The sequence below is a fragment of the Anoplophora glabripennis genome, unplaced genomic scaffold (genome assembly GCF_000390285.2).
Source record: "Anoplophora glabripennis isolate ALB-LARVAE unplaced genomic scaffold, Agla_2.0 scaffold133, whole genome shotgun sequence".
NCBI classification, from domain to species: Eukaryota; Metazoa; Arthropoda; class Insecta; order Coleoptera; family Cerambycidae; genus Anoplophora; species Anoplophora glabripennis.
The window spans coordinates 224,530-356,821 of record NW_019416244.1 but is presented as its reverse complement, the minus strand read 5'-3'; the positions used below and the strand labels follow the sequence as shown (position 1 = coordinate 356,821).

The 132,292-nt window shown below is 32.7% G+C and overlaps 1 protein-coding gene across 1 annotated transcript; it reads right to left on the bottom strand.

Moving 5' to 3' along the window:
* Window positions 1-17,599: 17,599 nt before the first annotated feature.
* On the bottom strand, window positions 17,600-124,141 carry LOC108904443 (homeobox protein B-H1-like). The gene is made up of 3 exons (XM_018707006.1): window positions 123,516-124,141; window positions 70,804-71,014; window positions 17,600-18,355 (listed from the first exon to the last, which is right to left on the bottom strand). The coding sequence occupies exons 1-3, from the start codon at window positions 123,736-123,738 to the stop codon at window positions 17,911-17,913; spliced, it is 879 nt and encodes a 292-aa protein (XP_018562522.1). The 5' UTR covers window positions 123,739-124,141; the 3' UTR covers window positions 17,600-17,910.
* Between the last annotated feature and the right edge of the window lie 8,151 nt (window positions 124,142-132,292).

The following is a 132,292-nucleotide window of genomic DNA, read 5'->3' as shown; positions in this document are numbered from 1 at the left end:
CTTTTTTCCAATTACGTAAGGATTTAGATTTAGTTGTAATATATTTTGACATATCGGACATTGATATAGTCCAAAATGCGTATAGGTATTTTAAGTAAATCTCACTAATTAGACCGTGTGAGGCCAATTACTCATGGACAATCTTATATATGGTAGGTCGTGACAGTGACAGGTAGTAATGTCATGATAACATTGTTATTGTTTGACAGTTTGTATTAGTATTTAATTAAAATGGGTTACACAGAAGTAGAAAATTGAAATATTATTAGGAATTAAAATAAACTATCGAAAACTTCATAAAAAATCGTGCAACTTTTGTATTTCACATTTTTTTATAACTCTTAAAACAAAAAAGTTAAAGGGGGGTCAAAATATAGTGAAACACCCTGTACATTAAAAAAAAAAGAATCATCAAAGTAAACTAAAGCCTTAAAAACTTAAAATAAATAAATCATGAGCTGATAGAGAAACCACCTTAACCGCTCAGTAATTTGTCGAGAAACGAATTGAACGCATGAACGAAACGAACTCCAGTCAAGAACTTAAGACGCACATGATTTTTAAATTTCTCGATTTCTCGACACTTTCTTCTCGTCTCGAGTAAGGCCAGATTTCCCGGGAATTCTCGCTTCGAGAAGTCTCGACCAGAAACCCTAGCTAGGAGGCCACCTGAAGAAGCAAGCTTAAGTGAAATGTGGAAATAGTAACATCTTTCTATAGTGGTTATTTTTACATGTTAGTCTTTGTCAAAGGTGACTTTGGAACAATGAACAATTTTATCAAGGATTTGAAAGGAAACAGTTAAAAGATTGTTTTCTGACAATATTTCTTGAACTTTAAAACGGTATTAATAAACTCAAATAAAAGGCGAATATGTGACAGTTGCCAAATCGACAAACATCAAAATTATATCTAGATATTCTATATCACAACTACTTACTACATCGCTTACAAAATAGTGTGTGCCGAATAGTGCGAATTAGTTTGACGAATTTGACAGCATTAGTTTATTATAAGAATTGAAATTTATAAAAAAGTCCTGTTTCTGAAACAAATTTGAAAAAGGTGCAGTGCAAAATGTGTATCCAAAAACTAACGTCTCTGTAATATTATATACAGGTTCGGAAAGTACCGATGCCGTTACGTCAGAGCGATAAAGTAAGACATAGAAATCCATGCGATAGAGAAGGATGGCTATAATGAAGGCGTCTCATAGTCACCGCTCGTTTCGCCCTTCCACAAATAAGATCCACTTCTTATTTGTGGAAGGGCGAAATGGGCGGTGACTCTTAGACGCCTTCATTATAGCCATCTTTCTCTATCGCACGGATTGCTATGACTTACTTTATCGCTCTCACGTAACGGCAGATGGACCATCGGTACTTTCCGACCCTGTATTTATACTAAGTATGTTATCACGGGATGAGGCTACTTCCAAATGATGTCCTTTAAATATTAGAACTACAAACAGCGTTTAGACAAAAAAATGTAACAGGACCTTAAGCCCCTATAATCTCCCACCTCTAAGCTTCAAGGCAAACCGTTCTCTTCGAGGATTTGGAAGTCGTGGCATTTCAATCGTAAAAGAAAGAAAGCAATTCGAAAACAAAATAAAAGATTTGATGTAGTTATTGGGCATTCATGCGAACCGCGATTAAACGTATGTATAGCCGTAAAGCATCTTAATGGCATTCCTGGGCTTACCCACTATCCATAAGCGGTAAATTGCTTGTGGAGCTCTTCTATTAAACCCTTAAATAGACGAGCTCGTTTGGTAGTTGAATAGGAAATCTTTGTTGCTACCTCGTGTAAACATAAGCGAGTAATAATGCGCTTAATAACCTTTTATCTTTGAATGTTCATAACTTGAATTCATCTCTTGAGACTGGTATGTTCTTTGGAGTGGCTGCTGAAGTACGTTATAAAATAATGTGTTTGTGCGTATCATTAATATAACATTACTTTTTGTTGCAATTTGAAATTTCAATTGGGTTCTTATTAGGATTTAACTGAATTCTTCCAGAAATTGATTACTTATTAGATTCCTATTGAACCAACTATAATTCTATTCGAACTATTTTATTTACGTACATTTTTTTTGAAGCCTGTAAATATTATTTCTGTAGGGATATTATTAAATTGCATTTGAATTTTTATTATCTGAGTTATAATAAGATTTTTTATTAATATTGGTAGAATTCCGTTGGAAATTAAATTTTAATAGGGTTTGCTTTTGAAAATTTTATTTTCATTGAATTTCATTTTTTGAATTCAGTTGAATTTTCTCTGAAAGAATTTGTATGGAATTTTATTTTACCTAGATTTTAATCTTGGAAATTTTATTCCAATTGGTTTTTTATTGAGTTCCATTTGAATCTTTATTATCTGACCTAACATTATACCAGATTCGAATAACATTTTTTTAAAGAATTCAATTGGAAATTACATTTTAATAGGATTTTCTTTTGAAATTTTTATTTCAATTTATTACTTATTGGCTTGTAGTTGAATCCTCCCTGAAAGAACCCACCTGGAATTCAATTGGAATTACTATATTTTACTTTTAATTTTATTAACTGATATATCAATACCCCGATTTCAGTTTTACTAAGTTTCAACTGGCATTTGATAAAAATTCAATTGAAAACTAGATTTTAGTTTGAAAATTTCATTCATTGGATTGCAGTTGAATCTTCCCTGAAAGAATCCATCTGGAATTCAATTGGAATTACTATATTTTACTTTTAATTTTATTAACTGATATATCAATACTCTAATTTCAGTTTTTCTAAGTTTCAGTTGACATCTGATGAAAATTCAATTGAAAACTAGATATTAGTTTGAAAGTTTCATTCATGCTGAATTTCTTATTGATTTTCAATCTTTTCAGATGTAATTCAACTGACGTTTAATGCAGTCATTCACTAAATTTTCACAAACGTTCTTATTTTGTATACACAAGGTATTGTTCGGCGATCCTGAAAATTTCAACTCAATCCGTTGAGCGGTTTTCAAACTATATGATTTTTAAAATGCAAATATTTGTCTCAGTCGTGGCAATGCAATGACGTCACCGCATGGGACGGTCAGCCGGCTTGGCGCTACTTTCCAATTAGTTTCTCCATAGGCCAGGAAATATAGAGTTGGACGCAACTTTTTGTTTCGGCACGCTGAATTTATCACTATAGATGCTAAATACTATGTACAGTAACATATTAGTTTCCACAGTCATAAAAATGGGGGGAAGATTGTTTTCAGGCTGGTTAATTGCATAATTTTTAAGTAAATTCACGTTTTTCGCTTATAATTTTTTTCCGTTAATTTGCATGAGAAAACAGTAAAGTACCTTTTTTCGTCTTCAAAGGACCTACAAAACTAGGCCTCGAGCGTCAAAAAATATTGATTAGATCAAAAGTTATAAATTGAAGAAGTTTATTTATGACTTTTGAATTAAACATTTATAAACTGCGTTATTATTACCAGAACATTTTGGCATCGCACCCTCTCATTCCTTATCGCTGTCTAATAACTCACACGAAATCTGGAATCGGTAAATTGAATAGTTTACAAGTTATGGCCTTATAAACAAATTAACTAATTATTAGTCAGGACGATCCCGAGCATCTTCCACAACCGCACCGATTTTTTTCATGGTAGATTTCATAATAATACATTGAAATATATACATTTCTTTTTAATTTCAAATTTGCAACCTGGATTTTTTTAATTTTTTAGCCTTAGTTGCAAAATGAAACATACGACGCAAGCGCGTGGTATAGTTATATATTATTACATATTCGGAAAGCTTATGAAAAGAGCTTTAAGTTAAAAAAAACGTCAAGATTCGTTGAAAAACAACGGACTTACAGACTGTCAAAGTTGACGGCCTATTTTTAAACAAATTAGGTTGGTTGCAGCACAAAAAAATACTGTCATAACCGGTAATCCGAGTACTTTCACAGATAAAAATATTTTATTTGTGGAAGTAACTTAAGTGCATAAGAAATATTGTTAAAAGTCAGAGGGTCGCTTGATTTTTCGGCGAGCCGTGGCGCGGAGGAAGGGTGGGGGAAGCGAACGACAGCGAGTCCGAAAAAAATGACAATAGTATTCATAGTCCTGCCGTTAAAAAAGCGAAATTCGCTTGAAAATAATATATTTGACAGTCTGTAACTTCGTTGTTTTTCAACGAATCTTGACGATTTTTTTTCTTAAAGCTCTTTTCATAAGCTTTCCGAATATGTAATAATATATAACATTATCATGGGCGTGCGTCGTATATATCATTTTGCAACTAAGGCAAAAAAATTAAGAAAAATCCAGGTTGCAAATTTGAAATTAAAAATGAAAAAGATAGATTTCAATGTATTATTATGAAATCTACCATGAAAAAAAATCAGTTTGATTGTGGATGCTCGGGATCGTCCAGACTAATAATTAGTTAATTTGTTTATAAGGCCATAACTTTGATATGGAATGAGAGGATGGGATGCCAAAACGTTCTGGTAATAATAACGCAGTTTATAAATGTTTAATTCAAAAGTCATAAATAAACTTCTCCTGTTTATAACTTTTGATCTAATCAATATTTTATGACACTCGAGGGCTAGGTTTGTACGTCTTTTGAAGACGACAAAAAGTATTGTACTGTTTTTTTGTGGAAATGAACGGAAAAAAGTTATAAGCGAAAAAACGTGAATTTACGTAAAAATTATACAATTAACCACCCTGTAAACAATCTTCTCCCCATTTTTATGACTGTGGAAACTACTATGTTATTGTACATAATATGTAGCATCTATAGTAACATATTCAGCTTGCCGAAACAAAAAGTTGCGAAATTTCCCAGCTCTTTTTCCTGGCCTGTTCATTAAATTTTAGACATTAATTAAATTTCCTTTAAAGAATTAAGTTTTACCAACTAGAATCATATCATATTTTAGTAGAATTTTGATTCCTATTCAGTTGAAATTCAACAAGGATGCCACAGGAATCTAAACGGTATTCAATTGGATCTTACTGTCAGTCCAATTGGGATACAACTTCTTTTAATTGAACAGCGCAATAATTCACCCTGTAAAGTAATAATAATCAGGTCTTTCGTTTCCACCGACCCATGAAATTTAATTTAAAATTAATTGTATGAGTTATTGAAAAATTATAGTCGGGAAGTTAGAGTGCGGTTTAATTCCGACCATTTGGCTGTCGTTAAGCCCCTAAGGCGACCGCAGGGGTCCCTCCAACGGAAACAAATGCTATAATGTCGTGCTGAATATGCATGCTCGTATGTGTATAAGTTGTTGATTGTAATTAATAACGCGAGGTGTTAGCAGGCAGCGGCGGCTCGTGACGCAACGTTAAATTTTTGACGGCGTTTCCAATGCGGTGCTACTGAATTACCTGATGTACTAATTAACCTCAATTGTTTTACGTCCAATTATTTAAGGCAACAGATGGCGCAAAATGTAGAAAGAGGAAACAATCATTCTGTTTTAATTTATGTACAGGGGTACTTACCCAATATTATACGCCTCTTATATTTTTTGCTTTTCTATTTAAAAAAATTGTGAAGGAAATTTTATTGTGATCTCAAAAAATGCACATAAAAACAATAGAATGATGCGGTTATCCAGTTTCGCGAAACTGGATAACCGTCACGCGAAACTGGATAACCGTCACGCAAAACTGGATAACCGTCATGTAGAAACTGGATAACCATCACGCGAAACTGGATAACCGTCACGCTGCGGGGTGCTACATTTTTTGAATTCCTCGCCAAAATGCTGCGCTCTGATTGGCCGGACAGTGAAGGGGAGGGGGAGGGAAAAGGTGGAGGAGTGGGGGTGCTCTCAAGTGCCCTAATACCCACTCACTGTTATATTGATTCCATTTCGATGATGCTGCAAAGGTATTTTTTTTTAATGTCAAATAACACCGCAACGATATCTCTTAGTCCCGAATCAAATTAGGTCTTACATTCTTCTATAAATTATAAACAATTAATAACACAATGGGATGTTTTATTTGAATGGGACATTCTGTTTGATTGACAACAAAGAAAAAATGTTAGGAAATTGATTTGGTGCAATTTTTATTGAAATACTTCTTTATATTGTTGGCATTACCGTTAGTCATGGAAGAATCCGCCTTTAATAATGATTCGTTTACAATGAACAATGACAAACCGTTACGTCTACGGTCGAGATAATGCGATCGTTGAAACAGAATGTTGTGTTTTAATATAAGCTTGATCTTATTGTTTTAATAATTTTTAATTTTATCGAAATTTAACTGCAAACATGAAGGAAATAAAATTATTGTTCCAAACAAAATTACTTATCACGTGGCCTATAATCATTTGTGAAGGCTCCGTATAACCTGAAGTAACATTTTCTGAAATGAATTTACTGAGTTGATATTGAAATGGTGCTTTCGGAAATAAATTTGGATTTATTCATACTATTTTAGTAAATCCACACATTTCGTAATAACGTAATATATTCCGAAGGACTTTAGCAGGAATACATAAATATAATAACTAATAAACATTCAACAAAAACTAAAGAGCACTTAACTGGAACAATATTATATTGAATACTAGTTTTTTTGGCATAATCATGTTGGTTAGTTTGTTCTATTACAAGTTATAACTAACTGTAACAGCTTCCAACGATAGGATAATAAAGTTTTTCTTGCTATTTCATAATTGAAACGGGCAGTAACTGAGGAATTCCCGATATTAAAACCAGATTATCCTTGTAACAGAGTGATGTGTCCATTAGATGTTACGCTTGAACAGCTATATAAAATTAATATCGTAATAAATTTGGTAATGTCTACAAAACAGAATGTGTAAACAGAATTTGTAAAATCACATTTACGTTATTATTAAAGTTAATAATAATTTACAGCTTACGTAATCACACGAGAAAAAAATGTTTTTATAGCTAACTACAAGTTTTTTCAATATCCGTTTGTGCATTTTCGGCAGATAAAAGCTTAATGAAAGAAAAATCAAGGAAGGTAGAGGTCTTTTAATATCTCATGAGCCGCGAAATGCGCGAAAGGCGTGGCGTATCCCCATAATTCTTCTAATAAGCACGTTGTGAAAACATTGACTCAGAATTAGACCATGTGCATCATTACAAGTAGAAATGAACTAAGGCGCTCGGGCATCAATAAAGTCAACTGGCGAACGTTCGTTATATATATTTTTATTGTTTAAATTAAAATAATAAAGAATAGGGCATTTTATTATGATATTTGTAATTGGATCAAAGGCTTGTTTACGCTAGAGCTCGAGAGAGACTGTGAATAATAGGTGTAATGTTTTTAGGACGTAGAATAATTTAGGCGACGGTCGGAATTATGTTCATCAAAAATCAATAAAATAAATAATTTTTGCACGAATTTTGAGTTTAAAGAATTATGCCACTTTCATTTCACTTGCTTTTACGATTCCAAAGGCATTGTCCACAAAGAGTTTGTTCCACCGGGCCAAACCGTTGTGACCTATTTTTTGACTAACCACTCCCAATATTCGCCTGATTTGGCACCACGTGACATTTACTTTTTCGGAAAAATGCATTTGCGATTAAAGGAAAGCGTTTTGTGGACGTAGAAGCGATCGAAAAGGCTTGCACCAATGTCGTGAAGGACACCCCGTCTAAAACACTCATTCGACATGCTTTTAGATCGTACAAAATACTGTATTGACGGGAACTATTTTGAATAAAATATATCCAAAAAAAAACCTTTTGTTGTTTCTATTTTTAAAAAGTCCTATTTAGTTTGGAACGCATGTTGTATTGTTTATATTATTAATATTGCACAAATTTAAGAAATTTGAGAATATCATGATTTGATACTAAAAATTTTGCCCAAAAAATAAAACTGGCGTTTTAAAAACCTGTCTTAATTAAAATATATAGGTAATTTATTTATTGAATTTGCGTTATAATTGATGAGATGCCATTATACAGATGTTTTATGTTTCCAAAATGAGTCGTGCCCAATTAAACCAGTTGATATAAGGATCAACCGCATAAAATTTCCAGTTTCTACTTAAGGAAACCTTATTTACACTATCATCCGCAATCTTTCAAATCCGATTAGCGTTTATCGGTGCCGTTATTTGTAAATTAACGTTGATCATTATTCGTTTAATCATTCCTAAAGTGTTTTAGGAGAGATGCTGAAGCATTCTGGATAATATTAATTGTGACCTTGGATGTATTTTTAAAACACGATAGATAATAAAGATAGATAAGTCAAAATAGAAGTTTCACCTTCCCTTGATTAAATATAACTTTTTAAAAAATTTGCAATGTTCGGTAACCTCATATCATCCTGTATAATAATTGTTGTATAATGTCCTCATTATTAAGGAGTACCTAAAAATATTTGTGGACGAAAACTTTTAGGTTTATTGATGAAAGATGCCTTTTTTGAATTTTTACCTCAATATGTCGAAATATTGCAATCTTATGCAATTTTTCAAGATAATCCTCATAACTGTATTTTCCATATTTTTTAGTTATATGCACTTACTTTTTCAAATAAAAATACAGTTAAATACAGAGAGCATTGTTTTTTCCAATTTTTATCTCATACCTAATCCCCTGTCCACAAACTTGCGAAACGGTTATCTGAAATACGCTTTTCTATTTCACTTTTGCATTTACTGTTATATATATTTAACTAGCAGAAACAAGTACGTTATTCACAATAGGTTTAAATGTGTTGAATTTCTAGCTTCTTCCGGTGTACCCTAAGGTTCTGTTCTGGGACCATTATTATTTAACACATTTATAATAGCACAACTAACGCATTAGAGTGTTCACCACCGTGACCTTAGAAGACTGGACATCTGTATCCTACAGTTCTGTAATTGCAAACCCATAGAACAGTGTATTTTCAAATAAATAAATAAAACCCACTGCAAAAAAGCTTTTTGGTGTAGATTTTAACCAACTTTGCATCTTCATACATAAACTTTCAATATCGCAAATGTCTCTTCCAATATAGACGAGCGTTGAAGTCTTAGGTAGACCATTACTAACAAGAAAGTGAAAACGACACAGGTGTCAAAAAATTCAAGATCTGCAGTTTCGTTGGAAAAGTGACGCTGATCATCGTATGGTAAAACTAGCTCTATATTTCCATGTTTCCAAGAAAAGAAAATGACTTTTACCCAATACAAAGACACTTTCAATTAGTGAACAAGCTGAAAGCTGCGATACGATCAAAACCCTGAGAACTTTACTAAAAGTGAGTATTATGGCTCCACAATAAAATTAAGCTATCGTCCACAGTCAAGATTAAGAAGAGAGTCCATAGTGGGAGTGGCAAAGACCTTAATAATAATAATAAGACCTTAGACCCGTATTAAGATCTTATAATAATTATGGCAAAGACCTTAATGTCGATGCACCGATCCATTAAGATAAAAAGTAGCCTCGTCAGAAAAAATTATGTTCTTGAGGAAGTCGGGGTCTTCGTTACATCGATGCATTAAATCTTCACAAAAGTGGAGACGGCGGTCTGGGTCGTCCTCAGTCAATGCATGTATCAAGTGACCCTTATAGGGGTGAAATTTCTCTTTTTTGAGAAAGTTCACCACAGTTACATGTGAAATATCATTGTTCAATGCAATCGACCTTGTACTAGAATGAGGGTTGTCCTGGAGCTCCACCAGGATATTCAATCTAGTTTCATCATCTACTCTAGGACGACCCGCACGAGGAGCATCTTTCACACTACCAGTTTCCTCAAACCTTGCCAGTACCCTACTAACCGTAGATTGCGTAATTGGTGGGTTCGTAACTTATCGCCGAAACAATCATCCTCAAAATATCAATTCTTTCGCGTTCACTAAGTTTTGCCATTTCGAATTAAACGATTTCACCAAAGAATGTTAAATCGGTACTGATTTTTAGTCTTTTTGAGGAATTTATCGGCAAACTCGAAGACAAAAAGTCGACCTTAATTTGTTACATACTATTTGGATTTTGTGCGGTTGAACTTAGTTCTAAATTTTGCAGTTTAATCAGGATCCTGACAATATCTGCCGAATAAATTTTTTTCTAAGGCATTTGATCCGTAAACAGCAAATTATTGCATTCAAGAACTTAAGGTGCATTTTTCTAAAAAAAATTGATATGTAAGACATCGAAATTTTCACACCGTTGTTTAGATAATTATCACTGTCATCAATTTCGAACGAAAAAAATATGAGTTGTCATTTAAAAAAAAAATTATGTCATCGCTGCCGTAAGTGGATTATCAAAAAAAAAATTTTTCCACATAACAAGGTGCCCTGGATCAAATAAAAATCGACGGGTCTCACCGTTTTTCGAAAAAAAAATTGTTTAACGAAAATGTGAATTTTATGCAGAACTTTTTTACCACGCTGTATAGTATATCTATTGAATAGTCCTTGGCATTCTATGAATCCTTTGATAAAGTGTACGACTCTTACTTTCTTACTTTGAAGTCAGGCAGGAAACTGTAATAAGCATATCCACGTTATCAAAATTATGCGGTTTTGTATATAATAAAATTATGTTAACGCAAGAAACAACTCGTTGTTTAAATTCCCGCTAATTGGTGTAAGTTCCCCAATCTGACAGCCACAATCGGTCCGTCAAACACATGTTCCCCGTTCTTCCCAAACCGATCGGTATCTCTGACCGGCTGGCACTGAATAAACAAACGAAACTGTTGCTTTGTGCCTATTCTTAAATTGTATAACAATTTCCTGGCAAGTGGAGCTTTCAATATTCGATTCTTCAGAGATCGTACATCCAGTCGATGCGTGTTGGTACATTAAAATAATTAGAGGTTGTTTTTGTGAGATTTATTGTGGTATTATCTTCTTTTAAGTCTTTGATCTTTTGTCAATCATCATTGGCTGCAATTAAAGATATTATTTTAGTATTATTGAATTTTCTTTCTAGAGCTACTTTGGCTCAAATAGGTGCAGATTTTGATATATCTAACCCCCAACTGGTTTGAAATTTAACAGTTTGGAGAAACTGGAAAAATTGAAAAAAATATTGTTTTTTTCAGAAACAAAAAATTGGGAAAACTAGAAATAAAAACACTTAAAAATGCTTATTTAAAGTTTTAATAAATAGGTCCATAGATCTCAAATTAACAGAGTATGGTAAATATATTTTATATAAACAATAAAAATGAAGATCTTAATTTTTTATGAGTAACCAACAAGTAAAATTTCAGGTCTCTATAACTAAAAATAAAAACCTAAAATAATGTTTTAACCAAATTAAAAGACCGAAACATTATTTTACAAGTACAGTTAAGGGAAGATCTTCCAGTTCTATGTCTAATCTAATTGGCCTTTATTTATGAGATACTGCTACTGGATCTTACGTTGCTGAAAAATACATTTGTGATTATGGCACTTCGATTTTGCAGTGTGTACAGCCTATGCCGTATGTAGTAAGTTGACAGTCATTAAATTAATTTAAGTAGAATTTTTTTTATGGTGCTTTTATTTGTAACTCGGTGTCCTTACATATTTTTCAAATTATATATTTATCAATATATAGAATTAGGTCTTAATAATGTGCTCAGAAAAATAATATTTCTTGAGTTTTATAGTTTTGGTGCAAAGGTTTGCAAACAAAAATTGAAAAATAATAAATTTTTGTTTGGATTTTTTAACGTTGATTTTGTTTCTATACGGAGATTTAAATTCAGTCAAAATAAATTAATACTTATAAAACTTTCCAAGTTTGCGCAGCTAAAATTTCCAAATATTTTTCAAAAACAATATTTTTAAATTTTGGCCGACAAAAATAATGTTGTTTTCTCCTAAACCAAAAATGTCGCAGTATATGTAAGTTGTTCTTATTTGTTATTCAGACAAGTAAAAATTACTAGAATATTTCTTTTTCTAAATCCATGGATAAATCCCATATTGTGCAAATGTTACAGCAGATACTAGGTATATAATTTTTTAAATAATTGTACTAATTATACCCTGTTAAATATTTGGTTCCTAAAAAACGGAAAGTAATATAGTTTAAATTTTTACTGCCTGGAAATTTTTTTAAATCTACCTGGAAAACAACTTATTCTAAAAACGGAAATGGTCGAATGACTTTTTTTATAATAATTTCTAAAGGTTACTTTTATATAATAATATATTATTTATGTTACGTTTTTTTCTAATACATATGAAAAAAACAGTTTTTTCCGTCAACCATTTTTCTGGGAATTTTGAACCTTCATTGTGAGTTTATTATTGAAAGTACAAAAAAGTTTTTAATACAAAAGTTTTAGCTTTATTTATGAATTTTTATAATACAGTATTAGAAATAACAATTGAATAATGGAAATCACTAAATTAAAGAAAATTTTTTTGTTTTAAATGGAACACCCTGTATATTGGTGCATACTTAGCTTCGTTAAATTTTTCTCTTTCCAAAAATATATACCTACCTAATATGTACCTGTTTGATTCAGGACTTTTCAACATATTTCAGTTTAAAACAATTTTTGAAAAAACATGAGGGGAAATTTATGTCTGATGGATCGCAGTGGCTATGGACGAGGCACGCGGAACAAACAAATGACTTTGACAAAAGCTTATTAATCAATTATAATCATCATTAATTTATTTCCTATAACAAACTATTTTAACAAAGAAGTAATGTTTAATGAGAAAGAAAAATTTGAAGTTATCCGTTTATTTTATGATAATAAAAATCATTCTTAACTTTAACAAGTCTTCACTTTCAATAATAAACTTACAATAAGTTGTCACATTATTATTAAACAGTATTATTATTATAGTGACTAACCCTGTACAGTCTGCAGAAATGGTAGAATATTTCTGTGGTATGCACCGTATCTTAATCATAATAATCATATTGAATATACACTCTCCATCACGTCATAAACATGTTCCTACATAATTTAGCATAAGAGCAGCTTGCAAGTGATCTGTTATATGATTGATAACAGTGATAAGAGAACAAATTAATTATGATTAATAATTTTATGGGTTTTGTTACCTCGATGAAATTAATTGCGGTGTTTTTCGCACGTAAAATATGTAAATCTCAAGATAAGCCGTTTCGTTGCTGCTACTGTAAGCAACATGAACATTAATATGATCCAAGAGCGTATGAAAGCACCGATCTATCTAAGCCTGCGTACTTCCTTTCAAAATCTGTTGAGTTACTGGACTATGAAGAAGTATTTTACCCACATCAATGGCTTGATGTGTTAAGCTAATTTTTTATGACCCCGCTTTCGCATCGCATTTGGAAACACTCCCACAATTATGTTAATTTCTTTTTTGTTAATTTTTGGTAATTGTTTAGATGTAATATGGAAATCAGTGCTCTCTTTTCAATTAAATCGCTGGAGCGTATCAGTCCGAGATAATGTTCCATTACAGCTATGCTTTTTTTTTACGACATAACACTAGCGGAATTAAGGTTATTTCCTAATTGGACTGTTTAGCGTGTTTGTAATGGCTTCGCTGTTTTGGAATAATTATTTTGACACAACCAGGTGAGGACACGTAAAAAAAACGCAAATAACGGTAACAAACTAAAATATTAGTAAACGTGCTAGTTATAACTTTACACGTTGTAATAAATTACGTTTTGTGAATTGATATTAAAGACTTTTTACTGATATAATAGCAGTAGTTGATGGCTGGCCAACAACTTGAATCATTAACACGATTTTATTATTATTTACTGCTACTTTATATGGCTTTATGCTTATTATAATAGAGCTGTTGGTCGATAAACGAGATCATAAATGCATCAGGAATATATTTCAATAAACTTCAAGGCAAACAAGATGCCTACAGATTCAGTATTTGTTCGAAAATGTTTGTCGATTTAAGTGAAGCAGAATCATCAAGCAGTTTGGTATTTTTAGTCAGTGTCCAGCATTCATAGTTTTGATATAAACGATTGTTGAGTAACACCATTTCTTAAGAAAACGCAACAATACATGGTACAAGTAGCTTTTAGAATTATTTATTTTTGCAACCAAAAAATATTATGACAGGCGCTTATTTATAATTTATTGAACAATATTTTTTGCCTTAAAAGTTTGTAACTGAATGGCAATATGCCTTTGCCACTGTTAGCTGGTACCTTTAAGTAGTGTTGATAAATTCCAATCAAATTTAAAACAGCGGCAGCTGTCTCGTAAGAAGTTGATTTAATAACAAATATGAAGGCCCCGTTGACACGACATGGACATTTAATTTAATGGTTTACTATAAATTATGGTCGCCGCAATGTGCAACAGAGTCGTTGACCGTTTTCTACTTTAATGTGAAGAAATTTGAAGCATGTAACCTTCTGTATTTGCTGGAGGAGCTAGTATAGTTCTTTTAGAAAAAGTGCACGGTTTCGTATTTCATAGAACAGACATTTTACACGAATATTTCAACATACTTACTGCTTTAGTTGTGTTGCATGGTACAGAAGAACAAAATTATATACTGCCTTGTTAAGTAGAAGTTTTTATAATATAGTTTAGGCAATTTTTGTAGAATTTTCTACACTGTTTGTATTAGAAACTACTTTACTGATAGATGGAATTGATAATTTAGAATTATTTTTCATACCGTACAAAATATATTAATAATATTACTCTTCAAGTCATTGCAGAGAGGTACTCTAGTATTAATACATACAATAACAAAAAGAAATTATAGTAATAGTGAATAAAATGAATATAAAACTTGTGTACTTTATGATTTTCACGTATACAGGGTGTCCGGAAAGGTCATGTCAAGAATTAAGGGGTGTACAGGGGAGCTTAAAATAGTTGAAGTACTTCGTAAAAAAATGTTTTCTATCGGACTTCGTTGTGGAGTTATTCGCCTTCAAAGAAAGTTTGAAAAACAAATTCAATTATAACTTCATAGTCGTTACCATGACAACAATGAAAATTGGGCAATTAAAGTAACTCATGGTAATGTTCATTTTCAAGTTTAAACTGATGTTCAATATGCCTGAATGATACAGGAACAGACAAAAATAATTCATTTAAATTTATACATCTTTGACAGCGTTGCCAAATTTAACATTTTTCTTTCATAGTTCGATTCCTTTCTCACTTTGTTAAAAAAAAGCTATACCATATATCAGTCGATATCTTGTACCGTTTTTGAGAAAATCGAATTTTATTAACAACATACATTTATCGTATCAAAATGTAAGATTTTTACAAAAATGTTAATGTCGCATTTTTGATACAATGCATGTCTGTTGTTAATAAAATTCGATTTTCTCAAAAATCGTACAAGATATCGACTGCTATACGGTACACCTTTGTTTTAGACAAAGTGAGAGAAGAATCGAATTATGAAAGAAAAATGTCAAATTTGGCAACGCTGCCAAATATGTCTAAATTTAAATGGATAATTTCGTCTGCTCCTGTATAATCCAGGCATATTGAATACCAGTTTAAACTTAGAAATGAACATTACCATGAGTTACTTTAATTGCGCCCAAATTTCATTGTTGTCATGGTAACGACTTAGAAGTTATAATTGGCATATGTTTTCAAACTTCTTTCTTTGACTCCACAAAGAAGTCCGATAGGAAAAAAAAATATGAAGTACTACAACTATTTTGAGCTCCCCTGTATACCCCTTCATTTTTGACATGACCTTTCCGGACACCCTGTATAATATAGTCTGAGAAATGGTTAGGTCCTAAGCGGTCTTAGAACCAACAATGAGAACCGAAATCATCATCAGGGCAGGACTAGGGGTCCTGATAGCCTGTCTGTTGAAAGATACTCAAGTTACTTATACAAAAACATTCCCATCCTAAGATACTGCCTACTTTTAATGTGTTTATATTTCTCAGGTTCAAGGGCTCTTGCCCATAAATTAAAAATGCTTATAAACATACAGAGATATATTGTAGCACTAAGCTTAAGAGAGAGTTTTTAGTTTTCAATCTGATTTGACACAGGATAGATGTGATGTCTGAATAAGTGAATAAACAATATCTTTTGATTATTAAAGTGTTTTAGTTCTACCCATAATCCCAACACTGTCCGCCTATATAGAGCCTAGCCCGAGAACAACAAGGGCGGGTTAAAGATTCTTAAATAAGGCTATGGAAGTGTGTCGGGCGGCCTGAGGTACATAGGCGTCGGCATAACAACCCGAAAAAACATTTTAACAGAGTATGATACACCCCTGTATTTTTACCCGCTGAAGACGATGGAGCCATCAGAAATACTCCATCACTTCAGGATTTTCCTTAACCTCAAAAATTTAATAAATATTAACATTTTTTTCAGTCATTTTTAAACAAATTAAATTTGAAAAACTAAATTCTCAGTAAATGCATATGTCAATACAACTATTTAGGTACAAAAACAACTATTGATCGAAACTCTACAACGCCTGTGAGCTTGGGAAAAATGAATTGAAAATAGCATCTTCTTAGATAACAAATTCCGCCAACGCCAAACCAATGAGGCTTTCAGGCTGAAATTTTTACCACTTGTTAAGGGTATAAAAAGCCTAAAAAATACTGAATTACAAGTGTCTACGATGAAAATTGCATTAATTATTAGCAATTGAAAAAAACTGCAACTTTCGACCATTTTTGAGCTCTTGTGCATAAACAAATTATCGGAATTTAATCGGACTTTTCTCATTTTATAGGTTTATTTAATACCTACCTTTTTTGTATAAACTTTTTTTCGCTATGAATAATAGTTTTTTTACGTGAGTCAAAAAACCACTTTTCCATAATTTTGACCATTGTTTAAACAAAGTTTCCCAACTAGCCTCGAGCTGATTTTTTGATATTTTATTTATAACAGGTTTCCGAACAATATTCCGCAGAGAAACTTCTAATAGTATTTTTTTTTCCCGAAATAGGCTCTTTCATGTTTATAATGACTGGGCTATTTTTCTCATTAATTGCACAGAAAACGTACTAAAAACTTACTATTATTACTTACCTTAATGTAGCAGCTTAAATGCTCTTCTCTAAAATTAATTTATGAAAATTTCATGTTCTGTTGATTTAAAAATATGTCTCGTACCCATAATTTCCTTTTTGCTCATTGTTTCAATTTTGATTTCTGATTTTTTTTTAAACACTAGGGCCAAATGTAAGTTATAAATTTTTTTCGAGTGAATTTATAACTAAAATATTATAAAATAATATTTTAGGTTGTTATTATATCCATTAATATCCTTTTTTTTCAAACCAGTCACAAAATTATAACAGAACCAAAATGTTTTTGTATAAAATTTCACTTCAAGGAAACCACTTAAAAGTAAATAACTAAAAGGTGGGAAAGAAACAACCTTAAATTCCCATTACATTATTTGAAATCTGCGTTTTGTAAAACTGTGAAATTCGGATAAAAATCTTGGCATTTTGCGTCCAGAAGGACTAGCTTTTAGACTGCTTACGCCTCTTTATAAAACTGGGTTCCACTGGTTTTGTTTAACTTACTTAAACATTTTAGGTAGGAAACTTTTTTTGTGTTCAACTGTACTACTTGCAATATTAGAGAAATAAAAGGCGAGTCTTGGTAATAAAAACTTAAAGTCCTTTATTCTATATTTTCTAATTTAACATGAATAAACATACTCATCGAGCAAAATAAACAGAAGGAAATAAAAACCATATACAACATACGTCTCTCATTACAGTATAATACATGCCCCTAGGGCGGATCGTCGTGTGGAATGTTGATAAAATTTACATAAAGCCCGCATTTACGACAGTTGTCTAATTACAAAAATCGTCCGTACTCATCTATACATCTCTTACGAGTCTACACAACACTTAAAAGCGCAAAATAAATTAACAAGTCCAGCTATAGTACAAGTTATATCACAATATCGAAACCGCCGCCGCGCCCTCCTCAGACGTGAATCGTGTCTTCGTCTTCGGAAGGCGACCTTCTGCCTCCCGTACCTGGTGAACCGGGATCTAGAGGGGTGTCGGGACTGGGCGACCTCGGCGAAGGTCCGTCAGGTGGGGTTTGGCTAGAATAATAACTAGACAACGTGCTCAGGGAACTGCTAGCTGCCAGGGAGCCTAAATGTGCGCTGGGACCTGGGATCCCAAGGCCCATACCTGGTGGATATAGTCGGTAGGGTAAAGGTTTCTGTAAGGTGGCAGCTGCGGCTGCTGCTGCCTGCCTGTAGTAGATGTCCGCCGCGCTTGGCGCTGCCGTAGGTCCAGCCGTCTGTGGGGGGTACCAGCAACCGTAAGCTGGGGCTCCATACAGCCTTTGGAAGGCCGCGTAGTTACCAGCTTCGGCTAGGAGTTCCAGGCCGACGGCTGTTTGGCGTTTCCATTTCGTCCTGGAACAAAGAAACGGTATTGTGATATTGTTGTTGAGATATTGCTACGTGATAAGTATGTTACGATATTCAAATGGTTAACGTGGCTACAACAGGATGAAGAGGTGGCATGTTTAAATGATTTGCATACGTAAACAATAAATTGAATTTGCTTATTTACTGTAGTTAAGTGTGAGATTGATCTAAAGTAGAGAATGGATTTCGTGACTGTTGTATTGAGATAGAAGAAAGATTTAAAACTAGTAACGTGAAATGTTGAGCCTACTAATGTCATATACAAATATTCTTAAACAAAATGCCAATGCCAAAGTATTTCAAAGAATATATTCTAAAGTAAAGCAGCTTTAGGAATTTTTACTACATGTTTCTGAATATTAGAAGAAATAGAAGACGTTGGACTTATTGGTTTGGGTCGTAATATACGTTTAAAAAAAAACATTCGTGTATCGGTATACTAAATTTTTCCAAAGCAAAAAAACCCGGATTTTATGCGAATAAATCTGGCTTTTCCATACCAAATGAATCATTGTAAACAGTTAAGATTTTTCTATAAGCACTCTTAATGTGTAATGTAAATTATCGAGGAATATTGATATTAACAATTTTACAGTGTGTATAAAATTTTGTAGAGGATGTATATAACGTACTTTCAATAGTACTGTGGTAAGTCGGTAAGTATTACAAAAATATTCTATTTGCACAAAATATATTTGCATCATTTATACAAGCCCTGTATAGTGTATAGCTAATATGTTAAGTAAAATTATTGCAATTTATCAAATTGTGCTACTTACTTAACTTCATTTTAGTTGCTATATTTTGCAGATTATATTGATTAGAGGGTGATAGAATACGAGTAGAATGACATATTAGCAATGTTTATTACTGAACTGTCATTAAAAGTTACTTTTTGAAACTTCATATTTTCTAATAAATAAGCTATTCTTGTCCCTTAGAATAATAAAGCCTCAACACTCCGCATATGACGTCACTTCAATGATGACAGATACCTCATTTGGTAAAGCAATAGGACGAAATTATATGTATTTAATATTAAAAATTCAGTAAAATAAAATGGATATACAATGTTTAGATATTGTTTCACAGCTAAAGTACATCTTGTATATTTAATTATGAACAAAACTGTAACATTTAATAAAATTTTCGAGGTAGAAATATTTGTCTTAAAATGTTTAAAGTTTGTTTAAACTGAATCGAAAACTAAGCCTTTTGTTGCACCTCGATGATATAAAAACTAATATAATGCACACGTTGTAAAACCATAATGTTGCATGATTAGAAGATTCGAAAATAACAAGGTAGACGTTTGGAAATTTTTAAGTGAAAAATATAAAAAATATTTTTATTGGAAAATAACTTTCCATTTACTCGCTCTGCCATACTATATTTCATGGTAAATTATGTCTATACTCGACGGCCGAAAATATACATAGTGATTCAAACATAATATAGAAACACTATTACCGTAAAGTGTATAAAACTTAAAATGATTTTTATAACGGTTCAATATTATTTGCTTATGTTAAATGATGTGCCGCTCTCTTTTCACATCGATAGGATCTATAACAGTCATAGACTGAGTTACACTGAACGCGATTTATTTCCTATCTCTGTTTATCGCACTTATTACAGATAGGGAAATGCTCTTTTTAATGGGTGTAAACGGACGTACGTAGAATTCGAGTTAGCCGTAGTCAGAAACGTCAAACTATAAGCGCGCGCGAGGGTTTGCATATTCCGTGACTATAGTAAATTTACAAATTAAAAAAATACAATCGGGATGTTTTAAAACGTAGGAATAATAATTAAAATGGATCAAAGTGCCGGTTGTAGCAAACGGTCTGTTGCTCATAAACGCCCTAACCTATGCGATGCGGAGTTAATAATGGTAAAAAACGTGTATAAAGGAATTCGGTCGCGAAATTCTAAGTGAACTACACACAAGTGTAAGTGAAGCTGTTGATATGTGTAGTTCGTTGACAAAAGTATCCGTTGCTACTGTTTATCGTGCCATAAAAAATAGTGTAGAAGTGATTCCAAAGAAGAAAAAAGTGGAAACACGAGGGAGGAAGAAAATAGAAGTCGACGTTGACGTGAAATACTCCATACGTAGGAAAATTCATGGATTTTTCTTTAGAAATGAAATACCAACGATAAAGAAAATTCAAGCTGCAATAGCTGAAGATGATGATATTCCTAATTTCTCTGATAAGGTTCTTGGAAGAATAATGCGTGACATGAATTTTCGATATTTGAAACGGAATCGGAATAGTATGCTCGTTGAAAAAGACGAAATTGTGGTATGGCGAAGAGAATACTTAGAAAAAATAAGAGAACTTCGTGCATCTGGTAAGAAGAACGAAAGTCATACTGTATCAAAAGTTTGGCAGGATGGTAATGTTAAGAGTAAGAGACAAGCATTTTTAGATGGATTTTCTACTGGATTAAAGGCACCTTCTGGAAAAGGACGAAGATTGATTATAACACATATTGGAAGCGATACGGGATTTTTAGAAAATGGTTTGCATGTATTTGAGTCACGAAAAACGGGAGATTATCATGAAGATATGAACAGCGACGGGTTTGTAAAATGGTTTGAATATGTTTTATCATATCTCATATCTCATATGTTTGATCATATCATAGTAGAAGAGTTGAAATGTTACCGACATCAGCATGGAGAAAAGGAAATATTATGGACTGGTTACAATCGAAAAATATTGAATATACAGAAACCATGCTATAAGTACAATTATTAAAAATTGTCCAAATAGAAAAAGGTCAATACATTAAGTATGTAGTGGATGAGATGGTCAAAGATCGAGGAATTCGTGTACTCCATTTACCGCCATACCACTGTGAATTAATCCCAATTGAGTTGGTTTGGGCACAAATAAAGAATGAAATCGCACGAAAAAACACCACCATTAAAATAAACGACGTGAAATTATTATTACAGGATGCTATTAATCACGTCACTGCTGAAACATGGTGTAAGTGTATTGGACATGCACAGAAAGAGGAACAACGTATGTGGGATCTTGATACAACGGTAGAAGTATTCATAGAACCAGTCATTATTCATTTGGGTGAAGATGATTCTAGTGATAGTGATAGCAATAGTGATATGTGAAATATATAATGTGAATAATGTGATATGTAAGTATTTAAATATATTAATAGTGAAGTGATTATGTGGCAGTGAAGTGAAAGTGATAATATTCGTGAGATAATTATTATAAAATATGTAAGTACCTACTTAAATAAATATATTAATAGTAAACATTACAATATTTTGCGGCGGCGTAAGCCGGGTGGTGGTGGGTTATCGACGCCCAAGAGGGCATCGTTTGATAGAAAACGCTTAAAATTTAAAAACAAAATGTTACTAAAATATTTTTGAAGTTTTCTCGATAAAACCTCTAAAAATAATAGATGTTATGTTTTATTATATTTTTTCCATATTTTCTACATCTTGTTGCCTTTTACGTATACACGCCTATGGATTTTCGATCCCCGCACGCCTCATCCTCCTTACTAGTCCAAGAGCTAGCGATGAATCACTATCTATAATTTCGGCCGTCGAGTATAGAGACCGGAAACTTTGTGGCGATTTATCAGACATAAAGAGTAGTAATCTATACTAGTACGGGTTCTACTAGCAGAAATAGGCTAAATCTATAGTCAAGCTGCGCTCACGATACGCAATATTAACAAGGAAGGCGTGCCTCTAGATACGTATCGAATAAATTGATCGATGCGAAGCTTCAGATCAGTGGCAGATATGTATATGTTATTATACAATGGCTCGGTGGTGTCAGTTTTTGTTTAAATAATATTTCCGATCTTTAATTCTGACACACATCTTTGTGAAATTATATTATTTTCTAAACTGAACAAGAATCTTACACTTCCTCTATCCATAATTGTAGCAATATCCAATTGGGAATAATGAATGCAACAATCGCGTTGAAACACTCAGTCGAGGTAACTGTTATCTGAGGTTACGGTGAACCGAGATCGTCAGGAGTTTCTGAGAAACTGCTTTGTGATTATAATCATCGGCGAACCTAACGATCTTAACGAAGCCCACATAGGACATATTAAAATGATTCACCGCGTCTGGATCGAGTCTCTTAATAACAAAGAACCGCCGCATATAATACAATTTTCAATGACACATCTTTTACACGTAAATAACAATTATATAAATATTATAGTCGAGATTAAATCGGTTTCAACACGCGTTCCCGATATTAAGAATTCCTACGATCGCCTCTGGCCATTAAAAACCGTTTAACATTTTTATAAGGTTTTATTGCGAGAATATATGAATGAATTTACATTGTAAAGCAACCAGATTTTCAACATAACTGAGATTGTTACATTAGTCGCGTTAATTGTTTCCGTGGGACAAGATGAAGAAATCCGTACGAAATTTATAGGCCCGTAAAATTGTCCGAAACCGCGCGAGGTGTATCCTAATTTATTGGGTAGTTAATAGTTTATTGATCGATGGTGTTGCGCAAGAGAGTGATAATTTTATTGATTTTTTTCTCGAGGATTTGTGTGAAGTTCCAGATGAATGTTGTTAAGATGCCAACAACCAAACACATTTTGTGTCTAATATACAACTTTTCTGGGTGTATTATTGAAAACTGTATTTCAGATCATTTTATTTAATTTCAGGAAGTGTAGTTTTATTTCATCAATTTAAATTTGAAGACAGTAAATTGCTTATCAGTTTATATTTCAGAATAAAGAAGTTCAGTTCAAGTAAAGTTTTATAAATTATGCCAATAAACATTAAAATAGGTTTCATTATTTTATTATTATAGCTTCATATAAAGCATTTAGTGGTTGTAGTATACCTACTAGATATTAATTAGTTACTATCTGAAAATCATTTTGCGTTTCTAAAATATATATAATGGAGGTTTTCTTAAATTAAATTAAAATTCTGAAATTTTACCAATATCTTGGGAACAGAAAGTTACTAGAAATTTTCAAAAAATTGTATACAGGCTGTCTTGCGGCAACGGCGACGGCCCATTAGAATATTTCAGAGACTACTTCGATTTCAATTCTGAAAATTTAGGCATTGGGGTTTCTGGTGTGCTCTCTTTAAATAAAATAGTACCATTGTTTCATTGTAGCACTTCCGGTTATACTGGAAGTTGCCATCTACTTGCTTATTTTGGAACACTCTGTATACTTTTGCATATTTGGATTCTACGCGTCACTTTAGGGGGACTTAACAAGCTTTGCAATATATTTCTCTAATGGTCTTCGAGATATTTTAATTTTATTAAAAATACCTGTTTAACGACAGTCTAATTCAAAATTGTCTATTTTTTACATCTTGCAAGCTGAATTATTGATATTTGGGAGGAAGATAGGGGTTATCTATAATTTCGTACAGTTACTTTAAAAACTGTTTAATTGTACACAGGGAGGTGAAATTTTATTGTCCAATTTCGCTCAACTTCGTGCCGCCAAAACTTGGTTTTTGTAAATGGAATACCCTGTATATTTAATCAAGATATGTTGTAGAATTTTACTCTCTATCTATCCATATTACACTTCCCTGTATCTATTTCTTTTAATTTTTCGACGGTCTTTCTTGCGAAGATGGCTGTGAAATTGCTAGAAAACTTAAACAAATTCAAATCGAAGTAGTCTCTGTAATATTCACGTAAGACAGTCCGTATTTTAACACCCAGTATCTCTCCTAATATTGCTACGGTAATTTGGCTAAACGTAATATTTTATAATCTTCTCTTACTGTCTCATTTCTGTGGTGTGATTAAATACTTTGTAAAAAATTGGAAAACACTGATTACATTTTAGCTACATTAAAATGTTTTTAAAAACCTTCGTGTTATTTAAAGTTTATTTAGTTTAGATTTTACTATATGATTGTATTTAATGGTGGTGAATCAACAGTTTCCGACACAGTACAGAATATTTCAATTACGTCAGCTTTAACCAACTACACCATTATTTCACGTAAACAAAAAAGCACTCAATAGAAGTGTTGTATCATTACGAAGCCTTAAAACGCCGAAAGAGCGTATAGATTTCGGTGCCCTAACTCTTTTCCAACAAAAAACTATTAATTTTAAACGAATTAAAAGGATTTTAACTTCGTAATACAGTGTGACTGTCTCGTTTACTTAGCTAACAAAGCATAGCGACAACTGTGAAATTTTTTTCTAGACGGTATTTATTTTTGACGCCAAAACTTAATTTTCCGAACTAATCCCGAGTTCAAATAATGACTCAGCGGATACCGGTATTAGTTTCAAACAAGAATAGTAATTTGCAAAAGTGGTTTTTAATTTTCTTAAATCAATAACGAGAAAAAAAGTACGGGTTCGGAAAGTGCCGTTTCATCCGGCTAAAGTGTCTCTGGCAACTGCCAAATTACTTTGTTTTTGAAAATGTGCCGATGGCAACATGGTCATTACCTTAATTGGAGATCTCTAAGGTCGGAGCGGGTGGTGCACCCTCCTAACAAACTGAAAACAGGTATAGGGATAGGTAAAACCTACAAAAACAAGGTAAAACTGTGGGATTTTCGATATAATTTTAACAGGGCTGTTTGGAACAAAATCAATTTTTGACTGTTGGTAAACTGAATATGAATGATTGACCGTTTATTTACCAGGGAAGAAATATATGATACAGGTCAAATTCTATAATTTTTTATTTCTGAATTAAATCGAAAACTATTTTATTTTTCAATTTGTTTTTAACTTTGGTAATAGGTAAAATTTATTCATATTTGAATAATGCATTTTTTTAAACAAAAGAGATACTTTAATTTCACTATAGTAGTATTTATCAAAAAGAATTGAATAGGTCAGTGTCTGCTTCATGGATTTTAAAAACTGCTATAATTTTTTTATAAAATATAATACAATCAATTAAAGTTAAATAACACAGATACACAAAAAAAGAAAGATGGCTTGTTTTAAACATTAGACCTATGTTATATATTTTGAAACAGAATCCGGGATTGCTCTACCACCCTCCATTTTTTTAAATCGTGAAATAGCCTTTAAATAGAGAAAATTCGGAAAATCTCGCTTTGGGAGGGATCAGCATTGGGTATAATTGAAGAAACCGACTGAAAATGACGAAAAACCACTAAAATATGAAAATTCTCACTCTAGCAACAATTATAAAAAGACAATATAAGTTACTGCAGAAGCATATTTGAATGTAAATTGTTGAATCCAAATTCGTAATCACTCTGTCACCCTCCAGTATTTCTATAGGTACCCTGTAAAGTTAACAACTTCAGTGGAACTTCAGCCATTTGTTATCAGCGAAGGATGAGGATATTCGAAGATGCGAACATCGTTTTCAGATAAGAATTGATGTTTCTTTTACTTCTTTTTCCTTTTGTAATGAACTCTATTTTCAAACGATCCATTCAACGGATTTCTTTTTCTTTTCTGAGTTTTTGGCTCGTTTTCCCTTTTACGCATCCAATGTATCCATCATATTAACATCCCACCTTGCTTGGTACCGTCGCTCCATTTCCTTGATGTCTTGGTGAAACTGTTCATCTTGTTCGTCGCCATAGTCTCTGAGCTTCTCCAGAAAGTAGTCAAGATGAAAATGTAGTAAATACAATTTCAAGTTCATTAGGCAATCCAACTGTTTGAAGTTTTCCAACAATTCCTCAACGAAATTCTAATAATCCTCACTCTTATGATTCCCCAGAAAATTCTCAACTTTCTTGAAATGTAGCCAAGCAATTCTTTCAGTAGCATTCATTTTTGTGATAAATGACCGTCGAAAATACCTTCTTTCAGTTTAGCATCACATATTTCCGGACACTGTTCTCCTAAATATCCAAAACTTGTCCAAAGCTTTAACGAAATGTTAAAGCCAAGAAGCCAAGTTTGAATTGAAGGGCTGAAAGCAGAATATTTGAAAGATCGAGTAAGGTTTTGCAGATGATGTTTTTCACCCCTGGATGGAAATCTGTTGTTTTTGGCCGTACTTCCTTTTCATACTGATGTTTTCTGACGTATATGCACTGCTGACTACTCCTGGACTACAGAGAACAATGCGTAATACAAAAAGACAAGAACCTTTACTGCTGTTAGACGAAGAAGTAAAATCTACAGCTATGCCTTTTTACGACTTGAATTGAGCGAGCATAGTTTATTTATTATAAAAAATATCAATTTCTTTCTTTCTCATTATAGCGAGCGTTGTAATGAAGCGTGTTTCCACCACAGTATATCAGTTACTTACTTTGATTTTCCTTGTTTGTCTACAAATGAAAAATCATAATAGCTGATGCTGTCGATTGTAACGTATTACCTACAAACATTAGTTTTCATTATTCAGATTGTTGAAAGAAATGCAATTCTTCCACGTGTCTTTTAGGAAGTAGGAAACAGTTAGTTAGTTAGTTCCAAAATAACATGTCACGCGACTCTAAGGCAATTTATAAAACAGTTGGAAACTGATGAAATTAACACAGTTGGTGTAATCTGCAATAAAATTTTCGTCAAGGAAGAGTATTATTACTATGGTAATTGGGTAAGTTCATACACATACACTTTACACGAAAAAGATAATTACTATTTGAATTGGTAATCCGTATATTAATAAATTCCACACCAAAATCGCTATTAATCGTTTGCTGATGAACAGAAGAAGCGATCGCATATCTCGGATTTAGGCAATTCCAACCAACAAAGTACCCAAGTGCCCCGCCGTCTACCCCTCGCTTTTCACCCTCTTCCGAAAGTTGATTAAATACAAGCTGGGCACCACGCCCACCCTATTACGCCGTGACTGTCACTTTCCACGCTAATCTCCTTATAATAATACCCTAAATTTGGTCTGTCTGTTAACATGCGTAGCGGCTCCGACGCCGCGGGTACGCCACTTTTTACTTTTGTTCTAGCTAGACTGAAACATCCGCTTCACGGTTACCTGAAAGAGAAGATAGTCGAGTGCATACTGTGTAGTTTGGTGTATGACTAAGTATTTATTTAGCCTACTTCGAAAAATATATAAAATCAAAAGTTGATATTCACGTAATCATTTTGAAAATAAAAAACAAATGAAGAAGAGAACTAGACATAAATAAAATTTCACATTTATAGTGAAATAGTATTGCTACAGAAGCTCACTTGCTTTGTTGATTTCTTAAGTTAGTGATCGACTGTTAATGTACCAGTTTTTGTAATACCTTTACTTTGACATTTTCTAGAACATTTTGGCCTATATTTGATTTGATTCGAGATGGTTTCGAAGTCCGAGAAATATCAAGAATATAAAAGAGGATGAAATGAAGAACAACCAGGATGAAGCAAGAAATAATTTATAGGACAACAAGAATTTGCAGGAAAATAAGAATTAGAATAAATTAAGTATCTATAAATTAAATAAGTCTGAAGAAATTACTCGACTTAGAAGTGAGATGCAAGACAAAGTCCGAGTCGTCAAAGGAAGTGTAATATATTTCCGCAAAAGAAGTTGTTAAGGCTGAAGATAATCCTCTTCCTTTCTCAAGAATTAGAACGCCAACCTTTGATGGAAGTGTATCATAGATATGGATCTTGTACCTATAACAGTTCGAAGCAGCCAACATGGCAAATAACTGGCCCGAGGAAGAGAAGGCAGCAGCCTTCATAGTAGCTTTAGGAGGATACGCTACGAAGGTATTAAGTACAGCAGCTGAAGACAAACAAAAATATTATCAAACTCTAAAGACTGCAATAGAAATGAAATATCTATGATGAAGTACATCTGCGAACTGTCTACCAGGTACAACAGTTCGAAGAAATCTTTTAGTAATATGGGGCACCTGTAGAGTTTCATAAGCGGTGAGTAGTTCCATTGATGATCTTTAAGACTCTGAGATATGTTAAGGATTAAAGTTAACTGAATGTAAGAATATTTCCGATGTTTTGGTCCAGGTGCTGAAAATCGAATAACAAGCATCTAGAGGTGGGACAGGGCAAAACAACGAAAAGTAAAAAACAATGAGGAATAATTACCCAAAAGCTTTCAAGATATGTTGGATAATACTTAGAGGCCACTAAAATAAAAGGTAGTAACTCTGTTATTTATTTATTAAAATTATAAAATATTTGTCGGTATTATTGGGAGAAATTGGAAATTAGAACACAGTTAACAGGGTCGTATGTGCAGGGGAAAATAGACATGTGTAGATTTACTAAGATGTGTACTTACTACACATATTCCTTTAGAGTAAGCGAACTATCAAAGACAGCTAATATTGCTCTGTATCAGTACAATTAAAACAGAACGAATGTTCACTTGACCTTCAAAAATTTTCTATTTGGAAGATGGAGGGGTTATTTGCTTTGTATTTGACAAATGAGCGTAGATTTGTAGGAGTACACATATTTGTCAAGGAAAACAAATGCCGTATCGTGTGGATGATGCATATCGATACATTCAAAAGTGCGCTTTTACTTGACATCAAATATTTGCTATACAAACGGTACATTATTTGTACTTACTTTTCAACATGGTATGTTAGTCCAATTAAATAAGCCTTTAAATAGAAATTTTGGTCAACTTGCCTGAATTTTTTATATGAGTTAGTTTGAGGTATATTATAACAACAAGTGACAGTAATTTTTTGTTCAACCCCCAGCCAAGGGTGAAAAAAGATAAAATAAAGGGGTTTTTCAAGATAACTCAAAAGGGGGAAGGGCTAGAAGAAAAAGTTTCTTATAAAAGTTGTAAAGCATACAATTGTACATAAAAATGGCCTCTTGACTTTTTCTTGTACTATTTAATTTTAAAAAATCATAAAAAGCAGAAAAATGAATGAATTCTGTAATTTTTTTTTCAATCTAATTTTTAATGAGAAAGTTATAACAATTTCAAATTTTTTATCGTCAGTTTTAATAATTTAACATTTAAACAATATTTTTCTTGCCATTCGATTGATTATTTAAAATAATGAAAAGTTGGCTTCGAAATTTTTTTTACGTTTGTTTTTTAGACATGCAAATTTATTTATTTTTTTTCTTTCGAATTTTATTTAGCTCCTACGACATTGCCAGGACAAAGATAAAAAATCACGTTTGCTTTGTCGCACTAATGGCACCGAAACACCCTCAAAGTTTATCCCCCAAAACAGATTTTTCTAAATATCTGGGGTACTAATCAATATTTTGAATTGAAACGAAATGGAAATTACTTATTATAAAAAACAAATATTTCGCAAGAGATTCCGTGTTTGGAGGTTGCTACCTTTATTTTTTGTTTCAGAAAAACTATATTTTTTATTTATAAAAAATTCATATTATCAACTCAAAAAGAATTAAAAATATGATTTATATAAACAAATTGACAAAATTAGATTGACCTGTTTCGGGGTTTTCGTTAAAATCTCTATTTATGGGATGAACAACTTTGATATTGTTATAACTTTCTTATTAAAAATTAAAAAATATATCTATTTCTCGGAAAAGAAAGGTTACATTTTTTAGAGTAGATTGAAAAAAAAATTACAAAATTCATTCATTTTTCTGCTTATGATTTTTTAAATTTCTGGAATTTTCCCTTAACTTCTAGCCTTCCTAACTCTGTTAATTTTAATAGTACAAAAAAAGTCAAGAGGTCATTTTTATGTAGAATTGTATGTTTTACAACTTTTATAAGAACCTTTTTCTTCTAGCCCTTATCCCTTTTGAGTTATCTTGAAAAACCCCTTTATTTTATCTTTTTTCACCCTCGGCCGGGGGTTGAACAAAAAATTACTGTCACTTATATATTATACCTCAAACTAACTCATATCAAAAATTCAGGCAAGTTGACCACAATTTCGATTTAAAGGCTTATTTAATTGGACTTATCTGATATTTCGCTAAGGGGATGACAAATAAAAACATATAAAAAAAGAACCAATATACATATTAATTCTTATTTCTTTTTTGACTGTAGGTTTAAATTTCGACAGCAGCAACTAACTTCTTTGATTCTCTTTGATAATGGTGCGAATAACATTCTATATTCAAACGCGTCTACCTTCCTGTTCCTATAATAGTAAAAAAAATCACAAAACTCCTTCAAATAAAACTGGGGTATTGAAGAAAATTGCTTTACAGCTTTGAAAAGCTAAACACGCTGATTATCCGTAGGCGAGAAAGTACACTTGGCATTATCGATCGAATTATCCCTAATAAATATCGGATTCACCTATATTATATGTAATTTAAATTTTCATTGTTGTAATAACGGGCAGAAACACCCATAATTCGAGCGCTCACGCGAAAGAATACCCGTACCCCCAATCAATAAGGCCTCTAAACCGAACAGACCATAAATTGAACACAAGCACACAGTCGAAGAGTTTATTGTGGTGGCAGGTATTCTATCAGGTACTAACTACGCTCAATGGAAATTGAATGGGTTTTACTACACCGCATATTTTTTACGGTCCGGAGTCCCCAGCAAGTTAATTACACCACACCGCAACGGAACATCTTGTAAATGTAGAATTCGGTAGTCGGGCTACCGGGAAGAGCACGCAACATTGTTAACACAGGCGGGCCGTTGCACCCCATCGGGCAACCCCTTCGCCCCCCGCCCTACTCGAAATAAATTACGTTCCTAAGTGCGCGTCCATAAATCAAAACTCTGCCCTAATGATTTTATAGTTCCCATTCGGAATGCAAATTTTATATCACTCCATTGCAGTCGTAAAGATTTGTCATGCTAAGTTCTCGTAAAACGCTTCAATAGCTTTTAATGGTCTGCGGCTGTGTGGTTTTCGGTGTTTGTTCAGGAGCAGCGAGTGTCTCCGGACCGAAAGGGATCTGCGCGACAAAAAGTCCGCTTTGAGACCGACGCGTACTATCTGGAAAATCTCAAGTTTTTAAGTTTTTTAAGCGCGTGTCTTGTTCGTAAACGCTGTTCGATCCGGTTTGTTCTTTTTGCGCGAAAACGTAAAATTTCTCTCAGGAAGTGACGAGCAAATGGTTCTAATTTACTTGATAGAAAAAAGCGGAAATCAAAAAAACCGTGACAAAGAATGAATATGGATGGGGTTGTTTCTAATTTTTTTTTTTAAATATTTGTCTAAAATATTTTTCTGCTGTTGTAATGTTAAAATTGCCAATATTTCATCTTCCAGAACAGTGCAGCGTTATATGCTTTATAGATTTACCAAAAAAATAGCCCCCATTGTTTTAAATGGACTTGGTGACATAAAATGTAAGGCACGACGGTCGACTAGGTATTTAAAATATCGCCGTCGCTGATGACGAGCGTTGTTTATATACAACAAATAAACTGTTTTTAAACTAATTTCGTAATATATGCAGAGAAGAATTTATTAAAAAAAGTTATTGTGTCGGTAGTGAAGCATTTATAAAGGCTGTTACAAATTCGCTTGTCACTACAGAGATCTCGGGAACGGTAAGAGATACGAAGTAGCTGAAATGGGGGCAAAGTTGCATAATCAGGGGACCAACGTTATGCCTCCAAAAAAATCAAGGCTAACATGATTAGTTTTTGAAGTATTTAAAAAAAAACCTGAAATTTTGGAAATCCGTTTTTGTTTCATTTCAGTCTTGTTTGAAATGATATTGAAAAAAGAAGAACACTTCTCATGGCAACTTTTTCTATCCCTCTATCGAATGGCACAATCAATTTTTATAAAAAATTTAGATACATTTGAAACGAATACATTGAAGAAGAATTTTTCGAGGCAAAATGTCTGAAGCTGGTTCAGACTGAGGCAGTATAGTATTGGGGGTCATGAAAGCTTGCAAAAAATGTAATAAAATTTCCAGGGTCATATGTCATCAAAAAAATGAAGTTGATGATGGTCCTGGAGAGACAAAATGTTACAAATAAAAATTGATTATGCCATTCGATAGAGGCAAAAAGTTGCTATGAGAAAGTCTTCTTTTTTCAATATCACCTCAAACAAGGCTGAAATGAAACAAAATTTCCAAAATTTCGATTTTTTTCAAGTATTTCGAAAACTAAACATGTTAGCCTTCATTTTTTAGAGGCATAAAGTCCTGATTATGCAACTTTGCCTCCATTTAAGCTATTATAAATCTCTTACCGTTTCTGAGATCCCTGTAGTGAGAAGCGAATTTGTAACAGCCTGTATAGGAAATACGCAAACATCCACAATTGTAGAACAAAATTGTCGAAAAACGAATCGGTGTGGTTTTATTGAATATTACCTAACGATATTGGTATTTCGCTTTTGTTGCTAAAATTATCGTATCAAAATTGTCAGAAAAATGTTTACTTTGCTTTTATTTCTCACCTTATTCATTTATTTTAGTAAGAAATTACACTGAAAATGCACAAGACGATACACTTACGAAGAAACAGGCCTTCATAACGCAAAACACAGTATGCATTGCAAGCTGCTACAATGAACGCCATTCGCGTGTCGAATGCGGTTAATTCTAAAAAAGTGATGCAGGGGTCTTCTTGGAATTAGTATATTAGGCAGTGCCAAATCTTGGAGACTTTTTCCTTGGCTGTCGCAGTCTAATTTGATATCCCAATTTTATTTCGAACTGATTGTTCTACGTAAAATTCAGCCGCCGTCGATGACGTCCAGCCACTGTGCATCTTCAACTTTAAAACATCTCCAACCGCATCTGCGAGCATGATTGCAGATAACCATCTATTTAAATCTGTGGAGAAGCATACTCCTATGGATTGGTCAATCCAAGTTGTCTTACCAATTTCGAGTGGGATTTTCTCAAAGGTATTTTCCAAAGGTATTTTCCAAAGATATTTGCCCAAAGGTATTTGCCCAAAGGTATTTGCCCAAAGGTAATAATATCGATTGAACGGAACATTTTCCATTATGGTAGTCAGCAAACAGTCGATCATTGTTGCTGGCGACCTAAGAGTCGTGTATTTTTTTTAATTTCGACCATGTTCACCGTCAATAATAATGTTTGAGGAATATTAGCTTTGCATGTTCGAACTTTCGCTATCACCTCCACTCATTTTATGAAACTTCATCATTAATATTAGGAGCTTCGTTTACAAATATGTATAATTAATCTTTGCTGAACATTTTTGATTTCTTGGTACAATATCCTTCAGATTGCTGCTTCATATAAGTGAATTAATAAATTGTTTAAGATCAATGTTTTCTTCAACCATTAGTAAAGCTTTCACTATCATATCAAAGATTCAACGGTTTTGTTAGAGCTTTGCGCCTTCGAAGAAAGAAGCAAGGAACAATTTTCCGTAAAATCTTCGAAACACATCAATGGTTAGATCGTCTGTACACCAATTTATATTGTTTTCGTGGATCAGGTATTAAAATTGACTTTACCAAGTGTGTGATCTATGAAACATAAGTATTACTTCCAAATTTTAATCCAAATTATTGAGTTTCTATTAATAATTCACTTGAATAATATTGATCGTTAAAGTATCATTTAATTTACAAAAAAGGACGATATAATCGTAGAGCTCTTAGAAACTGTCTTAAAAATCGTTGCCGCTTTCTCTATCTATTAAAGTACATGTAGATATTATCATAAATAATTTTAATTATAGTTGCCTACTTCAGACCACGTAGTGAAAAAATCTTTTGTTTCTGCCCACTAAGTATCAAGTGTCAACATTACATATTTTACATTTTCTGATCCTGTTTGCTGGTCGAATTTTTTTACCCATGGCGCCTGGATGACAAATACCTGCCTGAATATTTTTGTAAGACGACATTGATTTATCTTAATTCACGGAATTGAGTAATGGTTCACAAGTCGTCCTTATAACGAATAGTCAAGTGTAATTGTGATTTTATGTAAATGTCTGTGCTTGTTATTGGAGATACAAGAATTATTTACATTTACTGACGCACTCAAAACGTTGGGATCTGTCGACACAGCTAAACGCTCTCTAGTGTAATATGAGCAAATGACACGTTTTTTTATAGACAACATTCAAGTATCACTTTCACGTATGTGCAGTTACATGACTGAGTGTGACTTTGTGAAAAAGAACCTTTCTTCTAAACTCTATATATCAAAGAAATCTGTTTTAGGTTAGCAACAATTTTATTTGACAACGCTAGTCTCTGTAGAAACATGAATGATACCATCTGATTAGTTTATGAAAGACTAAATATTTATTCTATGTACTTTTTATAATGACATTCTTCGGTTCTGTATTAATGCTATGTATTATTGCACTAACTATAAATTAAACTTAGATACATGAATGACAGTTAGCGATAAGGTCATTTAATTAGTAAATAAGTATATGCAGTAAACCATTTATTTTGTTATTCATTGAATTACCAATTCGATATCTAATTACTGAGAAAAATTGATCCTTTATGAATGGATTCTAGATATTTTGTTTTCCTCGAGTGCACAGCGAGCGTATCGGGAGTAAGAAAACGTTATATTGCGACAAGTGAATATATATTTCATTTGGTATATAATGCGAAAGTTTGCCATAACCACTTATTAAACATAAAAAAAGTAGGGATACTTTTTATCGAACTATACGAAATAAATATTTTTCCACGTGTATAGAAAATTAAGCATAAGTGGATTATTTCAATTTATTTTGCTACAGTTTTGAAAATCAGAGTCTTGTGAATTGTGGAATAAAAAGAAACGTTTAAATGCAACGTTACAAATGGATAACAGTAGAAGAAATAATTAGTTCAAGCATTATGAAAGCATTTGTTTAATTACAATTTTGTTAAGTTAGTTTTTATTCTAAGGTGCAATAGTTATAAATTTCTTCCGATTCAAAGCATAATTAATCGGTGTTGACATTGTTAAACGAATAAGACGTTGGCAGTTTCAATGTTTGGGTATAAATACAAAAATATCTGTACAGGAAAAATATATTTCCATAAAAAGAGAATGAATACTGGATGAACTTGACAGCATAGCTTTTGGATTGATCCCCACTTTATTGTCTGTAAAACTGTTATGTATGTCTTGTAAACTATATTATAACACACCGTTATAATTTAGATAGAAAAGTATCCGCACTAAATTTAGTTTCGCGAGACATACTTTTTTATCCAGAAAATATCCAAAAACTGAAATTTTTCATAAAACATGCTGGTGATAATTTCTTCTTCAATCCGTTTCTGATCATTGATCCATGACTTTGTGGTAAATGATCTTCGCTAACAACCCGCTTTAGATTTACTTTTGTAGTTTCCTTTTTCGATCTTTCTAGTCTTCTATGGTTTTCTGTATTTACTTTTAAAATTTGATCCAGCATCTACTCCTTTTCATGGCTAATTGTGAACTGCTTATTTGTTAAGCCAACCAAAAGTAGATGTTTACGAGTAAATGAGTAAAAGTCAGTAATATTTGCTATATTTTATATTGTGCATATCGAAATAAATTGTGTTAGATTTACAATTTGTAGTTGTTTTTGTTATTCATTGAAGTAATTAATGGGAAAATGAGTAAGGTCAATAGCAATTTCACTTTTTTAAGGCACCACATCATGCAAGATAAACTGAATAAATTAAAAAACAATTACTATGATTGTGCATCTTGGTGATTTTCTTTGTTGATTCCGTGTACAAAAGTGTAGCAATAATTGTTGAAATGCTGCAAGCGTTTTGTCGCATTCACTTGGAGTTATTTATCAGAACTGTAGTAAAAAACGTTTCAGGAAATCTGAAAAAAAATCGGTGTGAGTAAAAGCAATAAAGGATCGGAGTGAAGCCATTGAGTGAAATTATTGAGTACATTTTCACTCAATATTGGGCATTTTGATCATTTTACTCATTTGTGATTATTTAAACTAAAATTGAGTACTTTCACTCAAATATCCTCCTACTCCTTAAATAAATTCTTCACGTAAACTCGTATTTGGTGCACCTGTATCTAAATCAGAGTGATTCCACCCTTTTTAATATCCAAATGCATTGTCTTTGTCTGTTCCCATCGTCGCATTAGGTTTCATGGCAGTGGCGTGGTGGATGGCAGTATGGCGTATGGTGTGCTTTGGATTTGGACAAGTATCTAGTTATTCTAGTGAAAATTGTATTTAAATGCACTGTTTTAGTTACTATAATTAAAGACAATATGTTAAGCCTCGATTAATATTTGGTTAAATAAACGGATAGTTAAATTGTTATCTATAATTACGTATTTGTAATATACAATATAGATTATGGCAATTTATTTATCCGATCAGTGAACCAATCGAGACCTAAATTATTGCCTCTAAAACAAATCTGTGTTGAAACCACCATGACTGTTTAGTAGTTTATGACAATGATATTTAAATTAAAATTTCAAGAAAATATAAATTGGTAGAAAACCACTCCAAAAGTTAATAATATACATTTATTAAGTAAATTGTACTCTTTAGTAGACCTAATTTCAAACAACATGGTTTTTACTAAAAGATTATACAAATTTAATATATTTCAAAAAAGTCATTAAAAAACTTTAAGGGTTAATATATACTATAAAAAAAATGTAGATTTGAGTTATTTTTACAATATCTCTCCTAATTTTAAAGTTCATCATTTGCAGAACACGCTGTATAGCGTCTATTTATTTCAACACTGTATATCCTAATTAATACTTTATGAGTGATTTAGTTTTGCACTCAATATTGAGTTAATTAAAAACCAAGTCAGAGTAAAAAATGACTGAATAATACACTGCTCAAAATAATTAGAGGAACACTTATTTAAATCTCAATAACTTTTTTATTTGTAATACTATATAAATCTAATAATGCATATCTTAAAGACTAACATTTTGTTCGAATAAATTTACGAAAATAAAACAAATTTACATAATCACTCTTGAGACAACAGCGCCAATTCAAAAAAACTACAAGAAATAAAGTGAAACATACAATATTTCAGTTTAGAAATATGCTGTGCCTTGGAATAGTAAACAATATTGACAGTTCAGCATAAATTGTAAAAAATGAGGCATCTAAGTGAAGTTGAAGTCGTTCGTGTTGTTGCTAGTATAGAGTATGGCACCAGTGTTCGATAGGTTGCAAGAGAGATTTTAGCGTAAGCCCTTCTGTCATCCATCGCGTGTGGAATCGTTACTTAGAAACCGGAAGATATAAAAGACGGACACGGTTTTTAATCCTATCCTCCTCGTACAATCACAGCAAAAGACCTTCAAAGTAGGCTCAGAACGACTCATGGGTTGTAAATTTCCGATCAGACAGTTAGGAATAGACTGAGAGAAGCAAACTGACCAAGAAGACCCGTGGAAAGACCTATTTTAACTCCGTATCACATAAGGTCTCGTTTACATTCTGCACGTGAGCATGTGGCATGACAACTTCGATATTGGAGACCAGTACTCTCCACAGATGAGTCACGATTTCGTTTAAGTCGTTGTGATGGTCGAGTACGTGTATACCGACGTCCACATGAACGCCATTCTTCAGCTACCATACAAGAAGTCGAAAGATTTGGTGGTGGGTCAGTGATGGTTTGGGGCGGAATTAGTCTTGATGAAAGATCCGATCTTGTCATAGTTCCAGGGACTCGAACCGCTGAACGGTACATTGATCTCATTCTAGAACTTCATGTTATACTAGCCGCTTATGGTATAGGTCCAAATTGTCTGTTTATGCAATGTCTTCAACATCACGGGATTCAATCCATGGATTGGCCTCCGCTATGTCCTGATCTAAACCCCATCGAACATCTTTGGGATTTGTTAGATAGGCGTGTTCGGAGGCGCCCAGACCCACCTCAGACTCTCCAACAGTTAACAAATGCCCTAATCGAATAATGGGAGAATATACCACAAGAAGACATTCGTAGGCTCATCCGAAGCTTACCACGGAGGTGTCAAGCTGTAATTCGTGCTAATGGAAGACATATTAGTAAACCAAATCTCACCAGGACCTTTATGTTATACAGACAGGATCACAGATTCTTCACTTTATTTCTTGTAGTTTTTTTGAATTGGCGCTGTTGTCTCAATAGTGATTATGTAAATTTGTTTTGTTTTAGTAAATAATAATGTAAATTTATTCGAACAAAACGTTAGTCTTTAAGATATCATTATTAGATTTATATAGTATTACAAATAAAAAAGTTATTGAGATTTAAATAAGTGTTCCTCTAATTATTTTGAGCATTGTAGTTAAATTTAAATCATATTAGAGAAAAAACCGACTGTAAATTGGTTTTATAACTCAAAATAAAGTCAAAAGTCACTCAACTGATAGCAGTAACTCGAATTTGAGTAAAACTCACTCATTTCTGATGCAATAGGATCAGTTGTAGTCATACTATTAGAGGGAAATTTTCATTCAAGCTGGTGTGGACAGAAATTGATACATTATTGAGTAAAATTGAGTCAAATTTGAGTGAAATTTTTTTACAATGTAGAGTGAACTTGTCTTATCTACAGCTGCTTGATCATTTAGAGCATTTCAATTTCCTTGGAGTTTATGATTATCTTTCAAGAAGAGATTTTTAATAAAACTGCATCTGTAATGTGATGCAATTAAGTAACTCATGATAACAAGCTCCGTCCCTTCGACTTTTTATCTCTCTTGTATTGTCGAAACGAACCATAACACGCAATCTTTACCGGTTACGTACGTTAAAGGCAATAAACACTTTAGAAATGGAATTGGCTCAAGTGGCTGTTACCCGACTAATGTTATTCTCATAATAAATCTCACGTAGTTGACAAATAACCATTAAAAATGCCCACGATAGAGGACTTATTGGAGTGTGATAATATGGCTCGACCCTATTAGAATACCAACAATACCTTAATATGACATAATGGTTGTAATTCAGCATGTACTCTCTGTCATCTACTCGCATTATATTTACATTAGGACAGTCGTTCTCCTTTTCAGTAACGTTTAATACACCTTTTCGCAGATCGGTAATTATTCAAAGTGAACCGGAGGGGACCGCATTCGTACGTTTCGAATTAGAAAAAAACCGTGCGATTTATTTTATTTGGCTATTGAGGAGCCATTTAGCCATGTAATTACGATTTGGGTAACTAGGTGTTACAATACCGCATTAGGAAAGTTATTTACTACATTTACTACGAGAATTTGCGTAAATTCGGTTGTCGAGTGGAAGCGATTACATGTTGTTGATATTTTTATCCGAATATCGGTAACAAAAAGAAAATGAAAAAGCGGTGTTTTGGTTTCACCTGCCGCTTGTGTGCTCAATGTTAGAGATATTTTCTAATTGAAGGAAAAAAAATAATAAACGCAAGACGTTACCAATTTAGGAATATTTTGGTGAAGAAATTAGATTTAATGAAAACCTTAGTCTAGTTACGTTATATGTTTTTTTAACAAATCCTTTGGTCTGGCCGTTGTTTCGTCAGTAAATTTTGTCACTAGAAAAGATAGATTGTAATGGCTAAATATGCAGAAATTGAAGACCTTGAGATAAAAAGGAAATTAGCCCCATTAACTACAAATGGGTAACTACAAATTTATTTTAAATTGATAGAGAATGAATAACGTATCAAGCAAATCCAAATAACATTGGAAAAGGTAAAAGATATAGCAAAAAAATATATTTATTAAAAAAATTTTGGTTTATTACTTTATCGCATATCATAAAATTAATGACTAGGTACCGTTGTCATCCGCTGACTCTTTAAATTTTGCCACATCATCTACACCATCTATTTGCGATGGAATAAAAATCTTTAACTACTATTTCTTCGTCATATTTACGTTTGATTTGAGGGATATGTTGTAAGAGTAGTTGCAATTTTGTATTTCTTCTTTATTTGATGGAATCGATTAGTAATTTTGGTTTTAAAACTTTTGACAATGCAAATATTCGTAGTACTTTCTTGCCTACAATACAGCAGATCTTACTAAATCATCCACTATAAACTTAAAACCTTAAATGCAGAAATATTCATGGAATATTTCGCTTTAACCTTTCAATTTCCGTAGATAATTCCAGAGAACCATAAGTTGGATAATTTTTTTCTTGTACCTTTTTATAATAGCAAAGTAGAACGAAGATGTGTGTGTTCAACTACCAAATATTTACTTCCAACTGATTAGAGTACACATTATTTTATCAATAGTGCCATACATTTATTCGTTTTCTATCAAATTGCCATAGGTATATAGTCCTTATAACCTTTTCCTTTTCAAGTCATGCTACAGTTTTAAGCCACATATTGTACGAGTATTGTACATTAGGTTCACAGTCATGTTCTCCCAAATTATACACTTATGCTTTTCTTGACTAAAATGAAGACCATTTAATTACATTCGGCACAGGAAAAGTTTCGTGGTAACAATGCAAAAATTCATCTTGACTCTCTTTCCTGGTACCAAGGCTTATAATGATGTTAATATTAGGATTATATGTAGATATCATAATCAACACAGATTCTACTTTTTTTTTTTGTTACTATGATGACTAATATATTTAGGAATGCTTTTAATATTTGTCCTCATTAAGCCTCATGCTTCCTTACTAACTTTTTTCGATTTATTGTGGTCCTCTCTGAACAGATTCACTAGAGAACCCATTTAGACGTACTTGTGTACTTTCTGATGTAGGCTTGCAATTTGGTTATGCCAACATGAAAAAATGAGTAAGAAGGCATAGATTTCCTCGCGACAACTGTCGATCAACAGTTAAAATATAAATCACTTAGCTCTTGTCATGATTCTCATTTCGACAATATGAATAAATATATTTTCAACTTTTTGTGGTTTATATCTTTTTTACCCCAAGACCCTTAATTGTATCTTGTCTGTGGTTACACAGAAACCAAAGAAAAATAAATAAATCGAAGCCTAATATTGCAGATGGACCAGATATCCCAATTTTTCTAGGAAGATACTTTGTCAGTTTTTCCAAAACTACTCAACACAATACTTAATTTTCCTCTAAGTTTACAAATATGTCCGTCGATTTGGAAAAATTCTAGAATTTGTCTAATATATGTACAAAAAATAATGTTAAAAGAACTTTACATTAATGTGAAGCTATATGAAATTGTTTTGTATGATCTGTTATACGTTTGCGGGGATAAATAACTCTTTATCAACATGGTTTTATAAAAAATAGATTTATTGCCAAATTTATTTTTTATAACGCAATATATTCAATACATAGGTACTCTAGTAATCAAGTGAACAAAATTATATGGATTTCTAAAGCATTTGATTACGTTGATCATATGCATTATAGCCGTTCAATATTTTTAAATCGTACTTTAGTTAAATAAGTTTTAAATCATTTATAATACCAGATAACATCTGGTGTGCCTCAGGGCTTCATCTTGGGACCACTTTTTTCATGTAATTTATAAATGATTTTGTTGAAAGTTTACTAAAAAGTAAAAATTAACACTTTTTGAGACAAATTAAATAAAGCTATATGAAAACGGCCTTATAACGGTAAGAACCTTAGAATTATTTTCGATAAGGAATTAATGTTTAATGAGCATTTGAACAAACTTCTTACAAAAACTTGGGTTTATAAGGAACTCTGCCGCTTTTAATGATAAAAATGTTTTAATGTTGCTATTCAATGCTCTTGTTCAATTAAAACTCGATTAAGTGTCATTCATCTGGGAGTCAGGGTATGCTACTCTCGTTATAAGTTTAGAATTTGTGCAAATTAAATTTTTAAAATATTTGGCACAGAAAGAAGACAATTTCTATCCGTCCATAGGAACAGTAAATAGTTTACATGATCCTAGAGTTGTGCAGTCACTATTATTTTTGTCCATAAATTGTTGAATAATAAAACTGAGTGTCCTCAGATCATGGATCAAATTTCTTTTCATGTTACCAGAACTGCATTTCGTAACAGCATATATCTTGAAACTCCTAGAACAAATATTTTTCCTATAAATTAAATTATAGATATATTGTACAATAAGAATCTTATTATTTGACTTCGTTTGTGAATGTATAGGTTAGTATATTTGCATGTGTTATGTTCTGTAATAGTATATTTTCTATTTTTCAAACAATTTTGTTATATTGTCTTTCAATGTATTTTTTAGTACTACGTATTTTTCCCATTCTTTCTTACTTTGGCTGTTGGGTGACGCATGGAAAAATAAAAAAATTTACTTGAATCAACTCACATAGCTTTCCTTTGGCGGGTATAGTATTTTTTTTGTCATACAAATACCTCTTCACAGCACATTGATTTATTCATGTCACTGACATAGGAATTGATTCGTTCAGCTGGAAACAGAGGCAAAAACAAACATCGCACCTTGTACTTTCACGCGAAAGGACGACTGTGCACCGTCACTAATTGAAACATGATAAGCTGGCTTTTATTAACGGAAAACGCCGCGTCGTGTTATTAATATTATGACGCGTGCTGGGCCCCGTGAATAAATTATGAGTTGCATGGTGTCGCAGAACAGCCCGACGGGTTCTTAGAACAATTTGCCAGCACTTAAGGGTAGTTTAACATACATTATTAATCCGAGATAAGGCCGGCTCTTAAACACTTCCGACGGCCGCTTTCAATTGCGCCACGCTGCTGCATTCGCTGGCCAGGATGGCGGCTCGTCACGCTAGCGCGGTCTCTGGTTCGGTATAAAACTTAAAAAGTGAAAAATCCCACGTAAAGGCGCGATACGGTGGCCACTGTCATTTTAAAAGTACTTATATTGGTAGGTTTGTATTAATTTTACTTTTAAAATCGCTTAATGGGGCAAACACGTTTAAAAATAAGATATTATTATCTAGATTACATGTACAACAATGTTCTCGATACAACGTAAAGTTATGTCGACGTAAACGGAACTTAGTGTTTAGATAATAAAAACATTTTCAATCTATTGATAATTGTTGAGATTATGGAAAGCTCTGTCGTCAAAATTAAGTTACAACGTTTTAGTATTGCACACGGTGGAAGTAAAATACAAACCAGAAGTCTCTTGTCATAACTAGATATCTTCTCCCTTACGGTAACTTAGTAGCGGTACCTACGTCGAGTACGTTCAATTTTTTTTGCTTATCACAAGTATTAGGCGCCCAACACCAAAGCCGTATTCAGTAGTTGGATCTTGTAAAGTTTAACGGAGGTTGCAATACAGGGCGGAGAAATAGTTTATTTATTACTCTCCTGCAACTGGATGTTATATGGTTCGATCAAGATAGGTTGGCATGATACAACAGTTCCAAAGTCATGCTGTGAGTTAACCGAAGGAACAACAACAAATATGGTTGAAGAATTAAACAGATTTAGGATTAGAGCGACCAAAATCAAGTATACCGCATTTGGTAGGTGTCAACCAATCACTACGCCATTCTTGAATAAGGCTTAAATCACGCTGAAGCTGTGTAGCTTGATCAAGTGGATTTACACCAAGTGACCGGAACCAAGTGGAAGTTCATCTGCATATTGAGAACATTTGCACCATGTCAGACTTTCTATCAGTGTCAAATATCTCACAGCGAGAAAGCGGATAAATCCCAGAAATAAACAATTACAAAATATCTTATATATCTATGGAAGGTAGATAAGGTAGATTAACAAAACAAATAAACTGTGTTTGACTTTTAAGTTAGTTTGAGAATGAAAGTTTTGATAAGGGTAATCTCTATTCGTATTATTTTTCGAAACGTAAACTGTGTAATGAGGTATAGTGTTATATAGTTATCTACTTTTACATTGTAAGACCTATCTATGTAGCAGAAATACTAATTCAAATAAAAAAGAGTAGGTTTTTAATATCGACATTTTGAGAATTGCTGATATAATGTTATATGCAATACATCCAAATGTAAATGAAAACAACGGATTATTTTAGTAATTAATAAGTAATATAGAAAATAAGACTGTCGAAAAAAATTTATTAAACCATGTTATACTTAATCAACTGATACTGTGAAGTCAGCGGTTGCCAATAAGTTTGCGACTATATTATTTAGACGATGAATAACAGAACTAATGCAAGGAGAGAAATTAAACAAACAATAGACGTTTTCGAAAATCTTCTCGCGGCTTAAAGATTCCTATTTTTATTCAAGTCACTTAATTGAAGAAAGGGAAGCACAGTCTCAGATTATTTCTTGCAACGAAATTGAAACCTAGATTTTTCGTAAACACCTAAAACTGTTAGATGTTTAATCTACGATAATTAATGATATCATCCTTCAATTTTCACTAATATACAATATATTTACGCCACTGTCATCTATTTCAACAGCGCCATTTATCGACTTCAGTATTTTGGTACTCGTCATATTTTGTATGAGATCTAACTAAATTTTGTAGAAAGTTATAATTATGGATTAATAATCTGTAATACGTAAGTAATTAACTAATAATCGTTCAGATCGTTATTGCTAAAATATTGTAGTGTCGGTAATAATGAGTGTAGTAGAAGACATCTTTATTTTTTTTGAATGCCTTATATAGTCGTGTGGATTGCCAATACGATAAATAATGTGTCTTCCGTAATCAACTTTGAAAATGAAATGGTCATAAATAAGAATCGCAGTTAGTTTCATGTTTTTTTTTGTTGATTGTGTGTGCACGATGTGTGAAGTAATGGACCTAGATTAGATAGAATTCCAGTGCTAACTGTTAGCATCTAGATATATAAATTTTTATTTTAATTGTAATTGAAAACTATACCGTATGACGCTACTTGGACAATAATTGGATTATGCCTTACAAGGCGGTCATAATAAGAAAAGGGAAACTCAAATAAATCACACACAATTTCGTTGGCAATATTTAAGTAAATTGTACTTAACGATACTTTACACTTGCATATAAGATATGTTATAAATCTATTCAAAACTTGAGTCACCTTTGTAAAATGTTGCAAAACCAAGTCAATTTTTCTACTACGTACCAAGCGCGGACTTGGTACTGATACGTATTTTACTTCTCATTGTCAAATACAATTGCATGAATATCTACAGAATTTCTTTACTTTTACTAAATAGTTTACAGTTTACAGTAGCAATGTAGTTAAAATTCGCTCTGTATATGTGTATGAAAAAGCTGTCGTTTTCCTATTGCAATGAAATGGCAAAAAGTAAAATTGCATACACTCCGTTTCCACTGGACTGGAGAGATGCTTTTTGCATACGATCTACTTCAACATAAATTATAATTAAACAATCCAATCCTCTTGCTGGTTTTGCTTTTTATGCTCGATTAAATAAATCAGTTAAACTGTTGCCTTATTACTATTTGTTTTATAATTTGTCATTGTTTCTTGTGTAATAGTCTATAGGAAAAATCTAGTTATCTACCCATTGTGGTTCGTATATTATGGTGGTATTTTTTTCGTTATTAAAGAGCGGTGTTAATAAAATGTTACTAAGTTCGTTTATTTGAAACTGGTTTGAAACTTCATTGTTTTGTCTTACACTTTGTAGAGAGAATCTGGGTAACTGGTCTGGTCATATTGCTGTGACGATTTTATGAGAGACCAGTGTTACTAAGGTAAGTAGTATGTTTTTAGGAAGTTCAGAATTTTTGTGCATTTTAATATATAAACTTATAATAATATAACTTTTAATAATATATAAACTTATAAACATACCATTAATTTTTTAAAAGAGCATTTTTATACATTAAATTATACAGGTCTGGTAATATTTTTATTTCCGATACAAATTTAGTAAATCATATAAATATTTCACTAGTTTTCCCCTAATAATTCTGACTCCACCCCCATATCATTTGTATAACTTTATGCCATCGATAGGGAATAAAAAAAACGCCATAAGAAGTGCGCAAAGCCTGCGGTTCTAAGCTCTCCTTGACTATTGGTTTATTGCCTCTGTCTTGCATTAGGAATTTGGGAACAACGTACGTCTAAGATACGTACATACGGAAGATAGAATACTGGACAATAATTACGTTTTTGATTTATTGCGATGGCATAAAGAGTATAAACCACGGCCTGGAATTGACAGCAGTGTTGCCATACGTATAGTAATTACCCTATTTGTACGATATTTTTTTACAAGAATTATAAGAAGTTTTGAGACCATTTCAAAATAAAATGAGTGGTAATTCTTACACAAAGTAATGAATTATTTTCAAATGCTTATTAAATAAAGCTTATTATTAATTAATAAGGTGTTCAAACAAACCACATGCTTGAGCTTCACAGTACCCTAATCTTTCGTTCTTGACGAACATTTGACAAAATTTCAGGAGTAACTGATCCTAAAATATTTCTAATTTTAAGCCGTAATTTGTCCAAATTTGTTGCTCTTTCATGTCGATGTTTGTAGAAAAGTTGCGTTAAATGACCCCATAAACAGAAGTCGCAGGGTGTCAGATATGGAGATCGAGGAGGCCAAGGTATTATACCTCTTGTGGAAATAAGCCTTTCAGGAAAAGTTTGTTCTAAATAATCTTGAACTGGCCTTGTGTTGTGTGCAGGACATCCGTTGCTGAAACCAAATTTCTTCAAAATTTGCATCCGAGCTGGTACAACACTATTTTGTAATAAATGCAAATATCACTCAGCATTTAAGTTACCATCAATAAAAAAGAGACTCACAATATTATCGCCTAAAATGCCAGCCGAAACAGTTACCTTTTGAGGGTACTGTGTTCTTAATGGTATACTTAAATGCTTGTTTTCCCGGGACCAATATTTGACTACTGAAGGATTATGACGGCCAAGTAGAGCAAAAGATGATTCGTCTGTAAATAAAATCTGCCTAACAAATTCATTATTTTCATCTATTTTTTCCCTAATGGATTCACAAAACTCCATACGCCTTATTTGATCACCAGGAAAAATTTCTTGAGAAGTTTGCATTTTATAGGTTTTGTAACCATTCATTTTTAAGATGCGACGAACTGTACGACTTGGACTGTCAAGCTCTTCCGAAATTTGGGAGGAAGAACACGGCTCATTTACTTCAACAAAAGCACAAACTTATGAAAAATATTCAAAACAGTTCTAGCAGTGGGGACTTGTTCGTCGGGGTATGAAAATATAAATCGACCAACGACTTCCTCTGCACTTTCTGCACGACAATACCATTTAATAATATTAATTTTTTGCTTGACACTGTACACCATTTTTATTTTGTAATATTCCGTCTACTTCTTACCAAAGGTTTAATTACGAGAGTCCGAGTCGCAGCTTTGATGATATATGTCATGTTCGACCACTTCCACCCGAAGTTGATAGGGGAGATGGATGTAATTTACTTAGTCTATGCGAAAGAATTACCTGGCCATATAGAAAAGTCTTTGTTATAGTTGCTAATAATTTTAAGTAAATAAATAAATAAATTCTTTGACCTAAACTTCTTCACTTCATCAATTATATCTACAATCTTATATATTCTCTTGCATCATTGTTTGACTAACATTTTCGAATGTGTTAGTAGTTTAGGAAAAAATCAATATTTGTTAGATCATATCCAAAACCAGCATTTGTTTACTGTAATTGATAACAAAGATATTGTTTTATCAGTGTACGTAGACGTAGCTCACTTAGACTGCTTTCTTGAAGATAATGTGGATATTCATCTCCATGTGCTGTATCTATAAAGTTCTTGAATGAAATAGGCGCCCTGTATAGAGTTTCATTTTCATTGCTGCTCTTAGAATGGATCTATTAATTTCGACAAACTGCTGCGTGATTTTTTTGCTAAACAAATAGATTTTTTACGTGCTCGCAATCAGCGGAATCATTTGCTTTGTGTGTCTAATAAATTGGACTCCTTTCATAGTGTAAATAAACTATTTTCTCTTAGATTGGCTGGCGTTTCGGGACGAGGCGAAAAATGGTTAAGGTGTACATTAATAGGAAAAAAGTAACAGTACCCGATTGATCTCTTAGATTATTCCAATTATGTTCCAATTTCGCCGTTCAAAAGAGGAAGTTTTTTGCCAGGCTGCCAGTCATAATGAATGATTAAAAGATGTTTACATATGCGCCGCCTAAGTAAAAACAATAAGTGTACGCTTCTTTAGGGTCTAAATAGTTCGGCGAATACTCGCATTTAAGATGTGTATAAGAAGCGGCGGAACTAATGTGTCCAATAGCTTTTAAGCAGCCATGAGAATTCAACTGTTGTTCGAGATAAAGTGCCAGTCAGTGAGGCAGCGTACGCCCAGCCGTAAAAAATCTATTTATTTTAAATATCAGTTATTCAAATTAAATGACACATCATTTTTCGAGTTTCATGGTGATTTCGTGTATCGACAAAAACGCTTAAAATGTTCAAAATACAAACAGACTATGAAATAGATTTGTTCGAACAATTTTTCCCTTCGTCACACTTTAGAAGACGTTATTTTTATATTTTACTATAAACTATACAATGTACTTAAAGATAATTAGTTTTTTCGAATAGAGCAATATTTTACCTCTTCAGATCCAATTTTGAGACTGAGCAGGTTTTTGTCCTTTAATAAAAAGGCTTTGTTCTTGACTATGGTACGTATCGTCAATTCGATTAGTGTGAATACGTAAACCTTGATTTTGTTGTAGTAGTCGCCACTTTAATCGAAAATTCCTTGAATTAGAGAATGATTACTCCTTAATAAGAGACTTTTTTATAAACCCATAAAGAATCGTTTATTTATTATAAACATTTTTTCTACATAAGATCATATGCCATGCGTGCTTTTGTAATCCTTTGGTAAAAAAATATACCAGGGACAATATCATTTTCAACGTTCTGTCGATTAATGATAAGGTTCATTGACTTTTCCTCTTTGATAGTTTTTTGATAGATCTTATGAATTTTCTTAGACTTTCTAACTTTGAAATAATTTCTGCTATTCATTTCAATTATAACAAGTATACGTTTTTTTGAGGGATAGATACATTAGAGATTTCTATCAGTGGACTTAAAAGAAAATGTGAATTTGAATCTTAATCAGAGAAATAAGGGAATTGTTTTTTTATTCATTGAATTTTTCTGTTCAAAGTATACCCTTATAGGCCAGGAAAATAAGCTGCGAAATTACCATTTCCCGGCTTTTTGTTTCGGCTAGCTGAATTTATCACTATAGATGCTAAATATAACATATTAGTTTTCAGTCATAAAAATGGGGGGAAGATTGTTTACAGGGTGGTTAATTGTATAATTTTTACGTAAATTCACGTTTTTCGCTTCTAACTTTTTTCCTGTCATTTCCACGAGAAAACAGTAAAGTACTTTTTTTTGTTTGTTTTCAAGAGACCTACAAAACTAGCCACGAGCGTAAAAAAATATCGATTAGATCAAAAGTTATAAAGAGAAGAAGTTTATGAATGTACTTGAATTAAACATTTATAAACTGAGTTGGTATATGATTCACTATATTTTAACCCCCATTAATTTCTTTGTTTTTAGAATTATAAAAAATTATGAAATACAAAAGTTGCGCGATTTTTTATGAATTTTTCGAAAATGATAGTAGAAAAACAAATGAAGTCCAAACAAAATGGCCGCGGATGTTAACTTTGTTAATTTAAATGGAACACCCTGTATATTTTTATATATTTGGATAGAACGTTTGCTGTCGAGCATAATCAAGGTTTATTGGGTCCATCTCTAACAATAAGCAAGATACAATTGAAAAACGAAAAAAAGGTTTTTTATTAAGAAAATAAGACATCTTTTAATTATTAGATCATTTTTGCCTTTTTTCCAATTACGTAAGGATTTACAGATTCAGTTGTAATGTATTTTGACATTTCGGACATTGATACGGCCCAAAATACGTATAATTTTAATTAAATCTCACTAATTAGGTCTTGAGAGGTCTAATTATTCTTGGACAATGTCATATGGTAGGCCGTGATAGTAACGATAGTAATGTCATGACAATATTGTTATTATTTGACAGTATGTATTATTATTATTTAATTAAAATGGGCTAACAGAAGTAGAAAATTGAAATATCATAGGAACGAAAATAGAGCAAAGTTCTTCTCCATACTCTATTTTAATTCCTAATAATATTTCAATTTTCTACTTCTGTGTAACCCATTTTAATTAAATAATAATACAAACTGTCAATCAATAACAATGTTATCATGACATTACTACCTGTCACTGTCACGACCTACCATATAACATTGTCCATGAGTAATTAGGCCTCGCACGGCCTAATTAGTGAGATTTACTTAAAATACCTGTACGCATTTTGGACCGTATCTATGTCTGATACAGGGTGTAACAAAATTCGCGGACACGGACTGTGGGATCATATTAAGCTAGATAAGGTGATAAAAAAGTGTCTTTATGATTTTTCAATCAGACCAGTATTTTTCGAGATATAGCAGTATCAAATATCCAAAAATAATAAAAATATATATTTATAAATTTCAATTTTAAATTATTAGATAAACAATTACGACAAACGAGTTACAACAATTGTTCAAAATTTCCACCGTCTGCTGTTAAACATACTTAAGCACATTGTGCTACTGTTCTAATGGAGTTGCGTATCACCTCTTGTGTTATTTGCTGTATTGATTGAAATAGGCGGTTCTGCAATTCATTCAAATTTACTACTGGTGTTCTGTACACCAACGTTTTTAAGAAGCCCCAAAATAAAAAATCACATGGCGTTAGGTCTGGAGAACGAAGTGGCCAAGCAAATGGACCGCCTCTGCCAAGCCAACCGCACTGCTTCACTTGTACGATTATTTGAAGCTCCGAGAGCCATCAGCATATCATACTATTCACGATTTGAATAATTGTGGCCTATTATTTTGAAGTTTGTATTGACAGGTACTTTTACAGTACTCTAACGATGTCAAAGTATTGATAAATGTTTTCTGAATTGTCATTAATTATTATAGAGCTGTCTGTTTCAACAATACAACAAATAACGCCAGAGATGGTAGGTACGCAACTCCGTTCAAGCTGTAGCACAAATGTGCTGAAGCATGTTTGGCAGCAGGTGGTGGAAATTTTGAACAATTCGTTTGTCATAATTGTTTATCAAATGATTAAAAATAGAAAATTTTTATTATTTTTATTATGCCGTATCTCGAAAAATATCGGTCTGATTGAAAAATAATAGGGACATTTTTCTATGACCTTAACATGATCCCAGAGTCCGTGTCCGCGAATTTCGTAACACCCTGTATATCAAAATATATTACAATAAAATCTGTAAATCCTTATTCGCTTATTGTTAGAGATGGACCCAACAAACCCTACATGATTAGGCTCGACAGGAAACGTTCTATCCAAATGTGTTCCATTTAAATTAACAAAGTTAACATTCGCGGACATTTTGTTTGGACTTCATTTGTTTTTCTACTAACATTTTCGAAAACTTAATAAAAAACGTGCAACTCTAAAAACAAAAAAGTTAATGGGGGCTCAAAATATAGTGAATCACCCTGTACATGTATGCCTCTGATCTGAAGCTTCGCATCGATCAATTTATTCGATTCGTATTTAGCGGTACCGTAATGGCTGACCTGTCGGCCTGGCGTGCTGGTGAACAAACCAGGTTTTTTGCTGAAGAATTCACTTGATAGTTAGCAGAAACTCGGATTTGAATAAAATTCACTCGCATCTGTTGTAATAGTTTCACTCATAAAATTTTAATTGTGCTAATAGAGTGAAAATTTCACTCAATCGGGGTGTGAACAGAAATTGATACACTATTGAGTAAAATTGATTGAATTTGGGTGATTTTTTTACAATACATCTTCGTCTTCTACATTCATCTATGAAAGGAAAAGTTATATTAGAACTAAAATTCCTTCCTTGGACTGCACAATATGATTTTGCAACAATAAAGACACAAATAATTGAACTATAATCTTCAGTTTCTTGCTTCAGAACGGCATAAGTCTCACGCAGGAATAAGTGAAGAACAATAATTGCTATTGGGGAGCACTGAGATGTAGCGCCTCGATGTGTATCGTACAATTTTGCTCACAACTCTTACCATTTCGTGATGGGAACTGTTTTGCCAGATCCTGCCTCATGCATCGAGCACCGGTGTCCATGACAAGAAAATGTGCAGTTTACTGGCTGCGAGGGTGGAAATTAGGCGTAATTGCTTCGGATTGCGTGGCATACGATTGCGGTGGGATTACCAGGTGAAAATCTACCTTAACCGAAAGGCAAATACGGACTGAACGCGAGGAATAAATCATACGGTTATGCGATGAGGGGGCAGCTACAGAAATGGTGCCCCGGCTTGACGTGGATCACGGAATATGGAGATTTTATCTACTTCTTCGTTTACAGAAATTTGTAGTTTGGCGGTTCGCATAAGCGGGGCTAATTGCGAAAGGGAAATCTGCATATGGTCGTGGGTAAAAGTCGATTAGAAAACAATTGGAAAATGTTTTTAAAATAAACGGATAATAATTTTTAAATTCGTAGATCCAGAGACCAAGAAATGTACTACGTGGTTTCTAAACTCCGTCTCAAGAAAAAGTTGGTCATATAGAACTCATAAAAAAAGCTTACAAAATGGAAGAAATTACAATAATTGTTGAAACAGTTTTATTTTATGTACAGGGCGTCCCAAAGTTCGCGTCTCGGGTCCATAACAGATAAACGAAAAACGACAGTAAAAATCTGTTTTCTGTTTTCTCTATCCCTTCTCCTTAAAAAGTTACAATAGCAAACATTATGCAAGAACGTATCTTATTATACTGTAGAGTAAGAGCCGATAGGAAAATTTTCAGCACCAATCATTTTAGGCACCGTAAGAGTCTATGACTTAAATAACCTAAAATATTTGGAAAATGAAATTTATTCTTTCCAGAACCGTTATTTTTGTACGTCATAAGGTTTTTATGTCTTATTTTTCTAATATCTGTCTCGGGTCGAAATGCCGTCAATTTCTATTTAATTAATTTACCCGGCCCAAAATTGGAAAGTTTGATTTTCCGCTGACAATGTGCCACGGAGAATTGACGGCATAGTGCTCAAATGTTTTCTTTTAGGTTGTAGTATTTAAGTCATATACTCTTACGGTGCCTAAAATGATTAGGACAATTTTCCTGTCCGGCTCTTAGTCTATTGGAATTAGTCATGATTTAATCAACATTGCTGTGAAAACAATACCTGAAATTGCTGTCACAAGTCTGTTTACATATTAGTTTCTGTCAAAAGCTATTTTTTACGTGATAAACAAACTAGTAAGTGGTTGCTAAAATTTAAAAAATTTTCACAAACAATGAAAAAGTTGACACGATTTTAATTTATGGTGATTGTTAAAAAAATACTTGAAGAGCTGCTAACTTATATCATGCGAGATATCGAAAGCATCAAGCTGTTAACCCAAAAATATTTGCCAGATTAGAACGAATTTTGCGTACTAACGAAAATGCGTTTTCATCAAGAAAAGGGAAAGGAATTTCAAAATCAGTGTAATGATATTACCGTAGCTAGGGTATTACAATATTTTGAGGAAAATCCTATAAATTCTATACGACAGGCCACTTTTGCATTAAATTTAAAAAGACACTCTGTGCAAAGAATTTTGAGCTCCAATGGTTACCATGACTATAAGCTAAATAACTTGGAGTACTTATCTGAAATACATGCTGAACAAAGACTTAATTATATAGCCCAAATAATGATTAATTTGGAAATAGACTCTTACAACACATTCTTTGGACCGATGAGAGTCGTTTTATAATGGCTAGCCAAATAAAACAAACGAACATTACTGGGCCACTGAAAATCCACACTACGTTAATCAAAATCAGGGTCATTATAGAATAAATGTTTGGGTCGCATTATTGGCCCATAGGTACTTTTACGAAAATGTATTGAACGCTAATAGCTGATTACAGTTTTTGCAAGAGGAGGTTCCAGCACTGCTTGATTATGAGTCGCTGTAGCTAAGGTTAAATATGTGGTTGCAACACTATGCTGCTTCTCTACATAAAGTTAAAAGAGTTACAGACTATTTAAAAAATACATTCGGAACTAAGTGGATTGGAGTTAATGGGCCTCTATAACGGGCTTCAAAGTCTCCAGACTTAACGCCTCTGGACTATTTTTTATGGAGAACATTAAAAAATCAAGTATATAAGACACCCACGAGAAGTTTGGAGCATTTAAAGCAAAAGACATGTTTTTGAATGAATTTTTCAAGAGAAACGTTGTTTAAAGCTACAAGGGAAGTTAAGAAAAGATTGGATAAATTCTTAGAAGTAGGAGGCATTCATATCGAAAAGTAATAATCATAATTTTATATATTGAGTTTTGTGTTTTGTTATTAGTTATTGTTATATTTAGGTATTACTTACAATTAAAATTGTTTAATATTTTCTATATTTGGTCTTTTTAACCGTCATTATGTGTATTGTTCTGTTTTTCTGCGTGGAATGACCTTTTTTTAAGAAGAACATAGCAACTAATATGTAAAGAAATTTGTGACAGGAGTTACAGCGATTGTTTTCCCAGTAATGTTGATTAAGTCATAACTAGTTCCAATACAATAGAATGCATTTTTGTTATTGTAACTTTTTAAGGAGAAGAGATAGAGAAAAAATTTCTGTACAAAAAATGCTCATAAAAATAGATAATTTTAGTTATTATAAAGAAATGGGTATGTTCGTGGAAAAAAAGTTGATGACGTAATTTTTTTTATTTTCCGAATTCTGTTGTTTTTACTGTTTCTCGAACTGTGCTCTTTCCCTAAAAGGTCGAGCTTGCTTGAACCGTTCAAAAAGTCATTAAAAGTCTTTCCCCGGAATAGGCATGATGACAATAACCAAGATCACAAAAATTATGTATTTATCTAATGAAATATGATTAATGAATTATAAAAAACGTATTTATTTTTATATTATGAGCGAGATTGAGAATATTTATAAAATAAAACTACAAAATACAGCAAACCGCCATGATAGGTTGAACACCAATCAGAGCGAATTACGTCACATCTATGTAAATGTCATCTTGTGTCATTTGTACTTCGACAATATCCGCAGTATTTATCTTCGTTTAAATATTTTGTGTTTCCCAACTATCAGTTGGTTAGATTTATGTTACCAAAACCATAATCAGGAAACGTTAGGTCTTTGAAAAGTTTATAAAAGAAGGAAATCAAATAAAGCTCAACATCTGAGAGTTAATAAAATATCTAAAAGACTATGTTTGTGATCAAAAGTTTATCCATGCATAAATTGGTGCTGAAATACAAAGAACAGTCCTGCTACACATTTTTTAAAAAACTTGTATTGACTGATGAAGATGACATGAAAGTTGAAGAAGAGAGGAGACCAACATGAAAGCTGTTTTTAGCGTGAGTTAAGATATGGCAGAGTGACGGTCTCAGGAGCAGGAATTTAGTCGGTGCAAAACCGATGATGTAACTCCGATCACGTTAATAATGATGGGAGGAAAAATCTCAGACGGATCGGCCATGAAACGCGAATGTTGGAGGATGAAGTGAGGAAAACTGTAAGTACCAATTTTAAAAATGTGGTATAATGCTTTGCAAAAACTCTCTCACGATAGCAGGATCGCCTGTTGGAATCTGTGAAGACTGTATTATTGAAATTAAATGTACCACGAATATGAAGACTTTTAAAAATTATGTGGAGAAAGGAAAACCGACCCAGAAGATTTATGTGCAGATTATAGTTACAAATGTATTTAACAGGGCTGTAAAAGAGCTATATCGGTATAGGTGACTGAAACTACAGTACAAATAAAAAAGTAGAAATAATTAATGTTACATTTGATGACAACTATGTATCGTATTTTCTTAATGTTTTAGTCCCTTCATGGAAAGATAATGTATATCCATTATCCAAAGTACAATTTGAGGGTAAATAAAGTACTATTATGGTAACTCTGTATTTTTATTTAACTAATGAATCTTGCAACACAAAATATTAGTACCTTATGTTTACTTTTGGCAAACATAGATGTGACGTCACGTAGACGCCATTAGACTTAAAATTAAAATGTCAATATTTTTCTACTAAACCTTTTATTTTCTACAGAAATAATATATTTTTTGAAATTAGTAAATACTTCCGAACATCATAGAACAGTTTTTCAAAGTCTGCCTATTAATTGCCATTATTTTCTTCTAAAATTGATTTTTTGCCCATAGTTCTTTGGAACCTTAATGAAAGCCGCCACTGCTACTTGTCATTTTTTGAGGGGTGATGTAATACGGGGTGACGAGATCTTCACAGCCTTTTCAAGAAGATTCGATAGCAACGCCGCAACGTAAAATTAAATCAATTTAAGCCGGCGGCAGATGAATGAGCCCCGTCCGTCAGCGTGAGATGTAACAAGTAATCGGGGTGGCAATTTACCAACCTGTAATATTATTAACAGACGGAGGTGGCGCGTATGTTGCTATGGTAATTGTTTGTCGGCGCCTTAGTGCCACGTCAGCACTTTTGGCCGACGATTAGGTGACTAAATGATTTCAAACAATGAGGAATACCTTCTCCGCCTGCCTTTGTGGGGCTCCCAAGTTCGCTACCGCAACGTTATTAAGCGAACCTCTAGGGGAGGGACGGGTTGGTTTATTAATTTCGTTTTCTTAAATATTTTGGTGGAAATGGGAATGGTATTACTTGCAAAAATTCGTAATTATGAGTCCCATGAGCTGAAAACAAATTTAGACCGAGATTAAAGAGGCGTTTAGGCAGACTTAGTTTTTTCATCAACTGGGAAAAAATCCTAATTATAGCCTCAGATTGATTCAGATTGAAAAAGTTAATGCATCTAGGGTATTTCCATAATATTTTACCCCCGTTACCTCTTTTGTTTTTCTGTCTATTAATGGATGGTAATGAGTAGGGATCGGAAATGTTAGGGCGGCTTTAATGTGGTAGAGGGTTGACTGTAGGCCTGATTCTCTTTTATGTAATTTTATTCAAACAATAAGTGACACAATCGTTGCCTTCTTATAACTGCACTTTTTACATTATACTAAGAATATATACAGGGTGTAAGAAGTTTGACTGCCATTACTTCAGCATGAAATAGAGTAATCATAAATGAACAAAAAAGTTGTATATTACAAGGGCGTAATATTAACAGTTTTCAAAATACAGCGAGTATTAATATGGGGGAGTTTCATCACAACGTGACAACAACGCTTAATTTGCTGATGCACACCACGTGTACACGCGGCAGACTTGTCCTACGGAAAAAATGTAAACAAATATTACTGTGAAACATTTAGTAAATTTCAAGACAATCGTTTTCCAGTTTTTAAATAAATAAAATAAAATGTATCGATTTTGTAGTACGAAGATAGTCTTGTGCTTAAATTTTAGCTCGAATTTTAGTAATTATGAATCCCTTAAAACAGGAACTTATCTTTTAATCAAATATTACCAAAGAATCACGTCGTCCAAATAATCATACCTATTAAAAATAAACTCGACGTGAAATTTTTACCACCTTGTATGCAGAATGCACTTTGAAATTATCGATGTAAAAATTTCAATTTGTAAAGATAGCTAAACTCCCCAGCCATTTTTCTTAATTGAAATATTAATCTGAACAGCCTGTGCCCCATCGTTAAACGTGCAATGTGTGCTAACATGTCTTTGATAAAAAATCAGATTTCTTATAGTAATCTCAGATGTATATTTTTACATTTGTACATGTGTGCCTCTAATCTGAAGCTTCGCATCGATCAATTTATTCGATACGTATCTAGTGGCATCCTGGCGTGTCGGTGAACAATCCAGTTTTTTTTGCTGAAGGACGTTGGCCGTGTACGTGTGTGAGTGAATTTGTCGCTTTGTTTGGTCGAGTGTATGGCACGTGTTTTTATGGCAGTCAGTAGCATTGTGTATCGTGAGCATAGAGCGGCACTTGACTGATTGTCGCCGCAAAGCTTACGATGTCTACTCGTAACCCAAAGAGAAGGCTACATTGGACGCGAATTCGCACGAAAATCTGTGCAACTTTATGAACCCCTTTAAGTGTATCTACGCTAACAACGCAGAATTTGTCGGTGCACGATATCGTTTAGATTCTCCGATAGCAATGCGTTTAAGTCGGTAAGGGGAACAATTAAGCTATTTACCCGACTATAACTAATTTAACATTACGTAAATGAGTAGTGCAGGATAATATGTCATTGTGCAAAAACGTAATACGGTTATTACACCGTACACCTTTTGTCTCCACACGCCGGCATTGTCATTCCATTCCGCAAAAGTCGCCTGGGATGGAAACCACTCCGATGGCTGAATATATGCCGGATGTGATATTTTAGTTTTATAATAATCATCCAAAGTACTTCCGTCGCTTTCAGAATTTTAAAATACACCGAGATAAATTGTTTGTTTAATAGGGAATCGCTCGGTGGAACATATGGCTCATCAAGAACCGCCTGTCCCGTTAATTAGTGGATCGTTATTTGTAGGTAATTGAGGTCGGTAACAAATTGGTGCTTAAAAGGATTTGAACCGCACAGGTCGACACAACACGTATTTTTCCAACGAAAATGTTTTTATTATTGTAAGACAAATAACAAACTGCACATAGTAGTATCGGGATCAGGAGTTTGAGTAAATAAAATCTCAATAAATGGAAACTTTTGGTTAGAAACAGTCAATCGTAATCCGTAAAAGAAGTTTCTTTTCAACATCAGAAATAGACTTTTCTGAGAGTTACAGCCTCTGAAACCGTTCTAATTCGGACGCCACTGAGTAGGGGAAACTGGGGGCAGCTGTAGCAGCGTTTGGAAATATAAGGGTATTTAATTTATCATAAAGTATCATGATACTGTTGAAAACTATAGCTCGGTAGTGAAGTCCATTGCAAAGTGATTATCATCAGTTTTATTTATTGTTCGTTATAAAAATAATTACATGTAAATCTCAAAACAACAGTCGTGGTTATGTTATAAATCATTTCCTTCTAATTAATTTCAAATAACAAGAAAACGTGAAAGAAAAACAGTTGAAATTTTGCGAACTAGTACCTACTATTTAGGAACGGGTTTAAAAAAATCGAGATGTTTTTCAATGTGTTGTATGAAAAGAAAGAATAATTCCTTGGTGAAAACCTTTAGTTGCCATAAAGTACATTCCTGCCAAAAGAATATTACCAAATTTACAAGAATCAGAAGTTGACAAGTAAATATTTGATGAAATGACTATAACTGAAGCTCTAAGAAAATTTGTAAACTAACCTTTTCTATTGAATTGACTATTACATATCAACATAACAATTTAAAGAAAAGATTGATATAAAATGTTTATGAAACATTTGTAAGTCAAATGTACCCAAGTCACAAACTTGGCGTTGGCAGTTTACAAAAAAATTTTCATCAATTCATTTATTATTTACAACTTTTCATAAAATATTATTTATATTCTATTTTATTTCTAAATTACGTTAATAACAAACAAATATGTAGTAACTGTTACAATTTAGTTACGGACAATTAGCTATTGTATTGTGACATTTTAATAGGTATATTAACAGACACAATAACGTATTTTATATAAATTTTCTTGATTATTTGAAAACTACGTTTCACATTACATCTCTGAAGGATTATAGAGCCCCTAAGAATAATTTTTAAAAACCTGTTAGCGTTAACAAAAATTGGTAGTGACGGACTTATATAAACAGATAGGACTGTTTTTGTTACTCCAAAAGGTTAAAAATTTCTGGAGAAATTTTGTGGCGCAAAAAACCTCCCTTATTTCCAGAAAAATTGGAAAAAAACGCAGAAAAATTGAGAAATATTGATCTTTTGTTAAAATCAAAGGGTTTTAGTCTGTTAGTCCCTATTAGGTCTATAGGACTACTTTTGGTAATATAAATAATATTGTTACATAAAAAATAGCCTTTAAAAGTAATTTTCATAAAAAAATCACCATTTCTGCCTTTAAAAGAAGATTATCCAGATTCTGAATATCTTCAGGAAGATCATAGCATGCTGCTTTGAAATAATTGAACTATCAGACATAGAATTAAGGTTTTCCTTTAAGTGCAAAATGTTTGTTCCGATATCGGTTTTTTGCTTTTATGTTGAAATATGATAAAAAAACACTTTAAAGGTTGGTTTTTTAGTTGTAAAGTTTTTAAACTTTGTTTTTTCCTTTCGTTTTCTGTATGATATTCAATTTTTGTTAATTTATGCTCGAGCTCTTCCAATTTCNTTATTTATATTTTATTTTATTTCTAAAGTACGTTAATAACAAACAAATATGTAGTAACTGTTACAATTTAGTTAGGGACAATTAGCTATTGTATTGTGACATTTTAATAGGTATATTAACAGACACAATAACGTATTTTATACAAATTTTCTTGATTATTTGAAAACTACGTTTCACATTACATCTCTGAAGGATTATAGAGCCCCTAAGAATAATTTTTAAAAACCTGTTAGCGTTAACAAAAATTGGTAGTGACGGACTTATATAAACAGATAGGACTGTTTTTGTTACTCCAAAAGGTTAAAAATTTCTGGAGAAATTTTGTGACGCAAAAAACCTCCCTTATTTCCAGAAAAATTGGAAAAAAAAACGCAGAAAAATTGATAAATATTGATCTTTTGTTAAATTCAAAGGGTTTTAGTCTGTTAGTCCCTATTAGGTCTATAGGACTACTTTTGGTAATATAAATAATATTGTTACATAAAAAATAGCCTTTAAAAGTAATTTTCATAAAAAAATCACCATTTCTGCCTTTAAAAGAAGATTATCCAGATTCTGAATATCTTCAGGAAGATCATAGCATGCTGCTTTGAAATAATTGAACTATCAGACATAGAATTAAGGTTTTCCTTTAAGTGCAAAATGTTTGTTCCGATATCGGTTTTTTGCTTTTATGTTGAAATATGAAAAAAAAAACACTTTAAAGGTTGGTTTTTTAGTTGTAAAGTTTTTAAACTTTGTTTTTTCCTTTCGTTTTCTGTATGATATTCAATTTTTGTTAATTTATGCTCGAGCTCTTCCAATTTCAATTTTCAGAGAATTCAGATCAGGAATACATAAATTTTGTAAAACATTATTTTCGTACTTAGTAGGGTTTATTCTACAAAAATGTATTTGGAAAAATATTTTAACAAGTATTTTTATTTCGAGGTCCTTCGATTGTCTTATTTTTTCAAAAAAAAGAGTCCGTTTTCGTAGATAAGTTGCATTAAGAATAATTGAGTATGACACAAATTTTCTCAGGGGTTGAAAATTGCTTTGGAATGAAATAATAACACTTTACTTTCAAATTCAATTCAAATTTTCGCAGATAACAATAAGCATCCTGTAATTTGAATGAAGAGCGAATTTCCGTGGATGCGTTAACAAAATTTGGACGGGACGCAGCTTAGATAATATACAGGGTGTCCGAAATCAATGAACTAGTCTTCCTTGTAGCTTTCTTAAAATGTTATCGGCATTTAAAAAAAATATTTATTTACAATTACTGGATTTAATCAAAACGAAACGCAAATAAACTGAATTGTGTTGTATCTGAGGGAATCATAGAATCAGTTGTAAATTTACATTTATGACTGCCAGAAAAATATTTTGATGTACTTTCAGCAACAAAATAATTCGAATAACGTATATAAATTCGAAATATTTCATAATTTCTAAAATCAGAAGATGAAGTATGTTACATATTTTATGCTAATTTTTTGGAAATGTTTCTTGTCGCTATATAATTACCTATTGTTTACCTATCATAATGGCTTAAATGCGGTACTGAATAATTTCCGAGCATCTAGGGCAACATTTCATGAAGGCTTTTATTTTACAAAACCCCGTAAAGGCACGATAAGTGTATACTATTTAGGAAAAAGGCCGCAATGCAGCACTACCGGGGTGAATGCCAAAGTGGGGCCAGTAATAACGGGAAACACACAAAGATAGGAACATCAACTAGTCTGGCCAATTTACGGACCTTTGTGTTAAGCGAGACTGCGGGTCACTCGTTTAAAATGCCGTTATTTATGGTACTTTACGGTGGTAATTATTGTTTAAAGTTAGGATCGAGGGTCGTACTAAAATGTGAATTATAACACTAGAATGTAAATCTGGCTGGATAGCAGGGCGACGCTGTGCTTTGATGTGTGCTCCTCTAATCAGGCCCCCGGAAGTGTACGTGATTATATTACTTCATTTTGTAATTGTACGCACGGTACATATTTTAAATATTGGGCACAACACATCTAAAAACTCCTTGATTTTATAATACTTGTTTTTTTATGTAGCTGCTATAAATTATTTATATTTATTTTAGTTTATTTAAAACGTTGCTTAAATAAACATTATACCTACTAACATTTGAAAGGCATGAGAGAGACTGTAATTGTTTAATAAATGTGTTGGAATGCAGAGGTAAACTGTTTGTCTTATTTTTTCATATCGACCTCATGCTTTATAACACATTTGGTCTACCTGCTCATAAGTTTTTGGGAGCTCTTTAGAAAAAATCTTTTTGGTGCAGCTATCAACCAACTTTGCAGCACCTCATTTACACCGCTTCTACAGGTCTTGAAGGCTTATAACCTGATTGGATGTCAGATGCTTCGTTCCTTCTTATTCGTACCTTTATTTCTAAGTCTAACGTTATTTTTCCAAATTTTCCTGTCACAAACAATTTTCTCCCAAGTATTCCTTTTTGCCTTTTTCTGTTATAGTTACTACTTCTTTTACAATTTTCTTTGTAACTCGCGTTACTGTCATTCCTGCAATATTATTGTACCTGTTCTGCTTCTCTTATATATTTTTCGTAGAATATTCCTTTCACATATTTTAGATTTCTGTTCTTCTGTCTTATAAAAAATTCGTAGCTCGCTACTGTAAAAACTGGTCTTATATAAAAATTTTATATGTATAAAGGACCAGTGACTGTACAGTCCATTAATCACTTTTACTTAGCACTTGTTATTACCATTTGACTTCAACATTTTCTATTTCTATTTTATTGTCTGTTCTTCCTGTTCTCTTTGTGAGTTTCTAGTTCTCTTTTTTGCAGCATTTTGTAAATTTCTGGTTATATCCTTTAAGTATTTCTTTGTTCTCGTTGTTAGGATTAGGTCATCAGCAGCTGATAGGCATTGATGTTCTTCTTCAGTAATCGTGCATAAAAGTAAGCTTTTAACTTGAACCAGTACTAACAGCACACCTTCACAAAGGTTATAAACCTGACATGTGTGCAAGTAACCAAATAAGATAATGTTTGTCGGATCTATTACTCAACACTTCAAATTTGGGAGGTAACACTTATTCGTATAGTTCATTAAACTTCATGATAAATTATTTGTCTCTTAATGAATGTACCTGTGTAAATAGCTCCTGCCAGAAAGGGGCGTGATTTAAATAAAGGACAAAAGCTGCGTTAATTTACGAGTTAGACGACTTTTTAATTAATGGGAAAGATCTCATAACTTTGTATGATGCGTTTTTGAGAACTACCACTAAATTTTGAAATCTTGAGATGTTTACGTAAATGTGATATTAAAAAAAAATACTTAGACCATTCTGCTTCAGGAATACATATTATACAACATGAATTTCAGAAACAGTGAGGTCATGCTATTGGCAATTACATGCGTATTTGTATCAGAACAGCTATCAACTGTATTACTTATATGAATACCTAATAAAATTAACTTTAATGTTCGTAGCAATTTTTTCAGAAATACTTTGAACCAATTCTGAAATGAATTTGATACTAAATATGTGTGGTATATTCCGAAGTACAAATAACTTTACTAACGTAATTTTTTTCTTTTTTTATTTGACTATTTTGAAATACAATTGACGCTATCTGAAATACATCTGGAAAACGTGTAGCAGTTTTAGACATGGACAAAATAAGTAGAATAAAGAACGAAAAATTTAAATGAAGAATAGAGTGAAGTAACAAAAGTGACGATCATTTTGCGTGTTCAGAAAAGAAACAGTGTTTACGTCATTATTTTCAAATTCTAATCAGTATTAATCCACGTATTCTGTTATCTTTGCAAGAAATGAAAGGCTAAGTATGTGTGAAGTTACCGGCAAGTCCTCTCTAATTAGTTGCCATTCCATGTTCGCGGCTGAATATTATAGAAGTAATTAAATCAGAATAAAAATAGAGATAAGGAATGATTTACGACTGAGAACGTAATTACCCGAGGTCCGTACTGAAAATTAACCGGGGGCACAATAACAAAAGGGGACTATTAGTATAAATAATACAAACTTGTAAGGAACAGTCAGTGATTGATGAAAAGCGAGGAAGTTATTTGTGTAATGGCGCGGGGAATCGTCATTCTAAGCGCTGGTTCTTTTGATCCAGCCAGGGACGTCGCGTCGGCAGAGGAGGTTGCATTGGAGAGAAAACAGATATTTGCTGGCACAATAGATATATTGACGAATAAACTTGAAGGGAAATATGTGCTTTATTCTTTCTGACTTCTACTACTGAGTTATAATTATAGCAACACTAGTAACCCGCCCCGGCTTCGTACGGGCAAATATAAAATAGCCTATGTTACTCCGAGGAGATGTAACTTTCGGTAAAATTGGTTGAGTAGTTTTTGAGTTAAATCGTAACAAACAAAAAATCAATTATCTTTCATCTAATGCGACCCTAATATTAATTTTAAAATAGTTCACGATATATCTGTATACCTAAAGACAACAAACGAACTCAAAATTAAAAATGCAAAACCTTTAAATTTAAAACAATATAGGTAACTACCAACAATGTGAAAACAAAACAAATTAAATTAAGGTGCCTATGTTCAGGACTATCAATGTTAATTAATAAGTTAGTAGTTAGGTATCTAACTACCTAAAGAAAACAAACACGAAACAAAAATGCGACTATGAAGTTTTAAATGATTCACAATAAGAAAAAATCAAACAAATTATTAAAACTCAATGAAATAAAAGTACGTTTGCAAGTATCTATGTATGTTCCGACTACCTAAAGACAACAAATACAAAACAAAAATGTGACCTTAAAATATCGAACGCAATTATAACTTTCCAACAACACCCAGAAAGTAAACACAGTCGTCAGTCGTCACCTCCATTCGCTCCATGTCAGTTTATTAAATAAAGGATCACGCGCGCGTTATCGTTCGGCTTATTAGCTAAACAGTAGGCAAGACGGTGCGGGGGGAGAGTCGGCGATCGCATCAAGCGAAGCGAGGCGCTTGAATTTTAATCTCGCGTCCGTAATTTTTTTGCGGTTCCTCCTAAGATATTCATTTAAATTATATGGTGTAAACGAGTAAAATAATGTGCATGAAATGCTTAAAGCCTCTAACTTATTTAAAATGATAAGGATTTATACCGTATTTGTGTAAATAGCTTTTACATTAAAAACATAAAACACACCACAGAAATGAGACAACCCCCAAATCCAAAAGCCAAAGGCTCGTGCGGAAGGGGGCTACACTTGAAAAAACGCGGACAAACACCCATTTTCCATCGACATTGCCAGTGCCGACACCGGGGATCGAACCCGGACCAGAGTAGGAAGCCTAGCCGAGAAATGCTTGCCACCGTACTCTCGACCGACTGCGCTACCGTGGCGACACTACCGCTTTATAATTGCCAATTTTTTAAAGTATTAAAATGGATGTAAGTAGTATGTTATCTTTAACATATAGACATATGCCATCGTGGAATTTTCGGTAGGCATATATAAGATACACAATTCCACCATACATTGATACACTACATAAACTTTTGGACCCCTCCGGCCCGGACGCGAGGCGCGGGGTCACGAGGCGCCCGCGCGGCCCGGTCGAATCACGGCGACATGAAATTAATTTCGTTGCGCATTATTTTGATTTTGCTATATCTCCTAAGGTATTCATTTAATTTGCATGGTGTAAATCATAGATGCATACTCTAAATCTGATCTGACTCATCATAATACGCTAGCTTCAATGTTTCAATATGAGAAAAGTCGTATCTGTATTTATATTATATATTGCTCTGATACAGTATCGGTTCATAATGTACTGCGAATTGCGGACATCTTTATTCGCAGTGTTCGACGAACGTTCGTCTTAAAAACATGTCGTCTCCAGACGAATTTATTATGATAGCAAGTGCATAAATACACTGGAAGATTATAAACGCCCACGAAGATTTTGAAAACATGTTTTCTATAAAGAAAGGTTATGCTCTATTTTCATATTTGAAATTTCAATTAATCAGCGGACATTACAAAAATGCATCCTTCATCCTTCAGATTTTGAATGTTCAATCAATCAAATGGAACCTAGAATTAAAAAAAGAGATACTACATTTAGGGAAGCTATTTCAGTGCATTCAATTCGTTTTGAGTTTTTAAACAGACAATAATGTCTACCAATTAATTAGTGGGGGTCCTAAGTTGCTTCCTTGAGTCACCCCAGAGGAAGTAACGTGTGTTCTAAAGCAATTGAAAAGTTTTCAACTAAAGTTGTTAACTTATTAAAGTAATTAGATTTTATTGGTCACTTTTAGAAATAGATTCACAGTTTTTACTGGAAATATACAGCATAAAGAAAATAATCAATATCTAGCTGAATAGAGGCGAGTTAGTCTAAGAAGAATTACTTAATAGGCAAATTGAAGGAGCTTTAACTGTCTTAGGGACACTACTATGTCCCAAATATTAATTTCTACGAGATTCCGTGGATTTAGGAGAGTTAATGAAAATGAATGTATGAAGATATCCACAAGAATATATCCAATGCTATCATGATCATCCAGTGCGACTACGTTTCTTAGAAAACACACTTACTTTTAATTCCTTCTGAAGAAGCTGATCCCATAGGAGGAAGAAAACCAATAATTTATCAAAATATATACAAATTCTAAAGGACTGAAAAACGTAAACTAATATTAAAGAACAAGGGACAAAAAACATAACAGCCAACCAGCTTTTCAAATAATTTGTTGCCTGATTAATGATAAAACAATGTGTTGCAATGTTTAGTATATCATTATTTTTTTCTTGTAAAAATTGCTGGATAATTTGGTCTACTGAAGTAAATTTTTTGATATTTTGTATGCATTTCATTCACCATACTGGTGTTACAACAACAAGTTAAACGAAGTACGATATTATTGAAGTCTTCAAATTCTAATCTTGGTTTGATATGCAACTTCTTCGTTACCTATCCTTGTATTTTAAAGATCTAATAGTTACTTACACCATAAAGGAGATAAGTATTATTTATCAGTCGAGAACGATTTTGCCCCCGAGTCGAGCGAGGGCTGGCAATAAAGTCCGAGACTGGTAAAGTATACTTAACTGCTGCGTGGTGTATAACATTTTATCTGCTCCCACAGTTCTTTATGATTTATTAAATAAATATTAGGTTTTATTTTTTGACATTTCTTAATCGATTCATTTTTGACATTATTTGAAATCTTGCAAAGTGGCCTTGGTGTTTGGATTTTGTCGTTTCTAAGGTGTTTATAAAAAAATACACTTTCTATGATTCCTATGGTTGCACAGTTTTTTAAACAAGAACATCCTAAAATATATACAGTCCATTCATTCCGAAGAACATCGGCAACGTTACTGGCTAATACAGGAGTTGATGTATTAGCAACCAAGAGGGTCGGTGGAAATAAGCCACAATTGCAGTTATGTTGCTAAAAGTTTATGTAACAAAAGTGAAATAGCCAAGAGGATTCTTTACAATGATACTTCAACTTCAGGTTCTAGTAGTACATCGCATCATGCTGTTTTAATGGATCAGTCAGATAATATTGAGCCTCCGGTGACTGAAATGGAGCGGTAAAATCATTTTGAGAAAAATGTGACAATTAGTAAACGCGAGGGGAATAATTATCCAGATTTTATAAATGCTACTAAATGTAATAACTGTACAATTACTATAAATATTCATTCATAATAATTAATAAAATTTAATGTTCATCAAATATTTTTATTTACCTATTTGTTCATAAAATATGAATTAATGACTTGAAATCGTTTTCTTCCCTAGGGAGGTAAGTTACCTCACTTACCTCCCGTTGTCCATAGCAGATAAACAATATATCCTAACCCTCTCTATAGTACTTTGAACGACGGCTATGTCCCAACTTATACTTTGTGACCGTTTTCAATTATACCATATAATTATTCATAATTATATCGATCAATTTTACTTGCAAATCCAGACCAATTAATGTATTTCGTACGCAAATTACCCCTAGTCATACCTTTCGCGTCACTTCGCCGTGATATATAAGGAAGAAATTCATTAGGCGTTGTTTTTTCCAGCTTTTTTTCCTCTCCAGCCACATTCGTTAATGGAAAATATACAGGCCAATTACAGGTATCATTTAACTTTGTCCGATAATTTATTTACACACACGATAATGGTGTAAATCGCTTGTGGATATAGGATCGCAATTAAGGATATTGGGTATTAATCAGGGAGGTTTAAACACGCATAAATGCTCGTAAACATTGATAAACCCGATAAACAATGTAGAATGCAGTAAATACAGTTGGCGCCCGTTAATAAATGGGAATTACCATTAGCGTAGACGTCAACTCAATCCTGTATCCTGGATTGCGGGATCGATAAAAAAGTCATAATTCACAATCAGCTCAAGTATACCCTTCGAATTTAAAAGTGTTAGCTAATTTGTTTGTAATTTTTATTAAGTATGTTTTAAATGTAATCTAAGCGGAGACACGACATGGAATGTTTGTTTTAACGTTGTTCGTATTTCGATTAAAGTGGGAGGAGAGAATCAATTTTGATATAAAAAAGAATATTAATTTTCTCATAGGTTGATTGTTTTATTTTTTTTTAATATTGTGTTAATTTGGAACTAGTTTTTAGCTCATAATTTCTACGACGGTATACCCGTATTATATTAGAGAAAAAAATGACTAAAGAAGCAAATATTGTAGCTATAATTAACGATACAATAAAATGTTAGGAACTTGTTTGTTCCAGTTTTGAGCAAAAGTATGATAAATATAAAAAAATAACAAATAAATATATCCTTCTCGACGTTTATATACAGGGTGTCCGGTGCCCAATTTACCTATCTCCAAAATTGCTCGGTTTAGCCGCTAGAGGACGCCAAAATCCGATAAAAATATTTGTTTATTCTGAATATCCTGAAAACGACTTTGTAACGATTTTCACTTTTTTGGGTTAGTGTTAGGTGTAGTTATTACAGCTATTACAAGATTTTATATTAGCCTTAAGTCTGTGTTAGAAAGAACTATTAATTTATAATATCTAATACATAAAATGTTTATGCATAAATATCTCTTATTATTAGAGATGGACGTAATAAACTTTATATGTATACAATAATTATTGTAAGAGTGTGAGCTATCCAAATATGTTACACAGAGTGTTTAACTGAAGAAAACTCGTATTTGGCACGAATTTCTGTAACTCTACTCTCAATTGCTTTTTCATAGCATAGGCAATGAAAACTTAAAACGTTTATTTGTTTTTTTTATATCTCAAAGAATAAGGGAGAAAGTACTTAATAGCAGACCATCCTATATTATTATTTTTTTATTGCTTTTAATGCCAACAATTAGCATCCGAGATTAATCACCCAGTAAGTATATAACAATTTCTTAACTCAATTTAAAAAAAAATGTTTTTTAACGAAACAAAAAATTTGACAAATGGGAAAACTGAAGAAACTCGAAATAAAACTTATTGAAATATTTCTCCAATCATATTTTTCTGAATAAATTTGGATAAAATCCAAATTTATTTATTCGGGATATGGACGTCTTCAAATCCCAAATTAGTAGAAACTCCAATTAACAAACGGTAAATATATTTTATAATTTCAGACAACAAAAAGAAACCAAAGATACAAATAAATACAGTGTTAGTTGTATAACTGGAAAACAATATTTAAAGTGTTTCTTAACCGAATTTCATCATAAAAACAAGCTAAAAACCTTGATCGGAAAAAGAAAACATTATTTTGCAAACTCACCCAAAAGAAGATCTTCAAATTTAATGTTTGATGCTCCAGAACAACATGCTTTTGATCACCTTGAATATATTTAGAATCTTTATAAGCTTTTTTAAAAATGCGAAATGGTCTGATCACTTTTTATTAAAATGGTATTTATCTAAAAGATAAAAATACAATATAATAATAATAATGTATCATAATATAATATCTACCCTTCATTCTAACCACAGGGACTAGCCCAGAAGTCGGAGACTTGTGGAGAAGAGGAAGCGGTATATTATTATCATAAGTCGAAATTTATATATAATACTGCATTAGTTATATTAGTAAAAATAGTGTTTAGAACGCTTAACGTTCTAGAGTTTAACGAAAGATCAGTTTTTCAATATTATTCCGTTTTACCCAGATTTTTCTGGGGAAAAAAATACGCTTTAAATTTTACTTTTTATAAATTTAAGTAAATTAAACAGGGCGATTTTAAAATCGTTGATAGTAATAAAACAGTATCACCTATTTTTGTTACCATTTCAATGTTGGTATAAAAGTATAAAAAAATGAAAAACGAATTTCCAGTAATGTGTAGATTATGTGAATTTTATGACTTACCTTCTATTTTGGTACCACGTTTTCACTTGGGTGTCCGTTAAACTTAGTTTAGCCGCCAGTTCCATCCTATCCTGTACACTGAGATATTTCTGTCTCTCGAAGCTTTTCTCTAGGGTCTGTAGCTGGAGATCCGTGAACGCCGTCCGCGCTTTCCTTTGTTTTTTGCTTATTGCACCGTTTTTCGAGGGAAGCGAATCGTCACCGTTTTGACCTGAAACGTGTAAATCATTCTGTCAGTATAAATTGGAAAACAAAAATTAAGTACATAAAAAAGGTTTTCCAATTTAAACGGATTTTTTTTATTGTTTACAGCGATTTTTTTAACTAATGATAATGTTGGAAACCACTGCTCCGCGAACTAATGTCCTGTCCTTCAGTAAAGAACATTGTAATTCAATGTTGGATGGGGATTTAGTTCGCAAAGTAATTGTTTCTACTTAATAAATAAAAACTTGAGATTAGATTGCAAAAATTGCAGTCAAGTTATATTCACTTTTCTAAAAGGATAAGTTGGCATCGCTAGCAACGACCAGTATTAGTGATTAGACTCTTAAGTGTAAATCTACAATACACTGAATTTAATTGCAAACGCAGATTATTATGTATTTGTTTTTACAGTTGCAAGAAGAATAGTTCTAATCCACATAATTTTCATACAAAACAATTCTTATAATGAGAAAAAACTTTTATGACGCCTTATTTTTTAAATTACTTTAAAAATAGAAGGTACAGGTTGACTCCAGGTTCAACTAAGGTTGAATTTATTTGTGTATTTCTTTATACATTATTCATTTTTAAACGATAAGAGCTTTTAGCAGTAGAATGAGAAGTGGTTTCAGTCTTTAGAAAATTTGAACACGCAAGATAGTCAACGATTACAAGTAATGTCTTTTGATAACCATCTTTACAAAACCAGTACATTTTCAAATGAATATTTGATTAATAACAATAAAATTTCATAATTTGGAGTTATTTTCAATGTCCTCCCCTACAAAAATGGCTTGTTTACATGTCACAAGACCAATATGTTTCGAATTCTTTGAGTATTAATTACATTAAAAAACTCTCATGAATCTAGTTAGGTTATATTAAAGAGTTATATTTAAATACTCAATTTAATAGTTAACGTGATTTAGGAGGGAACTGAGGCCGGCTCAAAGCTGCTTATAGCTTCAGTCTTTGAGTTCGCGGTTATTGTACGCATCGCATAGTAGAGATGTTTTAAAATCTTATGAGCTTTGACCTTCATATGCGCAGAAACATAATTCCGACCGTCGCTTAAATTATTCTACGTCCTAAAAACATTACACCTATTATTCACAGTCTCTCTCGAGCTCTAACGTAAACAAGCCTTTGATCCGATTACAAATATCATAATAAAATGCCCTATTCTTTATTATTTTAATTTAAACAATAAAAATATATATAACGAACGTTCGCTAGTTGACTTTATTGATGCCCGAGCGCCTTAGTTCATGTCTACTTGTAATGCTGCACATGGTCTAGTTCTGAGTCAATGTTTTCACAACGTGCTTATTAGAAGAATTATGGGGATACGCCACGCCTTTCGCGCATTTCGCGGCTCATGAGATATTAAAAGACCTCTACACGAGTAGTGTCTCATGTAAGTAGGTATGTAAGTGTGAAGGATAGTACAAAATCTTTAAGGATAAGGACAAGGCAGGTATTAATTTGAAGTAAATAAAAAACAACTTCCTTACAAAACAATGTAAGATTAAATTTAACGTAATTTAATAGATACTTATTATTACTATTACCTACATAGGTAGCTAATAATGAAACTATATCACAATATTGTTTCATCTCTTCAAACACCTTTTTCAAGACGTAATGACGTAAACTACTGCTCTAAACAAATTAAGATCACTAGTTAAAGAATGTCTGAATTAAGAACCGAAGAAAAATTTTAAAATATTTTGAATTATGCGAAAAATATTACTAGACTAGCAAGTAAACGGGACAAAATATGCGACGAATTAGAAACATTTTCGAAATATATTTAATTAAGTGCCCACCCGTTTTGGGAATTTACATGATTTAAATTGTTTTGACTTAATAGATTCCAAAAAATTTCCGGAATATCCAAACAAATTTCCCGAAAACTCATTTGAATGTTTATTACAAATGTATCCAAACGTTTTTGAAATACAGTGCTTTCGAAAAGTAACGAATAAATTCATTATTTTTTAAATTGAGAAGTTTTCGAAAAAATCCCCTGGCACGTCGATTTTGTTTTTAAAAAAAGGCACTTTTTGACATACGACCCATATTTGTGACGTGATCGACAATTTTTTTTAAATAGCAACCCCCAATTTTGACCATGCCATTTGAAAGAGCGTGCCATTCTACATACACATATCATGAAAAATTATGGTGTTACATAACAAATATTTCAAGAAAATAATACTTGAAGATTTTAAAATTTAATTTTCACAATACTGAAAATGATAATGATTATGTAAAAATCGACTAAATTAAATGTTCAAATTGTGCACCGTTGGCTGCCTGACAGTAGCCAAGACGATTAATAAATTCTTTTTGGACATTATCAATAACTTCAGGAGGTATACGATGTATCTCGTGACGAATTCTTGCTTTTAAATCTTCTAAATTAACCGGTCTAGTAACGTATACTTTGCTTTTTAAGTATCCCCACAAGAAATAATCTAGGGGTGTCAAATCAGGCGATCTGGCTGGCCACTCAATCGGCCCCCTTCTCCCTATCCAACGATTCGGGAACAGCTCATCTAAATAAGCACGGACAGGTGTTGCATAATGGGGAGGTGCACCATCTAGTCGATTTTTACATAATCATTATCATTTTCAGTATTGTGAAAATTAAATTTTAAAATCTTCAAACATTATTTTCTTGAAATTTTTGTTATGTAACACCATAATTTTTCATGATCTGTGTATGTAGAATGACACGCTCTTTCAAATGGCATGGTCAAAATTGGGGGTTGCTATTTAAAAAAATTGTCGATGACGTCATATCTCGAACAACGATGACGTCACAAATACGGGTCGTATGTCAAAAAGTGCCTTTTTTAAAAACAAAATCGACGTGCCAGGGGATTTTTTCGAAAACTTCTCAATTTAAAAAATAATGAATTTATACGCTACTTTTCGAAAGCAATGTAGATAGGTTGAAAAACGAACTTAATATTTTTTTGTACAGAGACGAGCAAAAAATCCTGCTCGTGAATATCAGTTTTTCTAATATTGTAAATGCAACTAAAACTTTCCAGATTTAGTCGTTTGACCTTGAAAATTTAAAAATTTTTGCCTGCGGTACTTTTTTTTTTCTTTCTTGCCCACCTAGTAAAAAAGCCACTGGTCTCACCTATTTACAACGTCACGAGCCGCCACTGGTATCACGTCATTTCAGTTTTTAAATAATGCTTGTTTTAAGAAAGGTGCCATTGTTCAAATTCGTAAGGCTTGAATGGGAATAAAGATTCACTTAAAAAGTCTTCCTAGTGTTGACGGGGTAAGGCGGTGTTGTATGTATATTAATTCTGTAGCTCCACAAATACCCCCTTTTATTAGAGCCATAATTACCTTCCCTGAGCAAAGCTAGTCAATAATAAAACGGCCTGAAATTCCATTTTAACCGCATAATAGTGTAAAAGCCAGCAGCTCGCACAAAAGTTTTGTTCGGAACTATAATCGAATTTAGAACCTTTTCGGAACCGTTCGGGGCGCAGCTTATTCCATTACCAGCAAATAAGTATCTCTTTATTCGAGCTTTTAGGGCCGCATTCTAAGGCTAAAAAGCTCCCATCAGCGGACTTATAATTGAAAATGTTTCCCATTCATCGGCCCAAATGACTTTAAACAGTGAATAACACTATCGGAATACTGATTAATCGCCCCGTATCGATCCAGCCACTATAAACGCTCCCGTTTAAATGGATAGAGCGGAGTAAAACGGTTTTAGGAGGCATTGTGTGTGCAGCCGAATTGATCCCGGCCATTGTTTCAGGCGTCCCGACGGCGACGCATAATGGAGAACGTTACGGGGGATGAAAGACGGCCGGAAGCTGCGGCCAATCACGGAGCGGAGGGGGGATGAGGCGGCAGACGCCGCGCGAGGATAATGACGACACACTCCGACGCCCCGACGCTCCAGGTACATCTAGGGAAAAATGGGGATGGGGAGTTGTTCTGACTACAGGAGATAAAAATAACTAGTTTTGCTTTTTTTTCATTGATTATATTGAAAACGTCAGACATGAATTTCGCATCAAAATTTATTTACCATTAAGGCGAGCATCAATTCCAATCGATTTTCTCGCGAACGAATAAATAAATTTCATATTTAGAATGAAGTCTAGTTGCAGTGTAAGTTATACAGGGTGTTAAAAAAAGAGTGTAAAATATTACAGGTGGTAATAGTATGAACCAAAATAAGCAGAAAAGTCTCCGCAAAGTAACGGTTGCGGAGATATGGACTACTATTCGTTTTTCAAACATTTTATTTTATTAGGAATAAACCGACAAAGGAAGCTTTTAACAAACAAAAAACAAAGTTACAGAAGATGTTCAAAGTGCCCTCCGTCCATTTCCAAGCAGGCACGACATCTTCGTCTCAACGATATTCGAACTCTTTCGAAAACACTCTCCTTGGTTTGGATTTCTTGGAGGCCATAAAACAGGTCCGGCCCTTCCTACCCATCTATGTGGAAAAGTTTGGTGTAAATGCTCTCTAACGGCCATGGAAAAATGAGCTGGGGCACCATCATGCTGGAACCACATTTGTTGCCTCTGATTCAAAGGAACGTCTTCCAAAAACTCATACAGTGCGTTCTGCAGAAAGTTGAGGTAAGCAGCGCCTGTTAATCGGTTTGGTAAAACAACAGGACCTAGAAACCTGTCACCTACAATACCCATCCAAATGTTTAATGAAAAACGTATCTGATGTCCAGATTCTATTAGAGCATGAGGATTTTCGTCGGCCCAAATATGCGTATTGTGAAAATTAAACACTCCATTTCTTGTGAACCCGGCCTCATCAGTAAAAAGAATGTTTGCAAGAAAACGAGGGTCTTCAGCATCATGACGTTTAAGGCCTGTACTCGTTGCACATGGTATGGATAAAGCAGTTGCTCGTGAAGGATTCTCCAAACAAGAGGACCACTAATTCCTACCTCGGCTGATATTCTCCGCACACTCGTACCTGAATTCTGCTCTACCAGTGCTAAAATTTCTTCTTCTGCTCTAGGAGTGGATACCGACCTTGGTCTTCCGGATAAATGGCACTGTTTGCTCAAGGAACCGGTATCACGCAATATTTGGTGAATTCTTCCAAACATGCGTTGTGAAGGAATCTGGCGATTTGGATAAGCGTCAACATAAAGACGTCGCGCTTCGGTGGCGTTCCCATTAGCACGACCATACATGCATGTCTGTTAATTCTGCGTTAGAGTAACCAGCCAACAAGAAAACTTGTGCACTGAGGACAACTGTCAAATACGTACTTTTTATTTCACTAAACATCAACCAACTATTATAAGAAAATACACAACGTTTTTGCAAAATAAAAAAAGGGGCTAAAAAACATAAAACATCCCATATCTCCGCAACCGTTACTTTGCGGACCCATGTCTATTGAGACTTTTCTGCTTATTTTGGTTCATACTATTACCTCCTTAAATATTTTACACTCTTTTTTAAACACCCTTTATACATAGCTTGTCTTGGCTTAATATTGAATCTCAGTTCAAAGTGATTAAATGTTTTCACTGATTTACTAATTTGAATAATACTGATACACAATATTCAAATAATGCACGTGCTTCTTAAAAAAATCTTCAGTTGGTTTAAAAAATTAAGGTTTAATTTTCTGCAACATCCTGTATTCTATCACAACAAAAATTGGTATAGTACGGTTTTAGACAGTCCTGAATAAGAATCCGGTGCAGTTTTTGTCGAAAAAAAAAATCGCTAATATTACTTCTCGTCTTTTCTTCCTATAAAACGTGTCTCAGTTGGCCATGACTTAAACTACGAAAATAAGAATATTATACACTCTACTCCTTTTGCTGAGATCTACAAAACAAAAAAAGTTGAAACAAATTGGTCAATAAATAACAATTTTACATGGCTGGCTAATGCTTAAGTGGGACACACTGTATAAAATAATTAACAACTTTGCTAAACTGTTTGAATTAACTCTACATATTGTATTACAAATTCATATTGAAAATCAAATCATAATAATATGTCAACATGCCTTTATTCACGGCAGGTCCACAGTAACGAATTGTATTGTATTTAGGTCGATTCTTAAATGAAAATTGGATGCCAACGTACAAATTCGATAGACCTGACCGTGTTATTTTACTGAATAAATTTAAGACAATTTGTGGATTATCGTGGTTTTGGCTTGGTCAAAATTCAGGCTGTCTCTGAAGTGCCACAGGACTCTATTCTGGGCCGCCTTTTGTTTGCATTATATGTTAATGATATAGCGAAGGATCTGGACGTTGACATCTTACTATAAACGACGTTAAATTCTTTTCTCCCGTATATTCTATATCCAACACCATTAAATTACAAAATAACCTGTTAGAAATTAAAGAATAGTGTGATAGACTCGTAAAAAAATGTATACAGTGTCCTGGTACAAAAAATTCCAGTACATAGATGAGGTCAAAATAATAAGTTACGGGTCTTCAAAGTTAAAATTTAAAATCTTATTTTTATTTAGTCTCTAAACTATTAGCATTATGCAAATTTGGTGATCCATACTGTATATGAGTGGAGACATCATCGATATTTTCGTTAGATGAGATTGTATATATATTTCTAAACGTTTTGATTGATGTCACATTGACGTCTGTACTTTTCATGCGACATAAGTTAACCGTAGTAGTTTTGCCTCCTGATTACGAATCCGGTGTTAGAATTGAGCTATCACATCTCAGGAATTTCTTAACCTCAAAAAACAAGTAAAAATAACAAAAATTCACGAAAAAGTGCTAGGAAAAGTACAAACAATGTTTTTTTTTATATTCAAATGTTTATTTATATGGTTAAGATCCCGCCGAACATGAATACGCGGTTAGAATTGATGGTTCTTTTTCTAACCTAAAAAAAACAGGCCAATTTAGGTCAGATATAACGAATTTTCAAAAACTAACAGATTTGCACTAAATTTGGTATACGGGGGTTTTCGGGGTCGCTGGTCACGTTTCCGAGGTCAGTTTCGCAAAATTTAGGATGGCGGATCTAATATGGCCGACCAAAAAATAACAGATTCGCGCCCAATTTGGTATGCGGGGGTTTTCGGGATTGCTGATCACGAATTTTGCAGAATTGAAGATCTTTCTCTCGGGTTTTGTTAAACAAAGTTTATCTAATACCACCAAATAAAATTGATCAGTTAAAAGACATAATTAGTACCGCAATACATAATATTCCACATAATTAAATGCAGTTAGAAGTGTAATTCGAAGATGCGAATTATATATCGAAAGAAATGGAGGACAGTTTAAACAGTACTTTAAATTTCACTATTCAGTTTACATTTTTTCTTTGCATTTAATATTGTACAATTTTTGGTTTATTAATATTATTAAGTATTGTTACATACACGTTTTCCTACACTTTAATATGTTTCAAGTTTACTAAAAGTTTACTAAAAATAAAATAATAATTTAAAAATATACATACTTTATAGGGTGTCAATAAATGGGCAACCGAGTTATACTTTATTGTTCCTGCTTTTTAAAAAATTTGTAAGATCTAAGCAGGAATATCCATTGACATTCCTCAGAAACTATTTATTTCAAAAATTTCTGATTAAATTTTTGAAAAATATTGTTAAATGTCCTTATAAGAAAACCTTCAGGTTTTCGACATACCTTATACATATTTATAATCAATAAATGAAAATTTCCTCCTTTACATTTTAGTTGTAATACCCATAACCATCTGCAAAGCTCTGTCTATCGCATTGAAAAATTGAACATTGAAAAATGTTGCTTACGTACCATAACAAGACGTTACACTTTTTCGCGTATGTCACCACATATGGTCCTTGAGGTACCCCTTTTCTATTGCCATGTTAATGGTGCATTGCGTTCCTCACCCCCATTTAGTTGCGTAAGTAATGATAGAGCAGCTCTCGACTCAAATTGCACGTTACCGTTGTCAAAGAGGTATTCAGCAATCGTTCATATAATGTTTTAGTTGGTAAAAATAGATATCAGACGCACAAACCGGAGAAATGGCATGTCCCAGGGCAATAAAACGTAACAAAACAGACAGTTGGTGAACATTTATAAACGGTTAACGATGCGAAAAACAGTACCCGGCTAATAACAACATTTTTACAGAAAATTGCTCGGAAATTACAGGATGGACGATTTAGATTCTAAGAGTCCTGCGTATTACTATTTCTTTGGAATAAACTCGCAATTTAAATGTCATTATGCCGGTTGCATCGACGGTGTAATTCGTATTTAATGAATTAGTGAGAAAAACGGACATGTGCGCACAATTGCGCTCTAAACATTCGTTGTAAATGCCTCCTTGTTTTCCTGCGCTCTGGGTTTCAATTCCGCATAAATTAGATACGTTATTATATTAATAATGCTCCAACGGAGGTACTTCTACCTCTGCGAGATTAGCATATATTAACTACAAACAATAATTTAATTATGAATGCAGTGGTAACGGTTTTAAAAAAAATATATTTCGTGAGGCGTAAAATTATTATATTATTGTTGCTTGCCACAATGTGCGAAAAACTGTCACAAATGTATTCATATACGCAGGGTGTCCGGTTTAAAACTGCTCAGCTGGATATCTTGAACACGGAAAAAGATAAATGATTTCTGAAAAATCCACTGTATAGTTTCAATAAACGGCTTTACTTGTGAGTACAAATCCCATTCCTCTCAGTGCAGGTATAGATGTCGCTGCAATCGGAAAACATATTTTGTTGACAGCAGTTTTGAAAAGTGGCGCACAAGAAAGATCTCTAAATTATAAGCAATTTTTGTGATATAAACAATTTTCGAAAAGCCACTAGTTTCCGAGATAATTGGAGATTTTTTTAATGTTAAGTTTTAAGACATAACTACTGCAGATTTTCGTCGTATTAGATTGCTTTGAATGAAACAGTGATGAATTAATTTTATTTAACTAATATATATCACAGGAAATTACTTCATTTAATCTTGTTTATGGAAATCATAGTCTTTTCGATCAAGATAAAGTAATATTTATTTTATTAGCATATAATAGGAAAATACGCTATACAAGGTGTTTGCAAATAAGTGCGAAATATTGCAGGGGGGGGGGTGCCGAACTTATTTTGTAAAAAAAGTTCATATAAAAGTAGGTCGAAAATATGCTTCTTTTCCGAGATACAGACTATTTAAATTTAATTTTTTAATTATTTTTATTAATTATTTCAGTTCAGTTCAAGATATTGATCCGAAATTTGAAAAACACGTTGGAGGTATAAATGTGCAATTTTTTAAGCGATCCGAAACTTGCACCTTTAAATAAAACATGTTTAAATTTTTCCTCAAAATCGGTGCATCCTACGAAAAAAATTGAAGAGATCAATTTCATTCAGAATTGATGGTGGATTTCTAAAAAAAATATAAAAACGGGGAAAGGTCAGTGGCGTACCATTTTTGTTATTAAAAAAGGCTGTTGTATTCTTGCACGAACGTCACTGGTGTCAGTAGAAATATTCGGATGACCCCAAAAAATTTATCCCTTCGAAACGTTTTTCAAATTTCGTGTCAATATCTTTAAATCTCTTTGAAATAATTAATAAAAATAAATACAAAATTAAAATTTAAACACTTTGTATCTCGAAAACGAAGCATATTTCGATCTACGTTTATATGAACTTTTTTATGAAATAACTTCGGCAACCACCCCCTAAAATATTTCGCACTTATTTACAAACACCCTGTATAACGTATTTTTCTATTATATGCTAATAAAATGTTGCAGTAATATTTAATACCTAAATATTGGCTTATTACTGTAATATGCAAGTTGCATGGAAATTTAATTTCTTTTAGATCTGTATACATTTGTAGTCTTAGCCAATAACAAACATTGGTAAAATCATTAATTTATTTAATGTTATAAATTAATTATTAATGTTTAATATTATGTAAAAATTTACCTAGTTTACAATAAGGTTTGTGACAGTGAGTCTTTTAATTAAAGTAAAAAATGCTAGTTTGAAGTTCACAGGAACAGGTGCTAACCATTAAAATGAAAATGAATTTTTCCTTTCGTTACCGTAAACCAGAAATAAAAATTTATTAAGGGGGCTAGAACGGTCCCTGCAGTGAGACTAGCTCGTGTGACGTCATATTGCGGAACCTACTACTAGCCGGCGACGAATCCAGTTTAACTGCTATGGATGAAGTTTTTTGTTTCAGTATCACCTTTTATTACTTTTATTGTTTTCTGCTTTTGCTATATCATAATGGGAAACTTAGGCAGTGTGAAACAGAAAAGAAAAAGTGGTGTTTTGGTCCTAGGTGTACAATTACATCAATAAATAAACCAGAAAGGTTTTTATAAGTATCATTTAATTGGCGAAGGAAAAAGCGGCGGTTTGTTACAGCTAGACGAGATATTAAATACGTTTATATAAAAATCCATTTCCATTTTTTAAAAGTTTTTGTTATTATTATTATTATGATAATTTTTTTTGCATCCCTGCTTCCAACGTGGTAAAACTATTAGGTACATTTAATTTGTAACACTCTATATAATAAACCACTCAAGGTTTCGTACTACATCTATGGTTCTTACTACTTATTTATATAAGAAATACTTACGATTCATTTTTATACTATTGGATTCAGTCTTGATTGATTGATTGATGGATTGATTTAAGTCTTTGCGTATGGCCAAAAATTTTGACACCATAGTAATGTCCACAGTTGGCAGATTATGTCAGTCTACATTTCGAAAGCCTTTTTCCAATTTAGTATGTTCCTTTATCTTAATTAAAATTAAATAAACTACAAAACGAAGGACAAAGCGGTATGCAAATGTCGGTAAATGCCTACCCGACAGACCAGATTACATGTGGAATTAATTATGTACATGAAAACCTAACCACTAATTAATTGGGACTATCCTATTCCGCATCGTGACGTCAGAAAGCGTTTGGTGCGTTTAGACGAATATTGACGAATATCTAAAATTTTGTAGTCGTTAGTATACGAAAAATATATATACCTACGTGGTGTCCCAACTAGGAGGTGATTTTTAAATGTCAACTCTAGTTTTTTTGCTTTTGTTTGAGGGACATGTAAAGTCCACCACCACCAAATTTTGAATATTTATTCCGAGTCGTTATTAAAATGTAACAAATTCAAGATTATTCTTTAACTATTCCTATAAATTTCAAAAATTTTCTTTATTCAATTAATTTAAATATTTCTTAATTAGGACACTACAAAAACTAGAATATGTACAAATTTTCCTATAAATTGTGTACATGTTTATTACTTATTTTTCCTTGATGAAAAATTAAACATCCGGAAATATTTTTGGTTGAAGCAACATTTGTGTAAGATACTTTTTTTTAGAATTAGTATATAATAACTGTGATTTAATAAGGTAATATATTCTATAAACATACAATTTATTCTCGTAAGATTGAATTTTTGCTACCATTTTGTAAACATTGCTCTATTTAATGAATTCTATCGTCGTATATCAAATGTGAAATAACTTCAAGTTATGCAAAAAACTTGAAGAACGAATAAAAGCCTTCTAATTAATCGTATCTCCTGAACATCCTGTTTGTCTTTCCCTGAACTGAATTATCGTACATATTTGATTAATTAAATCAGATCCAATTTATCGTTGGTCGTGCTCTTAAGTGCTTGTCAATTATGTGTTACTAAAAGTTATAGTTATTAATGTACCGTGGCAGTATTTTACATAGGCTAATTGCCTTTTAAAACTTGTTTATAATCAATATATGTAAAATTCTACCGTAATGTGCGTAGATAATTTATCATGCTTACGGATCGAACTGCCTCAAAAATAAAAATCACATTTCAGGCTTACTACCCAACGGACAGTCTGGCTTTCAAACAATTTACGAAAAGATTTTTAGGATCATTGTATGAATAAAATTTAAAGAGGTCGTATTTCATTCTTTTCGTTTTCCATTATCTCTTGGTTTTCGATTGTTTTGGCAAATCTATAATTTGCATTAGATGACAATTTTTCTACACTAAACGCTTCACATGCAACTTACCATAAAATAGGTAGATATACGACGTAATAATGATTACTAAAATTAACAAAATAATAATTTTTACTCATAAGAAAAGCGATTCTAGTAAATAATTAACAGTCGTCCTAAGCGTTCCGCGTAATCGTCTACGGCGATCCGTAAATACTAATTTTATAAACGAAAATGACCGGTCAACATTTACCGAGATCACAGGCGCATATCTAAAATAGTCGAAGTATTCAATAAATACTTTTAGTAATCCCACTATCCGCGTCATTGTACAATATCATGTACACGTCTGCCTCAGATCTAAAGCTTCGCATCGATCAATTTATTCGATACGTATTTAGCGGCACCCTAACGCCAGCCCTGTCGGCCTGACATGGCAGTGAACAATCTAGTTTTTTTGCTGAGGGATGTTGCCCGTCCGTTTCATTGTCGTTCCTGTGTGTGCGAGTGAGTTTGAAGCTTTGTTTGGTCGAGTGTATGGCACGTGTTTTATTTATTTACCGAACAGCTCTTCTTGTTAGGCATGACGGCTAATGCTACTACATAGGTATTTAAATTTCTCATAAAACAGTTTCCTAGTAATGATAAAGTTTAAAAAGTCCACCTTTTTCTGTTTTATCAACAAGAAAATATCAGTTTTTCGTCGATAACTACAAAAAGAAAGTCACATTTTTCTTCGGCAAATTATTCGTTTCTGCAATTTAGTTCTTATTTGCCGTGCCGTGTACAATACTTGTTGCGATAGAATTCCAAGAAAATTATCGGCACTACTGGAACAATTTACTACGACAGAGGCGTGCCTTGAAATTTTCGGCCCATAACTTTCTATCTCGGGTGTCGAATGCGGTTAATTCCAAGAAAGTGACGCAGGGGTCTTCTTGGAATTCTATCCCAACAAATATCGAAACGCACTGGGTTAAATTAATTAAATTTGGTGCAACTAATTAAAGATTCTTAAAAAAGACAAAGTACAAAGTTTGGGAGGCTTAATTTATACCGAAATGGGATTACAAGTTGTAATTATTACACATAACATGTACCCACTCTAAATTTATCTTGTTTTTCCAAGAATAACCTTCCAAACTAACCCTCTACATATAAAATCGCATAATCAGCCCCGATTTGTATGTACCCCCGATAAGGAAAAGCCGCATGCGGGAAAAAGCCCGGTTTAACCGGGGGCATTATCGAAACGTTAACTACAAGGATCTCCGCCATAATAAAGGAAACAATAGAACGCCAAATCTGACCGCGGTATTATCTGATAAGGGCAATTGTAAAAAGGCCACCTAATGACAGAATACACCGGCACTCTTTCGCACGCGAACGAGTCATAACGTAATTGCCGCCATTAAGAAAGGGGCTCGGGGGTGCCGGGGGGGTGTCCTGTTACGCCATAGTTTATTATTGCCGAATTGCTAATCCAACACTATTACTTACCCTCTTACACGGTAAAATCGACTGCAACGCACGCGAGGTTGCGGGTAGTTGGAAAAAACGGAAGAGGGATTTTGTTGGAAGTCGTTGTTGGTGTTGGGAATACATTATAGGCCGTTTTAATTATGTTTTCAAATTATTCATTTATTAACTGTTATAAATATAGAGTGCTTCTAGAATTATTTTTTAAATATATTATCCTGTTATATCAAAATGCGACTTTCTTCACAAAAAAAAACGTAAACCTGTTGGGAACTTCTGGTGTTGAGGGGGAATGGCATATTATATTCCCACCAAGGGCTACAACTGAATACTATTTAGGGAGTATTACAAATGTTGCAGCACTTGGTGCACGATAAAGTAGAAAAATATTCGCGTACATTCATTCTGCAGCTGCAACATTCTGTCTACATTCACCGTATATCAACAGCCTATTCGTCAGTTCGTGATTATTATTATTATCTGCTACTGTAATAAAGTAGTGTGAAGCAATAAAAATAACACTGGATTGCTTCATCCGTTACAGTACTATGGAAACATAAGAGACTTTTATAAGTGCAAACAAAAAAGAAAAAACCTTTCTTTCACCTCTACTGTTTACATTTTCTGCATCAAACTGCATCAAACTGTTTCCTTTGCAGGTTTGTTTATAAATATTTCTTCGTTGTCTGTGCAGTTACATACATTTTTTATACCGAGAGTAATATACTGAGGTTGAAAGAAAGCACTATCACTCAGCTAGACCTGAAATACGGAAATCAGCAGCTTGAAAAATAAGGTATATAATACATATTTTTTCTGCAATTTTTTTTGTAGTCAAATTTTAAATTTTTAACAATTGGCTTCTTTTACGAAAATGTATCTTACATAATAAATATATTTCCAAGTTTGTACACACCCTGTATATCGACTTACTTAGAATAAAATTTTGGAAACGCTATAATTAATCATTTTATTAATATTTTGAATAATTTCATTGCCAACAAACTTTTAATATCCAGATAAAAAAATATTAACTACAAAGGTGATAAAAACTACAAGGAAACATACTAATTCTAATAAACTACAAGTATGTGAACTGATACAGTTGCAGTCTTAGGCTAAATATTTTTTTACTTAATATTTACTACGTACTTAAAAATGCTTGAGAGTTGAAATATCTAAGGAAATATGGTCTTAGGCAATATCTAGTACTAGTTCATATAATTCCCATTTAACTAGGAACTGTCAGCTCTTTTATTTATTTCACGTTTTATGTATTAAATGTAATTAACTAATTTTTATAAATCGAAATGTTTCATGCTTAGTTTGCTTTTTATTTAATTTTTATTGCGAAACATTTATTAAAACAATGAAGATATTTTTATCATTGAAGAATATTTAACAACCACCACTGATGAATAAAAATTTGCTATGGATTAACTTGAGTTTGCACAATAAAGCCAATTTTATTAGCTTTTTTTCATCTTAAAGCCTATTGTCAAAAAGGAATTTTGATTTCGAATCCTTATTAAACAAAGGAATAAAACTGAACTATTCTGATTGAGTGTATCAGTAGTCACAATGAATCAAAATTTAGGATGGCTACAATTAGGTACGACTACCTGACTTCGTCAAAAAAATATACAACTTTCAAGATATAGAAATATTAAATTAACATACATTTTCAAAACTTCTACGGATGTAATTGAAAAACGAAAAAACTTTTTGAATAAACATGAAAACATTTTATGTAAAAAACGGAATTCTTGTTAAAAAATTCTGCATCTATTAAAATACACAAAAATGTACTTTCAACTTGGTCGACATATGCAGGATGCTCTCTACAAAGAAATGATTAGAAATATGGTTGATAAATAACACAGCCACACAGAAAAAAAAAGTTGGGTATACTTTTTATGCGACATGTATTTTTCGTAGTAATGTGGCCTCCTGAACACCAATCTGGGGTCAGAATTGGCCCATCACGTCACAATTTTTTCCTAACCTCAAAAAACTTGTGAAAAATAGTGAAAATTGATGAAAATTTACTGGGAAAATTTGGAAAAAAATTATTTCCACATCAAATAGTACATTTTTATGTAAAAGACTTTATGAAAATCTGGCTCCAGATGTGTGATTAATGAAGGTGAGATCAACCAGCAATCCTTATGTTGCCAAATTTTACTGAAATCGGTGGATTTCAAAAAAGTACACCCGCCATATTGGATCAGCCATCTTGAATTTTTACAATGTGAATTCATATTCGTAATCAGCGACCCAAAAAACCCCTCTATACAAAATCTGGTCAAAATCCGCTCAGAATTTGAAAATAGCGATTCCTGCTCGGTTTTTTGAGGTTAAAAAAAAACCACACGTTCTAGCTCAATTCTGACAGTGGATTTGAATTCAGCAGAGTCTTTTACATAAAAATGTACTATTTGATGTGGAAATAATTTTTTTTCCAAATTTTCCCAGTAAATTTTCATCAATTTTCACTATTTTTCACAAGTTTTTTGAGGTTAGGAAAAAATTGTGACGTGATGGGCCAATTCTGACCCCAGATTCGTGTTCAGGAGGCCAAATTACTACGAAAAATATATGTCGCATAAAAAGTATACCCAACTTTTTTTTTCTGTGTGGCTGTGAATCAATCCCTTTCCAACATTTAATACGTACATGGTGTTTTCAAGTCATTCTAAACGTATTTCTCGATGAGAAAAAAAAAATTTTAATTTCTTCATTCCTTAAATTTTGGTAATTGAATACTTTCAATATAAATTAGATGATATCTGTTATTTAGAAAGTAGATAAACAAAATAAAAAAACTTGTCACGTTTGACAAGTCAATTTGCCAACGAAAACACAAAAACTCTATACTTTGTTGTAGGGTGTCTCAAACTCGATAGTATGGGCATACTGTGAGTATCCAAAAAATCTAAATAAAATTTGGGACACGTGGTGTTAAATGGTATGAGGTAAGCTCCATTTTCAATCGAAAGTAGGTATTATCTTTGGTATTTGACAGAAACGACTAATGACGTCATTAATTACATATTTTTTCGAGAAACATACCCAAATTTTTTTCCTGTTAAAAACCTCTCTTTTTTCTAATAAACTTTTATTAGAGAAACTTTTTTGTATTAAGAACTTCTCGTTTAAAAGTTATAGAGTCTCAAAAGAAATACCACCTAAAAATCACGTTAGAGGTGGAAGAGTCAAGTAATCGTTGGAAAATAATTGAATGTTCGTTGTTTAAAGTGCATAAATGTCAAAGAATAAACTCGATAATTCTTTAATACAGTTAAAACAAAAGGTGATGAATGACTAAACTTAGAAAATGAGGCAAACGTTTTCATTCATTTCAAGACACATGTCCAATCTTCGCCTGACTTCTTTGTGGGCTGCGTTCATTAACATTTCGCCGTTTACTTATAGCTTTAGCTATAACGTAGCTTTTGCGATTTTTTCTTTCAAATGGTTAATATCTCGCAAAGGTGTTTTGTAAACCTTATTTTTTAAAAATGTAGGTTCATAAAAATAAGGCCCAATTAAATGCTTACCGATGCCACACACTCCAAAACAGCCTTGATTTTGGACTGGATTTAGAATGTGGGGATTTTTCAATGAACCAGAAGTGTTCGTTGCGCCTGTTTGGCAAACCATCACTGATGAACCGACTTTCGTCCGTCCAAAGAACGTGCCGAAAAGGGTTCTGATCAACAGTTTCTACATTTACTACAATTTGAGCTAAAAAATTAAATCTGTTTTCAATGTGACTTATTGGTATTTAAAATTCGTTGAACGGCTGATTTATCCAAATTCAATTCCCGGCTAGACTGCCGTATAAAATTTCGTGGATTTTGTTCGAAATACTGTAACAGTCCATCTGTAGTAATATTGTTTTTTTACCGTTCGGTCAATTATTTCATTTTTCCAAACAGAAAATGCATCTTCGGTTCGTCGCAAGGTTGCCTCCAATCTTGTAAATGTTCTATATCGGGAATGAGACGCCCTGGATACCTTTCTCGATATAACTCTACAGCTCTTCTTGATTTTTTTTGTGACTAGCCGTAAATTAGCAACATATCAAATTTTTCCAAACGAGAAAACATTTTTTAAGCACAAAAGGTTGAGGTTCGTATTGAGGAATGACAAGTATTTTGTAGCATTTATGGACTTTAAACAACGAACATTCAATTATTTTCCAACGACTACTTGATCCTTCCACCGCTAATGTGATTTTTAGATGGTATTTCTTTTGAGCCACTTTTGGACGATATTGCTTGTAACTAAAACGGGAAGTAACACTGAAAAATTTCTCTAATAAAAGTTTATTAGAAAAAAGAGAGTTTTTTAACAGGAAAAACATTTGGGTATGTATGCATTAGTTGTTTCTGTCACATCCCAAAGATAACACTTTCTATTGAAAATGGAGCTTATCTCATCCCGGTCAACACCACGTGTCCCAAATATTATTTAAATTTTTTGTCTTTATGGTTATATTTTCCACATTCAAACAATTTTTTATTATAACTGAACACAAACAGATATTTTTAACAACAATGACTCTCCCATAAAATTAAAAATATAGAAGTTTTCCTTCTTCTCAACTTTATCATTAAATCATGAAATAACAACACTATAATTTTTCATGTTTTCTTCTTTTTACTATTTATTTAATGATTTTAAAACTATCCAAATAAAAGTGAATTTTGCCGGAGCCGATTGCCCGGAATGTATTCGCTCGGTTTATCCTCCCGTCCCATCCGAGGGAATGTTTAGTGGCACAGAATAGACGAGTTTAGTTGTAAAAGCAGTTCTCGAGTTGACGACGCTCCCCGGGGGAAGGCCGGAGGGTCGCGGAGGTGGCGACCCCTACCATAAGGTCGCCCAAACCCAACAAAGTTACCCACTTTGCGAAAACTCAATGCGACTCACGTTTCCGCCGCATGAAACATTTCACCCCCAGATATATGTTCCTTCGACGACAGATTTTTTCCTTTGTAGAGATAAGGGGCCGGCTTTCTTTCGCGGCTGTTCGAGAGGCCGTCTTAGTTTTTAGAGTAAATGGGAAAAATATGCTAATAGCTACAAGTGTAAAATGTTATTCGTTATTGCAAAAAGGCCTTGGTTAAAAACTTTAAAACCTGCGTGAGTACAATAATAGTTATTATTTACACCATAAAGAAGGTAAGTATTATATACCAGTCGAGGACGATTTTGCGCCCGAGCGGAGCGAGGGCTGGCAATAGAGTCCGAGCCTGGTAAATTATACTTAACTGCTGCCTAATGTATAACATATGCTCCCACATGCATGCTCTTTATGGTACATGAATAATAAAGATTAGGTTTAATTTTTTGACATTTCTTAATCAATTCAATTTGACATTATTAGAAATCACGCAGTCGTCTTGGTTGTTTGGATTTTGTCGTTTTTAAGGTGTTTATAAACAAAGCTACATAAAAGTTGCAATTTTGCTGGTTTTGAATTATTATTTCTAAATTAGTGATTTTCAAATAGAAAGTGTAGCAATTTTTATTGCCCGAAAAGTCGAAAGTGCGCTACGGACGAGCATATAGAAATTTCAAAGGATGATGCCAAAATAAAAATACTGGTGTTTCTGAAATGTCACTGTTAGCATATTTCATGGAGAAGTCAAGAACTTTAAAGTCACCGGTGAGTTTGTGGAGTAAATACTCAATTATTAAGTCAAGTATTGTCATAGAGAAGAGCGTGGATATATCAAAATACCCCAAGCGGAGAGCATTTTTGAGACGTAAAAATGACGGCTATACACCTAAAAAGTCAAACGATTTTACAAAAAAACAAGTCAACGATTTCTCGTTCGGGCCCCGATAACACATATTTGCTAATGGAGGTAGTGACGGTCTTAGGTATTGCAGGAGCATGCCGTTCTGATGTTTACAATTACTTCTCGTCTGAGTTCTGTTTCTCACCTAGAAATATTGAAGATTAGACTGGAAATTAAAGCTGAAATTTCACGCTTTTTTATGCGCTATCAAGCAGGTAGATGTTACAACGAACTAGTCGGCAAGAATACCCTTTCTACGATTCCTAATAAGATTGCACAGTTTTTGAAACTAGAACATCCTGAAACAAATACAGGCCATTCATTCCGAAGAACATCGGCAACATTACTGACTAATACAGGAGTTGATTAGCAATCAAGAGACATGGTGGGTGGAAATCAGCGACAATTGCAGAAAGTTATGTTGCTGACAGTTAAGTAACAAAAATGAAATAACCAACAGGACTGCAATGGAGCGGTTCAATCATTTAATGAAAAATGTGACAATTAATAAAGGCGAGGGGATTATCCAGATTTTATAAATCTTACTAAATGTAATAATTGTACAATTACTATAAATATTCATTCATAATAATTAATAAAATATATCGTTCATCAAATGTTTTTATTTATTTGTTTATAAAATATGCATTTATAACTCGAAATCGCTTTTTTCCATAGCGAGGTAAGTTACCTCCCGTTGTCCATAGCAACTTCCACTTCTACGGTAAAATCCACTTACCTCCTTAAAAACTATTTACAAATTATAAAACAGAGAGACATATTTTATAAATAATAACATATGAAATAGAATCAATAGGAACGTATCAGCATAGAACAAAACTGGATTGTGTGAAATACCCATTTTTGTTTCAGAACGAATGTTCATCTTTACTTTGTTTTTAATTTGCTCGTCTCTTATTATTGAAATTGTTCTCCTGGGAATTCCTAAAAACACTGAACAAATATCAGTTCTCGATATTTTTTTCACAAGATCGTGTAGAAACGAATTCTAAAAATATACATTGTTTTAACATCACTAATACTCGTTCTTTTAGGTGACCGTCCTGTATATAGCCTCACTTACTTTCTCGAATGAAATTACTGAGGAATTGCGCAGTAAATTTAACGGCGATATGTTAGTAATACCCGATGTTATTTATTTCTAACAAAACTAACGCATTATCGCCAACATATGTCTTCTAATGCATGATTATAACATATAGGTAATACGATTATAATTGCCAAGTGCCGGCTATCGATTTGGCGAACTGTAGAAAGCTCTTTAGGTTCGTGTCGGTATCAGTTGTAATACAAATTACTTAACATTTACAAAGAAATACTAGCTAAATCCTCTTACACGTTTGTACCTATTAAAATTAAGACGTATAAGTACGTTCTCGATGAAAAAAAAAAAAGTGTATGTTAGACTTCATAAATATGTAGAAGCAAATATAAAGTTTTTTTTATATTGGGAACATATCAGATTATATTTAGTACTATACAACTGTTTGTGGTACTTGTAGTTAAAAAAGGCGTTTCACTCATTTCTATATACTACAATTGCTACTCAATTCATTTCCATTTTTTTGTACCAAACATATATTTTAAATACAATAGTGAAAATAAGACTAATATGAGCAAGTTCTTTATATGGACATGTGATGTTTTTTTCGTATTGTTATTGTTATGCTCAAAACTACATTGTTAACTGATAACTACAAAGCTATATTTAAAATTTTACATATTCGTAATTAGTCTTCATTGCATCTGAAGCATCTAAATGCTTTTGGAAAATTTGGATATCTTAAATTGGCAAATGCATTTTTCCGAAACGGTAAAAGTCGCATGGTGACAAATCAGGCAAATACGGGGACTGGTTGACAGTTAAAATGCGATGTTTAGTCAAAAAATACATCACAAGTGTCGCTCGATGAGATGGCGCGTTATCGTGCAATAAACGCCAACTGCCTTATGCGCCGAATACGACGAATACGATGCACCAAACGCTTCAAAGTGCCAAGATAGAATTGTGCATTAACAGTTTGAACCTATAGTACATCAATGAACCTTTCCTCACTAGAAATACATATTTTTGAAAAGTCCCGTTTACTTTGGAACGCACCTAGTAAATATTCTACTACTATTGCATAGTATAAAAGGTCTGTATTTAGGACATGTAACTTGTGGCTTCTGACTTTGTAGAATTATAAAAGCTTTCATTAAACAAAATCTGCACTTAACGTGGATTAATACTCACATTAATATTAACATAATTTAAGTCAAATTAGCATGTATGAAAAACTGGCTGATTTGAAAGAAAAAATTAATAAAATTTAAATTTTAGATTAAATTGCCTTATAAAAACAATCTTTTTAAAATAATTTTAGGTAACACATGAATCTAACTTATATATAAATATCTCATATTTCCCTATGTTTTAGTGTTATTCATAACTGGCAGCGAAGGTAAACAAGGTGTCACAAATACAATTTGCTATTTTGAAAACTTTTTCATTGATTAGTTATTTATTATTCTAGGTTACCACGTTTATATCAGATAATATTTTTTCGAAAGCTGATTTGAAATATTGTTGAAATTCGTAACAAGAAGTAAAGATTTTGGTATTATGATCAATTAATTTAATGTTTGTAGTGGAATGTATAGATCAGATTTCTATGATGATGATTTGTATGACTTCAAAAAGCAATGCCACTGAAAGAAAATTAAGAAATTATCTGAAAATGACTAATATATTTTGAACACAAAGTGAATAAATTCCAATTCAATTTAGTAAGCATTAAAAGTACATAGAATATTAAAGAAAATATCAATATCAAAAAGTTGAAATCGAAACATGACTTTGATTATTATTAATATATTAAAAGTGATAGATTAGATATGTTGTAGAGTTGTAGATCGTCAGCGTACATATTTAGTTTACAATTCAAAGGAATTCTCGACAAATCTGCTGTAAACATGTTAAACAAAAGTGATCCTAATATAGATCCCTGAGTAACACCAGAATAAACTGATCTATAAGGTGATGTTAGTATCGAGGAATATACAGCGTGGTAAAAAAGTTCTGCATAAAATTCATATTTTTGTTAAACAATTTTTTTTTCGAAAAACGGTGAGACCCGTCGATTTTTATTTGATCCAGGGCACCTTGTTATGTGGAAAAATTTTTTTTCGATAATCCGCTTACGGCAGCGATGACATAATTTTTTTTTTAAATGACAACACATATTTTTTTCGTTTGAAATTGATGACAGTGATAACTATCTAAACAACGGTGTGAAAATTTCGATGTCTTACATAACAATTTTTTCTAGAAAAATGCACCTTAAGTTCTTATAAGTGATAATTGTCTACTTACACTATTAATGGCTCCGAAAAGGACAAAGTTGACAAAATTACATTTCAAACGAGTAAAATTACACTAATGTTTGTGTAAGTCTAGCGAAATTGTTCGAATTGCCCACCCTGTACCATTTGGCATTGTCCTAAGCGTGTGTAAACGCCGTCTACACTTCGTTCAAGCATTCCCGGATCGATTTGATTTATTTCAAAATGAATACGGTTCTTCCAAATCACCTGGTCTGTTTGTGTACACACGCGATTTCAAATAGCCCCACAAAAAAAAGTCTAGAGGTGTTAAATCAGGCGAATGCGGAGGCCACTCGATTGTTCCGCGTCGCCCGATTCACCGGCCAACGTGTTATTCAAGTACTCCCGTACTTGCACTCCATAATGGGGCGGTGCACCATCCTGCTGAAACCAAATTCTTTCCTCAGAAATATTAGGATTCTCGTTGTTCGGGAATAACTCTGCTAAGCTTGGAACCAAATCGAACCTCAGGAAATCCAAATAGCGAGCAGCAGTTAAATTTTCCTCGAAAAAATACGGGCCTAAAATACGACGCCCTATTATTCCCGCCCAAACGTTCACCTTTCGGGGGTGCTGATGATCTAGACTTTTTTTGTGGGGCTACTTGAAATCGCGTGTGTACACAAACAGACCAGGTGAGGTTAAAACGGTCGTCTCTTTTTAAAAATTCAATTCATGATCATAAAAATATCAATTTTCGGTAAAATTTGCAAAATAGCTTTCACAAATCCCGTTTCACACATTCTGCTTTAATTCTAAGGGAAGGAATATATTAAATGATTATTACTAAATAATAATTTTACTTAATAAAGGAATTCGAAGATTAAGGAAATAACTCGTAGACTTGAAAATATTTTATGCGACAATGTCACTGACAGACTGACACTACTGACAGTGTTGACAGAGAATCTTCTTCTTCCAATTTTTTCCTTCACGCAATCATCTACACATAATTTCACTACAAGGTGCCCCTTATGACGTTACAGCCGTTTTGAAATATTATAAAAAATTCAGTTTTAAATAATTATTTTAAAACTGTTCCGACGCATTTCTCAATCTCTAATTGTGCATACACACTAATTAGTACGTGTAGAATTATATTATCTACTTTTTGAAATTTGGTCAACAACCCTATTATTGAATTTTCAACGCAATATTCAAATAATTGATCAAAAATAACAGATTCAGCAATCTTGAGAGGAACAGAGAGCATACTGATTGGGCGCAGATCTTTCAACTGTTTTGGATACTGGTTTCCAGTGTTCTTAAAAAAAAACACCGAAAACATGTAAAAACTTAACTTTTTTAACATTATAAGAAGAATTTCGTACACTTCGTATCTATAGTTTCATGAATCGTTGAAAAAATCGACTTGGAATAGAAAATTAAGTTCAATGGGCGATTAGATTAAGCTCGTATCTTATCGACTCCATCCCGGGTAGGTGTTTAAGGACAATCCATTACCGAATCTTGTCCGATTCCGAGCGTGTCATAATGTGGAGATAATTTAAATAAATCGGAGGTGATTCTCGACCCGGGTTCGTCGCGATTGAAGATAATTAAATTAATTCAAAGTCGGAGAACTCGCGGGGTCCGTAGGTGCTTACACGCCACATCGGTGGTCCGCGCTGGCACATCTCCGTGTCCTCACCATCCCACATTCTACTTATCTAACCGTCGTCCGTGTACACACTCAAATCGATTTAAAATTAAACCTGTGTCAGAGATAATAACAGGCCACAATTGTGTATAATTCGCCTATCTTAATGTTCGCTTATCAAAATGTTTATTTCAATTAAGTATTTTGCGATGTCCCGACGCCCACGGGCCCCAGCTCGGTCCTTGTTGGCTTCACGTGAAATAAATGTTATAATCAATTGGCATTTAACCTTTTTATTGTCCCGGACGAGGCTGACCGCTTCGCGTCGCGAGGATAATAAAACACCGCCGGCTTCATGCCTGCGAAATTTACGCTGAACATTTACCGCTTTATCTTTATAATAGTTTTAAACATACCCATGCAAATTTTATAATAAAACAGGACATAGTAATACTTTGAAACTAGTATTTTCTTAACGTGATGTATTTTTATTGCAGTACAGAGTGATCTTTGTATTGCAATTTCTTCATTCGCTGTTAAAATATTTGAATGGAGAAAAATAATAATTTTTAAGAAAAACCACCATATGTTTTGTGCACAAAAAACTTCCTCATATGTTTTAATTGCATAATTCAGTGATATAATATAATAAGTCATAGTACTGTCATTGTGAAAAGCAAAATTATTGTTAAAATAGAAATATTCATACCTACATTCCATAATCTACTTAAAAAATGTTGACAATTGAAATGGTAAGCTGCATACTTCATGAAGAGAAACTAAGCAACATCGAATTTTGCTCAAATCGGTGAACTGGGTTCTGAGTTGGAGAAAACAAGAAATGAAAAATGGAATTTTAACGTCCTGTAACTTTTTTTGCGATATTTTTCGTTTAAGCAAGTTTGGTTAAATCGACAACATTTGGGTTCTAGATTATACCCTTGAAGTATGTAGAGGTCTTTTAATATCTCATGAGCCGCGAAATGCGCGAAAGGCGTGGCGTATCCCCACAGTTCTAATAAGCACGTTGTGAAAACATTGACTCAGAACTAGACCATGTGCATCATTACAAGTAGACATGAACTAAGGCGCTCAGGCATCAATAAAGTCAATTGGCGAACGTTCGTTATATATATTTTTATTGTTTAAATTAAAATAATAAAGAATAGGGCATTTTATTATGATATTTGTAATCGGATCAAAGGCTTGTTTACGCTAGAGCTCGACAGAGACTGAATAATAGGTGTAATGTTTTTAGGACGTAGAATAATTTAGGCGACGGTCGGAATTATGTTTCTGCATATGAAGGTCAAAGCTCATAAGATTTTAAAACATCTCGTTAGGTGATACCCTCTACAATATTTAAAGACTCCTCTTCATGGTCGATCATGGTGACTCATTGGGCGCAATGGCCATAAGTGGTTTTCGAAAGTTATGATCTGTCTTTCGATTTTAAGAGATATTTTTCGATTTAAAAAGAATATCAACTAATGTCATTGCACATGCAATCGAAACAGACGTAAAATTTAACAAAATCTTGATCGGCTAGGTATCGGTTTTTTGGGCACCATTCCAACACATTGTTTTATTATAAAACCTCCTTTTCATCATTTTTCAGAACAGTTTAAAAAATAAAATAAAAGTTGTAGATACAGTTTGAGCAATCTGATATTTTCGAGATACGCAAATTAAGAAGTGAGCGCGCAGTAGGAGTAATAAACAGAATATCTTAGGCCTCGGTGGGTCTCAGCTGGCGCGTCTCAGCCAGGACAGGAGGAGGCCCCGCGAAGTGAATTAATTTCAACACTGTATATCTTATTTAATCATTTATGAGTGATTTATTTTTGCACTCGAAAACCAAGTCTGAGTAAAAAATGACTCCATAATAATTATACTTAAATCTTATTAGAGAAAAAATCAATTCTAAATTGGTTTTATATACTCAGAATAGAGTCAAAAGCCACTCAATTGATAGATGATAGATTTGAGTAAAACTCACTCATTTCTGATGCAATAGTTTCACTCATTGTCAGTTGTACTCATACTAATAGAGTGAAAATTGAGAGAAATTGATACATTATTGAGTAAAATTGAGTGAAATTTGAGTGAAATTTTTTTACAGTGTAGCAACATTTCTACTGCATATCTAAAACTTGCGGACAAGATGAATTTGCTTAAACTGTAGGTACTTATTATGTAAATATCAATGTTCAATAAAATGTAGAAAAATACTGTGACGTTTATAAAATGACGATTCTCAGCAGCGTGTGGTTGATAACAATGGGTGTGATGGTTAATAGTTTACAATGGGTTCCGATGGTCAATTTTTCTCAACACACTCTGTAGAACTGCGTTATAAATAAGTACGAATATTTTCATGACCAACAGTATGACGTATTAGATATTGCTAAAACATACGAGATTGGTAAAAAGTAGGTTCTGGTAAAATTAATTTTCGGTTGAACACATGAAAGACTATAACCAAAATCTCTCTATATCTTGCCCTAATATGTCCCTATATCACTTGTACAAAAAAATACGTTGTTTTTCTCAAAAAGTCGTTTTCTCGGCCATATCTTTTTAAAGTTATGGTCAATTGTTCTTCTGATAACACATTTAAATTCGGTACCCTTTTTAAATAAGTCTTCAATGTCTTGATGGTTCCGCATTCAAATACCTAAACAGCAAAGTTAATTGTAATAGGAAAACAAATGGATTATCCTGTACAGGGACGCTCATATAACATTCAAACCTCCTGATTTCTCTTACTTATATAGGTACTTAGAAAACAATAATATGAACGAGCGTTTTAGAAAATTTTGTTGCGATTTTCATGCAAATACATTTTGGACTAGCTTTTTTAAAATATAACTCTTCCTATATTTTCACATATTCGATAGAGCTCTTCCTCAGATTTACAATATTACAACATTTGATAGGTCCATCTACATACATAAAATAGTAATGGAGATATGGCGTAAAGATATTTAATTACTTAACGATACATTACAAAATAATTACTCTGCAAAGTAATGCCCTTATCAGCATTGAGTTACATCTACAGTTTTACTAAACAGATGCCAGTATCAAACTTAATAATTCTCATCAGAATATCATTGGGTGGAATTGAAAAATAGGCCATATTACATATAAGTGCTAGATGTTATGTCTTATCGGAACTAACATCATGTTTGTAGATAGACATCAAAATAGTTATAGCGTTCTTGATCTTATTTGTGGCATACTGATGAGAACTAATAAGTTCAAAACTGGTATATGACTGGTGGTTTTACTGACGGATGATACTGTTTAGTGGATATTGTGGATGTAATTCAATACCTAAAAATTCCACTTCGGCTATTGTGACACGGACTTTGCCATTTAAAGTACTATCAGTTTGGTCGTATTGAAGTCCTAAACATTGAGTATCAGTGACCAGTTAAGATGTAGTACGTAATGTTATATTTCTGCCGTAAAGTTTATAATTTAGAAAGAGAGTATTGTTTGTTCCTAGACAACCAAGTCTTTGTCTAGCACAATATGTTTATATTTTCTTTTCTAATGCTAAGAAAGACAGAAATCTAAGAAGAAAACCATTTTCTTCTTAGTGCGAATTTTTAGGTTGGTTTCTTTTGTTATTAGGACATAGCTAAACTTCTATATTATTTATTGAATATTACCTGAATATTATCATCTGACGTCTTGGTAATATCTGTTATCTACAGTTCGTCATCTGTCATCTATCATATATCGTTTATCATCTATCACCTATCCATATCAGCTACATTCTATCGCCATCTATCATCTACCATCTACCATCTACCATCTACCATCTATCATCTATCATCTATCATCTATCATCTATCATCTATCATCTACCATCTATCCTTCACCTATCACCAATCGTCTATCTTCTACTTCCTATTTTCATTCATCTGCCATCTAGTTCTATTTACCACCTATCATATATCAACTATTATCTATCATCAATCGTCATATCGTGTATTGTCTGCTATCATCAAATAAATAATTTTGAACAAATATGATTTTTATACCTATTGCATCTTTCACATCCTATACAGGTATATTAAAAGTATTGAAAAACCTATAACCATACATTAATTTGTAACTATGTATGTATTTCTTGTTCTATAACGATAGATTTCTATAGTATCTTCATATCATACTGGTAATAACTAAAATGAAAACACAATTTATATCAATTTTTGTGGGGGTTGCACCTCTTTCGCCACAAAGTAACTATAACAAATATAAATTCTCCTATAAGACGACCAAAACAGTTTCATTTCCTGTTTCGGATCAGGGTTGATTTCTTCGGCTTGATTTCACCCATTTTGACTATACCGAATCCTTTTGAGGACCGTAACAATGATACTGTTCAAATTAATCTCACGCAGGCCTACTGAGGCCTAACCCTTTTGTGCGGTATTGACATTAATCTTAACTTTCAATACAGAGCGTAATAAAATTACTCCCTGACAAATAGTTCACACCCTTTCGTTTACCTTTAAATTAGTAAGGGTGCGCTACCCTTCGGCAGGACAAATGAGAAATGATTTAATCAAAAATAGAAAGTTTCTATTCTTATTGACAATACATTGGAAACTTAGATATTTTTTTCTTTCGAGTAAAAACTAGGTATTTTAAATTTTGATTTTGCAAGGTAGGTACCAAATTTATATTTCAAGGTTAATTGATTAGTTATTTAAAGAGTCTGGAACTAATTTTATTCAACTTTTGTTTATTTAGGTGTGTTTATTTATGTCATTAAAGTGCAGTTGCGTCGAGAATGGCTATTTGCCGCAGATGTATGGGTTTTTATTATATGTTACAAATTCTCACCTGCCATTTGTTTCACCTGAGATAATGAATTTGTGAAGGTATGCGTGCATATATTAAGAAGAACTGGAGAATTCAATTTTTGTCTGCGAGTGCGAGCAGTTTTTTCTTGGATAAAATAATAATACCGATGGAATGAGATTGGAATAAATTATTGCCTACCTTTCCGTAGCAAGCGCAATTACCTACGATGGAGGTACCTATAGTGAACGATTTAGAATTATATCCGCGATTGATTATAGATTTATTACGTGTTCGGTATGGTAGGAATCAAATAAATTGGTCTTCCATGTCGGAGTTGAAATTGTTCAGCAGTCTTTTGAGTTTAAAAATGTTGGCGCAGTATTAGAGTAGGAGATAATAGCAAAACAGTTCAGACAAGATCGTAAATGTCGAGTATATTTTCGCTTTATCTTTAATTTCCAAATTTCAGTCACCAGTGGCAATTTTTTTTTAGTTACAAGTGAAATAAAATAATTATAATTTAAATAATGGAAACAATATTAAACAATTAAATATTTATCAGTATTTATTTTCAAATGAAACGTACTGTGAAATTGGATTGCACTAAGGGGGGCTTATTTTTTCTGTTAATATTTACTACTGTACCTAACCATCGAAGCAGTAGAAGAAGTATCGTCAGCAGTGGCCGTAAAAGAAGAAGTAGCAGAAGTAGCGTCAGCATCCCCACTTAAGATGATGATTTTCTGTTGAAGAGAATCTTCAATATATGATAGTTTCTATTTGGATTCAACGAGATTCAATCGACCACTTCGATTTTTTTGAAACTTTGGGATGTTAATCTACTTTTAGTCCAGTCGGTAGAGGCCAGGTAGAGAGAGAAACAAGTAACTAGTAATATGGCTGATTTTTTTTTTATAAGTATCTACTTCAAAGTATGCAGATTAATATAAGAAAAGGTTCATAGGTCTATTGCCGGACGCGTGTGAACTTATTTTTTGAAGCCCAACGCTCTACCTTATAAACTATTGCATAGTTATAGGGTATTAAATTAATAATTGTGATAGCCCATTTTCAAGTAGGAGGTCTAAACTTTTCAATGGTATGGTTAATTTTTTTCCAAATAAAAGATCGATTAAAAATTAAGCATATTTATACATATTCGAATCGAAAACCGAGCGCCTCTATGACAAATTTACTTAAACATAAGGATAGTTCGAAAAATTTTTATCAACGTCAGGAATTGTTATTTAGGTGGCTTCTTTCATAAATAAAATTTCCGGGTAATGGATTTTATCCAATTACAAAATACGACCCTTGTAGTTATTTAAAAAATTATAGGAATCTTGAGTTTACGGCCTCTGGACCTTTATTAAAACTAACTAATTTGAATGAGACTTTTTTTAATGTTGAGGGAATTACATAGATTGAGAATCTCTAAGCACAAATTTAGTTGGTTACGAACGTTTTTCATTTTTATGATTTTTTGTATATTATAAGAAAATAGCAATTTTTCTGGTTCCCAGGGTAAATTTCCTTTGATCGTTGAAATATAAAATTTGATACTGTTACAATATGAAGACGAATATTCAAATAGTAAAATGTAAATAGTCAACAGGTATGAAAGTATTCACGTAGGAAATACAGTAGGTATTACGTGAAAATACGTGAAAACGATGATTCTATGTAATTTTGTATTTAATTTTTTCCCTATGATTTTGTAATAAAAATATGTATATAATTTTGTAATAAAAATATGTAAATATTACCTTATATTTACTATTTACTACCCTCAGTATATCCGAAAATCTAAAAAAAAATTTGGAATTTTTTTTTCTAAAATTTTGAAATTTTTTTTTTTGCATTGAATTAAGATCGAATATTCATTTCTACATATTAATGTATTCAATATTTGAGTAATTGACAATTATTCTTACATTTGAAGATTGAAGATTGATGGCTTTAATAATTTTTTCCAGACAAACCATAGTTCGGACGAAAAATGTGCAAAGTATCTTTATTGTTGGAAAAGACTTATTCTATAAGGTAATGTTTTTTATTTTTCTGTATCTTGATCCCTATTCAAAATATTAAAGAATTTCGATATTCAAAATGTTAAAAATTTTTTTTTTTTGAACTTTGGGAAATTGAAGAACTTATAAATAAAAATCAGCCATATTGCTAATTACTTCCACCGACTGGGCTATTTGAATTTTAATTTTATGATACCCGCGTTTTTTTGTTTTTCCGAAAAACATTTTTGGAGCTCTGTGGCGCCATGTCAAAATTTACATCGCGACAGCGTTATTCCGAAAATGAAAATACATAATTTCTTCAAGTGATCGTCATTTTGCTCCACATCATCCTATTGAAATGTTTTTCAGTGATCAGAGTTTCAACTTTTTCACCTGTTTTTTTCCAGAATTCAAATTGTTTTAAAACTTGTGAGATAAGTGAGAAAAACGGAAAAAAGTATTTTTTTTTCAAAATTGATTTTCTCAAAAACCCCACTGTATTTTCACCAAATTTGGCGGTAATATGCCAACTTGCTTCGTTCGGTAGATACGGTTTCGAAAATGCATAATTTTTTTCAAGGCGACGTCATTTTGACCCAAATCATCTGCAAAATTTTATCACCTTTTACCTGTCAGTTTCTTTAGAATTCAAATTGCTTCAAAACTTTGTGAGATAAATAAAAAAAACACAGGCCTCATAAAATTTAAAGTACATAGATTAACATCCCAAAGTTTCAAATAATTGGAAGAGGTCGATTTTGTTTGTTCGTTGAATATGGAAACTACCATATTCTTCAGTTACTTTTTCAACCTCCAAAACGCTTCAAAATAGTGATGTATGTGCAACAATCTGCTAAGAAAATATCTGCTGATATGCGAAATGAATGACCGGTGCAGTGTCATGAAACTGACAATATTTGTAGGTATTTTTCCGAATGTGTTAATTCCTACATGTTGAACGGTACATTTTCCTTGTCGGTAGGTAGTTGAAAAATAGCAGATTAGTTGTTGTTTTCTGTGGCAGCAAACTTACGAGGTGGTTCTATTGGGCTTCACAAGTTCGTCATATCTGCTCTCACCAGAAACAACACAAACAGCAACCACATAAACATAAAACAATAATTTAATAAAACAAATTAGTAGTAAACGTACCTTCTACAATCTGCGCCTGCAAGAAATTTGTTGGGTGCTATTGTTCTATATAAAAATAGTCAACGTTCGGTCCGTAGACGTTTATTTGGATAAAATATTCATATTATCATCGATATTGTTCGAGTTATTGTTAATTACGTTAAATGCGCTTTAGAGTCGCACAACGAGTATCTCGATTATGTTAAGAGATATGTTGCTTAATGGTTCTCTTCTCAATATTACACTCACTATACTTGCTTTTGAATTTGCTGCATTAAGATTGAGTATTATATGTGCACATTTCCATTGTTTGACCTCTATTTCAGATTGTTGACGAGTTGGTTCGCCCTGTAACCGAGCACTTAACACATTTAATCAAACGCCAGTATAGCTGCGAGGGACCTAGACCTGTTATACTAAGGCGCACATATAATAAATTCACCTATTCAAATTTGTAGCAGAGTCGCTAACAGTTTGTTTGCGTGTTCGCGGCGATCATTTGAATATCAAGCGAATCAAACATAAATAGAACGAGCGTTTTGTTACATCGAAAAGATCTCGGAATTCGAAAGTCTGGTTTTATTAATACAACTGGTTGGATTAAGATGTTTATCTGGCGCACGAATTTCGGCGTGTATACACTTTGTTTCTCCCGCGGAACTAAAATGCTAATAATTGAAAATCGATAATGCGGGAATAGGAAAAACCTAATTTTAGGCCTATTTGGATGTACGGCCGGAGTTCAAAGGCGGGGTCGCATGCGAAAAGAACGTAGTAATATTTTTAATGGCCCCTATAATTATAGTATCGTTTATGGGCCAGTAGAATATTAAGATATTAGAAATTTGCATAACGCCAATAAATAATGGTAATAGACACCCATTTATTTGCGGCATTTTTGTAATCACATTAGTATAAAAGCTAATGCCTGAGGGGGGAGCTACATAAAATATTATTAAACGTGAAATAAAGATTGGGCTTCGTTTAAGAGATATTCAGTTATAAAAATACTTTATTTTATTCCACAATTTGTAATATCACACTGAAGTAAATAATAAATTTCAACAAAAGTTATTACAACGTTAAAAAATACAGTAGATGTTCAAAAATACCACCATTTACATTGATACATGCCTGGCAACGCAAAACAAGTGAATTGTAAACTTCTGCAAAATTTACAGTTTTGTAGGTATATTATGCGCTGAATTTAAAATTCTATCTTCTAATTGCTCAATAGTATTAATTGGCTCAGCATAAACTAATTGTTTTAAGTGACTGGATAGGTAAAACTTTAAAGGGTTAAGGCCCGGTAACCTTGCAGGTCAATGAACGGGATCGCACCTTCCAATCCATCTTCCATTGAAATCATTATTGAGCCACTCCACCATATTTCTTCCAGTATGTGGTGCTGCTGATACCACAATCTATTTTGCAGACCAATGGTAATATCATCCAATAAACCTCGTAAATTCATTTTTTAAAAATGCTATTTATGCGTCACCATTTAACCGATTAGGCAAAATTTGAATAGGTAGCAGTTGTCCATTAAAAATACCACACCAAGTGTTTATAGAAAATCTTTGTTTCCCTAATAAAGTTAGAATTTTGTTCATTCTGTTGAAGCAGCCAATGATAAAATGCTAACCGCTGTACCTCGTTGTCTGGATGCAAGTGATTAACTTTTTGGTAGTGGTGTGAATGTAATACTCCTCGATTCAGAGTTTTTCAAACAAACTTGTGAGGCAATTGTAACTGTGTGGAAATTCTGCTAGTACTGGTCGTTGGATGATCAAGTACTGCATCAATAATGGCAATTTCTTGCGCAACACAAAACTGCAAGATAAGGTCTATTTGGATACCTTATTCGAAGTTCTAGTGTTATCATCACAGTACCCATAAACGTAAATAATGTTAGCTAGTTATTTGTTACTAAACTGCATTTTAAAAGAAACACTAACATAAAGTCATTCAATGTTATTCAAATATAATTACTTGATGGCAAGCTGTCAAATGATAAACAAACTTTTATTTTAATAGCTGCCTTGTTTTACATTTTTTGAAATACTTATCTCCTAAACAATGCCCGATCTGAACAAAAGGTCATTCTTTATTTCATGTTTAAAATTCAATTTTACATATGACATTTCATTTTGGCTGTCCAGTTACGAAACACCCGGTATAAAATAAACCACCTAATAGATGATAGAGAGATAGAGATAAAAATATATGTCACTATACAAACACAATTGTAGGAATTGTTAAAAACAACAGAAATTATATCGAAAGATATACTGATGGAGTTTGGAGTAAGTAAATGTAAAAGATTACATAAAAGGGAAGTGGAAATATGAATAATCTGAGGAAGCACTAGATAACAAAAATGTGCTTCAAATGGGAAAACGTGAATAATGCAAATATTTAGAATTTCATCAAAAAAACAAATTGAATCACGCCACAACAAAAGGAGATCTTGAGCGGCAATACAGAGAGATTGTGCCTTCCCCTTAGTCAAAACTAAATTCGGAAAACCTGCTTAAAGCTATTAACATCTTCGCTGTTTCAATCCTTACATATTCTTTTGGTGTAATAAAATGGTCCAAAACAGATTTAGAAACTACGCCCCAACATATGTGAAGAAAGAATGACATTAAGTAAAAAAAGGAGGAAGAAGAATAATAGACCTACAAGAACGGTGCATCAAATAAATAAAATTCTTAAGATCCTATTTCCATAATGAAGAAAACCTATTACATATGGCTATAATACAAATAGATAAAAAGTGCACACCTCCAAACCTATCAACACAAGTCTTTCGTCTTCAATTCAATAGAATATAAGAAAATAAATTGGTTATCCCAACCGCTTCATGGTAGACACTATAATAATGTCAATCAGGAACAGATATTAAATATATAAATTCATAGCGACAAATGCTTATAAAGAACATATTTTAAAGGATGGATACAATCACAAATGATAATTGCAGAAGATGCCATTTATTTGTCGAAACAATAAGGCAATAGCATTACGATACCAACTGCATAAAGATGCAAGTCCGTATTATACATACATACCAAGAACAATATTAGAGAATAAATATAAATTACATTGGGACCAGACTATATCTACGCATTAACAAAATAATCGCATATTACTTTTAAGGATAAAACAGAAAATATGACCTCTACAATTGATATAGCAGTACCATGTGATTAAAATATAATATAAAAGTACTCAGAAAAAAAGGAAAAATATCAAGAACTGAAAATGGAAATAGAAGTGCACGTAATTCCGTTTATTATTTTAACCACAGGTGTCAGACCACACTCGTTCAACAAATACTCGCGCAAATCAATTTACATCAGAATATTCATACCAGTGTGCAAAAAGCAGTAATTCTTCATAAGTGTAATATAACACGTTAGTATTTAAATCAAAAATAAATTTCTGATGGACATGGCTTTGGACTGTCCATCAGGAGGATACGCCAGTGAAAGCTGTGAAAAAATAAATAAAATAATAATTATTATTGCTCCATCTTTTCAGTCAACCATTGAATTTGCTGAATTGACATTTAATCTCCATCTTTTTAGTCATCCAATCAATTTGCTGAATTGACATTTCATGGTTTCATGAATATACCTGAGCACTTGAATCAGAACAGCACTCTGCAGAGAAAATTGAGAAAATTATGGGCAATTTTAAAATTTTGCATATCGCAGCATTGGCAGGAACTGTTACAATTACTCGATTTGAATAAATGCTAATGAAACAAACGGCCGAAATCTTTATTCCGCGTCCGTTCGGGCTTCTTTGTAATGTTTGTTAAACGCCAAGCCAATTCGTCTTGTTTTCTGTTGACTCCATTTGCCTCGCGTCGCTATCTCGCTTCCGATCTAACGTTTCCGACTGTTGTTTGTTACGTGGATTGAAATAGAAAGGAAATTAGATTTGGTCTCGATAGAGATCACGGGGGTCAGATCTAGAAACAAAGTATCCTTAAGGAAAAATGAACAAATCAACACCTGGTATTAGATGTGATCGGTGGGAATTATGAATGTCTTGCCACCATTTTATGGAAATTTAAATTAGATTATTATTTTAATACCTATATCGGTTTTTGCACCAATACTTTAATAGATGTTCCAAGCATTTGAGACATGAGTAAAAATTTGAATGTAATGGAGATAATGGTGTATATTTCATTATAACTTTATTGAACAAAACAACCTTGTATTTTCAAGTGTTATTTTAGTCGTTTTACCTCAAAAACAGCTTATTCCATATCTTGATATTACCACTTGAATTCAAACTATCCAAACATTCAAAACTGCAGTAAAAGTTTAACTGTGGTGGTTGCAATATTATTTTAATGGTCTATTAAATATTTTGGTTTATGCAGATCAAATTATAAGAAGAAAAAAATGTTTGTAATTAAATTTTTTACAAAATATGTCTAGTTACAAATCGAATGAAATCATGATTATTATTGTAAAATCGAAAAAATTGACAAAAATTGGGTTAAACAACATTAGTTTTTAGGGATTTTTTGGGGGTCTTTAAATTGGGTATATCACCTTCATATTTGGTTCAAGAAAACTTCATGCTATATAGAATCATCTCACCAAATTTCATCAAAATCGGTTCTATAGATTTTGCATAATAATTTTGCAATCCAGATTTTGAAAAAAAAATTGCAAATTTTCAAAACACGGCCTGCTCGAAATTAAATCGGCGAGTTCAAAATCGCGACGCGCTTAGAAATTTTTAAATTTAATACAAAAACATACAGCTGTGTTAAGTGCTCCGAATACTGCACACATTGTCAAGGACAAATGTGCAAAAATATGTTCAAAATTTCACAGAAATCGATGACAAAATCGATTCGATCGAAGAAGTAAAAGTAGAAACAGAAGTAGAGTGCGAGAATGAGGTGTTAGACAGCGCGGAAATTAATAATTATTTTGAGTTTGAAGATGCAGAAGTTAATGAATATAATATCGAAGAAGAAAACGAAATCCCATGTATAAAAGTTCGATTAAATTCTTAATATATATTTTTATACATATAAATAAATATAATATACATTCATAAATCTAAAACAAAAATTTGTGTACATTTTTTAAATCCTGATTTGTTAATGCAATTAAGTATGAATAAAATATTATTGATTTTGTATAATTAATTTATTAATTTAATCATCATTTCTTTTGTGATTAAAGTATAATTGAAATATTATTTATTTTTTAAAATATAAGCAAATGAGAAATTAACTCATTATATTACTTATTTTCGACGTACATATATGTTGTTTAAATAATTTTAGAATATTTAAATTAATTTGTTTTTGATCTTTGATAAACAGTATATAAATTTATGCACTTACTTTTGATGCAATAAAAAAATTAAGTTCATAATTAAAGGAAGTTTAAAGACCAATAATTATTATTAACGATAGGCATTTGAAGATACGCTAATTGTTTTTTTAAATCGCGAGACATCGATTTAAAAAAAAATCATCAAAATAGGACTTCTAGAAGCTGAGATATTAAAAATTTTTAAGCGCGTCGCGGTTTTGAACTCGTCGATTCAATTTCGAGCAGGCCGAAGCGGCCGCGCTCTCTGCTTCCCGCACCACCACCACCCGTACGATTTTCTTGAATTTTTCGCTAGCATAAATAATTTTAAACACGTTTTAAGGTAGGTTGCCAATGAAGAAAAGTATTGCAAACTTAGACCTGGTAAGTACTTGGAATACCAAAGGTATTTTTCGAAAAATTAGCCCGGATGTCCCAGTACATTTAGTGTAAATGACGGTTAACTTTGATCGGCTATAACTACGTAACTAATTGACCAATCGATCTGTTTTTTTTTAAAAAGCGTCTTTCCAATAAGTTCTAAAACCTGCTTAAAAAAATTTGATTTGATTTAATATTCGCAAAATTATTCTAATTGTTTATAAGTACAAAAATTCGACCAATGTTTAAACAAGCGCCAGAGCTCTCCTAATTGACGGATTCGAATTTTTCAAAAAGCGTTTGAAAGCTTGAGAGCCCTTCTATATGTGATTAAATTTTCAAGTATCTAAGGGCCTTGGTTTTTGCTGTGCAAAATTTTGAAAATTTGTAATTTTTTTTTCAAAATCTGGATTGCAAAATTATTATGCAAAATCTATAGAACCGATTTTGATGAAATTTGGTGTGATGATTTTACATAACACGAAGTTTTCTTGAGCCAAGTATGAAGGTCCTATACCCAACTTAAAGACCCCAAAAAAATTCCGTACTTAGTAATGTTTTTTAACCCCAATTTTGAAGATTTTTTCGATTTTTACAATAATAATCACGATTCATTCGATTTGTAACTTAGTCATGTTTTGTAAAAAAATTAATTACAAACATTATTTTTTTCCTCTCCCATTTTCGCCTAAAATCAACTCTTGAAAAGGTACCTAATTAAATAGGAAGAAAAATATGACATTTTTCGAATTTTTCGCCCATAGAAAAAATTTTCATTTCTAGTAATATTTGAAAGCCGAAAAGCCAAAAATCTCCGTGGATTCACCCAAATATGGACTTTTTGAAACAGATATCGTCCGGACTATAACTTTATTATGCAAAATAACCTTATATTTTCAAAACTGCTATTAGTTAAATATTGCTACAGCATTTTCTTGTTAAACCAAACATTAGAAACATGAGTAAAAATTTGTCAAACCCAACAACTTCATTAAACAAAATAATTTGTCGTTCTCAAGTAATCTTAGGCTCTTTACATAAAAAACAACTTATTTTATACTTTACGTTACCCCTTTAAATTGGAAAAAGGTATTGCTCGGAGAATGAAACTGAATATTCAAGACTTCATTTAAAATTTAATCTATTTATGAGGAGATAAAGTCATGTATTCGGTACCTTTATTGTTTTCAGTCTCACCGATTTTTTTTACAGAGTGTGAAGTAGTCTTAGAATTCGAAAATCAGTAAAATTATTATTAAGCGAAATTACAATATTTTCTCAAGTGTTATATTATTTTTCTTTAACCTGCAATCTTCCTTGACATTGGCCTTTAAATTAAAAAAAGTTCTTAGTTAAATAATACTCCCTGTGAATAAAAATGTCCAGGATTTTTACCTAAAATTATTCATAACTACCTTATTTTGAAAAAAATATTAAACACCGGTTTTCGTCCGGACCGCATACAAGTCTCTTTTTAATTAGGCGTTTCCTACTGGTGTGAAATTGACTTTTAAAAGTCACAAACGGCTAAATACGTTAAGGAGATTAAGATTTAAAGCGGACGGGAAAGGTAGCTCCGCTTAATCCTATCAAAAGTTGACGTCTAAATGTAGCGCCCTTTGTGGATCTGTACAGGCCGGAGGAATCACTACCGGTTTTTAAGATTGGCCGTACTTATTGTACTGTAAAATGTATGGCATTGATGTGCCTTGATGTTTTAATGCGATAATGGCCAGTTTATAAGTTCGTTAAAAGTATAATACTTGACAGATCTCGTTAAGGGAAACAAAATAAAAAATTCGGATTCGGGATGGGAACTTCACGGGTTAGGCTGAGAAACAAGGTAACATTTTGCAAAACAAAAATATAATACTAACATATAATTCATTTTTTTTATATACAGGGTGATTCAGACATAATGTCATTAATTTTAACCACGTATCAGAAGGCGTAATGAAGACAGAAAATCGTCCTTTTAAAAGATAAGCAAATTACCCCTTAACTCCCGCTAATTCGGCGCCCACAAAATTTCTGACGGGCCTGCGGAACACGAAGCGAGACAGCGTTGCCACATCAGAACCACATAAATAATAAAACATTCAAATCTATCACCATTAATCGCATCTTCCACATTGTTTTCCCGCAAATTTGAAAATCACGTCATACATTATGGAGAAGGGGATATGTAGAAAGTATGCAGAATATAATACAACCCGCAGTTTATTTCGGATTGTTTCGCGTGTCGGTCATAATGGCTAATTTTGCGAATTTTGAATATGCAAAATATAGGGGTGTAAATAATGATTAGAAAATAATTTTTTTAGCGTAAATACAGGGTGCCTCATTAATATTGCGAAAAAAGGGGGAGTTTCCTTGACAAAAATAAGAAAGAAAGTTCCTATAAACCTATGTCCGAAAATGCTTCGTTTCGGAGATACAGGGTGTTGAAATTTAGAGAAAATACAAGGTTTTTACTAATATCTGGGGAACCCTAATTACGATTTTTTTGAAATTTGGTATGTTTGTTTATAAAAACGGTAGACGTCTTCTGATTTATTTTATCTATTCCAGCGGCGTCCGAGGACTCACTCCTGTTGATATTAATAGGTAAACATATGAGACGTCACTCCTTTTTCTTAGATGTCATATATTTTTCTAATTATGCGATAAAAAATACAACTTCTTTGTCTCTTTACTTTTTTTGATATCTTTCTTCGTTTTTGAGCAAAAAATTAATATCCTTTCATATGCACATTGTTAAGGGAAGTAGAAAACAAAAATAGAAATTCAATGTTTTAGTTATTTACTAATCAACTTTAACAATACATTTGAAGGAAAAACAATGTAACAAGCTGAGAAACAATAACTCACTAAATCATATTTTTTAAATAAATATTAACAGAAACATAAGAAAATATATTTAACAAACAGCAATGATATGAAAAATACTTTATATACAGAGGCGTTACAACAGTTGTTGAAAATGTGCACCTTCAACTCTAATACAGGCATCTATCCTACGACACATTGATTGGCGAACCCGTTCAAATGTACCGGCTGTGTGTCTAATTGTTTCACAGGATGCGACAATGCAGTTTCTTAATTCTAGTCCAGGAAAATTAGCATTTTACCTCGGAATTGGATAAAGAAGGTTCGATTTTGATGAGACAAAGTGCGTTCTCTTCGTAATTGCATGTAGGTCAAAGTCTACAACGTCTCATGCGGCGCTAATTTGTTTATTTTTATTAATAATCAATTATAATTAACAAATTAGCGTAATTCGGATATTACGTGGGTTGAAAAAGGCCAATTTTGATGTGGTAGAGCCCATTCTTCTTCTGATTAGTTGTACCTTAACTTTGGGAGACTCCCACCGATCTTCATTTGTTTATTGATTTTTATTCGATCATTAAGAGCAAATTAGGCAATCGGACTGGGAGAGGGGGATTTTCACGCGGTAATCGACGCTCTTCTCGTACTTGGATTACAAGGTGATCCAGAACCACTAAGGGCCACTAAGGGCAGACTGATTTTCATTTGTTCATTGATCTTCAATGAATTAGTATATACAAATTCGGGCTGTTATCTGTGAGCTGGACGAGAAAAGTCTGATTTTTATGGAATAAGTCACTTTGATCATCATCCGGGATATTCCAAAACCGTTAAGGTCCGAATGATCTTCATTTGTTTCTTTTTACTAATTAATCATTATAAAAAAATTACACGTGCAATCTGTAACTAAGACTTAGAATGGATAATTTTTAATCAAAGAGAAGTGGATAACATTTATTCATAATGATTCATGTTCTATATGGTCTTCAGCTTTTTGAGAATTCACTTCCTGCATTAGGGTCTTGAACTTTCTATATAAAACCACATTCATCCCGTCCAAATCGGCTAGTCCTACTCCCGACCGCAGATATCACGTCTAATTTGTTTATAACAATCAAATAAAAACCGATAAACAAATGAAGATCGGTGGGGGTCCTTTACAGTTAAAGTACAACTAATAAGAAGAAGAATGAGCTTTACCGCATCAAGATTGGCCATTTCCACTCCACGTAATATCCGACATACGATTATTTGTTAATAATAATTGATTATTTATAAATAAACAAATTAGCGCCGAATGAGACGTTGTAGACTTTGATGTACATGCAATTACGAAGATAATGCACTTTGTCCCATCAAAATCGAACCTTCTTTATGCAATTCCGAGGTTCGGCCCTATTTTCGTCTAATTTTCCTGGACTATTCGACTATGGTTTGCACTGGAGTCGTATAAACCAAATGTTTGAGGTGACGCCAAAGGAAAAAATCCAAAGGAGGTCGGGAGACCTCAGGCCCAGCGATTTGGGTAGATATTGTTCAAATATTCACGTGCAGCTAAACTAAAATGGGGTGGAGCACCATCGTGCATAAAATACATTTGCAACCTTATAATGGCAATGGGATGTCTTCCAAAAGTACGGGTAATTCATTCTCAAAAAAGCGGTCATAAACATCTCCAGTAAGCCTCGGTGGTAAAAAAAATGGGCCTCTTAAGTGGTCTCCCACAATTCCGATCCATACATTAAGTGAAAACTGGTGTTGATGACGGCCTTCTAATATTGCATTTGGGTTGTCGTCCGCCCATACATGATTATTATGGAAGTTCATTATGGCTTTTCCAGAAAAATTCGCCTCATCCGTGAACAGTACTTCTGCTAAAAATTAAGAACTTTCCCCAATTTTTTGTCGTATAAAAAGTCGGTAAAAGTGCCTGAACCCGTTGGACGTGATATATAGAAGATTATTTTTTTAAATCCTGAAAATTGTAGAACACTTGCATTTAAGTTTCTAGCAATCTGTCTGGTACTTGTTGTTGGAGTGTCCTCAATTTCATGAAGTACATCTTCCTCCAATTGTAGGGTTATTGCCGTACGGAGTCGCCCGTTTCCTGCGGTAAGTTTTCGAAAACTTCTAGTTTCACTAAGACGTTGATGAAGACGGGTGAATATAGTATGATGAGGAATTATACGATTAAGGTATTTCTGCTCATAGAGGCGCCTGGCGGCTAATGCATTACCGTTGGCAAGGCAATAAAGAAAATGCATATCGCACATTTCACTATTTGTGTAATTCATTTTGACAAGCAGAAATTGACATCTACACAGTTCAAGTACTTAAACTATTAATTTTTTGCTCGAAAACGAAGCAAGATATCAAAAAAGGTAAAGAGACAAAAAAGTTGTATTTTTAATCGCATAATTAGAAAAAAATATGACACCTAAGAAAAAGCAGTGACGTCTCATGTGTTTACTTATTAATATCAACAGGACACCGCTGGAATAGATAAAATAAATCAAATTACTTCGGAAGACGTCTACCGTTTTTATAAATAAACATACCAAATTTCAAATAAATCTGAATTAGGGTTCTCCAGATATTAGTAAAACCTTGTATTTTCTCTAAATTTCAACACCCTGTATCTCCGAAACGAAGCATTTTCGGACATAGGTTTATAGGAACTTTCTTTCTTATATTTGGTCAAAGAAACTTTTTTCGCAATATTAATGGGACACCCTGTATGCATTTTATTCTACTTATTTTCTTCATTAAAAGGAGAGAAAATTTTTAAAATACTGATCTTAAAACAAATTAATCACAAATACCTTAATTAACATTGGCTATGGCTAATACTGGTAGTAATTAGCAACTAAGCAATTAAGTACTTTTTTGTTCTGTTAAATATTTGCAAAACCACAAATTGTACACCAATTGTATAATTGCGGTAGAAAGGTACTTCAAAAATAAAAAATAGAAGGTATTTAAGTAATTTATTTAGAAATGCTCTTAAAACAGAATGCTCCAACTAATTAATTAGAATATAACCCATAAACTTGAAGAAATCAAACCGTTTTAAGTGAGCTAAGGAATCATTATAATAAGTAATTATATGTGTCTCTTGCTGCATTTGACAAAAAATTAAGAAACATTTGTAGGCATTAGTCTCTTGTGACGGCTATTACCTCCAGACTTATTGCCAATTATATTCGGTCTTAATTAAAACGTAACAACATTACTAATCCCGCTCTGTAAAATTAATTGAGTGAATAAAGTTAATAGGTAAAGAGCAAGTTAACTGTTGATCGCATTAGCTTTGTAAAAACAATGTATCGTTAAAAATACGAAAACGGTAACAAATTTACTTAACGAGTCTGTGTGAATAGACTAAAAATTACTTTAATTAAATTGGAACAATAACAGAGTCGGTGCTTTATTGTTGCCGGAACAATTATTTTTATTATGAAGGATGTGAAGTATCAGGACTTAGGTATTAATTACTCTGCCCTGACTGTTGGTGCTTTTATCAAATTACCTGTAGCTAATTAAAATCTTTTTGAATGTAGTGTGAACTGGATTTGCCTCGTGAACGTGTCGAGTGTCAATTATATTTTTTCCGGGGAATTTATTGTGCCCCGGGTTCTTCTCAAGGAAGTGGACGCTCTCATAAAAATAATGGGGTAATCAGAGGTATTTGTTTTAATGGCTCTTGCACAAATTGTGAGTTATATAACAATCGTAGCGATTATAACATCTACAAATCACCAAGCGATTGTAATTAATTAAATAATTACATAGAAATGAATGTTATAGTTCTTTAGTAGAGTATGATTAATTTAGTTTAGCCCCACTTTGGGCGCCAAATATTTTATTGCAGTTGCTGCGCCCGTATTTCTTTAAAATAAATTAAAATATTCTTCTTGTGTATTTAGAAAAGTTAGAATGTAACATTAAATAGCTGAAACAATAGTTGGAATGTATAGTGTCGTTTATTAATGAAAATGTTTTTTTGAGCAGTTGGCATTGAGGTTGGTAGTTTTAATATAAACCGGACTAAGAAAAGCAAAAAAGATTCCTTTACACGGAAGTTGAACAATTTAGATCATTTCAGTTAGACACGGTATTGCGCAATTAGGGTCTCTGAAATTATTAAAATTACTCTTTCTTTGTTTTAAAGCGTGGAAGAATTTAAGCCATTAAATAAATGGGATCTTGATATATTATTATGTGGAAGAATGGAACGAAATTACTTTAATTACGGCCTCAAGATAACTTAATACAATTATTCTTCAGAAACTTGTCCCCGAATATAAACTATCTCTGTGAACTGAAAGGTGATGTTTTTACTTCACCTTCGAATGATATTATTTTGTTAAACACTAGTTAGGGATATATAGGGTGTTCACAAACTTGTAGAAGATCTTTTAATAGTAGGTTGAATGCATTTTCAATAATATAAATCGTTCCTACTGCAAAACTGTGTTTAAAATTAAGAATAATAATCAAAATTAGGAAAACTTATTGGGAGTCTCTGGATCATGCCCGATTTACATACCACATAAAAGTTGGTAAATAGTGAAAATTATTAGTGAAAAATTTTAATTTATTTATTTTTCTTTTTATGAAAGATTAGGTATAAGAAAAAGAATATGAGGAAATAACAATAAACTTTATATTTTGACTTATAATTCCATTATTGATACCACTTGTTTGGTGTTTAAAAAAAAACGTAATAAAACTTTAATTACCCAGATTTTTACAGAGGCATCATCGTGTCGTTCTACAGAACGTTTTCCGATTGGGTTAAGGAAATTTGTTTATCTTATACAATTATCTAAGACAGCGGACAATTGTAAGAATATCAGATATTAACTTTTACATGATTGCACACTAAATTTTCGCTTTACTGTCTTTCTTTTGAACGACTGCCTTTTCCCGAATACACAGTATATTTAGTGGGAAACCTCACTTTCACTGACAACCGATATAGTTAATAGTATAATAAATCCATGAACGATTTTTTGGGTTTGTGAAGTAAATTCCAGTAATTCATTATTCATTTTCCCCTTTTCGGTCATCTCGCTGATTTGATTGAAAGGTGGATAAATATTAGTTCCATGACAAACAGCGCTCAAAGGGAAAGGCAAACACAATCGGGCGGAAAGTAAACAACCACAAATCAAACCTTCATAACTTATTCAATATTCGATTAAGGTAGTTCACGATGATTTAGATCAACACGAGCAAAAGACTACTATTAGGAGGGTAAATATTTAATACGGTTATAATGGGATGTCATATCACGCGAATCCATAACCTTAAACGCAAACAATGCCCCATACAGTTTTCATTTGTACTACTTGGAATTTTATTAACCGGCTGTAATAATTGGAAGTCGTCCGTTTGCGGTTGATTTTCGTTATTAAGATACCAGTTTAATGGAACTGATAGACTTTTCCACGCGAATGGGTTTTCCTTTATTTGGTGAGTCAGATAGGAACATCGAAATTAAAAATTTAGGTAATACAGGCATATGTCTAAATAACTCTTTAGAAATCAGTTCATTTTGTAGTGCTTCGCATGTTTTCAGGAACAGGAGACTATCTGCATCACTAAATTTTTATATACAACCAATATTAATATTTTATTCAACTTCAAGGATTTAGTACGAATCTTCCTTTTTTAAACTTAAATGATTATTATGACACCATGAACTTTGTACCGAGCTCGTAGAGATTACCATTAGATTTATTAGTTTTTGTTATTTATTGTCTACTTGTCGGAAGTTAATAAAAAGTGGAGATTTTTAATTTACAATATTTAACAATTTAAATACTGACGTGTAAATTTTCGTACTTTCTGTAGTAATGTTGAATGAGAAGGTGAATTTTGATATTATAATAAATATCAAAATTGTTCTCGTTTGTTGTGATTCTGTCTGATCTGGTAATAAGGCGCATAATAAGATATGTCCTACCATGCATCTACTAACAAAAATTTCATCATATAAAAACCACGTGCAAATCGTTTATACCAAATAATCACTGTGGTGGGATGAAAGGTCCAATTGCAGCAAAAACGAGGTAGCTGCACTATTAGAAATTTTTCAGAAAGGACAAAAACATTTTTACTGTAAAAGGGGTTAACATGTTGGGTAGAAATACACTGTACACTGTACACTGATAGAGAAAATAATATTTTACCGACCTGCAGTTTTTTGAAAAACTAAAAAAGTTTTGCAGCCACCTCGTTTTTGACACAAAAACATGAGGTTTTTTAGAAGATTAATTAACTTTGCAAGCTTTGCAAAAGCAAACTTTGATGTCCACTGAACATAACTACATCTAATATGACTGTTTCTATTAGGTATATGTTCTAAATATTTTGGAAGCTACCTCATTTTTACACCAAATAAAACGAGCAAACATTTTGTTTAAAGAAAACCAAACTTTATTTTAGAAAATAATGTAAGTATATGTTAATAACCGTTTTTTTCTCTTTACTCGTTATCTTCGTCGTCTGCAACATCAGCCTCACCTTCATCTGGCGCAACATCAGTCTTCAGGTTTTGGTTAAAGGCTAAATAATCAACCTGTGGATATCTGCACAGTTGCCTTGTTATTGCACCAAATGTTTCGTAGTAAATAGAGGAGGTAGCTGCAAAAAATGTGCATGTTGGTTGTTTTTTACGTTCTGTATAACCTTCATCAATTACTAACACACATTTGAATCTTGTAGTGGAATGGAAGGATCAATTAGAATACCAGTAACAGTCTCTGTCCATAAGTTCCATCTGTATCGGAAATTCGTTCTTTGTACCACATAGGGATTTTTCATAGATATTATCGTATCTATGTAAACGCTTCCGTGTCGGTAATCAACACATATTCTGTGACATCTTCACTATCTTCATTATTTTAGTTAAATAGCCACTAATAAAAACTCGCCGAGAGGATCAGCTTCTGGTTGCAATGCTACAGCAATGCAATTAGCTTCTGGTACACTTGGTTTTCGTTAGAGTTTTTCAAACTTGGTTGTAGCATGCATTAATCTCACAAGTAGTTTGTATGGAGCTAGTGGTTGTTCTTTCTCAATTTGTAACATACGACTTGACCGAGATCATCTGGAATGTCTTCCGTCGTCTTCTTGTAGTGTTTCGTTATAATCATTATAACATACTGACTTAATGAAACAAATAAATCTTTGTGATGTGGATTGTATCCTATAAGGTTAGCATTCGAGATGCCTGCACATAATTTTGAAGACATTCTCCATAAATTAAAATCATATCCATAGGTTCATTTACCAAAAAATCAAAAAGTTTGTTAAAATACTGACATCGTCCACAACAAAGTTTCACTAACACCTAAATTGACGCAATGCACTAACAACTCATTGTCAAACCAAAACATAGAACGAAAACGATTATTAAAATGTCAAAGGGCGATTACGTTAGAAATGATAGCAAACACTGGTTTATTTCCGGGTGGTACTAGGAATGTGTAATTAATAATTACAGAACCGGCCTCAGAAACATAATTAACTAAATGTAAATATATCTGTTATTACAAAATCTTTATGAAAGTTGTTTTTTGTGAAACGTATTATTTTGACATGAACTAGGTATAACCTCAGAAAATAAAAACCCAACTTTTGAAAACACTCAGTGAATGCAAGGGTATGGTATCTACTTTAGAAAACAATGGGGTTAAAAAATACCTACATGTACAAATGTACCTATTATTTTTATATTTTTAAAACTAACGGAAATATTCGAACCAAATTTGGTACAAATCATACATACCTAGGATAATTAATTAGTGATACACTTAGTTGCATTATGCCCATATATTTTCATAAAATGCAAATTATTGTAAAAAATATTCCAAAACTATTATTTAAAAAAACCAAATAACCGGTAGTTCCGTTGGAGCTGTTACAGATCTGTGATATATTTCGCGGGTATTATTTTTTAAATATAACTGAAATATATAGAACATGGAAGCACGTCGCGCGGAGCATGAAATGTTTATTGTATTATACAATTTATATGTTAAAAATGCAGAATCTGCACTTCCTTTGCTTTGTTGCCCGCACGCAAACATTATATAAATAGAGGAAGCGTTCAGTTTATATTTAACCAATTTTAGAAACCCATTTATTTATGAAAATGAAAGTTATAGTCGATTATTAGAATAATGACTGTCGGCCGTGTTCAAATAAACCATCAGATACGCACCATTATCATGCCGCATATATTATAATAACGCAACACTATTATACTAAACCACTGGGTAACTCATTCGGGTTGTTCGTATTTAATTAGTTCGGGTAGGAGGATTATCCCGATTTTTCCATGGATCGGCGTAATCGCAATTATAATTGCGTTTATCGTTTTTTTTTTTGCTTTGCCGACTGCGTATATTCACGTATGCCTTCGCTCGCATTATCTCTTTCAGTATCACTTTTCATTAAACAATTAGCATAGTCGGCTGTGCTGTTAACATGATTTTTATAATTACTCGTTGAACGTAGTTTGTGCACGAACACGTCCATTGTTTTACGTAGTGAAATATGTATGATTTTAAAATTATGGATAATGAGATGAATATACAATGAATTGATATGAATAATGGAGGTGGATGGGAGTGGAAGGTGTGATTCGAAGAGAATAAAATTGTTTATTGTAAGTGGAAGTCACATCTTTTAGATGTTTCGAAATCCTACATCTGTTGGTTATCAATTATCGAAATTCAGAAACACTAATTTTATAGTTTAGGTGTAAAGTTAGGCTATTTCGTTAAAAAAAATATTTTTCACCTTTCTTTCTAAAGGCAGCCGCCGCATTTGAAGTCGGAATAGATGTTTCAACAACTGTAGATATAATGCTTGGAATTTTCAGTTTATCCCCATGCTTGGAAAATGTCGAATGTTATTCCTCTCCCAAAAAAAAAACACACCTAGAGAACTAAAAGATCTAAGACCTATTTCTATTCTTCCTGCTTTATCTAACATTTTAGAGTACATTGTAAAAGATCAAATTATGAATCATTTAACTATTAATAACATACTGCCTATTGAACAGTCTGGTTTTCGAGAGGGACATAGCTGTTCTACTGCTTTATTAAATGTCACAGACCATATTTTTACGGCTACAGATTTTGGATTATGTTCGATTTTAGTTTTACTCGACTATTAGAAAGCATTTGACACAATTAGTCGTGACATTTTGGAAAATATTTTAATGTTTGCTGGTGTTGATATATCTGCAGTACAATTTATTTCTAACTATTTAATAGGTAGACAACAAAGGGTAGTACTTAAAAACGATATTTCGAATTATATTAATACTGATTGTGGAGTGCCTCAAGGATCCGTATTGGGACCTACGTTGTTCTCATTGTATATATCCTCGTTCCCTAATTTTCTAAAGCACTGTAAAATTCAACTGTATGCAGATGATATTCAACTATTCTATTCGTTTCATCCTAATGATATTCAAAATAGCTGTATTATAATTAATAGTGAACTCGAAACACTTCGTCGAATTTCACTGGAATACTCTTTGTGTTTAAACCCCACAAAATGTGTTATTTTGCTTTTTGCTAGTCGGGTGAAATATGCCCAACTATTACCCGAGGTTAACATATGTTCAGTTAGAAGGTATAAATGAAGTTAAAGTTTTGGGTCTTACTATTGACAGCGATCTTAGATTCAATAAACATATATCAAACTGTGTAAAAAAATCTATTATTAATTTAAAAATGTTATACAAATCCAGACATATCTTAAGTGGAAAGCTAAAAATTTTACTTTGCCAGTGTTTGGTTTTATCTGTGTTTAATTACGGTGATACTGTTTATGGTCCATGTTTAGCTCAGGCGACATCTCAACGAATTCAAAATTATTGCCTTAGATTTATATATGGTATTAGAAAGAGAAATCGAGTAAGACACAAGCTAATGAATACAAAATGGTTGGATATGAAAAACACCCGTCTACATCACAGTGCTACTCTCTTTATGACTATCATTTTAAATAAATCCTCCCAATATTTGTACAATATAATCAGATTCCGAACTGACGTTCATAATTTAAACACCAGATTTAAAGGTAATTTAACCCATCCTTCACATAAAACTGCAACATTTGAAAGATCATTCAGTTACAATATGCCAGAAATTTACAACGCCCTACCGTTGCCTCTCAAATCGCTATCAGTCAGTTGTTTCAAAAAAAATATAAAGCCTTTCTTTTTAATTCTCAATAACTAGTACCTAATTACACTCATATAATTGTTTCGCTTGCGTATCTATTTTGTCTGATATCTTATTACTTTTCTATTTACTATATAAGTTATTATTATTATATTCGTTGATTTGCCATCGACTGTAACTAATCCAGAAAATTGAACTATATGAGAGTAAAGTAGATTATTGATGAGCTTCTGGTAATCCCTATATGCAAATTTTATGTAATGGAATGATACGTTTTCTCACTAAATTCACCACAAGATATTCAAGAAAAATAAGAGCAGAAACGTTGACAATTTGACCTGTGTAAAGTGAAATACCCAAAATGACTATACTCATAATGTACTGTGTATGGTGACACAAACAGCATGTCTACAGATTGTTGAATCCCAAAAGTGTGTAACATTTTTAATAATCATAATTTCTCCATTCAGCAACTTTTTGATGAATGAAAGGATCCCGCTATCCTGTCAAAATAAACACACCAATTTACCGCGCTTCAAACTCAGAACTATATTTATAGTAGCCATTAAAAATGGGCATACATGCAAGTTAAACATACATATTACTGAAATGAAGCATGATCAGTTCATCTGATGGTTTACTCCTCAAAATTTCATTCATAAAATTACGGAAAATTACATAGGAACTGAAATCACAAATTATTACGACAATGTAATAGCTATCGTGAACTGCACGTAGATACATATCAAACGGCATGTCATTTTGCGTTACATGTATATCAACGAGTGCGTATCACATATTCTATTTTCGAAAGTCGCATGAAAATAATTATAAACTGGTTTGCACAATTTTACCAGATTTTCTTTACTTGTAAACGTTCTGTTTTTGTTTCACTCATGATTAACCAAAAATCCCAACTGTTTGATTTGATGCTATGGACACAATGTAATAGTTGTCGAGAACTGCAGATACATAGGTACCTAGATCCCATCACACTCAATTTTCGAAAGTTTCTCTCTTAATCATATACCTTGTTATCTGTTTTATCCATGATCTTAGTAGTCATGGTTGAACTGATTTAAAAAAATACTTGTTTTTATGTTAGGTACACGATATTATTGGATATAACATAACCAAAATATAGAAAGACCACTTGTTCAACAATTATTGTCATTTGATATCCACTTTTTTTACTTTATGTGCAAAGCAAGCAAATTTTTTTCAAGTTTCGATTGTTCAAGACCGAATTGCCGAAGTTTTATAAAAAATTATGCTAGACAATCTGATATGTTTTTGCAATGGATTGTTTCTCTAAAGATACAATTCTGAGATCAGATATCTTTATAAACATTGGTGAAGGTTCTGGTATTAATCCGAAGAGCAAATTCGTGATACATTTCAAAACTTTTACCTTCAATCAAAGGAAACACATTGCCTTTATCTTTGAAATGGAAGGAATGTCTTCACTTACCGCTTGAGCAGATGCTGGAGGTGTCAGGATGACCGGAACTGTCTGTGTCACTGTCATGAACGGGATTCGAGTGCAGAGAGAGATCTCTGGGTCCCGGACTGGGGGATCTGCCCCTGATGATGGCGGCGCCATCGGCTGGTCCACTGAGGATGTCCGTGATCATGAACCGAGATCTGGTGGCTGCAGTTTGCGGCATGGCCCTGGCTTCGTCTTGCACGGTCATGCCAGTCACCGTACTAGACACTTTTTCGCCCACACCCAACACTTTGGCAAAAGATAATTCTTTGGTCTGTCTTGTCCTGGTGCAAAGCCAAACTGGTCACAGATACGCCACTATAAAGTCACCGGGTCCTTTTTAATCTATCTTTCTGACGAACTAGTCACAATATGGTCACTACAAAGTCACTGGAGTTTTAGATGAGACCCGTAGAGTTAAAGATATGTGATTGAGACCACCATTCACTGCAGATGATGAACACAGTATTAATTGTTCACGAGAAATCAGGACACAAAACTTCTTTTTTTTTGTCTAATTTTCACCGTTTGCGAACCCTCTCCGAGGTGTGAACAGACCTTTAATCAGGAATCGTTAACAGGTGTTCGAGCCTATCTGTCAGTCAACTCTCCCCGAGAGGTGTTCTGCTAAACTAACCTGGAAGTGTGATTCAGTTTACTAACCGACAGTAAATCAGCCATGTTGTCTTCCCCACCTCCGTAAAGCTCCCCTCCCGGAGTTTTCGACCAATGCAAGGGTGAATCCAATAATTGGCGGCCCAATCGCCTGGCTCGACTAGCGCTAGGCGTACGTATGTTGTCTTCTTGTATTTATTTTATGGGCAGGACTTTGAAAGAGATTTTATTAGATTGAGTATTTAGGAAAACAGTTTTATGCTTTAAGGTCTTTTCATTGGTTACATTATAAAGCTAGGCTGAAGAGAAGTAAGCTGTGCTATTGTGGGGTGCCGTTCTATTACGCTGTTCTTGTTGTTTTGCCTGTTTTAGTACATTTTATGCACACTAGTTGTTCGGGATAAATCATTTTAATAACCCTTATGCTAGTCCGGGGTGGGGATTCGTTCGGATCTGGGATATTTTATGATCTTTGGTTATGTTCGTTTCATAGATGAGGTGATAATTATATTTATATGACGCCAGAGTGGATATAGTTTTCCAAACTTTTACGTTCTATATAAAAAAAGCTGCGGAACTGGATATAACAGTTTGAACTTTTTGCAAATCATTCCTGATTGGATTTTTTTCATCTAGATTGATTATTTCAAGAATGTAATTGGTTAAACATTTGTATCTTCTGTTCCTGTCCAAAGCCTATATAAAAATTTCTTAATTGTAAATGATTAAAAAAACTTCTTGTCTAGTTGAGGCATTAATATAACTTTGCTGACTCCAAATCCAATTTATAAGAGATTAAATTAATTTAAGGACACATGCATGAATAAAATTACGGATAATGATATCACTTTTTTATAAATTGATTGACGCATGTAAGTAATGCCTAAGGACTCGTATTGAAATTGGCACTTTTTTGAGTTTTAACTGCTGTAATGAGAAAAAAGCAGATGTTAAATAATTATACCTAACCGTAATGAGTAGGTATAACCGGCAAATGGTGCGGACACATCGAAGTGTTTTTGTTTTATAAATATGACAAATGTGCAAATTTAACAAGTTTTTTTGTTATTTTATTCACTTATTTTAATATTAGAAGTCTAGGACATCAAAATCAATGTTCTTATCTTCGACTGGATGAAATTGTTGTAGATAGTAATAGGTAAGATGAATAAGGAGAAGGGAATTCGGAATTGGTCAAATCTTAGATATATTACTTAAAGAAATAAATTAAAAAACCTGTTCTATCTTCATACTAGGCGTATACAATCTGTTTTATTATAAAGGTCTTAAGCTCTAACTCGGTTACCCATTTTTGGACATCATGTAGGTATATATATTTTTAAATGGGACGTTATTTTCTTTATATTGATGCACATTTATTTTGTCACACTGTAGATGAGCGGTGAGGTCTTCGATTTTTTTTTTAAATAGGATTGTATTTTTGCACGTGTTGATTGATTTTTTTATTTTGTTTCTAACCATATAAAATTTGTATGTATTTGCAAACGAAATTCTTGAGAAAACATTAGAAAAGTTACAGCCTTTGACTGTAGTTTACGGTGCTCGCTTTTAAAATCGCTGGAAAAACAATTTTGCATACTGCTATCCGTCATATAGGTTTGTTTGTAATTGTTGTCACCTTTCAAGTTTAACACATAACAAAATGAATGATTTTATTGAAGTTGATATGCTGCAGGTTTATTATGAATGCAAAAAACAGTGTTGCAGCTTTATAATTATATCGACAGAAGAAAATTTAGTAAACTTGAAGCAAGTCTAAAACAGTTAAGGTATAGGAAAATGTATATAGCATTCAAATAATGTTTATCTGGGCATTATTAACAGTTAATTCTTCCAAATACTCTTGTAACTGATCTCTCAAACAATTGTTATGCCTTTCACCAGTTAATATTTTTGAACCTAGTATACCACACCACACATTAATATGAAATTAATTAAATAAAAATAAAAAAATTTCTCTTATAATTCTAGAATTATCATGGCTCCAGTGGTATGATGTATTGCGGTTAAACATGCTGCTAGAAAAATTACTTTCGTCTGTCTATACAATCATTTGGAAAGTTGGGATTAGGTATTATTTGCATTAGTTAAATATCAACGACAAAACTGTATTTTTTGTTCAAAGCCATTTTCATGAGGATGTTGAACCAAATTCACCTTGTAAGGAATATGGAAGTATTCGAATTTTCTTGCACACTTAAAAGTAAATCCAATTCTTGATTTTCATTGGAGGCATATCCGAAAGAAACTCTTTTCTTCTTTAGCGTTCCATACTGTCTTAGATTTGCTTCAAGTTTACCAAACTTTCTTCTGTTAGGGAAAATTCTATTAGGATAACGTTGTCGATATACCTAATTGTAAAGCTGCGACACTCTTTTTTTTACCTACATTTATAATAAACCTGTAACATATCAACCTCTCCATTAAAATGATTCATTTTGTTATAAGTAAAACTTGAATGGTGACAACAATTACAAACAAACCGATATGTGATAGACTGAATGCAAAATTGTTTTTCCAGCGCCTTCTATTATTCCAGATGATTTTAATATTTTGCCAATGTTTCAAATGTCATATATAATTCTATTAAAATATCCAATTCAGATTCTAATACCTACTTAGAAAATATATGTAACCATATTTTTCTTTTTTTATGTCAGGCATACCTACTTGAATCCGACGTAAATGAGGCTATATTGAAACTAAAAGAATCTCATAATTTAGATTGCTACAATATAAATAGCAAAATATTAAAATCCATAATTGCATACATAACACAGCCTTTGACTATCCTATTCAATAAGTGCATTGAGGATGGGTGTTGGCTTGATGCATTTAAAGTAACTAAAATTATTCCTATGTTTAAAAAAGGTGACACTGATATCACAGATCGCTATTGTTCCCTACTTGTCCAAAGAGCTAGAAATTATTATAAAAGATAAGTTGTCATCATATCGATAATCTAAGCAGTTGCTTTCTGGCGAGCAGTACGTTTTTCGCAAGAATAAGTCAACAATTAGCGCAATAGCTGACGTAATTGGTACAGTTGTTGACGGCTTTAATCAAGGCCTTACAACCGAAGCAATCATGTGTGACTTATCTAAAGCTTTCGACTCAGTGTCTACTGCCATACTTCTTCGTAAGCTTGAGTTCTATGGAGTGAGGTCCAATGCAATAAATTTGTTCGCGTCTTATCTTATAAACAGGAGGCAGATTATTTGCTGCGAAGGTAAAAACTCTATCATTGTTCCTATAAATAATGGTGTACCGCAGGGGTCTGTTTTGGGGCCTCTACTTTTTCTTGTTTATTTGAATGACCTTCCCAGTGCTCTTGACGATCATTGTGTACTATTTGCAGACGATACTACGAACTTATCAAGTAGTGATACATATTTTAATGTTTCCCTATTTGATAAAGCTTGGTTTTCATTGGTTTTCAGCAAACAAACTAATGTTAAATGAGTCTAAAACTCAACACATGAAGTTCACATCCAATAGACGAACTATTAACTCTACGCCGGTGAAACTGCTAGGTTTAATGCTGGACGATCACCTAAGTTAGAAAGCTCACATTGATACTTTGTGCTCAAAATTATCTTCTAAAATATTCATATTAAGAAAACTTAAAAATTGCTTGCCTCATAGTAATCTGAGATCTGTTTATTTCTCTCTAATAAATAGTTTGACTTACGGGATTTTATTTTGGGGGAATTCAACGTCGTTTAAGAAAGTCTTCACCAAGTACTCATTGTCAGCCATTATTAAAAAAATTAAAAATTCTTCCATTACCCTGTTTGTATATACTAGAGTTAATAGTCAACACTCACCGTAACATAAAGGAGCTTAGACACAATTATGATAATCATAATTATAATACAAGGCATGTTGATGATCTGATTGTACTGAAATCCAGTATTGACATAGCTAAAAAAAACAATTTGGATTTGAAACTTGATAATATTTTAGTAAGTAGATTCGCTCAACACAAACTTAACGCAATGAATTTTACATATTCACTTACTGTCTCCGTTTTATATTTTTTATATTTGATTTTTATTTGTGACACATGTACTTTTGTATATAAAATTGTCNGCCATTTTCATGAGGATGTTGAACCAAATTCACCTTGTAAGGAATATGGAAGTATTCGAATTTTCTTGCACACTTAAAAGTAAATCCAATTCTTGATTTTCATTGGAAGCATATTCGAAAGAAACTCTTTTCTTCTTTAGCGTTCCATACTGTCTTATAGATTTGCTTCAAGTTTACTAAACTTTCTTCTGTTAGGGGAAATTCTATTAGGAAAACGTTGTCGATATAATTGTAAAGCTGACACTCTCTTTTTTCTACCTACATTTATAATAAATCTGCAATATATCAACCTCTTCATTAAAATGATTCATTTTGTTATAAGTAAAACTTGAAAGGTGACAACAATTACAAACAAACCGAATGCAAAATTGTTTTTCCAGCGCCTTCTATTATTCCAGATGATTTTAATCATTTTCTTTTGCTAATGTTTCAAATGTCATATATAATTCTATTAAAATATTAAATTCAGATTCTAATACCTACTTAGAAAATATATGTAAACCACATTTTTCTTTTTTTATGTCAGGCATACTTGAATCCGACGTAAATGAGGCTATATTGAAATAAAAAGAATCTCATACTTTAGATTGCTACAATATAAATATCAAAATATTAAAATCCATAATTGAATACATAACACAGCCTTTGACTATCCTATTCAATAAGTGCATTGAAGATGGGTGTTGGCCTGATGCATTCAAAGTAACTAAAATTATTCCTATGTTTAAAAAAGGCGACACTGATGATATCACAGACAACTATAGACCGATCGCTATTGTTCCCTACTTGTCCAAAGTGCTAGAAATTATTATTAAAGATAAGTGTCATCATATCTAACGAGCGTTCAAATAAAAACGTGGTCGAAGTTGGCTCTGACACATTGGACGTAGGGAGTAGCTTATAGCGACCAATTTAACCTCATTTCTCAACGAGCTGTATAGCAGCTGTCAGTTTCAATAACGTTAATGACTAAAAAACTTTATTTTATTTATTTAAACTATAGGAGAACAGACGCAAATCTTTTTTTAACACTGTGTGGCAGGTACCGACTGATACACCATTTGTGATAAAACACGTACAGAAGTTCTTGGCGCATTTTCCATTATTTGTTGGATATTTTCTTTTAATTCTTCAGTCCGCTTTTTAGGTCGGCCGCTTCCTTCTTTTATTGTTACACTGCCCGTTTCACGAAAAACATTAACACAACGCTGAACTGCACTTTGAAAAATTTTGCACTCAACAACGTCGGGAAATTGATTTTGAAATTCTATGAAACATTCCTCAATAGAATACTTCCATATTCCATCAATCTTGCGTCCATTTCTAAAGTAGGACTCTATGATAAACACTTTTTGTTCTTGAGAAAACACCATTTTAAACGCTTTTTAAAACGAAAATATTCAAATTGATAGCGGCGATATAGCGCTTTGACAGATGACGTTTAAGTTCATTTGCTATACGCTACGCCCTACGTCCAAATTTTCAGAACCAACTTGACCACGTTTTTATTTGAACGCTCGTTATAATCTAAGCAGTTGCTTTTTGGCGAGCAGTACGGTTTTCGCAAGAATAAGTCAACAATTAGCGCAATCGCTGACGTAATTGGTACAGTTGTTGACGGCTTTAATCAAGGCCTTACAACCGAGGCAATCATGTGTGACTTATCAAAAGCTTTCGACTCAGTGTCTACTGCCATACTTCTTCGTAAGCGTGAGTTCTACGGATTGAGGTCCAATGCATTAAATTTGTTCGCGTCTTATCTTACAAACAGGAGGCAGTTTGTTTGCTGCGAAGGTAAAAACTCTAACATTGTTCCTATAAATAATGGTGTACCGCAGGGGTCTGTTTTGGGGCCTCTACTTTTTCTTGTTTATTTTAATGACCTTCCCAGTGCTCTTGACGGTCATTGTGTACTATTTGCAGACAATACTACGATCTTATTAAGTAGTGACACATATTTTAATGTTTCCCTATTTGCTAAAGATTGGTTTTCAGCAAACAAATTAATGTTAAATGAGTCTAAAACTCAACACATGAAGTTCACATCCAATAGACGAACTATTAGCTCTACGCCAGTGAAACTGCTAGGTTTAATGCTGGACGATCACCTAAATTGGAAAGTTCACATTGATACTTTGTGCTCAAAATTATCTTCTCAAATATTCATATTACGACAACATAAAAATTGCTTGCCTCATAGTATTCTGAGATCTGTTTATTTATCTCTAATAAATAGCCACTTGACTTACGGGATTTTATTTTGGGGGAATTCAACGTCGTTTAAGAAAGTCTTCTGCTTGAAAAAATCGGCTATACGCATTATCAGTAATTCTTCACCAAGTACTCATTGTCAGCCATTATTTAAAAAATTAAAAATTCTTCCATTACCCTGTTTGTATATACTAGAGTTAATACTCACCGTTGTACTGAAATCCAGTATTGACATAGCTAAAAAAAACAATTTGGACTTGGAACTTTATAATATTTTAGTAAGTAGATTCGCTCAACACAAAATTAATGCAATGAATTTTACATATTCACTTACTGTCTCCATTTTATATTTTTTATATTTTATTTTTATTTGTGACACAACATGTACTTTTGTATATAAAATTGTCAATAAACATTACATTACATTATGATTTGGAAAGCGAGGGCCATAAACTAAAGTCAAAGACTGAAAGTTTTCCCATTTTTTCTCAAAAATTTAATTATGCAAAGGCATACAAATTTCATATGGTTGGAAAGAGACCAAAAAAAATATCTGCATAACAAATTACATAATTCCATTTAAAAAAATATTATTGACGTCACCACTCATCTAGTGTGAAGAAAAAAAATATTGTGCGTCAGTATAAAGAAAACAACATCCCATTTAAAAATATGTATACTTTACAGGGTGTTCAAAAATGGGTAACCGAGTTATATATACCTCGGGGCCTTTGTAATCAAACAGACTGTATATTCTATTTCCCTTATAAAAAAAAACATAAGTCAGAATGAAAATCATTAATCAACTATGTAATTATAACAAACAAGTCGTTGCAGCTAATTGTTCAGTTAATTTAAATATGAATAAGTTTTTAATATTCCACTAGAGTCATCTTAGATTTTATCAGAGCACTGCATTGAAGCCTTCTGTGACTCGTGTGACGTATATTAAAGCCTTATTTTAACATAAGAGGCAGAGGTAATCACGAGCTTCCTTTAACAATATTCTTTGTAGCTTTATCCTCCATTATAATAATATAATAATTAATCTGGTTAGTGTAGAATAATTGCGTACGATGCAGACAGTGAAGATAGCGTCACAGCGCGGCTAATTAGAATTAAAAGCTTTGTTTGAGTTTTATGGTGTTCGGACACGAATATTTCGCCGTTATCTGAGCAGGATATCCTAAATGGCTGTTTTCCCAGTGGTTGCCCGTACGTATAATAAAAAGCCTAGGTGAGCGCCGAGCAAGACCTTTAGGCCTTATCTGATTATCCACGGTTTTATCAGTGCTCACCCCACGTTGCGGATAAAATTGTTGTGTTACCGGAGAGGTATTGTGCGAGGCGAAAATGTGCGGCGAAAATTGAGGTCAGTGGCGGAACGTCGTTTCTTCCAGAGGTGTAAAATAAAGTTCAGCACGTTTCTAAAACGATTAAATCTTCCTAGTGAAAAAGATAAATAAATAAATAAATAATGTGTAAATCTCTGTTAAAAAAATAAATGTCAATTATTACATTTCACACTGAAAGAAATGCGTTTTATTCTTTATTAGAATTCTATATACCATTATAAGACCATTGTATACTATATGTGACAGTTAAACAGGTGAATATTGGATATAAAACGCGTATTGCTAGCACAGTTGTATAGTGACTATAAACCTTATTCTTTATTAAATTATTGTATAACTAGTATACAACGTTTTTTATACCCTTTACGAAATAATAGCAATAACTGTTATTAAAGTGTTCCATATCGTTATTAGAACATCTAGTACTGGTTATAAGTTTTATAATAATAAATGTATTAAACTGTTGTA

Excerpts from the sequence above, each read along its gene's own strand:
- LOC108904443 (XM_018707006.1), bottom strand. The coding sequence starts at position 123,738 with ATGACCGTGCAAGACGAAGCCAGGGCCATGCCGCAAACTGCAGCCACC. Across the intron at positions 71,015-123,515 it reads CTCCAGCATCTGCTCAAGCG|GTCAAAACGGTGACGATTCG; the intron begins GTAAGTGAAGAC and ends TACACGTTTCAG. Across the intron at positions 18,356-70,803 it reads ACGTGGTACCAAAATAGAAG|GACGAAATGGAAACGCCAAA; the intron begins GTAAGTCATAAA and ends TCTTTGTTCCAG.